This window comes from Mesoplodon densirostris, chromosome 14 (assembly GCF_025265405.1).
Source record: "Mesoplodon densirostris isolate mMesDen1 chromosome 14, mMesDen1 primary haplotype, whole genome shotgun sequence".
Taxonomy (NCBI): Eukaryota; Metazoa; Chordata; class Mammalia; order Artiodactyla; family Ziphiidae; genus Mesoplodon; species Mesoplodon densirostris.
This window is the reverse complement of record NC_082674.1, coordinates 30,632,860-30,777,038: the sequence shown is the minus strand read 5'-3', so window position 1 is coordinate 30,777,038 and position 144,179 is coordinate 30,632,860. Positions and strand designations below refer to the sequence as shown.

The 144,179-nt window shown below is 41.6% G+C and overlaps 2 protein-coding genes across 4 annotated transcripts; one reads left to right on the top strand and one right to left on the bottom strand.

Annotated features, from left to right (window-relative positions):
* Nucleotides 1-24,346: 24,346 nt before the first annotated feature.
* Nucleotides 24,347-32,827, top strand: LOC132502018 (cytochrome P450 1B1). Its single transcript, XM_060117803.1, has 3 exons — nt 24,347-24,748; nt 25,164-26,207; nt 29,054-32,827. Exons 2-3 carry the CDS (start codon nt 25,165-25,167, stop codon nt 29,640-29,642), a joined length of 1,632 nt encoding a protein of 543 aa, XP_059973786.1. The 5' UTR covers nt 24,347-24,748; nt 25,164; the 3' UTR covers nt 29,643-32,827.
* A 31,684-nt stretch (nt 32,828-64,511) lies between these two features.
* On the bottom strand, nt 64,512-125,589 carry RMDN2 (regulator of microtubule dynamics 2). 3 transcript variants are annotated; one of them, XM_060117320.1, is made up of 11 exons: nt 125,487-125,589; nt 118,885-119,352; nt 108,320-108,494; nt 107,209-107,311; nt 102,556-102,616; nt 96,499-96,574; nt 95,041-95,118; nt 83,091-83,189; nt 76,692-76,745; nt 76,523-76,603; nt 64,512-64,830 (listed from the first exon to the last, which is right to left on the bottom strand). In XM_060117320.1, the coding sequence occupies exons 2-11, from the start codon at nt 119,334-119,336 to the stop codon at nt 64,777-64,779; spliced, it is 1,233 nt and encodes a 410-aa protein (XP_059973303.1). In that variant the 5' UTR covers nt 119,337-119,352; nt 125,487-125,589; the 3' UTR covers nt 64,512-64,776. The 3 variants fall into 3 exon arrangements, with proteins under 3 accessions (XP_059973303.1, XP_059973301.1, XP_059973302.1); XM_060117318.1 differs by lacking the exon at nt 125,487-125,589 and adding an exon at nt 125,254-125,332; XM_060117319.1 differs by lacking the exon at nt 125,487-125,589 and adding an exon at nt 125,002-125,125.
* Nucleotides 125,590-144,179: the final 18,590 nt, after the last annotated feature.

The window sequence follows — 144,179 nt, the reverse complement described above, 5'->3', positions numbered from 1 at the left end:
TTCTTTGTAACTCCAGTCTCTGGAATTACTTAGCATCGAGTAAGTTATTCAATATGGCTGAACAAATATGGCCAGTGGGGAATGCTGCTGGATGCCTCACTATTGGGAAACCCATTTCCCCCAACTTTTCCAGACCGTTCTTAATTTCTGACCCATGGCCAACCAGTGAACACTGATTTTTAGTTCAAAAAATGTGCTTGCTCTAGAGATGGGAAGAGCTATAATCCATGAGATGAACCCACAGCATCTCAGGAGGTAACAATAGATGGGACATTGAAAAGAGCAGGAATCTCTTGCTCTGTGTGTGTGTGTATGTGTGTGTGTATCTGTGTGTGTGCATCCTCCAGGGTTCTCTCTTAGGACCCAGATATGTTTTTTTTGTTGTTGTTTGTTTGTTTTTTTAAGCTTTGTGCCATCTGACAGCATTCAGTCTCTCCTCCAAGCTAATGCTCAAAGAAACTAAGGTGACCCTGTGTCACTAAATCATCACCAGCTGTGTCTTGCTTGAAAAAAATCTGTTATTAATATCAGAGCTGAATGCTTATTAATCATTTACTGGTATGTGGTGATGCTTAGAGTTAAGCCCCCGAAGACAACTCCCTTGCAGCTCAGAATTTATGGGTTTTTACAAAGTGAATAACAACAGAATGGGAGCAGTGCCACCAGGACACAGAGGAAAAGGGTGCAGGAGAACATAAACATACAAGCCTTGGCCTAGTACACTGTTCTACTTAAGCCTTTTAAAATGCTTAGACAAAAGGGATGGCAGGAACCTTTGAGGAAAGGAAGCACTTAATGTCAGAAGAGATCCAGACCTCTGAAAGTGAGGATGAAACCTAATTCTGCAGGATCAGGGACTTAGTCCCTGTTGCCACCCTCAGCTGGAGGCCAACAGCCTGAGGGAGCTTGGCTGGCAGAGTGTTTCCTCTCTCCCATACGCCTGGAGCTCATCAGTGTTAGGGTCAAGTTCTCTGGAGGTGTCCCCTCTAAATGCTACAGAATGTGACGTCACCTGTGAACCCTTCTGCCAAAAGGCATTTGAGCAAAGCTGCAGGTCAACAAATCATCCTGCTGTCCCCTTCCCCCTTCTCTCCCCATCCCCAGAGAGTGACAGTGGAGACCAAAGGCAGGGTCCCTGGTGGCCTTATTTGAGGGAGAGGGACTGGGAGTGGCCACCTGCCGGAAACCTTCATGGAAGGTACTGGCTACCTTGGTAGCAGTACTAGGAGATTGTCTCTCCAGAAATGTGGTCTGAGGTTACACAGGACTCAAGAACTCACCAGAGACAAAAAGGATCCTGGTTGAAATAGAAGGAGGAGCCCAGAGCTTTGGAACACATGCATGCGTGCATATGTGTATTCATACCACGTATGCGTGTGAATGTACATTTGTGGACAAGTACTCACAATCACGGAACTGGAGCATCTCACCACACTCTCCTTGTGTTTTATTTCTCAAATTTCAGTTTTATTTCAGAAACAGTCGATCAGGGTAGGAAAAGAAAATCAGAAAACACAGAAAAGTTTAATGAAGAAAATAATCCCATCACCGAGAGAAACATTTAATATTTTGTATCTGGCACTCTGGTCTTGGCAGACTGGGATTTCTTTACGTTGTTCTGAAAAACTGGGATTGTACTCAATATACTGTTTGCTTTATGCTAACGATGTACTGTGAACCTATTTTAAGTTAACGATATACTGTGAACGGGCTGCCGTGTTCCCACGATTTTCAGCGCTGGTCTAGCGTTCCATGTGTGCGCGGACCCAGCCAGACGCTGTAGCTACAATAGGGATAAACTCATTTATTCATAACCTTGGCTCAAGGCGTAAGTGAAACTGATGAGATCTTGACTCGGGCCCTGCAACCTCCAAAGTCCCAGGATGTCAGTATTTTACTGAGCGCTGGGGGCACAGAGCAGGACTGCTTTTTTTTTTTTTTTAATTTTTATTGGAGTATAGTTGCTTTACAATGTTGTGTCTGTTTCTACTGTACAGCAAAGTGAATCAGCTATACGTATACAGGGCTGCCTATCTTTCTTGTGAGTGTTTCTGGGAGGAGAGACCATTTTCTACTCTCCTGTGACTGGATTTCTTTTCTCTCTCTCTGCTCACTTGTTTGCCAGGAACCCCCATGTGTGTTGTTTTAGCATTTCTGAGTGGTTCAGAGCAGTGACAGGGAAGTGGGGAGGAAGGGGAAGCTTCAGCACTCAGGGAAGCTACAAACCTCTCCTCCTTGAGTGTCAGCCTGCAGGCATTCCCTGGTCTGAAAAGCCACCCTCACTCTTCCAGAACTAGTGACCGTGGAAGAGCGGCTGTCGGGTGGGTGCTGAGCCGTGACTTGCCCCTCCTCCTATCTGCTACCATTTAAAACCATCTGGGGGCAGGGAGGCAATCTGCTCAACCCTTCAACTTCGTGACCACACACATTCTCTAAAGACATGTTTACTAGCTGCACAGGGGAAAAAAATCTTCTTAGAAAAGTTGAAAAGATATCCTCAGTTTTCTCTGCTTTCCCTTGTCTGATTCTCCATAAGAAGGTATTTGTGGCCTCTGTAAACCGTACCTCAGTTTCTCCCTTGGGCTTCAACATTTTCCTCACAACCTCCTCTTGCTACTGTGAAATGCAGTTGCCTGAGGTGGCTTTTCTTTTCTGCCCTGGTTCTAATTCCCCCCAAAATCCATGGGCCCATGTCTTAGTGAGGGAGGAAGGGAGGAAGACATGGCTCGAGTCCTGCACGGGGTCATTCTTCTGACCCACACAGTCCAGCCTACTCAACCCTGGCCCCGGGGGCAGTTGGTGGGGGGAGCCCACCTCTGGGTCGCGGAGACCCAAGCTGTTGACATGACCTCATGAGGATCGCACATACACTGGACAGAAAAACACGGGACCTTTTCTTTTTCAGAATTTTACACCGCCCCCCTTTTTTTTTCTCTTCTTATTTCTTTCTCTGGGTCAATAACCCTAAGGAGAAAGAGTAAATGTGATTGTGTAAGCCTAGGGAAGGTGAGGAAAAGCAGGATGGGAACCAATAACAGATAATAATGACCAAGAACACATCACAGTTGATAGTGCTTTACAGTTTACAAAGCAGTTTCATCTCCTTTACCTCAGCGCCTCACAACAGCCTGAAGAGGAAGACTGAACAGGTATTCTGGTGATCTGGATAACTACAGACTAGGAACTGCAGGCCTGCAATGGATGCTGTGGTCTGCCATGCCCTCAGGAGAGAGGAACTCATTCCCCTGGCTGTGGGGAGTGCTGGCTGCTGCTGGCCGCATCTGAGTCCCTCACTGGGAACTGTCCTCTACGCAAGGGATCTGCCTCACCCTTCCTGGGCCCTTGCTTTGACTCTGGACAATTTTAAAGGGCCATCCCAGCTCCAGAACACCCTGTAGGATCAGCTGCATCAGAATTCAACAAATGGGGTTTTACTTTTTGCGCTGCTCTGAGAACTGCATTTCTCTTCACTCAGTAACTCATTACGGTTATCTGTCTATGACTCTATCAATGAATACATGCTTATAGTCTTTAACAGCTACAAAATATCCCATTGTATGGATATATCATTATTTATTTATCCAACCCCTTATTGTTGAATACTTAGATATTTCCCAATAATTTGCTATCAATTATAAGTACTTTGTTGAACATCTTTGTATATACATCTTCTCAAAAGGTGTCCAACTATCTTTAGGATGAATTCCTAATGGCTGGGTCAAAGGACACTGCCGTCCAGAAAAGTGGTAACAATCTACATTCCCACTCCAAGTGTTGGGAAAATCCCCACATCCAGCTGTCTTAGTTCAAATTCATGCTGATAAAACTCAAATGGACATGCAGCACTACAATCCTTCTACACAACCCTACATAGTTTACTTTCCTACTTTTTAAGGTAATTCTTTTAAATCTTTTCATTTCTTCTTAACCCTTCCACATCCCTTCCCTCTCTCACATGCCCAGCTGTTGTCCTGGTTTCATACCTAATAAAATTGAAGCCATCTAGGGCAACACTCTTTTTTTTGGCCGCCCCATGCAGCTTGTGACATCTTAGTTCCACTACCAGGGATTGAACCCGGGCCTACGGCAGTGAAAGCGCAGAGTCCTAACCACTGGACCTCCAGGGAATTTCCAAGGGCAACACTCTTACCTGTCTACCGCCAATCAATACACACACACACACACGCACACACCCCTTCCTCCTTCACCGTGGCAAAGAGTCTAGCAGTGGTCAACACTTTCCTTGAACCACATTGGCCCAGCTACTCAAGGACTTCTCTTCTGCAATGTTCTCTTTCTCTCCCACATCCTCCTCATCATCTCTTTCTTTCTCTCTCCTGGATCTTTCTCAAGAGCATAAAAAAATCTGTCAACTCCCATCTTAAAATACAAACAAATCAAAAATAACAAAATGAAAGAAAACCCTCTCTTGAGCCCATGTTTCCTCCAGCCTTCACTCCTTCACTTCTCTCGGGCTCCCTTCCCAGCAAAACTTCTTGAACAAGGTTCCTACACTCCCTGCCTCCAATTCCTCATTGCCATCCACTCTCTACCCACGCCCAGTGAGTCCCCATCACTCACCCGCACTGTTCTTGTCTAGATCACTGGCTCCTTTCATGTTGCCAAATCTAATGGACACGTCTTGGTTCTCACTTAATTGACTCTCAGTAGCAGCAGCACTGTCTACTACTGGCCACTCTTTCCTGAAACCCTCCCCGCTCTTCCCTTTTAACTTACAGGCTCCTCCTACCCAGACTTTTTGCTGCCTCCTCCCACTTTACGTGAATGCTGAAGGTTGGGGCGCCCCAGGGCTCAGTCCTTGGCCCTCTAAGCCCATCCCCTCTTCTCCTTCTCAGTATCTGGCACATGAAATCAATACCAAAACTTGACAAAGACAACCCAGAAAGAAAAATAGATACAGATCAATGTCGTATCTTTCATCCACTCATTCAATACATATTTACTGAACAACTACTCTTTGCCAGGCAGTGCGAGAAGAGAATGGTGAATGAGATAGACAAGCTCTCTGATCTCAAGAGACTTAAAATCCCATGGCAGATATGTTGGGTTGGCCAAAAAGTTCGTTAAGATGTTACAGAAAAACCGACAGAACTTTTTGGCCGACGAATAGATATAACCAAGAGACAAGATAAGCAGATTGAGATGGATGCAAGCTAGAACACAGAGAGGATTATAGGCTTGAGAGCAATGGGGTGGGGATGGGGCACTGCTCTAGAGAGGAGGGTCAAGGAATGGTGCTCTAAGACAACATATCTGATGAAGCCAGCCGTGCCAAGATCAGGGAAGAATTTTCCAGGCAGAAAAGAACAGCAAGCCCAGAAAGTCCAAGGCAAGAAAGAACTCTGACATTTGAGGCACTGCAAGGGGACCACAGAGTGGCTGGAGAGCAGTGTGTGAAGAAAGGTAGGAAGGGTCCAGGTGGGGTAGGCCACAGTTAGGGGGTGGAGATGTATTGTAAATTCATTGGGAATGTGTTAAAGAGTTTCAAGCAGCATGCTTAGAACTTAATATTTAAAAATTCTCTTGAGCTAACCTGTGGAAATTGAGTTTTATGGGAATTCAAAGGACTAGTTGGAAAATTATCTCTTTTTTTTAACTGAGTCATATGAAACTCCAATAATACAATGATGTATTCATTTAAAAAAAAAAAAGAGCCATCTCAAAGGTACATACCGTAAAGTGCAAAAATCCCACACTCAAAACAGAGGTGAGTTCATTGTCAAGGTTCTTAAATGGGTTACTGCATGCAAAGCCCTCTTTTGTTTTTTTTAAACATTTAGCTTTATCAGAGGTTTTTTGTGTGTGTGTGTGCGCCTCTGAAAAAAAATTTGGCATGGATTCTAAACAAACACACAAAAGATTCTCTAATCTCCTTTGATTCATAAATGAGCTATTTCCTTACCTAAGCACAATTAGGAATGGCTTATTTTCTCAATTTTAAGTGAGTTTCTGAAATATATCACGTGACTCAGAGGATAAATGGAAATTAGAAGCTGTTGCTGCTCTTTCTAGGTTATGAATTATACCATCCTGCTTCTCCTCTACAATTTGCTGCAACCAATGTCTGAAATCTAAGACCACTGCCATGAATTAACTTATAATGCTTAGTGAAAAGGAGATTACCCAACTCGGTACTGTAGCTGATTATTTACGTCAGGCATGTGGTGATCAGCTGGGAAATCCTTTGTGTATTTAAGATATCCATGTAACACTGCCTTCAGGAGAAAAGTAAGATGGGGCCGGGGGTTGCTCTGGAGTTGTTTTCAGATATCTTAACACATATTTGTACCAAATATGTAGAAGGATATCATGTATACACACGCATAGATTATTGCACCCCCAAACAACCACAGGTGAGGAACGTTTTTCGTGTACACACACTTATTCTACTGGCTTTCTGGCTTCATCTCTCCCTCCCCTTCAGATTTTGTGGGGCTGTTTTGACTCATGAATTTTCTAGGCTAATTATTCAGGGGATTTAAGCCTTTTGGGCATTGAGGCTGTGGTTGGTGCTATTTTGACTCTAAGATAAACGTTCTCCCCCATTTCACGATGCTCAAGACCTTTAAGGAGAGGTTTTAAATCCAAAGAAGTGTCTCCAGGGCCCTGGGGACTCAGGGAAGGCTCTCCTTCTCCCTGTGTCACAGACACCCTGCAAGTCGTGGAATTCTGCAACCAAAGCCAACTTCGCCTAGTTTGATAAACAGACACTCATCTCGTGGCATCTTTAGAGCAGAGGTGAAGCGACACCTACACCTACGCACTCGGTGTCACAATCATTGCAGAAATTGTTGGGGGAGATTATAGGGTCAGATATTGCAATATCTCCCCTGCACTCCTGGCTCTTTCCTCTCCTTCCCCCATGCCCTTCCTGGGCTCGAAATGTCCCTTCTTAGATTCAGAAAGGAAAACGACCAGCTGCCTTTTCCCCAAAGTTGTTCTTCTTACACTTTCATTTTTCTGCTCTGGTCTATCGACCTAAACGCTGGAGACACTTTCTTCCCCCACCTACCAGCTTCCAACGCCACTACCTTCCTCACTCCCCTGCTTATCTTTGAGAGTCAACTTTGCCACGTTCGTGATCATTTCTGAGATGTCTTAGTAAAAAGTAAAAATGCCCCCCAACCCTTCCTTTTTCTCTAAGCCGGCATTCCAGCCAGGCTGGGAGGGGAAAGGCCAGCGTTTAGCTGCCTCTCCCCTCTGGGACTTGAGATTTTATTCATTTCCCCTCCTTTTCAGGAATGCTGCCCCCCCACTGCACTTGTAGCAGCAAACAGGTTTTATCCGCTTCATTTCTCCAGCATTTATTTAACTTGTCTCAGCCTTCTCTGTCTTCTCACTCTGTGAGACTGTTTTGTAAGTTTGCATTTGTCATGCTTATCCCAATTATTAAAGAAAAAGGACATTAACTACCATCCAGTGAATTCCCGACCTAGTGCCCTCCTGGTCACCAGAAATGACCTCTTCTCCTTTGGCTCTTAGCGAGCTGGGGGTTAATGACTACATGCAGCAACCATGCAGATTCTTCTTCTTGGTGAGATAATTCACATATTTTAAGAAAAAGGCACCTCCGAGGACACAGTTATCTTAGCCCTTGGTTCTTTCAATAGTTATAATATTTTTAGCAAGATGATCAGCTTGTCAATGAACTTGATCCTTTTCTGAAGAAATTGCTCAAAATGTGTAGCGTCCTCAATGCCATCTTCCACGGGAGGGCCACAACCAAAGGTGGACTTCACAATCTGTTTTCTCGTGGGTTTTTTTTTTTTTTGGCTGCTCTTCATGACAAATTTTTTGTGTTTGTTTTTGTCGTAAAAGCTTTGCTGAATCTAAAATCACCTTTGCGATAACATAGCTCTTCTTTATCTCTCTACCACTGGGTTTAAAAGCACTGCACCTAAACTTTTCTTAATTAGGTGAACTTTTCGAATCCTCATTCATTTTAAAATGAGAATCAGGTTTTCTGCAAAATCTCTACTTAGTAAAAACCAAGGAATTTGCTTTAAATTAGAATTCACGTTCAGTAAGAAAAGACAAACCCACACACAACTTGATGCCTCCAAACAGGACTTTACACCAAAGGCAACAAAGGCAAAGGCGCATTCAAGGGTCCACCGTGGAGAAAGAGGAGGGCAAATGGAGGTGTTCAAAAGAAAGTTACCACGTCCTGGAAGAAGGAGGAGTCTGGGCAAGTACAACTAGAGAGCAATTGTTTCTAAGGTTTCAGAAAAGCTCCCAAGTAATTTGAGTTGGGTGCTGTTTACAAAACACGGTGACAGGAGGGTCACCCGGTTGGTTCTAAGCCTGGCTAAGGAGAAGGGAGTATGCAGCCCCTCTTAGCAAGTGAGGCGAGACCAACTTTGCCCACCACCAAAAAGCCAGCTTTTCTCCTGGGACCCCCAAGCCTTGCCCGAGCCCTCAGCTTCCCTCTGATCATCAGCCTAACTGGGCTTCCTTGGGGGATGGAGATCTGTGCTGCTCAGTTCTGGCCGTGAACTTCTAACCCAAGGAGCATTCTTACCCCATTATGATGAAATCCACAGGGTTCCACAATTTAATTCCTCTATGACCACTGAATGTATACCAGGTGCCGGGGGAGGGGAGGAGGAGAGTGGGGAGACTGGGCTGTACACATGACCAAGTCCCCACTTTCCAGGTCCTGAGGGACTAGCTGAGCAGAGATACATTGGATATGAAACCAAAAATAACACCAGATAGAATAAAGTCAATGGAATAATAGTGCAAATTGCTCAAGGGATCCAGAGGGGAAAAGAATTCGTTCCACGCTGGGGAGAGGAGGAAAAGGGAATGAGAATTTTCACAGCAGAGAAAGGGAGAGGGCATGTTTGGCTGAGAGAACAGCCTTGAAATGGAGTCTGTATTTAGAGACCACTTTTTAAGAGTCTGGCATGGCTGTGGGGGGAATTTGATAATTCGATGGGGGGTGAGACAGACACAGAACCTCCCCATCAAATCCTCTGGGGGGTGGGGTGGAAGGCAGTGAGTATCCTCCATGGGACTTAGGCAAATAAAAGTATTTTTTTTAATTTAAAAGAAGGTTTGCCTGGCTAAGGAGATCTTTGGAATTAGAGAAGGGAATCTATAGATAATGATACTAATACTAGTAATAGTTATAATAATAATAATGGCGGTGATTTGGTCAAACTGGAAGCAATTTAGGACATACATAGTCTTTTAGAGCTGAAGGAACTTTGAAGTCCATCTCCTCTAGCCCACTTTTTTTTTTTTTTTTTTTTTTTTTTGCGGTATGCGGGCCTCTCACTGTTGTGGCCTCCCCCGTTGCGGAGCACAGGCTCCGGACGCGCAGGCTCCGGACGCGCAGGCTCAGCGGCCATGGCTCACGGGCCCAGCCGCTCCGCGGCATATGGGATCCTCCCAGACCGGGGCACGAACCCGTATCCCCTGCATCGGCAGGCGGACTCTCAACCACTTGCGCCACCAGGGAGGCCCTAGCCCACTTATTTTAAAAACAGATGAGGAAATTGATGCCCAGAGAAAAGTCCCTTGTCTCAAATCCACAGCTAGTTAGGGGCAAAGCAGGGTTGGAGCAAAGATCTCTTTCTTCCTAAACCAGATCACTTTCCACTAAAATGTGTCCATCTGCAGCCTCCCAGCTATTTTTCAGAGAAGAAAAAGCAGTGAGGCAGGGGGTGGAGTTTAAGAGGGCTGCCTGAAGTCCCACAGCCACTGGTGGCTCAGACGGAACTCCAACCAAGGACATCAGAGTCATCAAGCCAACACTCTCCTGTAAACATTCTTACCAAAATTAAACCCATTCACAAGGGATGAAGCACGAGACAGAAGAGTGAGTGTGGTGATTAAAGCCCAAGATTGCACGTTTCTCCAATCACGACCTGGGTGAGAAAGACAGGGGCCGCGGGAGTCTGCTTTGCCTCATCTGCCATCCGGCTCCACCACGCACAAGCCAAGCTACAGGGAGCTCTCTTTCTCCACCAAAGGCTTAGCTGCAATATGGTTTAAATTAGACATTTCTTGCCCGAGTAGAACAAATCACTTAGGTTATAGGCTGACAAAAAGGGAACAGTCTGCATGCTTGGAGAGCTTAGGGGGAATTAAATTACGTGCTGTCACTTCAGAGCTGTTCCTCTTTCCTCTCCTCCAGCACCTCTCAATTGCCTGCAGGAGTCCTGGAGCCTTGCGTGCAAGCTGAGCCATAACCCAGGGGCTTAACATAAACTCCGGGCTCTCAGGTCATTGGGAAATAACAGGTATATCCGGTTGGGTCTTTTGTGCTTGTCTGCACGCAAATTAAAAGCTCGTGCAAAGCTGAACTCCTTGGAGCCGCTGGTTAGGGAGAAGGTATGATGCCCTGGAAGAGAATTCTCACACAACCTCCGTGTTTACTTTTTCAGGGATGGGGGTGGAGGACTGAGCTTCTTCTTATGGGAAGTTCGCACCGCTGGGCAGCTGAGCTCAGAAGGGGTGGGATGTGGAGGTGGCCTTGTGCCAGATGATCTGCCGGGAGCAGGGCTCTGAGGGACTCCAGGTCGGAGCTTTGAAGGGGTGCAGTTCTCGCAGACCTTCAGGGAGGGGAGTAGAGGTGGGCACGCCAATGCCTGCACTTCCTGGCTGGTGGCAACAATGACAAGAAGGCTTGCGGGGGCAGAGCTGGATGGGGAGGGGCACGGGATGGGGCCTGACACTAAGGGGAGGGGCCGTGCACCAAGAGCTGTCACCTCCCTCACTCTTTTGAAGACCCCACTGCAATTCAGCTTTGAACCCTCCAGAAGGCTGCTTGGAGTGGGAAAGGGTGTCCTCTCTGTCCCCAGGCTTCCTCTAATGGGAAGCAGTAAGGTTCATGTCTCCTGCCCTTAGGATTTTGTTTACCTGGTCTGACTGGGAAGTAGCAGAGTGTTTCTGGAATCTGGTAGACCTGAATTCAAATTTTAGCTCAGCTACCACAGGAGCTGTGTGACCTTGGTTGATAATGCCAACTCCTCCTGTCTTGCTTTGTCTGTAGAAAGGGGCTTATGGTTACTAGTTACCTTAAAGGTTTGGTTGTGAGGGATTCATGAAATGATTCATGTCAAGTGCTTGGCACACTGCCTGGCTCCAAGTGTTCAACAAATGGTAGTTCTTTCATTATTAGTTGTATATTATTACTGTCACGCTTGTTATTATTGGCAGAGCTGCTAACAAAAGAGCCGCTGCAATTTCAGGATGTGGCTCAGATGCCCTCCTGGCCCTACGCCTGAGTAGGATCTCTCCAACCTCTTCCCCTGAGCCACGGTCTCCCAGCCACTGACTCAGATGTCGCCTAGGCTCCGGGAAGCAGAGACGTGGGTACCATTCTGCTTGCCTCTTCTTCCTGGCCCTGCTTGGGGGTTAAGGTGCATCATCCCCACCAGACCCACCATCTGGGGGTGGTACCTCTGTGATAGTCCAGCAGGGTTGCAGCACTGTTTGAATGTGCCCACATGTGTCTAAGGGGCTTTCCTGCTAAAATCAGTCGCTGGGGCATGACTGCCTCTGAAATCTACCCTCACTCCCACCAACTTCCTACATCAAGACCATAGCTCTTTAAATACTTCTGGATGGATTTTTCTCAAAAAATCATTCTCAATATGTGGTCCAGGGACTTCTTGGGAGGGTGGGTGGTCCCTGAGACCCTCTCAGGAAACCCACAAGGTTAAAACCATGGTCATAAGATATTCTTTGCCTTTCTCCCTGTTATTCTCTCACAAGTTTACCAGGGGTCTCACAGTAAGAGATTAACAAGAATAATTAATAATGAAAATAGAAGAATTATAACAATATACTGTAATGAAAGTTATGTGAATGTGACAAAAAAAAACCCAAGTTTACCAGGGGTCTTTCAGGGGCTACATGACATTTGATATCACTACAGATTGGATGCAGCATTGGATATGAGTATTCATCTGTCTTCTGTTAAATCAGAAATTAAAGAGATTTGTAAAAATGTAAAACAATGTCACTCCTACTAAATATTTTTTGTTCTGGAAAATTTAGATATTTTTCAATATGCTATTTCTGTTAACATGTATTAGGTTTATTATCTTTTAATGAATAAATATTTAAAACTTTGTTCCATTTTCATTTCTAAAACTGTAAACACTGTTAGATATAACTTAGACTAAGCAATAGCTCTTTGGGTTCTGTAATAATTTTTAAGAGTATAAAGAGGTCCTGAAAACAAAACATTTGAGAAGCACTGAGCTAAGATTTTGGCACTGGGCCTGTGAAGTCATCTCTTTGCTCACTTACTTCTAAATAAAACTATCATTTCTGGGAGTTTGGAATAGTGTGAATTTTATAGTAAGTTCAATATAATGCATTTGAATGTAGCAGATCTAGTCATGAAGCCCATGTGGAGGCTGTATTCCAGTTCTCTGCATGTTCCAGCCACTGTTTTAAAGGAAAATTTTCGAAACCCTCCCAAGACTGGATTGTAAATTACAGAGATTGAACTGTGCAGGACAGATACCAGAGGTACCCTCCACCGGGAGGGGAGAGGGCAGGTTTGAATCGCATCTCGCACTGAAACCAAGATGGTTTTGCCTGTTGGGGTCCTGGCCTCCTGGGGGAGTAGGGGAGAGGGGGAGAGGCTTGGGATCACCCAGGTCCTTAACAGGCATGCTAGTGGCAGAGAAGGGTACACTTAGTGTAGAGTTAGAAGGGAGGGGCTTCTGTATAATTCATGACCATAGGCAATCAGTTAAGGAGTGTTTACCGCTGTGGTCTGGATAGGCTTTGGAGCCTGCTGACTTGAGTTCAAATCTTGACCTCTTCACTTGCAACCCGTGAGACTTTTGGCATATAGTTCCTTGTCCCTGGACCTTAATCCTCTTATACATAAGGTAGGCTAACAATAGCGATACTTTTAGGATGATCAGAAGTAAACGAAGTAGTAGGTGTAAAGCACAGAATACAGTGCCTGGCACTTGGAGGGAGTATTAACTCCTTTCCTCTCTGTCCCAACTTGCTTTGTGGTGTTCGGTGCTTTAAGAGGGTAGAGGAGTATGGGCCACGGGCCCAGCCTTATGACTGTAACGTCCGAGGGGAGGATCGTCCTCCCGTTTTGCTGGGCATGGCGCTCTGCACGTGGCACTCAAAATCGTTGGAGTGGTTATTCCTTGTTAAATGAAATGATACGTGTAACCTGATTTTCACCTCTCTGATCTGCCTCAGGGAGCCTCGGGTATCGTACTCAGAGCCCAGCAGTAGGAGAGCACAGAAACGAGGATTGAACCGTGCAGGACAGATACCAGAGGTACTCTCCACCAGGAGGGGAGAGGGCAGGTTTGAATCGCATCTCGCACTGAAACCAAGATGGCTTTGCCTGTTGGGGTCCTGGACTTGTTATTCCTTGTTATTCCTCTGGACTAGCGGGACGCTAGTCCAGAGCCTCTCGTGTGTTCTTGCTGCGGAAGTAGATTTCCATTTTACCCCAGAGCCCCACATATTCCACTGGGTAACCCGGCAACCTGGGAGCTCAGGTGACTGCATCAGATGCTCCCTGAAACAGCGGACAGAGAGCAAGGGGCCTGGTAAGAGGTCCCAGCGCGTGCTTCCACAGCTCAGAACCTGATAAGCCCCTCCTTTCTTCTGCAATCAAACCCTTAAAATAAATAAGCCACCAGGGACTGAGCACAACGTGTAAAGGAAATAGGAACGTTAGTCACCTCCAAAAGTACACACGATTGAATTTGACTTTCCACAGTGGATAAGGGAGCGTTTCCTCCCTTGCAGTTAAGAAAGAAGAGGGGCCTCCCTGGTGGCGCAGTGGTTGAGAGTCCGCCTGCCGATGCAGGGGACACGGGTTCGTGCCCCGATCCCGGAAGATCCCACATGCCGCGGAGCGGCTGGGCCCGCGAGCCATGGCCGCGGGGCCTGTGTGTCCGGAGCCTGTGCTCCGCAACGGGAGAGGCCACAGCAGTGAGAGGCCCGCGTACAGAAAAAAAAAAAAAAAAAAAAGAAAGAAGAGCTGAGAGGCTCCTTGCCCTGCCTTTTGGTCCAGGCTCCCCAGACGGCATGAGCTTCTTCGGTTATTAGATGTTCTGGATGCCCTTGGTCTGACCCACAGTCCACTTTCACCCAGACTTGTACTGGGAGGAAAGAAGGCGGTATCTTCTGGGAAGCGAGGGAACATTTCTTCATTTGTAGGAATCTCCGGGAGGTCCCACGACAGCACTCCCTTGGGTCCTCTCCCATTTGCACTCTGTAGAGTGGTGTTTTCTCAACTCTCCTTGGCAGGGAGTTGCATGAGTGCTGTCCCGGAGCCTCATTCCTGCAGGAGGGACTGGCCCAGAGCCTGGCTTGGAGGAAGGAACCCAGCATGGCCTCACCCAGGATCTTTTGGGAACATGGCATCTTCCTGCCTAAAGAGCTGCCTCTGTACTGAGGGTCCTAAAGCGGAGCTTGTCCAGGTGAGGTGAAACGAGGTGAAGAAGAAGTAGTGTGTGCCTGCCCTCTGGGAGCTGGAGGAAACGCACACTGGCTGTTGGTGCTGAGGTCGACCTTGTAAAGGCAGTAGCAAGTGGCCTCCCCCAGAATAATGATCATAGCTGACACTGTCTGAGCCCCTCCCGGGTGCCAGGCACTGTTCTGAAATCTTTACAGGTATTAGCTCATTTAATCCTCAAATAGGTCCCGGTATGGTCTCCATTTTACCTAAGTGCAAACTGGACCCAGAGATTTGCAGCGCTGGAGTCACTCAGTTATGGGCGGTAGAGGCACATTCAGACCCTGACAGGCTCTGGAGTGGTGCTACTAACCACTCAAGTGCTCAAGGAGGTGGCTTATGTCACCTTAGGCTTCTGGGAGCTGGCAGGTGGGTGACGGTGTGTCAGCCCAGGAGCCTCACACGGAACCAAGCAAACTATGTTTATTCCTGTGAGGTCCAAGTCCTTGTGTGACTCTAATTTTATTGGACAGGAATAAGGGTGCAATAGTAGTACTGGCCCTAGTAGTACCAATAATAATAATGGCTAACATTTTTCTTTTAACTTTTCATTTTATATTGGAGTATAGCCGATTAACAATGTTGTGCTAGTTTCAGGTGCACAGCAAAGGGACTCAGCCATACATACACGTGTATCCAATATAATGGCTAATTTTTATTGAGAACTCAATCTTTGCCGTCAACTATGCTGATTGGTATCCTCACAATATCTCATTTAATTCTCACAACGACCCTCTGTAGCCTTATCCCTCTTGTACAAATGAGGAAACTTGGGCTCAGAAGAGTTAACTCACATGGCCAAGGTCGCTGCTGATAAGTCAGAGAGCTGGGCCTCACACCCAAGAGTGCCTGGCTCCAGAAGCCAAACTCCTAATTATGTGTTATGTTGGCTTTACTGCTTTTAATCTCCTCTGGAGGATTAGACAAGCCCAGAAGGCACTTGGGCCTGGGCCCAGGGGCCTGTAAAGGACTGTCATCCTCTCAGAGAGGATATCAAGGCAGGCTGAGGTCACTCTCCCACCCTGGCTTCTGTGATGTCTTCCACAAGGATGTGAAAATCCGGAATGTTCCCCCCTAATGTCTTACTGGCTTTAATCTGGGGATTTCCCTCATCTGTCAAGAGGAGGAGACGATCTGAATACAAGCATATATAATTCTTTAAAGTAAGGTACAGGTCTGAAAGACAAGTAATATTTTTGTTTTGTTTTCATTCTCCATTTGCAAAGCTAAATTACAGCAACAGTTCTTTGTAGAAGGAAAAGTATTTTCGCACGTGCTACTTGGTACAAAACCCCAGGCTCAAGATGCAAACTGGCCACCTTCTTGGAAGGCAATGAGGTGGTAGCAAGACACTTCAAAATGCACATCCCCTTGGTTCAAGCATCTCCACTGGGGAAACACTTGCAAATGTGTAGAGAATTGCACGGAAAAGTGAAGTCACTGCAAAGGAGTCTACAATAAGTTGGAAACAACACAAACGGCCATGGAAGAGAAATGGTTAAATAAATTCTGTTACCGTCATTACGCAGCAGTTTAAAAGCATGCAGTAGATGTATACCCTCTGTTGAGGTCACCAAGACAATTGTTAAGTTGAAAAAAAAATCACTGAACAGTAATTTTGGTATGATCTCACGTGTATTAAAAATACATACATATGTACAAACATATGCTGTACATAAATGGAAGACACATGGTTCCTGTGGCTACATCTGAGAAGGGGTGGGAGTATGGGCTTTCCTGTTTTTCTATATGTTCTTATATACTGATTGAATCTTTTGCAACAAGAGTCTGTTTATATACTATATGTGTGTGTTTTAAGAATTTACAAAAGAGAAAAATAATATATACAAGTTGTATAATATATAACATTATATATGAAATATTTAAATATATGTAATACTGTGGATGTATAATAATGTGGATATATAATGTAAACCACAGTCCAAAGATTTTTGGCCTAGAAGTAGTCCAGAGTGGGCCAGTGGTCACCTGGCCACTAGACTTGCTTTCCCCATATTGTTTTCCTACTCCTGTTCTGGTCTCTGGCCCTCAGAGCCCATGACAGTATCAACATGGCCTCCATGGGCTGGAAGCTTCCAGATATGTTTAATAGGAATAAATGTAAAATCTCATATTTAGTTTTTTAAAATCAATTGCATACGCGCAATTAAAGACTCAGAATGGTATTAAGTCTTAAAAGGTAAAGACTTCAGTTCATCACAAGTTTGGTACAACAGTGGATGCAGATACCTTAAAATAGTCCCCAAACTTAGTCTGCATTAAAAGAAACACTGTGGGAAGTAACCACAGCTCTCTGGGCTGGACAGGATGTCACCTCTGGGGTATTGTGTTTAGTTTCAGGTACACACTTAGGCATATTGAAGAACCGCTTTGTCCAGAAGGCACAGATAACCTGGGTTAAGTACCAGAAATCAAGTTATTCAAGGAATGATTGAAAGAACTGGGGCATTTCTTAGTTGATGGGGGATGGCTCAGTGGCAGCACAAGAGCCATCTTCAAACACATGAAGGGCTGTTGCGTGAAAGGGAAACTAGTCTTGGTTTATGTTACTTCAAACGGAAGCTTTAAGTTCAGCAGAAGGCAAGAACATTCACTCCAGATTCTTTCTTAATGTTGGAAAGAACCTCCTGACATCCAGAGCTTTCTAACCAGAGCAGTCCAACAACATGACAGGACAGTGTTGAGAAATCAACACTTCGATAGGAGGATGGAAAAATCCTGCTGGGGGTTGATGGTCAAAAAGCCAATGTATAATTATCCAGCCCTCATGTTCTCTTTTGGGAATGTGTAGGGTAGGAATAACTGCTTTCGCTATTTAACTACCAATTATTTTCTCAAGCCCTGGATGTGACTACAGTTTTTGTTTTTGTTTTTTTTTTTTTTTTTTGCGGTACGCGGGCCTCTCACTGTTGTGGCCTCTCCCGTTGCGGAGCACAGGCTCCGGACGCGCAGGCTCATCAGCCATGGCTCACGGGCCCAGCCGCTCCGCGGCATGTGGGATCTTCCCGGACCGGGGCACGAACCCGTGTCCCCTGCATCGGCAGGCGGACTCTCAACCACTGCGCCACCAGGGAAGCCCGTGACTACAGTTTTTGACCTGAATTTTTGTCCCTTTGTGGAAAGAGAAGAAAACCTGTAAGGGGATATAGATCTAACCCTAAAAAATAAGAGTTAACGGAGAGAAAGAAGACTGGAATCTGGATCCTCAACCAAGAATCCATCCCAAATCTGGAAGCTGTACCAGTCAACATGTCCTGGCTAGATACTGTGATTTAGCTGAACCCAAATGTACATTGTGTCTTTTTTTTTTTTTTTCCTGGTACTTATTGTTGCTTTATGCATTTTCTTGGTAGCCTGGTAAATACTTATTTTTGTGAAATAAAATGAAAAACAACATCCTTTATCTACGTAAAGATTTTCTGTGCTTGATCAAAGAATTAGGAAAGTAAAGTTTTTCTCTGTTGACCAAAGTAGAGGACAGCAGCCCCTCAGTTCCACTGTTACAAAGGTGACTTTCAGGAAGTGAATGGAGGTGGTAGTTGGAGCCTGTGGAACAGATTTGCAAAAGCAACCACAGACTTGGCATCCCCTCCCTTCCTATAGAAACAGTGCTGTCTATTATTATTATTTCTGAGTGTCACTGATGCCTTATTTACATGCATCACCATTTTTTTACAAACTAGATTGGGGTTTTAAAGGGAATACATAGGGCAATATCTACAAACACCAAGAATGTTAAGTACTGCATCTCTATTTCATTTGGAAAGGAAAAGATTCCCAAATCAAACCTGTTTTGATTCTTGAAAGGAAAGGTGGGAGAGTTCATTCATGGCAGCATATGGTTAGACAAAATCCTCTGTAAGAATGCAATATGATGGTGTTCGCTTTGAAAGAAGGGATGAAGTGCTTTAAAGCAAAGCATCAACTGAGTTAGTGAATGCTTCATCCACAAAAATGGAGCAGGAGGGACTCAGATGGTGGCTGAGAGACTAGACTAAATGATCACTGAGGTTGTCTTTCAGCCTTGGTGTTTGATATTTTGCCCCCTTTTCTTTCCTTAGTTGTTCTGGCTCCCTGAGCCCTGTTCTTCCTTTCTTCACTCCCACTTCTCTTGTCTCCTTTGCCCCTACTCTTTACTCTTCTGTGAGAGAGAGAAGGCCAGCAGGAGGATGGAGAGAGAAAGGGAGACAATGGGAAGCAGAGGAAAGAGTGGGGGTCTCCCAGCCCGTGCAGGTGAGGAAGAGGTAGAAGTGGACTCAAGGAAAGGGAGAACGAAAGAGAATGGGAGGCAAGAAAGAGGGAAGGAGGAAGAGCCAGGGGAAGACAAAAGGCAGGGAAGGAAGGAAACTAAAGGAAGCAGGAAGAAGCCATTAGAGAACAGGACCATTTGCTACACTGATGAAGCACCTCAAACTGGAAGTGGATTATCTCCTTAAAACAAAGACACAATGAAGCTAAAGGGCAGGTACTGTTTGCATCTTATATTCCTCCTCTTCTCAAAAGGAATTGAAGGAGGCTTACAATAAAAGACAGATACACTTGAACCATTCCAAGAGCAAAGGCAACAAAGAAGGTAAAGGTGCTACCAGGTAGTGCTGAGGAAAACTACTGTTAACTGACAGACTTTTTCTTAGCCTTGAACTCTAACAGCAACATATCATGGGGACATTGAACGACATAGCAATCCAGATTCTTTTCATGGTCCTTTCTTCTAAGAGACTCTCAGTAAAAGGATAATGAAAGATCATCATGTTATGAAGATATTTCTTTCTTACGCTCTTATTTTTTCATTTTTAGTAACTTTAATTTTGATATAGTTTCAAACTTACAGACAAGTTGCAAGAACATCACAAAGAACTTTCATTTACCCAAATTCTCCGATTACGAACATTTTACCACGTTTGCTTTGTTTTTTTCTCTCTCTCCCTACCCCCACTTTGTCTTTTTTCCTTGAACCATTTGAAAGTACCTTGCAGACACTGATGCCCCTTTACTTCTAATAAATACATGTGAAAGTATTTTGGTGGGAAACTACAATAATACAATATAGCTTTTGTGGCTTTCACTAATACCAGACTATATGGAAAGAGCTTCATGGGGCAATCAGGTTGGAAGGGGAGGACGGCTAAGAAACTTGCCTTAAGCTACACTGAATTAGCAAGAGACTATCTTCTTAGATTCATTGGGTTGGCCAAAAAGTTTGGGTTTTTTCCGTAAGATTATGGAAAAAGCAGAACGAACTTTTTGGCCAAGCCAATATTTAGGTTGATAAAATTAGCAAAATCTTCCAGAGGTACTTCTGCCCACACTTTACATAGGATTGAGAAAACATCAATTATCCATATCAAATAATATAAAAGGCAGGGGAGATGGCTTTGAAAGGTCACGCTCCTGGGACTACCCTATCTGAGAAACCTCAGGATCACCACTGCTTAATACAAAGGCAGAGAATCCAGAGGCTCATTGCTCGCATGCATTGTGCTTTGTTGACTCTAAAACACACTTTAAAAAAACCATTTTAACATGTCTGAAATAAAAATATGTCTTACAACAGTGGCAGTCCTGTAATGGTATAATTACAATTGGCAGTCCTGTAGCCTTTATATTAGTACAGAAAATAATGGTGCATCCTATAAATGATAGCTGCTTAGATTAGATGAAATAAGATGTATTTTTAGCTCTGTGGTTCTCAGCCTGTGTATTACCAGGAAGAAGGATGCAGAAGCAAGTCAGCTGGAGCACAGGGTTTTGGTATCAACTCCTCTATCCTCTCAATTCCCCTTCACATATTTAAGCTGTAGGATACTGTAGCTGTGCAGTATCCTACAGCTCTCCCCTCTGCCATGTTCTCAGTCACTGCAGCCACTTGGTGTGTCTCCTTATTCCTGTTTCTCTGCCTACTAGCACGTGTCTGATTACTGATTCTTGCCCATCCCACATGTCAGACTTGCCAGAGATTGCTGCTTCTACTCCACTGTAGAGCACATTGCTTAGCCATAAAATCGACACAGGGATTATGCTAGAGAGAAATCCCGTGAAGAAAACCCATAAGGCTGAGCTTTCTTGGCTACTGGTTCCAGGCACAAGGTACCTGCCTCATATGCTAATTTATTATTATTATTATTTTGGGTTATTCTTCAACCCAAAAGGGACTGATGGACAGAAGTGGGATGCATGAGGACTGAGGGTACTCTTTTTTTTTTTTTTTTTTTGGTACGCGGGCCTCTCACTGTTGTGGCCTCTCCCGTTGCAGAGCACAGCCTCTGGACGCGCAGGCTCAGAGGCCATGGCTCACGGGCCCAGCCGCTCCGCAGCATGTGGGATCCTCCCGGACCGGGACACGAACCCGTGTCCCCTGCATCGGCAGGCAGACTCTCAACCACTGCGCCACCAGGGAAGCCCTGAGGGTACTCTTATCTTTGGTTTCCTAGCATGTTCCCCCCACCCCCATCTCTCCTTTTCTGAAAACAGAACTAGCCCTTTGGCCACAAGGGTGGCCTGATGCCAACCTGGCACAACAGAGTTCTTCCAGGGGCCTGGGTCATGACCTTGGAAGAGACATATTCTCTTTCTCTTGGGGTGGTTAATTTGAGGCTGCCCATGGCCAGCTTTCCCGTTACATGAAGAGAGTATCTGGAACGAAGCCCAAGCAGAGACTAGCATACTAGACAGTGGGGCGAGCAGCCCCAGGTCCTTCCATCCTGTGAGGTACCACCATTATCCTTCCCTGCACATGAGCCAGGGCATTCCTGTCCTGCTTAAACAAGCTTCAGCTGGATTTCTGTTCTGTGGAATCAATACAATACAAGGTATTTTAAACCTCTGCTTTGAACTATCTCTCTAGCTTAGCTGTTCTTTTGAAAGTTATTTGTACCAAACAATTTAAATTTGAGTTTTGGGAAGGCAAAATCCCCGTATTGTGTGTTGTTGACTGAAAGGAGATCCCTAGGCCTTAGCCACTGGCTTTGGTTGAGGAACTGAGATAACTTAAAAGCCTGGTGTGGATTTTCACTAGAGTGAGGGCTCCACCATGAGCTGGATCAGGGGTACCCACAGGCCGCTTTGGATTTACCCTGCGTTTTCATCAGGTACCAGATGGACCCTCTAACAGAAGTCTACACCGCAAAGCCTGGGAGAACCTGAGGCCCGGCGTTACAGTAGCCAGTCATTTTGGCTTCAGCTTGTCATAATTGATGAGGTCTATCTTTCTGACAGCATTTGCCCAACTGGTTCCTCTGTCTTTTGAAGGCATGTCCTACAAGAGCTGAGCCCAAGGCATTATGGCTTGGAGGAGGGTTTGCTTGAACTATTTGCTGTGGCAGGAAGGTATGTATCTAGTTTACTAAAAACTATATGACATTATTCAGGAATTAAACAGGAGATCTTAGGAACAGCTTTGTTTGTACTTTTTAAGATAGAAATTTACTTGGTTTAAAAGCACCTCCATCCGTCTGATTCTGGTAGAGATACTGTGATAAAAGCTTTCAGGAATGTCCATAGCTCAAAATTGGCATTAGCCCATACACAGTTCTTGTCTACTGAAGTCTAGTAAGAGACTGATACATTGCAACAGTCTTGAATGACTAGACAAAGGTCATACTAAAGCTGGATATTGTAAGGTTGCTACAAAATTCATTTCAAAGGATATATATGCCAGCACAGCCCTGGGAAACCAATGCTTATTTACTCAGTTGCTCAAAAACTAACTTCCTTACAGAACTGAGTACCCCATCATGAAGTGTAAAATCATTTCCAGAGAACCTCTCAAAAGCTACTGAACAGAGAATTTTACAAAAAGTCATTTTCTTATCAGATAAGATATTTTAATGTTAGTTTCAACCTTTCAATAAGTCAGACTCTTAAGATGTCCCTTTATTTTTCTTTAAAATTTAACCAGTTATTCCAAAATCAGCTATGAAGCAGGTCTCCCTCATTCAAAACCAATTTACCTGCAGAAGGTTAGCATACTATTTCTTTAGGATCCTCAGAATCCTCAATTCTGTAAAACAAAACAAAACAAAACAAAAACCCCCCAAAACTATTAAAAAAATCTGCCCAGCTGATTTTTTTTTTAAGGCGGGTAGGAAAGAAGGCATTTGTGCCTTTTATCTGAGGATTTCCTTCCGCGTAAACTTGTATGATTGATCTGGAGTGCGACTTCGTGGGTTCAAATTCTGGCTCCACTTCTTACTAGCTAGCAGGAGGGAGGGTGGGAGGGTAGAAAACCGCCCCACTTTGCCCATGCAAGCATTTCAATCATTTACTTGGAAAGAGAAATCATTTAAGATTATATTGTTTGATTGTAAATGTATTACTATAGTGCGTGTGACCTTGGGTAAGTCATATAATCTCTCTGAACCCGTTTCCTCAACTGTAAACCGGTAAACAATAGAGATTCGCAGCGCCGGTAAAGCTCAAAAAGCACAGGGCTGTCACGTGGTAAACGCCCAGTTTCTTTACCTACACTTGATAACCCCGGAGGCTCGGAAGTACACTACCTACCTGGGTAACTACTATACATCCCACCCTTTCTCCGGGCTCGTCCTTTCCCCAACCTTAGAGAAAAGACCATTTCTCTCCAGGGTCTTTAAAATACTTTGTACTAGCCGACTGGAAAGGGCGCCGCGGCCAGGGAAGCTACCGCGGCCCAAGCGCCTTGGGCTTCCCCTTTGACAAGAGAGTCCCCACTCCGAGAGCAACGCGAGCCCAGATCCGGCCTTCGGGTGGCGGCCCGGGCGGGCGCGGCTGTGCGTGCGCCGCGGAGGGTGGTGGCGGTCCGCGCCCCGCCCTCGGCCGCCGCCCCCGCCGCTGCCTCGGCGTGTCAGGTGCCGTGAGAAGCGCCGAGGGACATGAGTGGAGCCGACTTTCCAGAAGCGGCGCACGCAAGGCACAGCTCCGCACGCAAGGGGGAGGCGACAGCAGAAGAGATTTTTCAACCCAATAAAGTTCGCAGGCGCGTGGAGATTGGCCTCCTCCTCTTCTACCCCCCGCCCCGCCTCCTCCCTCCAGGAATCTTCAGAGCGCCCTCCCTCCCCTCCTCTCTCCAGTGTTCGTCCCAGCTTGGCTCCCGGGCCGGGCACCAGGGCTTCCGACGCGGCCAGTGTTGCCCCGCGCTCTCCAGTGGGCGGCGCCACGTGGAGGAGTTTCTACGCGGGAAACCTCGGGGCCAGCTGCGGTGCGCCAGCGCTGGCTGGCCTTTGTGTGCCAAGGGCACTCTGGGCCCCGGGGCAGGGGAGCGGCGTCCTTCAGGAATTCTCGATCTCGCCGCGCAAGGTGGAAGGAGAACTTTGCTCGCCAAAGGGCCTGACATGACCGGCCGATCTGCTTGCGAGAACGTTAAAATAAAAATAAAACAATTCAGGATGCAGTAAGGCAAACCGCTACCACAACCGAGCTTTCTTTTCCAAACTGACAGGTTTCCTTTCCCGGTTCTGGCGCCCAAGGATCTCGAGCGGTTTTCTCTCGGGGAAGGACGCTCAAGCCACCGAGAGGGAAGTACGCTCGGGGCGTGGAGGCGCTCCCACCGAGATCGCAGGGAGGTGCTCAGGTTGTGTCCCGGGGAAACTGTGCGGCCTCGATCTGGGGTGACTGCGAGGAAGAGTAGTTTTTGGGCAAACGAAAAGTTCACACCGCTGCTTCCAGGAAAGCCGCCAGCTACTGCGCCAAGGCCGTCGGGGCGCTCCGGGGCCGCCTCGCGTGACCACCCGCGCGCGCGGCGACCCAAGTTGGAGTCCGAGAGGCTTGGACTGTCCCGGCGCGCCCCGCCCGCCGCAAGCCCCGCCCCCGTCAGGTCCCGCTGCCTCCTCCCCCACACAGACCTTAAAAAAGAGAGAAGCGGGATGGCGCGTTTTGACTCTCCCGAGTGACTGTTCAAACGGGCCACGCCTGTGCGACGCCAGCTGTCAGAGCCGTGCGGGGGGCGTGGGGGCTGGGAATTGACTCTATTCATCGACCCGCAGTCTCAATCCCCATGCAATGAGAAAACCCTGACTTTGCCGAGGCCCAGGTGCAGCGGGGCTCTGCAAAGAAGACACCTTTCTCCGCCCCATCCCAATCCAAGCGCCTCTGGCTCTGACGACGCCTAGAGACTCCAGAGTGGGCGCTAAAGTTCCCAGACCTGGCAACAGGTGTCCAGGGCGGGCCTCCGACTTCCTGGAGACACTTAGGTTGCGGTCTTGAATCCCACAAAGGCCCCAATCCGTCCTCGGAGCCGGCGCTGCTGGAAACCGCGCCGCCTTGCAGGTCAGTCTGTCGGCGGAGCCGCCTTCCTGCGGCCTCTTGTGATGGGTTCTCGCAGATCAGGGGTGACGGGGGGCGCAGGGGCCGGGGTGGTAGGCACTTAGAGGGAACTGAGCGCCACAGCCTTGATGCCCGTCGTGTTGCCCTTGAATTGCAGGAACCGTTACGCGGCTGGGGCGGGGTCGGGGGGAGTCTGGGTCACAGAGAGGTAGAAACACGACCCTTGCCTTCGCTTTTGGGGAATGGGTTTGGGATGGCAAGAGGCGGCTTCTCCAGTGAGCTAGCCCTGACCTGACCTACGCACGACCCCCTCCCTACCCAACAGTGCACGGTAGCCCGAGGCCGGGGGTAGGGGCGTAGGGCGCCCGCTCCTTTCTCTGCCTACCTGAGTGTCACGCCTTCGCCCTTCTCTCCTCAGCATGGCCACCAGCCTCAGCCCGGACGATCATCTGCCGCCTATCCCTCTGTCGGCCCAGCAGACCATGCTCCTGTTGCTGCTCTCCGTGCTGGCCGCGGTGCACGTGGGCCAGTGGCTGTTGAGGCAGCGGCGGCGGCAGCCGGGGTCCGCGCCCCCGGGTCCCTTCGCTTGGCCGCTGATCGGAAATGCGGCGTCAATGGGCCCGGCACCTCACGTCTCGTTCGCACGCCTGGCGCGGCGCTACGGCGACGTCTTCCAGATCCGCCTGGGCAGCTGCCGGGTGGTGGTGCTGAACGGCGAGCGCGCCATCCGCCAGGCCCTGGTGCAGCAGGGCGCCGCTTTCGCCGACCGGCCGCCCTTCGCCTCTTTCCGCGTGGTGTCTGGTGGCCGCAGCCTGGCTTTCGGCCAGTATTCGGAGAGCTGGAAGGCGCAGCGGCGCGCGACGCACAGCACGATGCGAGCCTTCTCCACGCGTCAGCCGCGCGGTCGCCGGGTGCTCGAGGACCACGTGCTGGGCGAGGCGCGGGAGTTGGTGGAGCTGCTGGTGCGCGGCAGCGCGGGCGGCGCCTTTCTCGACCCGCGGCCGCTGACCGTGGTGGCCGTGGCCAACGTCATGAGCGCCGTGTGCTTCGGCTGCCGCTACAGCCACGACGACGCCGAGTTCCGAGAGCTGCTCAGCCACAACGAGGAGTTCGGGCGCACGGTGGGCGCGGGCAGCCTGGTGGACGTGCTGCCCTGGCTGCAGCGCTTCCCCAACCCCGTGCGCACTGCCTTCCGTGAATTCGAGACGCTCAATCGCAACTTCAGCAGCTTCGTCCTAGACAAGTTCCTGAAGCACCGTGAAAGCTTTCGGCCCGGGGCCGCCCCCCGCGACATGATGGACGCCTTCATGCTCTCGGCGGGAAAGGAAGCTGCCGCGGGCTCTGGCGACGGCGGCGCGCGGCTGGACGAAGCGTACGTGCCGGCCACCGTCACAGACATCTTCGGCGCCAGCCAGGATACTCTCTCCACCGGGCTGCAGTGGCTGCTCGTCCTCTTCACCAGGTAAAGCCTCCAGGAGGCTTGGGATGGCCTTCCTCCCCTCCTCTGTAAAAGGCAGAGTGGAATTAGAGTATGCTGAGGTCGCGACTAGCGCGCAGGGAGGGTTTGGGGTTTCGCTCAAGGTCCCAACCTCCCAAATCTGAGACCGCGTCCAGAAAGCGCGACTCTGGAAGGCACGGTGCTGGCCGAGATGGGCGCGCACGCACGCCCCACCCAGCGGCGCCCGGAGAGCTCCGCATCTCTGATCTTGTCGCTACCCGCTCCGAGTGGGGACAAATTTGTGTGAAACCCCTTGGAAAAGCAAGATTTGCTTTTAAGTGGCCAATGATCATCCCCGATCTCCCGCACTGACACAGGAGACGCAAATTTGGAACGGTTCCGAAGGAAAGGGCAGCGCAGTTAAAAAAAAAAAAAAAAGTTAAATAAACACAGCAACCTAATCGGCTCGGCCAGTCTTCAGCGCGGATCGGAAGCCGCCCGGTCCTGGAGCCAAAAGCCAGCAGCTCGTCAGGGCTTTGTACCCCGGCTAAGGTAGCGATTGGCGGTCGGGCCTCACGGACGGCTAATCCGAAACTTTAGGAAAGCGGCCAGAAACCAGCGGATTGTGCTGGGTTTCTAAAGCCGCCGCGCTAGAAGTGTCAGTGTAAAGAATGGGAGAAGCAGTAACTTTACCGAACGCAGAGCGGCATCTAGAAAGGGAAACTGGGTATCCGGGAGACACCTGCAGCCCTCTAGGATCCTTGGGCTCGGCTCGGTTAGTTGGACCCCAGTCGCGGACCTCTGCTAAATTTGTACACGCACGAATTAAACGAGTCCCCGGTATCCCCAGACTGAGCAAATAAAAAATAAATTTTACATAGGACATAGTTATATTAAAAGATTAGCCGTTGTTTATCTGAAATTCACGTCTAACTGGGCAGCCTGTATTTTATCTGACAACCTTACCCCAGGGGCAAACGTCTCATTCAAGGCAACTCTTGATTGCCTTGAGAGACCAGAAATCCTGGTTGTGCAATTTCTTGGCGCACAGGTAAGCGCTAGGAGAAGCTGAATTTGCTGGCCCCCTAGAAACTGGAAGGTAAAAACAACTTCTTTTGTTGTTAGAATCCACTGCATTAGAATCCTATATTTCCTATGTACTGTACAAACTGCTTTTCACAAATCCTTCTTTTTCTTTCTTTCTTTATTTTTGGTATATTTAAAATCACTTTTCAGTATTAATATCATGGAAACACATATGGGGGAGGGGCAGAAATCGAATAAAGAGAAGTCAGTAATAACAGGTCAGGAAGAAGACAGTTCCAGAATGGATCAATAAGTCCTTTGCATCCCCAGATAAGCATGTTATCTTTTGAAACAGCCTTTCTTTTTTTCTTTTCTTTTTTTCACTAGAAACCGAATTGTAAATCGTTCTCCAGGTACTCCAATTGGGCAGCAAAAAGAAGTAAAACAATTTTGGGATCACTTTCAATTCGGTCTAGCTAATGAGTCCTTTTTTCTTCTTTTTAGTGAAAAAATACGACAGGGGTTGACAAATTACATTACCTGTTTTTGTATGTAAGTCTTATGGAAATACAGCTATGCCCATTCATTCATGTATGGTCTATGGCTGCTTTCACACTACAGCACAAGGCAGAGTTGGATAGTTCGGAGGCAGAGGGTTTGATCCACAAATCCTAAAATATATACTATCTGGCCCTTTATGAAAAAGTTTGCAGACCCCTCAAGTATGAAGCTAAAGAAGCAATTTTTTAAATCACCCATAATTTCACCACATGTGTGCTTAATTTTTTTTTCAGATTCGCAAGAATTATTTACAAATTTTTTGACTTCTGACATTTCCACTTACTGTAGTGGACATTTCCCTGTCTTTTAAACTTGATTTTAGTAATTTTTTATGGCTACATAACATTTTGCCATAGTAACGGATTGTTATATACAATCATTGATTGCATTTTTAAAATTTCAGCTATTGTGGTTATGTTTTTGTACCTGCTAAGTTATTTCCTGAAAATACATTTCTAGGTCACTGGGTTTTAAAAGGGTGGGGAGGAGTTACCCTTATAGATCTTGCTTTGTTTTCCAAAAGGATTGTACTAGTTTTATTGGCAACAGTGAATAAGTATTACAGTCTGTACCGTAATCTCGTGAACATTGGGGATTTGCTTTTAAATTTAGAAGATATGCAGCTTTATCTCTCGGGATACCAATTATCTTTGTATAAAATGAGAACAGTGTGTCTGCTGGAATTGTCTAGGGAGATGAGGAGAAAAGAACTCACTTTGAGGGTTACATTTTAATTTTTGTGGACCCCCGTGCTTTTGCCTTTGTAGACATCTTACTCAATAAAAAATTTTTAAATTAAATTTTATGACTACATTGGTATAAATATTAATATATTAAAATTATATATTGAAACATTCTCATTGACCTAAAAGTTTATTTTCTTCTGATTTTAAAAGAAATGAATTTTCATGAGTCCCTCAAAAGTGCTGTGGGTCCTAGGCACTGTCCCTGCTGTGCCCAATGGAGAAGTCAACCTTATCCATTGTTGTGCTTTTTCAGGCTGAGAAAACTTAGGCCTTTTTTTGACTTATGATGGGAAGGAGAGCGTGAGCCATGGGAGACTTATTACAGGAAATATAACAAACTCCATCTTGTAATGCAGTGATAAATTAGGAAACCATTTTAGCTTTTTTTTTTTTTGCTGGAAATCTTAATTCAGTTTCTGATTCAGATAGCCAGTTTAAAGAACAGTGGTATTAAAATAAATTGTAATGGGCTTTCTAGATGAAAGAAGAATTAGTGTTCCTGACTTATTTTCTCTCTCTGCATTAAAAACCAAACAGGTATCCGGAAGTGCAGGCTCGGGTACAGGCAGAACTGGATCAAGTGGTGGGTAGGGACCGGCTGCCCTGCCTGGACGACCAACCGCACCTGCCCTACGTCATGGCCTTTCTTTATGAAGCCATGCGCTTCTCCAGCTTTGTGCCCGTCACCATTCCTCACGCCACCATGGCCAACGCTTCTGTCTTGGGCTACCACATCCCCAAGGACACGGTGGTTTTTGTTAACCAGTGGTCCGTGAATCATGACCCAGTGAAATGGTCTAACCCAGAAGACTTTGATCCAGCCCGATTCTTGGACAAGGATGGCTTCATCAATAAGGACCTGGCCAGCAGTGTGATGATTTTTTCAATGGGCAAACGGCGGTGCATCGGGGAAGAGCTTTCCAAGATGCAGCTGTTTCTCTTCATCTCCATCCTGGCTCATGAGTGCAATTTCAGGGCTAATCCAGACGAGCCTTCGAAAATGGATTTTAATTACGGCCTGACCATTAAACCCAAGTCATTTAAAATCAATGTCACTCTCAGAGAGTCCATGGAGCTCCTTGATAGTGCTGTCCAAAAGTTACAAGCTGAGGAAGACTGCCAGTGAGAAGCCAGAGGCAAGCAGAAATTTTATAAGTACACAAGTCTTGGGGGATGGAGAGTAAAATTAAGGGTTTTTTTTTTCCCTAGCCCCTCTGTGCCACTTTCTCAATTAGCCTCTAAAGTGAGTGTAAACCAACTGACCCGCAGATGATGTGCTTTGTACACATGTCCTCAGAATGGCACCTCATGAGCAGTGGGGCTGTGTAGGAGCTCCAGGAGATATTTTGAGTCAAAGAATTAAAGGACCCAAAGAATTTTTATACATGTATTGAATGTTGGTAATAATAATTTCTTGAAGGAGCATTCTTTGGAGTTAAAACACACATGTGCATATATACAGAACTACCTAGTAAAGAGGCATTTTAGTAACCATGCCTCATCGGGTGGGATCCAAGATTGATGTTCTGTGTGCTGAAGTCTGCTCCATCGAAAACCATATTAAGCAAAGTTTCAGGAAATATTGTTGAATATGCAAAGGCAAATAATTTCAGTGTAAGACATGTGATTTGGGGTGATAAGGGAAAAAGTAAAGACCAGAAATTCCCTTCTCGCCTTTTCAATAAAATAGCTTAGTTAGGCTCTAATATCTATGGATGGATTTATCTTTTTGCCAACTGATGTGCTTCCTGTTACTTTTCTGGATGAGTCATAAAGTTATTTGCTTGGAAAGAAATTAATAGCAGTTGATTTAGTGGGTTTCAGTGATTTCATGAATTTTAAAGTGTAAATTTTTAAATTGTAAAAAATTCCAAGCTGAAGTCATACTGCTCTTGGTTGCCAAAGTACAGAATTTCAATCATGAGAAAAAAAAATTTACCAGCTTAGCTAAGCTTTAAGTTGTGTGATTGTAATGTACTGACTTCAGTAAATCTCATAGGTTAAAAAGTCACCAAGTAGTGTTCAATATGGGTACATATATTACATAATTATTCAGAAACAATATGTATTAGTTATTTTATTATTAAACAGTTAGTATTAATTATTTTGGTCAAGAAAGTGTTGAAAAGTGTCTTTTATAATGTCATAGCAAATAGAAAAGTACAACTAATTTAACCAATTTTCAAATACATGGTATGAACTTGATTAAATCAACTGTTTTTGACATCATGGAAACCAAGTTGAAGCGAAGTCTCTTCTCTCATCCAAAATTTGAATGAAAAATCTCAAAATTAGATCTGCAAGATGTGTTCCTTATCACTTTACAACATGCTTATTAAAATTATATTCACAATACAGAATCTTTTTTTCAAAGTGATCTAGTTAATATGTTTTAATTCCAAACTCTTGACGTGCTTAAATTTTAATTTTATTTTAAAGCCATTCTGATTATTGAGTTCTAGGAAGTTACTGGAAATCTGACCATTAGCCTGTGAAAGGCAGAGAGATCGAAGCTGTGTCTGCCTGGGGAATAATGAAAAAATGCAATGAATGATCTGGATGTTCTTTATTAAATAACAAGGGGGAAAATTCCCATTATAATGGACCTAGTTTCTCTTTTAAATGATTTTCAAAAAATAGCATTGGTGTTTGTGTTTTGGAAAGTCAGAATCAGTCTTGGGAGGTTGTTTGGAGGATTGCATTGCATTTCAGTGGAGCCAGTCAGATCAGCTGTGCTATTTAAGATGGCCAACCCAGCGAGCAGTCACTTTGTTAACTGTGAAACATAAAGCTTGAACAAAATAGATATGTTCAGTTTATGTAAATAACCTGAAAACCTTTTTTAAAAAGTGATGGAAGATTGACAATGTACAAAGTGAAGTTTGGAGTTTTAAGTTTTTTGCTCGCAAACGTCCAAAAGAAGTTGTGCAGTGTCCTAAAAGCTTACTGCTTGTTACATTTCATTAAGCTTTTAGGAAACTTTTTATCAAAATTATAAAGGGAGGAGTGTATGATGGTTGTAGGGTCTGGTAAGAGAAAGGAGTGGAAAAGAAAAAGAAAAGGAAGAAAGTTGGTTAGACATTCTCCTACTCCTTCAAAATTAATTAGTTTGAAGGATGAATATTTAGAAGAAAGATGTTCCACGTGCCAGTGTTGAATCCCAAATAGATTTTTAAAAATCTACAACATAGCAACTCTATTTTATAATTTGGAATTTTTATTAATAAAAATTTTATATAATTTTAATTAATAAAATCTCACAGCTGTACCTCTTGAATATGAAAACACTGTGCCAGTATTTTTAAAGGCACTAAAGTCAACTGTGGAAATCAGGCTTACCCAATACATTTCGATCTGGGGGGTACTGGCTATTCCAAAACATTGTTACCCACCCTTCCCTGCACCCCACCCCCTGCAGGGCTGAGACAGTAATTTGGGGCTGCCCTAGCCTGCTTACTCTGAGAGATGGTGTGGCAGCAAAAGTAATCATGTACCAATCTGGATGCCTGCTTAAGTCAACCGGGTCCAAATGTGCTGTAGCCGTTTTTTATGTCCGTAGGCTCGGTTCATCTGGCACTTTCGGCAGTGGGCTGAGGTAGAAGAAAGTAAGGTGGGAGATTTCCTGGTTTATTTAATATGTTTGTAACCCAGTTAAAGGAAGGAAAGCAAAACCAAAAACAAACAAATAAAAATAACCAAATTTGGGGGCTACCATAATCAGGTTACTAGCTTGATCAGAAAATCTAATATTATTTCTGCCAGAGAAAGAATGTATTTGCTGGTCACCATTTGACTCAGAACATCTAATCCAGGTTATTACAATAGTTAAAGTATATTGTTTATTAAATGCTTCATTTATATATTAAAGCTTTGACTTTGTAAGCAATCTGCTTTTTTTCCAAAACAAGAGGAAGATGTCTCAGGTTTGTTTTGTGGATTATCTAAAAGCTTTCATGTCTCAGAACTTAGCCTTTACCTGTGAAATGCTATTATGGCCTTAATATTTTCATATCACATCTATATTAGATCAAATAGTTGCACAGCATTATGTATTAATTTGTATGTTTTTTAGCTATGACACAACTGTGTAATACAAAGGTATACTTTAGTAGATGTTTATAATTCAAGGATAACTTCTTATTTAACCTTTTCTTGTTTTTGTATTTTATCATGCATGCTTTCCATCTGTACATAGCAACTGTAATACATAGTTGTAACCAAAATAGATTTGGGGGACACAGCATTAATATGTGGTTTTTACTGTTTGATATACCAAATTTAAAAAATTCAACACCTGTAATTACCTGTAATAGGACACCATTACCAAAATAATAAAAATACTTTCACAATCTTGTTAGGAAGTTTTACTTTATGTTATAGCAAATACAGTCTAATGTATTTATTTATTTCAACTACTATTTATAAGTGCTTGACTTAAAATGTTGCATTGTAAATATTTTCTTTGGCCATTCTACATTTTAGGCAGCTTGCTTTTTTCTTTTAAATAGGCTTTCAACATCCAGTCTCCTACCAAATTCTTGATTTCTCCTTATTTTTTTAAATTGAAATACAGTTGACTTACAATATTATATTAGTTTTAGGTCTACAGCGTAGTACATAGATTCAATATTTTTATAGATTATGCTCCATTTAAAGTTATTACAAAATAATAGCTATATTCCCTGTGTTGTACAATATATCCTTGTAGCTTATTTATTTTATACATAGTGGTTTGTACCTCTTAATCCCCTACCCCTGTTTTGCCTTTCCCCCCTTCCTTCTCCCCACTGGTAGCCACTAGTTTGTTCTCTATATCTGTGAGTCTGTTTCTGTTTTGTTATATACATTCACTTGTTTTATTTTTTAGATTCCACATATAAGTGGTAACATTTTTGAATTTAACTCAGAAGTTAAATTTCAATGGCAAACACCTGGCAAAGTGGCAATTAATTTCTAATTTTGAGAGATTGAATAGATTGAGATTTTAAGATTCTGACCTTATATTTCTGTTTCATCTAAAAAATGCAGGACATATTTTTCCCCCTCAGCAGCACACCAGTCCTTTTCCTTGAGCATTTCATTCATTCGTTTTTTTTCTTTTGACAGGAAAGCTTTTGTTTTTAATTTGGTTGGTAAACATTTATTCATTCATTTTGTAAGGGACGTGTGCCTTAATTAATAAGTGCCATTAATGTCCAATAAGATAGAATGGATTAGAGTATTCTTTAATATACTATGTGGAAATATTTTTCTGCTGACATTTTTAACCTGGTAAAAGACTTGACTTCCCAGAGCCCCTGCTGGCACTCCCAAGCTTTCACTGCCCCACCCTCACAGATGGCAGGGCCGTGCAGTAATTTGGGGCTGCCCCTTATTTCTTCCAGAGTTTAGCTCCCATTATTGTGAAATCAGGAAAAGTAATTGTAAAGCATAATTGCACACAGTGTCATTGATCCTTTGACTTGAGAGCATCATTTTGGAAGCCGAAAGATATAGTTAGGAATTGGTTTAAGAGAATACTCACTTGTTTTCCAGATGTACTAACTTAGGATCTTGGAAATGGTCATAAAGGTTCAGGATGAGTGAAATAAATATTTTCGTAGGAAAAATATTTTTTAACAAAATTGTAATTGGGGTCAGGTGTTTGCAAAAATGTCAAGCAGAGTTGAATTCCACCCAATCAATCTGGTAGAATATAAGACTAGAATGCAGGGTGGGGAATGAATGCAGCTTTGGACATAAAACAGGCTTAAGTGTTGCAAACTCACAGAGATTGTTTCTATAACCTCAAAATCAGTCAGTTTTCCTGCACAAGTGCTGCAGAAGTTTTGGCCGTTAACTTGCCCTTATTTTGGTTTAGTGACTCACATACTCTCTGCCCTCAAGTTTTGATCTATTAGTTATAATTCTCTGAGAAGGGAGGAGAAAGAAAAGAAATTAATCTATTCAAATATATTTGGAAGCAATTATTTTTAATGGGAAAGATTGGAGGGAAATAATCTAGTTTAAACAGGTAGGGGCAAGCTATGGGTAAACGACAGCTTTGTTTATAGCTCCTTTATTCACTCACACACAGGCTATGTGGTCTAAAGTAACACTTTTCAACAGGGGCCAAGTATGAGGGGAAGAAATGAAACTCAGATATGTTTTAAACTAATACTATGTTTCATCACCCTGCTAAGCACGTGAACGCATCATCACACAACAGTCCCGTGAGGGAGGCAGTAATGTCACAGGCCAAAATTCTACGTTGAAAAGTGTCAGTGTCTGGATGTTCCCTGGAGATGAACTGGCTCCAAAGCCTGCTGTCTTTGGACTAGAGAGCTTGTCACTTACCAACCTGCCCATGTTTGGGTATACAGGCTAGTCCGTCTGTTTTTCAATTCCTGTGATCCCTGGAGTTTCACCAGCAGTGCCCCTGCTTTGTCTCGGCCACATGCCACAATGACAGTGTGAAGTGCCAGGAAGACTCACAATACTCCTTCCTTCTGAGAGAAGCATCCTCAAGCAAGAACAAAAGAAGGGTGTGTGTGTCATGCTTTGTTTCATAATGTTAAAACTTCTCTCCCATAATCTGTGAGCCAGGAATTTTTGCCTGAAGGCCATCCATAGGTTGGACCAGATGCCTGATTTGAGAACCCTCTCTGATAGGAGTGGAGGAGTGCACCACACTGGATATTGGCTCCTGTGACTAATCAGAACCTTTCCTGCTCTCAGAGACCTTGAATAGGATTAAATAGGATGCCCTCTGGCCAGAGAGAGAGAGTGCGCAAAACCAAGGCATGAATGAGACAGGTGTGTTGACGGGAAGCCTAGCTTTGAAAACAGTGTGACTGGAGCTACTGGAACTGGTCTCGGACCACTTGAGATCCCTTTAGGTGATAGAAAGGCTACATAAGCTAACTAAATATATTATGTTAAATAAACAACACACTATGACACAAATTACGCAATATTCCAGCACACACCTAACAGCCCTGAGAGCCCTGCCGGTCAGGGGTTCGGAGTCGCTCCACCAGCCTGAAAAATCTTCCAGCTTCTTTAAAAGATTTTTAATTCTGCTTTTATTACTATTTGCCTACTTTTGTTTCTTTCCCTCTCCATCTCAATACCGCCTAATGTGTACTTTTTTTTGGATGCGTTCCAACGAAATGTGTATGATTGTTTTGTATACATGTTTTTTTTTAATTTTATTTATTTTTGGCTGCTTTGGGTCTTGGCTGCTGCGCGCGTGCTTTCCTTAGTTGTGGCGAGCGGGGGCTACTCTTTGTTGTGGTGCCCCCGCCCTCCGCTGCTAGCCTCCAGTAGGCACCTGGGGTCTTCCACGGTCCTTCCCAGCAATCACCCTTTCAGTTTAAGCCTCTGCAGTTCCCACAGCCCTCAAGCAGATCCAGTTGGCACTCTGCTTTCCTAGCACTTGGCATTGACATCGAGGGAGAAAGTGGGGAAACACAGGCTGGATAAGGAAGTGAGAGAATAAGGCTGAATTTTCACTGTCGTGTTTTCCAGTGTGGTTTCCAGAAACTTATTGCAGTAAAAAGCAGGGTGAGCCTGTCTGCCACTTAGTTTGAATTCCTAACTTCAAGCGATGGTTCTGGAAACTGCTATGGAAGCTTGGTTAATATAAACCAATAACAACAAAAAACTGTTCTCCTTCCTCATTGCCCCACCAGGCTCTTTTTGTGTGTGACAGCGTGCCAGGCAGTTCAGCTCATGATACAGACTTGCCGTTTGGCTCTGCAGAGTTTAGTACCTTTTTCACTTTCTTTGCCCAAACTTCCCATCACCTCCCTGTAGTCAGAGCTCAGGTTTCATCTTAATAAAGCCTGTCTGGAACTCTCTGCTTCATACTCAGCCTGGCCCCTTCCCCAGTCACTCGCAACTCCCTTACGTCGCTCTACGTCTTCTGTTTTTCCTTTTCATAGGACTTATCTCCTGTTAATATAACATAAAGTTAATCTTTTAATTTCATTCATGGTTCATGGTTCATTGTCTCTCTTCACGAGATCCCACTTCCCAGGGTGTCAATGCGGCAGGGGTGGGCATCTTTATGTTGCTTGGCAAGTGGAATATCCAATCATCCTGCTGCACTTCCTACCCAACATCCCCAACAAATGATTTGCACTGTATTTTAAATTCAGATGGTGTGATCACTGCCTAAATAATCCACTCACAAAAAGAAATTACTTATTGTCCTATAGACTGGAGCTACCCGATAAGGTAGCCATTAGTCACGTGTGGCAATTTAAATTTAAATTAAATAAGATTAAATAAAATTAAAAGTTCAGTTCCTCACTTACACCAGCCGTATTTCTGGAGCTCAGTAGCCACATGTGGCTAGTGGCTACTGTTGTGGACAGTGCAGATGAAAAACACTTTCATCAGAGCAGAAAGTTCTATTGGACAGCACTGCTATAGATGAATCAATTTGTCAACTTAATGGATTTTTACTTTTACTCAATATTTAGTATCTACACTGAGTAAGGCACCGTGATAGCTATGCAGGGAAGATTCAGAAACCTTGCTTCCTTCAGCAAATGGGTCTGAAGATAAATATAATATGAAGATACATATCAAGAGCCTTGAGAAGAGACGGATAAAGTGCTGCAGAAATTCAAAGGAGGGAGAGATTTGTATTTTCCAGTTCAAGGGAGAAAATCAAGGAAAGCTTCTTGGAGGAGGTGAGTCTGAAACAGAAAAGTGCCTATAACCTCAGTTCTGAAGCACAACACACTCAACACCTCAAGACAGCTAAAGGAGAGAACCTGTACCAAGTAATAGTCTGGTGGAAAAGTTAACTCCCAACAAGGAGATTAACGGCTATGGTTCCATGGCTTTGGAGTTCTCCTTTTACTTCTCACTCACCTTCACTTTGGGACAACTAGTCCCCACATCTGCAGAAATACAGACTTCTGGTCCTGACATCCTCTGCTTGTGCAGAGCTGAGAAAAGCTGGTGGGGCTACCCAAATTTCGATGGTTGCCTCTCTAATCCTTCCCTTCTGTCTGGAAATTCCAATCCAAAGAGGATCTTCTCCTAATGCTGTTTATCCTTGTAGGACAAAGCTTGACATCTTCACCTAAAGAGTTATATTAAGGGATGATGAATGATGGAATGTGAATTTCAGACACCTGAGATTCTCCACCTGGGCTCACGTATCCCTTCCCCTGAGCCCATAGGGGCTGACTCATATTAACCTGACCTTCACCCATAGTTGAAGAACCCAGTACTCTCAGTGGAAAATAAACTCAGGTCGAAGAAACAACGCACATGAGGAGCACAGTTATTTTCATAGAAAGACATTAAATTGCTGAGAGCTAGTGTGGCTTTCCAGTGCCACCAATACAAGTTCAGTATCTTTTGAGCGTTTGTTCTGATGCTGTTCAGATAGTCTCAGTGGGCTCTACTGGCCACTGGTCATCTTGGTAGACGACTCTTCCATGGTCCACAGCAGAGATCAGCAAACTATGGCCCATGGGCCAAATCTGGCCCACTGCCTGTTTTTGTGCAGCTATGTGAGCTATGAATGGTTTCTACATTTTTTTTAATGGTTGGCAAAAATCAGTAGACATATTTTGTGATACATGAACATTTTATGATATTCAAATTTCAGTATCGAGAAATAAAGTTATGTAGGAGCACAACCACATTTATTTATTTACTTAGTGTCTATGGGGCTTTCCTGTTACAATGGCAGAGCTGAGCAGTTGTGACAGAGACCACATGGCCTGCAAAATGGAAAATATTTACTATCTGGCCCTTCATAAGAAAAGTTTGCTAACCCTGGTCTGTACCCTCAGCTTCTCAAGGCACTGACTAATAATGACAATAATCTCCTCATGCTTCTCCAGCACTCGTGGTTGACAAAGCCCTTCCCCATGTCCCTTCCACCTCTGCCTTGAGTCCTCCTGGGCTGTGCCAGGGCCCTGGCAGGCTGACGCTGCCTCACAGAGGGACGCAAACCCACAAAACCAAAACCCTAAGTGAGGTCATTAGGAAGCAGAAACAGGTCAGAGGCATTTTTCACAAAGGCATTATTCCTGATTGTTTGAAAAATGGAGGCGTTTTCTCATAGACTAGAGGACACAGCAGTTAAATTCAGTCAAAATTCAGACCCACACAGTGTACTAACATCACTAAAACAAAATTGTAAAACAGATTGCGGCTTCAGAAGCTGAAGTCTTTGCTGAATTATTTTCTCCTTCCTGAATCATTGGGTCTCTGTAATTTTATATTGTTTGAGGGTGTGCCATAGTTTCCCAATTCTTGTACATAGCCTAAGAAAACGCAACAATCAAATAAACAAATTCATCCTCTTATATAGTCACAGGAGATACTCTGAAATGTGTTTTTGAAGAGTTCTTAAATGCAGAGCACAGTAAACCAAGTATAATTTCACGTACATTCATGTCAGCCAAATCATCACTTATTCAGCAACTGATTTATGTTTCTTAAACATTGTTAAGCACCGTCAGACTGTTAAAAAATAAAACTGTTATAAAAACAAACACATTTCCTGATTCAGAAGCATTCATTTTCTCTTTGAGGAGAAACACTCAACTCCCCTAACACAGCTTGACGGATGCTGTAACAGACATACGTGTCAAGCACCATGGGAATAAAGATTAGGACATACCTGATTCTTTTAGAGAACGTGGAGAGATGAGGATCACGAAAGGCTCCACAGAAGAGGTGCCATGTGAGCTGGGCCTAGGCGGGTGCTTAGGGGTTGACCAGAGAGACACAGAACTGGGGAGAAGGCATGAGAACATCCTGGACAAGGCACTGAGGTATGGAAGGGCGTGGCCATCTGCCTTGTTCCTGCTGGAACCCCGTGCACAGTCCAGCGCTGGCATCTCATAGCTGCTCAGTAGCTATCAGTTGCATGAATGAATATGATGTGCTTGGGGGTGGCAATAATCCAGGAAGAGCAGGGGAGTATGTGTATGGACACTCAATAACATGCTACTGGGGTACCATTTTAGGGACTAGACGAGATTGACTTTTAGTTTAATATTTCCAGTGTCTGTGGGTATATAAATGGCATTTTTTGGAGTCCTTGGAAATAGCTTGTACTCTTTCTTTAGCAGCATTGCTGAAGCTCTCTCCTGCTCTGATAGACATCGTGCACGTGTTTGACATTCCTGTGAAACCTCCAAAACTTCCCAGGACATTTAAGCTAACTGTACTGAAATACCCAACAGTTAATGATACGTCATAGTGGCCACTTGTCGTTGAATGTTTGGTCTTAGGTAAGACAGGCTGTGGCTCTTTGGCAATTGTATTTGGAAGGCATGATTTTTTTCTCTCACTGAAAAAAAGCATATCTCAATTCATGGGATAACCTTCAATCAATCACTCTCATTTATTTTTAAGGGACATTATTTGTAATTGTTGGCTCTTCGTTTTTGGTAACAAATGACTTTCAGTCTCACAATGAATTAAGATACAAGAACTGGGATTAAGAAGCACTGCTTTGAGCTACAACAGTGCCTTGACATTTGCAGATTTGGCAAGCATGGAGTTAGTGACTTGGGATCCATCCGATTTTACTGAGGCACATATTCGAATCCCGTGGATAACAAAGCCAGCGTATGGGCGTGAATCCAAAGTAGTGTTAATGTTTTCTACTTGACTTCAGAGACCCTGTAATTCTTAAGGACTGATTTTTTTTTTTAAGTCTGTAGAAAATGGACCCAGAAAAACCAGCAACTTTTGGCTATGGCAGTAAAAAGAGAAAGAAGTAGTTTGACAAAGACGGATCTTTAGGCAGGTTTGTAAATGCCTATGGAGAATCATTAAGAATATGAAGCTCACTGAAAATTTTCATATCCACTTGACTGCCTTGTAAGGAGGAAATTCAAAGTCCCACCACCATTCACAAACACCCCCAGACATATCCCTATTGTATATGAAGTGTTGACTATATCTTGAACACTCCCCCTGCAATTTTGATTTTGCATGAAAGGACTGGCAAATCAAAGATAAACATCAAACCAGACTCAGTCTAATGGCATAAATCCTGGGTTAGTGAAGCCTGAGCTAACGAGGTTTCATGCCCTCAAGTAAGTCTTAATCCTTGTCACCGGTGTTGGTGATGTCTTTCCTGAAGAGGCTGGTTCCTGGGGCCAAGCCAGCCTCACGAGGTCACGTTACAACGTTTTCTCCCCTCTCCACAACTCCGATTCTGGCATTTAGAAATCATGTGCCATTCACAACACTTTCCAGGTAATTTTTCCAGGTGGAAGGTTCTCAAAAGCAAAGGATTACCCAGGAGCCTTCTTTGTATGCTGCTTCGCTCTCTCATTTCCTTCTGATTCTCAGGCATCAACCACAGGGGGTGGCACAATTTGAGTTCCAAAGTTCAGTGAATGTCTCTTGTAGCCAGGAAGCTAGATGCAGGTCAAGAATTACTATTCAATTTTGATTTGTGATGTTTCTGTTAGAGCACATCAGGAGGTAACCATAAATAAAAACCATAGGAAAAAGTCACCCCACATTATATAAGAACTCATTTCAATTTCTTAAGCTCATGTCTTTTAAGTAATACCTTGCCTTCACAGAGTGCTCCCAACTTTTTAAGGTCTTTTTATTTTTATTGCCTGATTTTCGATTTATATAGATCTTACAGATAATAACATAAATCATCATAATTCAATAAAATTGAATGTTATTACGCCAATTCAGTCGATGAGGAGGTTAAAGTAATCACTCAGAGCCATATGCTGAAATGGTCCTTTGTTCTTTTGTTTGTTTGTTTGTTTTTGTGGGGGGGGGGTACACGGGCCTCTCACTGCTGTGGCCTCTCCTGTTGCGGAGAACAGGCTCCAGATGCACAGGCTCAGCGACCATGGCTCACGGGCCCAGCCGCTCCGCGGCATGTGGGATCTTCCCGGACTGGGGCACGAACCTGTGTCCGCTGCATCGGCAGGTGGACTCTCAACCACTGCGCCACCAGGGAAGCCCCCTTTGTTCTTACATTAAGAAATATATATGTGGAGTTCATGCAGAATCATGTTTTCTCTCAATTCCAAGTTCTTAGTGACATGACCAGGAGCTCTGTTAGAAATTGAACCATGATAGGATATCCAGGCCAGCTCTTCTGCCCAACTAAAGACTAGACTGCATCCCAGGCAGGCAGGGCATAAGTACAATGGACTTTTTAAGGCTCCACAAAAACATCTGAGGTCTGAAAATAATGTGCTGGGCTGGTTATGTTGCTGGCTTTCTCAGGAATATTCGAGGAGAATCAGAAAGGTTGAGGCTATATGAGGGGTTACATGTTAGGAGGTATATGGTAGAGGGAGGTATTTTTTCAAAGTAGGCGATACTTAGGCATGTGTGTTTGCTGGACATGATGGTCCAACAGGGAGCGAGGAAAGGGTGAGGCGGGGCAGAGGGGTCCCTCCCTGACAAGGCACTGGGGGGTGGGATGCACGGCCATGTATTAAAATTAATTGTTGTCTTCTGATTTTTGCCAACCATTGAGCGACCTCAGGCTGCCAACTCATAGCTTTGTACTTCCCCCAGAATCTTAAGTTGCAATGGATTTGGTGCTAATAAAGCCCCCTTTCCCCATCGCCTATGTGGGTTGGCCAGGGTGTAGTCCAGATGTTTCTACTTACTTGCTTCTTAGGCAGATCAGCCCCAGAGGTAGCAGCTTTCATGCACTAAGTACACGAAGTGCATGTAGTGTTAGGTTAAGAGGTTTCTCCAATCTTGGGTTCAAATCTTGTCTCTACCAGTTTGTAGAAATGTGTGGAATCAATGTAAATTAACCTCTGTAAGTGGCTGTTCCCTCATGTGTAAGATGGAGGGAATAGGCTCTCAAATTCAATGATTGGTGCGAATATTCAAGTAAATAACGCACGCAACAAGCTTAGCACCGTCTTTGGAATCAAGTAAGCATGCTGCAGACGTTAGCTTCAATAGGAATAATAGTTATTATTATTGCTAATATTAGGCACAGAGGCTGGGGAAGCAAGATGACAAAATATATTAATCATGGTGTCTGCCGGCAAGGAATGAAAAGTTGTGAGAATTGTGAGAGAGATACGTAAACGACGGTGGTACAGAGCAAAATTAAGTCATTGTTTCCACAGCCTTCACATTTTGCTCTCAGCAGGGATGCAGAGGCCAGTGAGGACCCTGGGGGGGGGTGTCATTCCTGAGGATGCTGGACTGAGCCCCTAGGTGCCCATTTGTTATTCGTCTTTCCTCCTTCACAGCAGGACTGGTCAGTCCACTGTCACGGCTTTGTGGCTCTTGCCAGGCCTCTAGCCCTATGGCCCTAACTTTCCCTCCCCACGCCTCTTCCTTCCCCCAACTCTCTCCTTCGTTGGCCCCCACCGAGGCAGAGGGAGAAGGCAGCTCTCCTAAGAAGCTGACTTTCCAGGTCTGATTTTTTTTTTTTTCACCATGCTGTGTGGCTTGCAGAATCTCAGTTCCCCAATCAGGGATTGAACCTGGGCCACGGCAGTGAAAGTCGGGGATCCTAACCACTAGGCAACCAGAGAACTCCCTCCAGGTCTGATTTGCTCAAGCCCAGGGGACTGAATAATAAGCAAAATTTCTCATGGTATGAAGGAGCTAGGCCCATTTGATAAGCAGCTTTCTGAGAAAGAAGATGAACCTGTGCTCTCCATGTTCTACAGACTAGGAAACAAACACACACGATACTTTATGTCAACAAGCAAGCTGCTCAAGATCATCAGCTAAATTTTATTTTCTTTACATTCCTATCACCTAACACCATGCCTGAGAGGAAGCAGCCCCTCACTACCTGTTTGTTGAATAATTGGAATGAGTTAATCTATTAAGGCCACATATTAAAATCTATTATTGAGCTGCAAATTGATCTCAGGCTGCCAACTCATAGCTTTGTACTTCTCCCTGAATCTTAAGTTGCAATGGGTTTGGTGCTAATAAAGCCCCCTTTCCCCATCACCTATGTGGGTTGGCCAGGGTATAGTCTAGATGTTTCTACTACTTGCTTCATATGCAGATCAGCCCCAGAGGTAGCAACTTTCACTTGGAAGGATTTATAGCTACCCAGCGATTCTATCATTTGGTATTTTTCCCATATGTGTAGACTCCAAACTCGAGTCATCCGTTTTGTTTTCACAGCTGGAGCTCAGTTTCAGGCTTTTATAAATCGGTTCTGAGCCTTCTCAGAACTTCATTCCTTCTTAGTGCTGAATAGTATTCCACTGTATGGATATACCACATTTTGTTTATTCATTCACCAGTGGATGGACATCTGGATTGTTTCCACTGTTAACCTCTTGTAGATACTGCTGCTATGAACATTTCCATAGAAGTTGATGTGTGGACACCTTTATAGAAACCTATTTTTAAACAGGTATTTGCTTTTCTAGAGCACTTTATTTATTCATGTGGACTTAAGTTACCATCTGATGTCATTTCCTTTCAGTCTGAAGGACTTCTTTTAATATTTCTTGCAAGAAAGATCAGATAGCAATAAATTCTCTCTGTCTTTGTTTAACTGGGAATGTATTTCACCTTCATTTTTGAAGAATAGTTTTCTGGATATAGAATTGGTTAACAGTTTTTCCATCTAGGACTTTGGCTATGTCATCCCACTTCCTTCTGGCCTATATTCTTTCATATGAGGAATCTGATATTCATCACTGTTCCTCTGTATGTAATGAGTCTTTTTCTTCATGCTGCTTTCAAGATTTTTCTCTTTGTTTTTGGTTTTTAATGGTTTGACCAGGATGTGCTTAGGTGTGGATTTCTTTGTGTTTACCTTGAGCTTTTTTAAAAAAATTTTAAAAATTAATCTATTTATCTATTTATTTATTTATTTATTTATTTTTGGCTGCATTGGGTCTTTGTTGCTGCACGCAGGCTTTCTCTAGTTGCAGCAAGCAGAGGCTACTTTTAGTTGCGGTGTGCAGGCTTCTCATTGCTGTGGCTTCTCTTGTTGCAGAGCATGGGCTCTAGGCATGCAGGCTTCAGTAGTTGTGGCTCGCAGGCTCTAGAGAGAAGGCTCAGTAGTTGTGGCACACAGGCTTATTGACCTGTAGCATGTGGGATCTTCCCGGACCTGGGCTCGAACCCATGTCTCCTGCATTGGCAGGAGGATTCTTAATTACTGAGCTACCAAGGAAGTCCAAAAACTTATGTCTACATAAAAACCTGCACACGAGTATTGATAGCAGCTTTACTCACAATTGCCAAAGTGAGAAAATGCATGTAAATGGATTACTGCAAAGCCAACTACAAAAGGCATATAAATAATGGATGCTATTATTATTCTATTGTTATTATTCTCTAGTATTATAATTTGTTCCATTTTCCACCTTAAGTCTTCTGCTCATTTGATATGAGATCTTGGACAAATTACTTAATAACTCTAAACCTCTATATTTTTTAACAAATAAAATGGGATTATTAACATTTTCTTGCATTTTTGTGAAAATTAAGTAATGTAGTAATGTAGTAAGAAATTAAGTAATGTACATAAATGATGCTCATTATGAAGCTTGGGACACAGTATGTAATCATAGTGGTCACACTAGCTGTGTGACTTCAACCAGTCTGTTCATTAGCACAGAATAATGATACCTCTCTCACAACAGTAAAGCATAAGATCATACAGGCCTAGTGAGTTTAATGACTGGTTCAAGGTCACATGGATGGTTATTAATGCGCCAGAACTCAAGCCTAGACCTAGATTATAGGTGTTCAAAAATGATGACTATTAATTATAGCTATTATTTCTCTCCCTCTCTCTTCCCACCCACTCCCACCTGAATCTCTCTCTCTCTCACACACACACACACACACGAACACACACACACAGTCATTCATATGCAGTGAAAAAACTAGATCCTGAATCTTACTACCAGCTTGCCTTCCCATCCCTGGGCTTTAGGCCTGGCATTCTCCGTCTTCCCAGCCCACATAGCCTTTCCCCCAAATTGAAACTGCTTCTTGGGAATTCCCTGGTGGTCCAGTGGTTAGGACTTGGCACTTTCACTGAGGTGGCCTGGGTTCAGTCCCTGGTTGGGGAACTAAAATCCTGCAAGCTGCACGGCGTGGCCAAAAAAAAAAAAAAAAAAAAAAAGAAAGAAAGAAAAAAAAAGAGAGAAACAGGAAAAAGAGAGGAAAAAAGCCTGCTTCTTTCTGTTTGTCCACTGGGTACCAGAGCCCAGGGGTCTTCCTCCTGCTTGGAACATTATTCTGCAGTGAAGAGAGGGGAGCCTGCCCGGGAGGATGGTAGGATTGTCCAGCAGAGAGACAGAGATGCTAAGGAGTGGGAGGAGGGGGCAAGCAGGGATTGCAGTGTGTGTGATCAGACACTGTGCTGGGCACCCTCGTGCCCCTTGTTCCATTTAATACTCACAGCAAGCCCTGACCTTTAGCATCCTGGGGCAGATGGTGACACTGGAGACGTTAAGGCCATGGGAAGGCAGGACCAGCCCAGCATCCCTTCTTGCTGATCCTCCTGAACCCTCAGGGAACCCATGGTTGAGATGCAGACAGAGGATGATTTTCTGGTAAGGAAGGAAGAGGAATCTTCCCTCATCTGGCCTCAAACCTAATTCCTCCCTAAGTGGAGGCCGGACCTTCTAGTTACCAATAGGAGTGAAAGGGAGGGTGAATGTTTCCATCAAAATGGAAATAATATATCAGAGGAGCAGGGTGTGTAGATAGGAGGGACTGTGCCTCTTAGTAAAGGAAGTCAGGGTTTCCAACAAAGAAGTAAGAAAATGCAGTGCCCCCAGGGGTGCTCAAGAAAAACTTGAAAGACTGCATGTCAGCCTCCATCCATGGCCAATCAATGGACTTTGAAACCAAACAGGCCTGAGTTAAAATCAAAGTTCTGTGATTCTCTAGCTGTGTGAGCTTAGGCCAGTTAATTAGCCTCTCTGGGCAATAGTTTTCTCATTTGTAAAATAAGAACAATCCCAATGACTAAAATCCTAAAAGTGAAGTGAAGTGAAGCTCTAAAGTGAAGATTGTCCTTTGCAAGATTAAAATGTTATATATGAAGTATTGAATAGCATCTGGCTTTTAACAGTTGCTTAAAAAGTATAATTAGGGCTTCCCTGGTGGCGCAATGGTTGAGAATCTGCCTGCTAATTCAGGGGACACGGGTTCGAGCCCTGGTCTGGGAGGATCCCACATGCCACGGAGCAACTAGGCCCGTGAGCCACAACTACTGAGCCTGCGCGTCTGGAGCCTGTGCTCCACAACAAGAGAGGCCGCGATAGTGAGAGGCCCGCGCACCGCGATGAAGAGTGGCCCCCGCTTGCCACAACTAGAGAAAGCCCTCGCACAGAAACGAAGACCCAACACAGCAAAAATAAATTTTTAAAAAAAAGTATAATTATTTTCATCATCACGAAACTCAAGCCAAAGCTGAGCACAAAGGAACTCCAGGCCCTGTTTGGCATCTAGGGGGCTTACCTTAATGGGAAACATGGGCCTGGCCCTCCTAGTGCTGAGGAGGGGCAGAACCTCTCAGGGCAGGGCTGGTATAAGAGATGCCAAGAAATGTCCTTAGGTGTGGACTCCACATCAGGGGACACCAAGGTGCCTCTTCTCCTACCTGTCCATGATGTACCTGTTGGTCCCAACCCTATGGGCTTCTGAGAAGCACCCAGTGTAATCAACTCACCTTCCATACTGATTCCAGAAGACTTTTACTGCGTGCCTGCTATGTGGCAGGTTTTATTCTATCAATAGATGCTGTGGATACAAAGATGTGTGGCTTCTACTTGGCTGTACCACAGCTCAGGCCACATACCCTGCCCCCAAACGCTGAGACTCTTACACTAAAGGCTCAGATGGCCCCGCGGCGCAGACAGTGGTAACCAGCCCTGCACCATGCAGGAGACGGTCCCGAATTTCCCAGAAAACAGTGTATACAACACGGGTTTCAGTTTTCTTCTTGGCTCTTTCCCCTATGTACCAAGACCACTAAACTGGTAACACGGAACTCAGCTTATTTGATTGTTGGGAGAAACAGAAAACACCCCAAGGGAGAGAAGGGAATAGAGCCTTATGCAAAGAAAGACTAGAATTAGCAGCCACCTTGCCTCACCCGATGCTCCTGGCGCTGCTGACGGGTGCCCGCCACTAACACGAGACCCTCCAGTTGGAAGTCCCCAAGGTCCTCCCCTGGGCTTGGGAGGGTCCAACTGGGGGAAGAAATGGAAGAAGGAGAAGAAGCGGTCGAGCGAGAGTAGAGATGGGAAGCGGGAAGGGAGGCAGGGAGAGTCCTGGACCACCAGGCTTGCAAGAAAGTCAACAACTGCCAGGTTCCAAAGGCTTCTGAAGCTTACAAACACCTGAAAGTATTGCATTTTTATATTTTCTTAAAATTCTCATTCTCTCACCATCTCCTGAAAGTTCTGGACATGACCCTCAGCTGGGGCGGTCACTAGCCCTGTCACACTGTGTGAGATATTTAACCTCAGGGCACTTGTGTCTCATCACCTGTAAAATGGGCATAATGACCCTGTGGGAGGATTAAAAGAGCCAAGGGGTGCAAAGAATTTTACACAGTATCTTCTGTGAGCAGTTTGTGGGATTTCATCCTTGAGTTTCTGCCAAGCTCTCCAGACCCAATGGGAAACAGAAAATACCACCAGATTAAAAATGTGAATTCAGGAAAGTCTCACCCGGGTTGGGAACTATGTCGTAAGACCCAGTGAAGCCAAGGAAACTGGCACGTGTTCACCATTCAGTGTGTGAGCAGCACAGCACTGGGGCAATAAAACATGTGTAGGAATGAAAGACAGCTCCTCTCCCAGGACTTACAAGAAGTTCCTTGGATGCTGCCATGCACTTCTGGGATTCTGGGCAGGGAGCTCATGGTGGGGCCTGCTCTGGAGACAGTCATTAAACAACCAGAATCGTCAGCCAGCACTTATCAAATTCTTATATGTGAGCAGTATCAGTGGCGCTGCAGGGATGTGGGGAGAGAAAACAATGTGGAAACGTCTAGGCAAGATATAAAGAGCCAGAAGATTCTCTGTCCCTCCAGGAGGGAAGCTGAGAAATATTCTCCATTTCTACATGCTCGTTATTTTAAGCACATTTATTCAATCTTCGTAACAAAATCCTGCAGAGTAGGAATTTTTATCACCATTTTACAACAAAGAAACTAGGGCTCAGAGAGCTTAAGTCACTTGCCCAAGTTCAGGCACATAGTAAGGTCTGGATTTGAATGAGTCTGAATCCAGGATTTTTTTCTCTCTCCTCCCACCTTTCCCAAAAGCCTACATTTCTGGGAAATAAATGAACTCTAGTGATAAAGCAGTGCCTTTTCCATGTGCTGTGTGCTTGACCCCTTCCTACTCTTTCTCTAGAAATAGATAATAAAGCCACCAGAATCCCCGAGGCAGCCCTGTCTGTCCTTGCAGTGCAGTCAGCACAGTGGATTTTTTGCCAAGTTGCTTTCCCTTCAGACTTTTGCAGAAAGAACAAAGCATATGTCAGCTCAGTACAGCGCATCTTTCTGGCTCTGTTTTCTCTCCACAGGAACCCGAGAGTCTCTCTCTGTGTGTGTGTTATCAGACCACTAAAGAGTTACATATGTCAGCACAGAACAGCGCTTTGATGTGCGCTTCGCATCCAGGAAAGCCCTCGCTCCTGCCCTGTTCTGGCTTGAGCTCCGTGTCTTTCATTCAGTTCCATGGGACGCCTTGCTGCCTGCCAAGATCAAGACAAATGAAGCAGGGGGCTCTCAGGGTAAACGCTCCTTCCCAGGACCTGCATTTGGACAGCAGCAAGGTGCTGATTACTCCATGGCTCTTAACCTTAACTTCCTTTGGGGGAGGGTATCTGGATTCTTGCTGGGTCTACACAGTCTGTGGCTCCTTTGGAAATAAGAGGTGACAACGGCGAGGTGAGCGTGTGTTACAAGACTCAACTCAAAGTGAACAATTACCTCTGATCAAAGTTGGCAACGTATACCCACATTTGGCATTTTATGTCCTTCTTATGTGAACCCTATGAGCTGGGCACAGCAGGGAGACTTGTCTTGATCAAGATCACACAGGAGCCACACTGGGCTCCTGGTGTGGATGTCTTGCAGGTGATGGATGGTCCAGGATGACACATCAGATCTCTCCGTGATGAGATCTCCATGGTTGTCTAGCATAGGCACCTCTTTATCTTCAAATTGGTTCCGTCGACAAGGGTCCCCTGGGTGTGTGCCCAGCTAGGCTCTTCTCTCCCTCCCTTTTCCTCTCTTTTTCTACCTATCCTTTTAAATTCTGAGCCTGGGTTTCCTTCCTGCTTGGTATACCTTTCCCTGCTGTGGTATTCAGAGTGTATGGACCTTTCATGAGGAGTTCCTGTGTGTAGCTCCAGACACAGCTGTGCACACTTGGACCGTAACCCTCCATGTGACAGGGTTGGTGCCCTGAAGTGGGTCTGAGCATCGTGGTGCTGTGTGAGGACAGATCTCAAGATGCTGCTGCTTCCTGCTGGTTAAACTAGATCTAAACCCGCCGTTCAATTTTACAGTCTAGCTTCCCAGCCTTCTTTTTCTTCCAGGGGCTCATTGTTTTTTTAAATTGAGGTAACATTGATTTATAACATAATATTTCTATTGATATCCCTACCATGTGCTCACCACCAAAAATTTATTTTCCATCCATCACCAGACAGTTGATCCTTTTCACCCATTTTGCCCTTCCCTGCCACTGTCCCTTCCCCTCTGGTAACCACTACTCTGTTCTCTGTATCTACATGTTTGTTTTTTGTTTGGTTTTATTTTGGGTTTGTTTGTTTATAAGTTTTGTTTGTTTGTTTGTCTGTTTTGCGGTACGCAGGCCTCTCACTGTTGTGGCCTCTCCCGTTGCGGAGCACAGGCTCCGGACGCACAGGCTCAGCGGCCATGGCTCACGGGCCCAGCCGCTCCGCGGTACGTGGGATCTTCCCAGACCGGGGCACGAACTCGTGTCCCCTGCATCGGCAGACAGACTCTCAACCACTGCGCCACCAGGGAAGACCTATAAGTTTTTTAATATTCAACATATGAGTGAAATAATATGGTATTTGTCTTTCTCTGTCTGACTTACTTCACTTAGCATAAAACCCTCAAGGTCCATCCATGCTGCCACAGATGGCAAGATTTCATCTTTTTTTTCTTTTTATGGCTGAGTAGTATTGCATTATATATATCTCATGTCTTCTTTATCCATTCATCTGTTGATGGCCAGGGGCTCATTTTTGAATGATCCATTTTACACACCACCTTTATCACATATTAAATTTGCATGTGTATTTGGATGTATTTATGATATTTATATTCTGTTTCACTGATCTGTACATCTATTTATTCACAATACCTCTTTAATTATTATAGATTTATGGTACATTTTTTCACATCTGGGTGGTACAGTTGCCCTTCCTTACTTGACTTTTTCAGAATTTCCACAAGGATGCTTGCTGTTTGTTTTTCCATTTGAATCTTAGAACACAATATAAAGAATCTTTTTAGTACTTTAATTGGAATTACACTAAACTTATAGATTAACTGAGGAACTTTTGCTAACTTTTAGTATGTTGTCTTCTTAGTCAAAATACACTATGTCTTTCTATTTGTTCAAACCCTTGGAATTCTTAGATTTCTGCTTATCTATCAGGCATGAAACTTAGGTTTACTGCTAGATTTTTGATTTTGTTTTGTGATTATGGTAAAGGAGGTAATACTTTTTATTACATCTTCTAACTGGCTGTTATTTGTATTTGTAATGGTTATTGATTTCTACACATTAATTTTTTACTGCACTATCTCAGTAAATTCTCTTATTGTTGAAGATAGTTTTGAAGTTAATTCTCTCAGGTTTTTTCATGCACGCAAGTTTATATACCTACATAAATGATATTTATTAGCCCTGTTAATATATTAGTTTCAAATGTTCTATTGTAATTGAAGTGTTTTTTCTAATTAGAGCTAGTACTTCCAAAATAATGTTAAGTTATAATAGTGAAGTCATCCTTATTTGGTCGTGACTTCAGTGCAAATCATTCTAAATTCTGTGTTAATAGCATAATGTGCTCAGATAAATATATTTTATCCTTTTAAGAAAGTATCCCTTTATTTATACTTTGCTAAGAATTTCTTTTTTAATCAAGAAAGGAGGTAATCTCACCCTTTAAAATGTTCTACATGTTGTGTGTTTTATCATGAACATTTTAGTAGAATATATATGTGCGTGTGTGTGTATACATATGTATAATTTATACATAAATAAATGTAAATATATTGGGAGACGCCAATTTTTAAAAGCTAATTCAAGCATGCAATCAAAGAGTTTGGAGACCAATGGGTTTAGAAGATTATAATAAAATAATTTACAGGGCTTCCCTGGTGGCGCAATGGTTGAGAATCTGCCTGCCAATGCAGGGGACACAGGTTTGAGCCCTGGTCGGGGAAGATCCCACCCCGCGGCCACCCCTAGTTGCCGCGGAGCAACTAGGCCTGTGAGCCACAACTACTGAGCCTGTGCGTCTGGAGCCTGTGCTCCGCAACAAGAGAGGCTGCGATAGTGAGAGGCCCGCGCACCGCAATGAAGAGTGGCCCCCGCTCGCCACAACTAGAGAAAGCCCTCGCACGGAAACGAAGACCCAACACAGCCAAAAATAAATAAATAAAAATTTAAAAATTATATTAAAATATTAACATTTACCATATATGATGAACTCTTTCCTTTTTAATGCAGAAGGCACTTCTGGATCTTGAAGGCTTTAAGGATCATCATTATGAATACTGATTATCTTATCAGTTGATAGAAGACTGGTTAACTGAGGCTCAGTCATTAGAAGGCTTTAGTTCTCCCCTGAAAAAGTTTGATCTTTGAATGTCCTCCACTGTGTAAGACAGTTGTAGTGAAGCAGCAATATGCTGGGTTCCCCAGGCCCCCAACTCCCCATCATGTAGGCACCACAGTATGACAGAGGCAGGAATGGAGCATGAGTCAGTGTGGCCTGCATCCAGCCTCTCTGGATCACACCTGGCACAGTAGAGTGTCCCGACTGAAAGACCCTCTTTCTGGCAGAGGCAGGGTGGGAGCTGACACACCTATGGGCAGACCAGTCAAAGGGCGGGAAGGAACCAGTCCTCATAAAGACCCACTGCTTCAGCACAGTGGGACTTCCTGTCATGGCCACTGCCAGAAGTCTTCCTGAGTAGATAACTCTGAAAAGTAAAGAAACACCAGTGTTCTCTGTAGTCATAAAAAGGGAAGAGATAGCTGGAGGGATAAACATCCCAACCAACAAATTCTTTTGATGGGATGTCTGGCTTTCTGCAAATTTTTACTGAACCAAGACATGTGTTCTTTTAAAATTAATACATGCAGGGTAAAAACTCAAAACAATATGCTGATTTATTTCGTAAAGATAATTCCCAGGCTAACTGTGGTTTGTTTAACATTGTCAACAAGAGTAGGGAGTGTGGGGGGGAGGAATCGTGTGAAGTCTTAGAGATGAAAAGTTTGGGTTCACATGAAATGACCACTCTGAAATCGACCAAGTTCAATCTCTGTCTCTGTCTCTCCCTCTCTTGCAAATTTAATTTACCTTTAAAAGAATTTATTGAGCACCATGGAAACACAGAAGCAAGATAAGAAGAGGTGTCTTTTAATGTATTTAGGGAATGAATACATGTGCCTATGGAGTAGTTAAAAATTCAAAGAAATATAGAAACTAACAATATAAGTAGCATAGACTGTGTTGTGAGAGGTCAGAGAACTCAGGACTGGTCATTGGGATTGTATCAGAGGGGCTCCTATAAGTGGAGAAGAGCAAGGGGGGAAGAGGGGAGGACACGTGGTTTACAGCTCCCTTTTCCCAGCAATGTTCCAATGCCATAGGCTCAAATCTACCTGCTCAACTTTCAATGTAGGGGATGTCTGAAGGTCTGTTTGGATGATCTCACCATGGGACGGGGGGAAATCAGAGCTTCTGTCAGATTTTTTTTTAATGTACTGCCCATGTGAAGGCAAGAAAGAAAAAGTAACAACTTGCCAGCAGCTGACAAGGATGCTTTTGGCTGTGGGATTATTGAATTTAGTGTCATGGAACTAGTCGGAGCAATTGAATCACGGAAGGAAGACACCCAATGAGCCCATGAAATGATGCTCAAATCGTTCGTCATAATTAAAACCACAGTGAGATGCTACTACACATCCATTAGAATGGCTAAAGTTAAAGACTGAGACGGACCATGACAAGTGTTGGTGAGGATGTGGAGAAGTGGATCTCTCAGACATTTCTGATGGGAATGCAAAATGGTGCAACTGTCCGAAAAACAGCACGGCACTTCCTTGTAAAGCTAACATACGCTTACCAAGTGACACAACAATTCCTCTTCTAGGTTTTTACCCCACCCTCCAAATAAAAACATGTCCTTAGAAGGACTTGTACCTGAATAGTCATATCAGGTTCATTCATAATAACCCCAAACTGCAAACAACCCCAAACAGGTGAATTGATAAACAATTTGTTGCATATTCCAGCTATGCAATATTACAGCAACAAAGTGGAATGAACCATTGATATACCCAATAAAAACAGATGAATCTCCAAAATGTGCTCAGTGAAAGAATGAGCTCACTTATTCATTAATTGTTAAAAACAAGTAACCTATAGTGACAGAAAGCAGATCTGTGGTTGCCTGACCCTGGGGTGCAGGTGGGAGATTGAGTGGGAAGGGACACGAGGGAACTTTCTGGAGTGATGCACATATTTTATACCTTGACTGTGGTAGGGGTGACACTGGCATAAACCTTGGTCTAAACTCATCGAACTGTACACTTGAAATGGTTGCATTTGGTTGTGTGTAATTTATACCTCAGTAGGGGACTGAGGCTGATGCATAGGCTGGCAGATGTGGTGCACAGTCTGCTTGTTTGGATGATTCTTTTGAGACCTGACTCAATTCACTGGCTCCTCTCTGGATCAAGAACTTCGGTTGGGGTCTAGCTAACTGTGTTCAGGAGAGCATTCCTCCTGGGGCCCATGGGTCCCAAGGAGGGTCCCTGCTCTGACAGCATGTCCAGCCCGAGATGGGGGAGAGAGGTCAGGAGGGGATGTGCAGCTCTCGCTTCCACAGCCCCAGCAAGCTATCTCCTTTGTAAAGAAGACCAGTGTTGACCACACCTAGCTGAGTCAGGGAAAATCCAAATAAACTTTCTCCTCACACTGCAATTTTTTGGCCAACTCGGTGAGCCAGTTAAAGCAGTCCACGTTTAGGGGGGATTTTCAACTGTGAGATAGATCATAATCTCCATTAAGTATGTTATGAAACAAATTACAGTTACGGAACAGTGGAAATTCACATATTTACAGCAAAATTAAAAGGGAAACAAAGTATGACTATGAGCAACATCTTTTGGAGAAATTACCACAACCAGATGTAAGTAAATTGTACCCTAAAGGCAACTTTCCAGGCCATTCCTATGAATTTGTCTTGTACAGATCCTAAACTCCCTATCCAAAGCCCATCTTATTTATTTATTTATTTATTTATTTATTTATTTATTTATTTATTGCGTCTTCGTTGCTGCGCACGGGCTTCCTCTAGTTGCGGCACACGGGCTTCTCATTGCGGTGGATTATCTGGTTGCAGAGCAGTCTCTAGGCGTGTGGGCTTCAGTAGTGTGGCACACAGGCTTCAGTAGTTGTGGCTCGCGGGCTGTAGAGCGCAGGCTCAGTAGTTGTGGCACACGGGCTTAGTTGCTCTGTGGCATGTGGGATCTTCCTGGACCAGGGCTCAAACCTGTGTCTCCTGCATTGGCAGGCAGATTCTTAACCACTGCGCCACCAGGGAAGCCCTCCAAAGCCCATCTTAAATACTGTTTTCCTGTCCAATGAACCACTTCCCCCACTGTGGGAGACACATGTATGATGTTGGCTAAGTTAACGATTATACAAATTTCAAGAAGTCTATCTTTGTTTGTAGAAGTCTAGTTGTTTAGCTGCCTTAAGCACTTTTAAGGTAAATGAAAACAAAAGAAAAGGAAACAAAGAGTTAGTTCCTGAAGGACATTAAATCTTACATGGTTTAAGATTGATTGTATGGCTCCAAATATGATTTCTTTCTTCATTGCACAGGTCCTGGGCTGGGAGTCAGGACACCGGGGTCTGGTCCCTGCTCTCTCATGAACTAGGTATGTGACCTCCAGCAAACCTAACCTTTGTTCCAGTCCCCTCGATGGTCAGAGAAGGATGGTAGCACTTTCTCAACCCATCTCAGCAAGTAAAAAGTATTCATTGAAATATTAGGCATGGCAACACTTAGAAAAATTAAAAGTTTAATACGCATATAAAGCAGGCTTTATTTGGCATTTAAAAGAAAAATTTAAAAATGTTAGAAACATAATATACGTGTTGTCACTATATGCATACGTTGTAGGACCAGGTCTCTCAAGCAATAAAAATCTTCGGTTATCTTTTTATTTTCCAAACTGTTAACAATGAGTGCAAGGGCTAAGTATCCCCCAAAAGCAATACTCACCCCTACCAGGTTGTCAGGGACGGTCCTTTAAATCATTTTAAGCTTCACACTAGAGTATTGCAGGAGTTACTTTATTGCTAAAACAACAGACTGAAAACTAAAGTCTAGAAATGGAATAAAATTAAAATTTCAGAATAAAAAAATGGAGTCATAGAAATGTCACAATGACTAACCCTAGTATGTGGTCTGTATTTCATTGAAGGAAGGCTTTGTCAACAAGATAATTAAAATGAAAAAAAGACGTCTGTATTGCTTTTAGGCGAGTAAGAGAGCATCTTGAATTTGCAGTGGAAGGGCTAGTCTTTGCATTGCCTCAGGCTTGCTGTCCCTTGTCTGGCCCCTGGCCCGCCGGGCTTCTCCATCTCCTGTTCTGCCTCTCCCTTCCCTTTGCTCACTTCTCTTCTCTCTCTTTCTCTGCTCTCTCCCTGTCACATCACATCTGAGGATAGAAATGACTCTCCGTTTTCTCTTTTGGGAAGCTTGGGAAGATGAGAAGTGTTTTTCTCTTTCTTGAGGTGTTTGATTTAGCTTAACACTTGTTATGCGAGTCCCTGCAGCTAGACAGGCAACGCGAAGGTGAGGGATGGATGGTCCTTGCCTCGCCTGGCTGCAGATCTGATGGTTGGGCTAAGAAAGAACCCCCAAAGTGCCCTGCTGTTTTGAGGAGGGAGAGAGTACATCTAGTCGTGTGGCTCAGGAAGGTTTGGTGGCAGAGCCTCCATCGCTGGAGCCAGGCCTGGAGCGGCGGGGAGAGATTCCCACAAGTGGGCATGGGGGAGGGAAGGTGGCCCTAGAGGATGAAAAATCCCAGGCCAGAGGGCAGAAGAGCACCAGGCAGGTCTGAGCAACAATCAGTCCAGTCTGGCTGGAACACAGTGCATGTATGCGGTGAGGGGTGAGGGAGGCCTGATGGAAAGACAGACTAGGTGGGAGCAGGGGGGCACAGGGCATTCTTTTTTTTTTTTTTTTTTTCTTTTTGCGGTATGCGGGCCTCTCACTGTTGTGGCCTCTCCCGTTGCGGAGCACAGGCTCCGGATGTGCAGGCCCAACGGCCATGGCTCACGGGCCCAGCCGCTCCGCGGCATATGGGATCCTCCCAGACCGGGGCACGAACCCGTATCCCCTGCATCGGCAGGCGGACTCTTAACCACTGCGCCACCAGGGAGGCCCTACAGGGCATTCTTGAAAGCCTTGCTGCAGACTCCAGCCTTTATGCTGCAGGCAGTTGGAAGAATATGGCGAGATACTGGTATTAGTCTGCTCTTATTCAGGGCACTCACTTGCCTGGCTTTACGCCCACCCACCCCCGCTCCTTGTCCTTCCCCGCCCCCTAAGAGCACCCCAGCCCCTGCACCAGGAAGGCTTGAAGAGCTCCTCAGCCTGTAGTGGATGTGGTGGGCAGGATGATCAGTGGGTAGCTTCCACCTCCACATCAGTGGCCCCAGGGACAGCTCGCTCCTGGGGTCTGCACTGAGCTTTAGACCCTGACTTGGACTCCAAAGAGAAGGACATGAACAAGGTGCTGCTTGGTCCCCTGCTCAGGGCCCACCACGATCCGGGCTTCCAGACTTTCCTCGTGGCTGGGGTGTGATGTGGCTTGGAACTGGAGGTGACAAGGCTGGGCAGAGCTGGACCAGCCGCTGCAGCAGGGCTGCCTAGCCTGGCTCACTGTGCTCTAGGGGCTGGGGTTCTCCCAAGGCTCACTCACCCTGGGGGAGCAGCACAGCCAAGGAAGTCACCGCACACCATTAGGAACAGCAAGTGAGGCTGAGAGGAGCTTTTCTAAACCATTCGAAATGAAAGCTAAATGTCAATCCATCATGCTAGGGGAAAGACCAATGTCTCCGATATCCTCTCTATAGAAAATGACGTTAAAAAATTAACGTCTTAAGATGAAGTGAACAAAGAGTATGTGAGAAAACATAGGAAAAAAGTATCCTAGAGGTGTGCCTCAGAATTAATAAGTAATAATATGTTATTTTTCTCGATTTTGTAATATTTGTGGCATTTGTCAGCTTTTAAAACGTTATAATTGGTTGTGATGTCTCTCATTCTAAATAAAGTTACTTTCATACCTAATTTTGTATTCTTTTTCTTAACCAGTACTCCAAATTGTATATGCTTGAGGCTCACAAACTTGGATCCGTCCTTGGATGATTCCATATTAGCTCAATATACATGCGATTATTTACGACTGCTGGGTACCCTGAGCTCCTAGGACTGAAGAACATTATGGAAATAAAATGCATTTCAGGCAAAGAGACAAAATAAATAACTGAATTGGTAGCTTGGCTGGAAAATCACTATCTTCATGACTGGAACCTTTTAAAAATTTAGGACAGACAGTGTTACGTGCCAGACGATTTCCACACTACACCACAGTCTGCCCGATTGGAAGGGGCTGTCCAATGAGGGCTCTGCCAGAGGCACGGTATGTAATGCCATTTCTACCTGTAAGTTTCAGCAGACTATTTTCCCAATCAGGTTTCCCAATTTAAATTAGTTAGGATATGGCAATACAAAGTATTTAAGAAGGAGGAAAGATATACTTTAATTCTCTATATGCAAACTTTATTGGCCAAAACTTAAGAATGCTATATAAAAGCAAACAAAAAAATTATCTCAGAGTTCTAACCAAAGTCCAATTAAGTAGTTAGTTTCATAGTGCAATTGCTCAACTTGCTTTATTTTATAGAATGGATATATTTGAATATTATAGAAACTTGTTTAAAAAACTAAACTCAATATGTTAGAGTTTGCTGCATGCAAAATCATGGTTTATGCGACTGGAAAGTGCCGCAGGTACAACTCTCCAAATTACAATTTCTGTCTTTCAAAATCCAAACCATGGGGCTTCCCTGGTGGCGCAGTGGTTGAGAGTCTGCCTGCCGATGCAGGGGACACGGGTTCGTGCCCCGGTCCGGGAAGATGCCACATGCCGCAGAGCGGCTGGGCCCGTGAGCCATGGCCGCTGGGCCTGCGTGTCCGGAGCCTGTGCTCCGCAACGAGAGAGGCCACAATGGTGAGAGGCCCGCGTACGGCAGAAAAAAAAAAAATCCAAACCATGGACAATGTATATGAATCAATTGTTTTCAAGATATTGGTCAGCAGGAAAGAAAGGACAGCGATCCCTGAGAGACAGGTAATGAACAAAGTTAAGCCCTACAACTGCCCCAGATCACAGTCTGGAGAGAGTTTCCAGGCAACGGTGCACAGCAGGGAAACCATAAAGGAGTCCCACCATCTCCTTGAGTTGAGGAGACAAATTAATCAACACAATGCCAATCAAAGTCTAGACTTTTTATGTTAGAAATTTATAAACTGATTCTAAAATGCAAATGCAAAGAACTTAGAATAGCCAAGAGGAGTTAGCAAAGGAACACGCCTGGAGGAATATCTGATTTCAAGACAGTAGGAAACTAAAGTAACCAACAGAGTGTGGTATTGGCATTATTACTAATAGATCAATGGAACAAAGTAGAAAGTACATAAATAGACCCACATATATATGGAAAATTGATTTTTGACAAAGGTGCAAAGGCATGTCAGTGGAGAAACGATACCTTTTTCAGCAGATGGTGCTGGGACAACTGTATATCCATATACACAACAAATGGACTTCAATCCATAACTCAGACCATATACAAAAATTAACCTAGAATGGGTCACAGATTTAAATGTAAAACCAAAAATTATAACACTTTTAGAAGAAAATATAGGAGAAAATCTTTATGGCCTTGGATTAGGCAAAATATTTAGATACAGCACCAAGAACAAGATACGTGAACGTACAAATTGTTTTATCAAAATGAAAAACATTTGTCTTGTGAAAGACACTGTTAGGGAAGACAAGCCACATGGAAAGAAAACATTGGCAAATTACATATCTGATAAAAGACTTCTATCCAGGGCTTCCCTGGTGGCGCAGTGGTTGAGAGTCTGCCTGCTGATGCAGGGGACGCGGGTTCGTGTCCCGGTCCGGGAAGATCCCACATGCTGCGGAGCGGCTAGGCCCGTGAGCCATGGCCGCTGAGCCTGCGCGTCCGGAGCCTGTGCTCCGCAATGGGAGAGGCCACAACAGTGAGAGGCCTGCGAACAGCTAAAAAAAAGACTTCTATCCAGAATATATAAAGAACTCTCAAAATTCAACAAAAAAGAAAACAAGTATCTCAATTAAAATAATGGGCAAAAAAATTGAATAGAGACTTCACCAAAGAAGATATATGAATAGTAAATAAGCACATGAAAAATGCTCAACGTAGTTTGTCATTAGGGAAATGCACATTAAAATCCCAAGTAGATATCACTACACACATAGACTAGCAGCTAAAATGAAAAAGACTGACTTTATTGTATAACAGAGAACTACATTCAATATCTTGTAATAACCTATAATGAAAAATATGTAACTGAATCACTTTGCTGTACATCTGAAACTAATACAATGTTGTAAATCAACTATACTTCAATTAAAAAAAAAAAAAAAAGACTGACCGTAACAAGTGTTGTTAAGAAGGTGGAGAAAGTGGAACTCTCATACACTGCCAGTGAGAATGTAAAATCATACTTTGGAAAACAGTTTTGACAGTTTTAAAAAATACTAGACATAAATCAACTATATAATTCAGCCATTCTACTCCTAAGTATCTATCCAAGAGAAATGAAAGCATATGTCAATTTGAATAATTTATATGAATACTCATATATTTATTTGTAATTATCAAATACTGGAAACTGCCCAAATGTTCATTAACAGGTGAATGGAGGGGGAAAAAACTGTGGTGTATGTAATAAAACACCCCTCAGCAATAAAAAGGAATGAACTATTAGTACACACTATGACATGAATGAATCTCAAAATAATTAGGTTGAGTGAAAGAAATCAGACAAAAAAGAGAGTACATAATGTACAATCCAATTATATAAAAGTCTAGAAAATGCAATTGCTAGTAACAGGAAACAGACCTATGGTTGGAGATGGGAGGTGCAGGGAGAGTCAGGAAAAAGGGGTTGCAAAGGGGCAAACTTTGCTGTTTATTTGTGGTGATGGTTTCATGGAAATATATACATATATCTCAAAACATATCAAATTGTACACTTTAACTGTACATTTTTTGTATGTCAATTATACCTCAATAAAGCTATTTTTAAAACGTATGATTTGACTTCAGGCATCTAGAGCAAAATGTAGGTTTGGGAGCTGCAAAAATCACAGAACATCAAGATATTAACTATATTTGGTTCTAAGATGTGACCTTGTCTTTACTTGTGCAGTGAAATCTTCTTGGTAATTGCCCAATCAGTAGGTCATATAGTCCATAATGAGGCTCTCCCTACACACACAGATCAAGTGGAACTAGTCATTTACAACAGGTTTCACCATTCTCCCTTTTTTCTCTTTCCTTATCTTGGGCAGAGAAGGTGGAACTATAAAAACAGATTTAATACAAGTCAAGATACACAACAGGTTGTTGGGAATTTATGATGTGAAACCAGAAAATGGGTATCAATATCCAAAAAGACAAGGAAAGATTTTTCTTTGCTCTCTACTTTTCTTTTCCTTCTTTCCTTACTATCCATCTCTAACCATCCCCGCCTCCCCCACATTTTTACACCATTTCTGCCTTTCCCTTCCTTCTTTTTTTTCCTGCTCTCCTTCCACCTTCTGTCTTTTACTCCCTACAACCCCCCCATTTGTTGGCAGGATTGCATGGTGGTTCACACCACAGCTCGGACTCTGGAGCCGACTGCCCAAGTTCAGATCTCATGCTGTGTTAGGCATGGTATTTAATATCCCGTGCTTCAGCTCCCCTATCTGTAAATGGGATAATAACAGAAGTTCCCTCCTCACAGGGTTGCTGTGAGGATTAAATGGGCTAACATAGGCAAAACTCTTAGAACAGGTAGAACCATGCAAGTGTTACCATTCTCAGACTTCTTTCCCTCCCTCCCATTCCCCTCCATCTATGCCAAACACATTGGACTCCACTCGGTTAAATGGAAAAGGCCCTGGGTTCAAAGACGGGTTCCGAAGGCATGAGATTCCAAGAGCTGGTACCTCGTCCTGGCTCAGCCACTCACCAGTTCTCTTAGATATCAGAGATTAAACTGTTTACCGGTAAAACGAGAAGGCTGGTCTAGATGATTGTCTCTATGGTCTCATCCACCTGTTTATATGGCTTTTTATAATTCAGAAGTATGCAAAAATTATCAAATGAAAAGCTTTTTGACAACTTTTAGGCACAACAGAGATTTTCATGTTACAATTAAGGATATTCAGTACTTAGAAAGATAACTAACATTGCAAATTACATGGACATGACAATTGTTAAAATTTTAGTGGAACACTGCGTTACTTCTTTTACTTGTTTTATGAGAAATACTGCGTTACTTGTTTTATGAGAAATTTTAACATGCACCTTATTATCTTCCGAAATCAAACACATTCAAGAAGTTCTGGATCGGAACTCCCCCTTCCCAAAGCCGTGCGCGAACTCTCTTGAAAGTTTAGGAGTCTGTGTCCTTTGTCTGTGGTGCAGGCTGTACCACTGGCTTGGCCTTGGTGACCCACCAGGAGAAATCGTTTCAGAAACACTCGGCAGCTATTCTGTCTTCTCCCAGGTCAGCAGAATGAGTGGCGAGTGAAGCAACCACAGAAGGAGTTCACAGTGGTTCACTTTGTGTGAAATTCACTGGAGTAAGTGAAATAATTTACATATAATGCTGCCATCTGAAAACACTACTCAGCTTTTAAAAGGCGGGGAGGTGGATTTAATGTGGAAACTGTCTTTAGCTGGCTTCATCACACATAGATGCTTTGATTTTATGACTTGATGAAGACTACCTATGACCAGGCGTGACCCTGGAATGGAGCACAGAACACGGCTTTGATGTTAATTTGAAGGGGATATGGTATTACCATGGTGAGGAGGAAGATTCCCTCCATTAACCTCCTACTGAAAAAGCTGTCCAATGTGTCAGAAATTAACAAGATTTTAAAGATTCAAGTAACTTTTAGAAATGTTACGCTCCTATTGGGTTAAGTTCTTATTCAGAATCTGATCACTCAATCAAGGGACATCAACTTGTCCACTGAAGACATTGACTACAGGGACCAAATGGGAATTGTTAAAACAAGATTGATTAGGTCTTTTTATGTTTCAATTATGATCCCAAGTCCCACCATCACCAAAGAGCCTTCCCACTGTTTCTCATAATTCTTAGCGGAAGTCTTTGTACCACTCTCTGCTGGAATGAGCTGCTCCTACAAAGCCTACAGCGTGGTTGATTCTACATTATTTTCTGCTGCTAGAATCACCTGTCTCGACTTGCACATTCACCTAGCTGTTTAGAGATAGCCAGAGGTAGCCATGGCCTTGTGGATACTGTGTATCCTTGAGGGTACCTGTAAAACTCTTGTCCCTTCCAGCTAGTAGTTTCAGTGTTAGACCAATTGTCAGTTTGGGCAAGAATCAGTTGGATTGATTTAGGCATCTCGATGGGCCATTATAAAAGACAAGAGGGAGAAACTAGCTCAGTTTGATTAACTGGTATCACTAAGTCAAGGCTTGAAATTGAGTGTGTGTGTATGTGTGTCCGTGCATTTGGGATAGCAAACAGTATATTTAAGCTTTGACCTGATTTCCAGGGTAAGGCTGGTTAAAGGGTAGTGGGGAATCTAGAAATCACTGCTAGGTAAGTTCAATTTAAAAATCCTTTTAGTTTAATTATTAAAAATTGGGAAATATTAGAAATCAAACACAACTCCACAGAAATATGAATAACTACCAGGTTAGTGTATTTCTAATAGATGATTTTCTACACACATTTTCATATAGTTGAGATCATGTGCGTATACTAATTTGTCTTCTACTTGAACTTAAGATTGTGCATTTCCCTGTCATTTTTGAAATTATTTTTAATGTCAAAATAATATTCTATTACAGTTTTATTCAAATATGGTTAACTGCTTTCTTACTGCTGGACACAGTGTTTTGCTGTAAAAAATAATGCTGCTATGAACATTTGTGCATAAGTGTACTTTCTCTCTTTAAGATTATTTCCATAAAATGAAATTACAAGATTAAAGAGTTTATATACTTTTAAGGTTCTAGATACACTTAACCAAATGTTTGTGTCAAAATGCCCTCCCAGCAGCAGTGTATGAGAATGGTCCATCTCATGGCATCATTGCCAGCATTGAACGTTTCTTTAAAGAAAAAAAGAAATCCTTGCCAATTTGATGGTAAAACAGTATCTTATTGTAATTTTCTTCACATTTTTAAAATTACTAGTTATATTTCCTTTTTTCTTTTTCCTCTCCTATCAACAACTTGTTCATGTCCTTTGCCTTTTTTCCATTTTTCATTCACATTAATGAAATTATTTTGTTTTGTAAAGTCACCATTGAAGCAGCAATAAAACACTCACTTGAGTTCATTTTATTGAATTGACTTCAATATTTTATTTACAGAAATATTCTGAAGACTATAGTTTAATAGGAAAAATATAAAGCATACATGTTTAAAGATCATTTTGTAGTGACATTATAGGAAATAGATTCCTCCAAATGACATGATTAGCTTTGTAGTGCTACTAGTGGAATGCATTCTGCAGAAACGTGGTTTTGCCTTGATATCTGAGCACATTACCCTTACATCAAAAAAGAAAAAAGGATGATAAAAAACACAACTTTGATTAGTTTAAATTTTAGTAGAACACATCTGATTTGTTGAAGAGCAAGTTCTTTTATTCACCTCTTCAAGGAAGTGTTTATTTTTTTCACCTCTTTCTGTGCATCTTTATCCTATAAAGGAAATACAAATACACAAAAAGATTTCACACATTCAACCTCATACTCTAGGTACTTTGAAGTAGACTTTTGTTGAATGAGGGAATACTCTTTTAAAGACCATTACAAAGAAACTGTGCATTTCTTAGGACCAGGCATGAATCAGATCTTTGAAAATGTAAGTGATGTGGAGAGTGATTTCCAGGCTCTTCCTCCAGCTGGTGTGGAGTGGTGGATACAGGAAGGTGAGCCCCTTCTATAGAAGCTGACACACTGGATCCACCAGCATTTTAATGATAACACTGTTTTCTTCTTCAACTATAACACGTGGAAGAGGTCCTGGTCCTAGCAGCAGAATTTGAAGAAATCTGAGATTCCTCTGTAAGATCCAGACAAGATTCCACTACAAGATCCAAACTACCTATTTTATCAGGTAGTTTATATTTAAGATTAAAAATCATGTAATATGTTTTATAGGACTCCACATGTGTTATTTCCTTAAAACAAGTGTGGAAGTTAGGAAGAGTGGAAACAAATTCAGATGGTAAGGTACTCCTATGCACTTTTGTGTTTAACAGACACTGAGCACATATCAGAAAGGATTTAAGGAATGTTAACACATTTAAAATAAACAGATGAGGAAAACTGGACAAAGTAGATTTTGGAAGTAGTTGTTAGCCAGATTTTTTTAAAAACTGGAAGTTCTTCAATAGTTTTAATCATAAACATTAACACACTGATTCTACTGTAGTGTCTGATCAACTAGGAGTATACCTTCTATCAAATCAATATTTTTGAAGGTTGTAAGAAAATATGGTTAATGAATCTGTGATAGTGATGCATTATTTAAAAGAACTTATAAAAAGCCATAATTCAAGTTTATCTTTGTAATCCTAGGGCCAGCTCAGTGCCTGGCACCTAGAAGACCCTAAATAAATGCCTGTTAAACAAGTGGTTAGACACTGGAGCTCAGCAACAATTTCCCAAATCTAGGAACCAATTTCTTATAGACGATGTAGATGAGAGATTTATTTCAACTAGATGCCTAAAGAAATGAATATGCTCAAACTACAATAAAAGATTTAAAATGAAGATCATGGCTTAGCAATATTTGCCCTCAGGCACCACAAAGAATTCCTACAACTCCCACCCCATCCAACTGCACACACACACACACACACACACACACACACACACACACACACCCCTCCCATTTTACCTCCTTCCCAGGGCTTCCACCTAAGTCTTTAATTAATTTACTTTTTTTTTTTTTTTTTTTTTTTTTTGTGGTACGCGGGCCTCTCACTGTTTTGCCCTCTCCCGTTGCAAAGCACAGGCTCCGGACGCGCAGGCTCAGCGGCCATGGCTCACGGGCCCAGCCACTCCGCGGCATGTGGGATCTTCCCGGACCGGGGCACGAACCCACGTCCGCTGCATCGGCAGGCGGACTCTCAACCACTGTGCCACCAGGGAAGCCCTAATTTACTTTTTTAATGGATAGAGGACACTGGCAGTGCCTTTTAGCTTAAAAAAAACCCCCACCAACTAAAACCAGCACCTCCAGTCAAGCTTTCCTCTGTCACTGCCCAAAATGTACCCCCTTCAGACCATGAATCCTCTTCGGTCACCCCAAAACCGCTCTTCTCTAGTCTCTCTTCCCTGACTCAACCTCACACTCCTCCCCTTTTTCCCAGACAGAGCTCCCTGGAACCCCTGTTAGAAGGCTTGTTTTGAAGTCATTTCTGCATAACCAGCAATGTATTTGCTAAAAGAATATTTCTGAGGGGCTCGGGAAGAGGATGAGGGAGTGGTTAGAGCCAATGGTAGAGGATAATTGCTCTCGACCATTTCTTATAGCTGTTAACAAACTCCTGGTCACTCTCCTTTTACTTTTATTTTTTATGACTTTGGTGCCTTGGTCTCCACACCGAGTTCTGCCACCACTTTTGGAGACTTCACTGTTCCTATGGCCCGTGTATCCCAGCCTTTTAGAAGGGTGTCTCCTCATTTTCCCCACCACCCCCGCGAGTGCACCCTGGGCTGTGTCAGGCCTGAAACTGCTCCACCTCTGAAACAGGCATCCTGTTCTCTGAACACCGCCTATCTTTTGGGGTCATTTATCCAATTACGCTCAATACATCAAATTTTCAACCTTCAATAGGCTCATGGAGTGATTTTTTCCTTCTTGTTCTCTATCAGCTTTTTCCTGCTTTGACTTATTTTCTACCCACCTTAGGTTCCACACCCGCCTACTCTCATTCAAAGACTAAAACGCTTTCTCCCCTGGGGCACTTACCCTGGTTCACTACAAATCTACAAACCCACAAACCCATCAATTCCTCTATCTAGCCTGTGACAAAAGGACAGGACCTTAATGTGCTTTGGATCCCACCGGCTCCGGCTTCCTGGTGACCTAATTCTATCAGTTATCTCCCCCCTCTCTAGTCTTTCTTGAACCCTTCCTTCTTTGCTGGCTCTTTCTCATTACTATTATAAATATGCTCCTAGGGCTTCCCTGGTGGCGCAGTGGTTGAGAGTCCGCCTGCCGATGCAGGGGACACGGGCTCGTGCCCCGGTCCGGGAAGATCCCACATGCCACGGAGCGGCTGGGCCCGTGAGCCACGGCCGCTGAGCCTGCGTGTCCAGAGCCTGTGCTCCGCAACGGGAGAGGCCACAACAGTGAGAGGCCCACATACCGCAAAAAAAAAAAAAAATGCTCCTAGATTTTCCATCCCAAACAAAACTATTTCTCAATTCAATCACTGCTTTAAGTTCTACCTTACATCTCTCCTCTCTTTCCCATCAAATTATTGGAGCAGTGTCTGCACGTACTGACTGGATTTTCTCACCTCTAGTGCTCTGTGCTCTGTTGCCTCCTATACTGTTCCACTGAAGCAGTCTGGGTTAAGATCACCAATGACATAGGCATCATTAATTTTAACTGCTCATTACAGTCTTGACTTCCCTAGAGTGTCTGACAGAGTTGACCACTTCCACTGTCCCTTGGATTCTGGAGTCCTGTCATCTTTGGCCACTTCTTTCAATCTCATTTGTAGGTTTCTTTTCCTCCCATTACACTGGAGTTTCTCAGGGTTGATCCTTTGCCCTCTGCTTTTCACACACTACATAACCTCTCTGGATGATCTCTGCCATACTTGTGGTTTCAGACATATATATGCCAAATATTCAATCACTTAATGGATCTGAAAATCTCACAAACACAAACTCCAAATGTCCAAAACTGAACTCTCCTTGTCTACCAAATCTGGTTCTCCAATATTCCCTGTGTCTGTAAAGGGTACTGCCACCTGCCCTGGTCAGGTTCCCATGCCAGAAACAGAGATGTCATTCTTGAGTCCTCCATCTTTGATATCCAAGTCCTGTAGACAATACTACCTACAAATCTGTTGGATCAGTCCTCATCTCTTCACTCCTCGCTGCCATCATCTTGGTCCAGGTCATCACCTCATGTTTGTGTCACTGCAGAAGTTATCTAAATGGTATTCCAACTTCCAATTTTGATCCCCTCCCATCCAAGTCAATCTCCACATGGTAGCTATTGTGTCCTTCTAAAAATCTCATTGTGTTACTTGCTGCTTAAGACCCTCTAATGCTTTTCTCTTGCTTTTAAGAAAAAGGTATACAAGGCTCTCATCTCTTCTCTCAAGAACTCAACGTTTCAGCAATATTGTACACTTGATACAGTGCTTTTTCACATATTTCTCAACTCCAAGCCTTTCTATTTATCTTTCTATTTCTATTTAATAAAATATGGTATGTATACCACCCGCATCAGTATCACCTGGGATATTTGAATCACTTATAAACTGTGCTTATTGGTCCATGTTTCCATTCACCCTTGCCATGTGGGTACATATTTAAACACAAATAGAATAATTAGAACACATGTTTTGTATTCTACGTTTTTTCTGTTACATTAAAATGTATTTTCTGATTAAACAGTGTCCTTGTAAATACGTTTAGAGCTGCATACAAAATTGAAACCGATCAGCTGATCAACAGCGAAGCAGTAAAGGAAAATGCCTCAATTATTCACCACAATGTTTCATGATTTTTTTAAAGACAAATACCCATGTATTAGATTTTTCATCAACAACTCTTATTAATATACTGAAGAGGGGTTATCACATTGTTTATTACATCTCACCAAAATCTGCCTTCAACTTTTCTAAGAATGCATCACAGTTCTACATCTTTACATGGTATTATTTTCAGTAATATGTCATTTGGCAGAAGTCTAATTATATGTTGAATTATGTACTAAAGGGTTCTTCTTGATAGAGTACTTTTTTCCACGAGTATGAATTTTCTTATATAAAATCCAGATGAAGGCATTTCTACATTGACTTGAGGCTTTAAGGAACTCCCAAGTGTGAGAACTTTAAGGCTGACTAAGGCGAGATCATTTCATTCATGACACTGAGAGTGTCTGATACAGTAAAAGTCCTCACATGCCCTGGAGTGCTGCTCTATGAGTAATGGGTTTCCCATGTTTATTTCATTGAATTGTTTCTCCAGCACGAATTGTCTGCTATTTCCCAAATGGCTTCCTCCTCCTGGTAAAGACTTGCTGCGTCCCTTCCTATTTGAGTTTTCTGTGCAGACCAAGGCTTGAGAGATGGCTGAAGGCTGCAGCGTTTCTCCCCTGTGTGAACTCTCTGGTGTCTATAAAGGTTAGAGCTGGGACTGAAGGTTCCTCCAAATTCATTACGTCTCTAGGGTTCCTCTCCGGTGTATGCTGTTTCACGGCTAAGGTTAGAGCATCAGCTAAAGGCTTTACCACATAGATGATATTCTTATGGCTTCTCTGCAGTGTAATTCACTTGTGTCATTTGAAGGATGAATTATTACTGGAGGCATTTCCATAATGATCGCAAAGGGTTTGTCTCTGGTGTGAACAAAAGGTAGCTCTCTGGCTAAAGTGTTTCCCACATTCGTTACATTTACGGGGCTTCTCTCCAGTGTGAGTTAACACTTGTTGAGTCAATGTGGCGCTGTGAGTGAATATTTCCCCATTCTCATTACATTCAGAGAACCCCTTTCCAGTGTGAAATCTCTGCTACTGAGGAGATGAGAGGCTGTTAAAGGTTTGTCCACATCCATTCATCTATTCATTCTGCTACATATGAATTTTATGCTCATTCACTCATTGATAACATCTAGTTAAAGTCTTTGCCACACTGGTTACTTTCACAGGGTGTGTGACTCTCCTGCAGGTACAGGAGTTTTCTCCTTTGCAGCATGTCCACTGTATAGTTATCTGAGTAATTTTGAGGCCTTCATTATGTTTCAAGCACTTGATGTTTGACCATATTTATGCAAATGTCCTCTTATAAGAACCCAGACTCTGGTTGTGAGCTCAGGTTACTCCTTTCTTCCCCAAATTCAAACTATCCAAACCTTTCTGCAGAGACAGCACACTTTCACCTCAAATTGAAGTCATGAGACTGTTCTGCGTTCCTCAGTTACCCCACTCGCCGATCAGTTCTAACGTAGAGAAACAGACCTCACCCTCACGAACTTATCATGACATTAGATCGCTCCTTCCTGCAGATATTCTGCAGGGAAGTTATGTCCTAGTTTTTAAGACTTTCCAGCCTAGACTCTGGTCTTGGGGAAATCTTCTCCCTCCCCCACCTCAGCTCTTCCCCTTGAACCAACTGGGAAGTCACATCTGATTTTCAGAGCTCATACCCAAGGGAGACCCAATGACTGATGCTTTCTAGCATCATGTCTCTGTACGGCTTCCCCTGAGATGGGTCCAGCAGGCCCATTCTTTCTGAGTAAAGTCCAAAGCCATGTCCTCAAAGGTCATCATTTCCTGTGGCTGCAATGCCAAGAACCCAGCTACCACCTGCCTTCCTCTGTTTTCTTACTCAGGGACAGTCTGAGCACTAAGCCAGCAGAGCAGAAACCTGAGTGAGTCACATTGATAGTGAGTTTGCTGTTAATCACGCTCTGCAGCGCAGAGCTTCTTTCTCTCTAGAAAAGGGACAGGAATCCATATTTTTAACAAGCCCCCCATACCCAAGGAAGTCTTAAAGATTTAAACCATTGGATTTAAATTCTAATTTCCTTAGAATCTCAGGTTACCTATCAAAACCTCATGAAGGCCTTTCTTAGCCCCCGGTCCAGGTTGCAGTCCCAGTTTTTTTTTTTTTTTTTTTTTTTTTTTGCTGTACGTGGGCCTCTCACTACTGTGGCCTCTCCCGTTGCGGAGCACAGGCTCCGGACACACAGGCTCCGCGGCCATGGCTCGCGGGCCCAGCCGCTCCGCGGCATGTGGGATCCTCCGGGATCGGGGCACGAACCCGTGTCCCCTGCATCGGCAGGCGGACTCTCAACCACTGCGCCACCAGGGAGGCCCATGCAGTCCCAGTTTTATTTTCTCATAAATCTCTGTACTTTTATTTCTATTACACTCATCACACTTTATTGCTATTACTTGTTCAGTGCCTGCCTTCTCCACTAGACTACAGAATTCATGGTGGCAAGGACAGGATCTGTTTTTTTTTTCTCACTGTATCCCGAGCCTCTGGCAGAGCATCACCATATTTGCAAGATAAATGAATAAAGGTAATTTTTTTCACTCATTCAAACACACATTCAAAAACATAGATTTATTTGATCTGAAAGAGTCAGAAAATATTGTTTTGATTAAATACATCAATGCTCTCTGCTACAGAGATAAATAAGAGAGAGACTCATTTATATTAAATCATTATGCTCTAAGCATTTGGGTAATGATTTATCAAACATCAACTTTACTAGACTGCATACTGGTTAAAAATAACTGATCCCAAACTGATGCTACATCATCAGTTATCTTAAGAAAATTAATTACAAGGAAGGCTAAGAAATTTCTTTAAGGTATTTTTAAGATCAGCTTAAAGAATACAGCTAAGGCCATTACATACTGAGAAAGCTTAGAAATAATATATTTCGAATGCAGATAAATAGAAGGTAGGAGACAAAAGAGTAGAAATAGGAGGGTGTAAACAGAGTAACATTGCCTGCCTATAATTCACGAAATGTCTGTTCAGACTTTATTTTTTTTTATGTATAGGAAGAATTAATTCTCCAGGCATGGATAGCACAGATGAGTTAATGCATAAGATATACATTTAAACCAGAAAGAAATAGGCAAATATGAATTTCTAACAAATGAGACCCTGGACAACACTGCTGGATTTTGGTAAGTGATCCAGCCACCCCTCTGAGTTGTAGCATCCCTAGAACAGGAAGACAGGTGAAGAGTTGTGGACTAACTATACTTTCTAAACTTACCTGAAAAACCGATGTCTTAATTAGGATAATCAAATATGAGGTCTTAATTAAGATAGAACATTTAAAGTAGAATTAGGATTTTAGGGAATTCCCTGGTGGTCTAGTGGTCAGGACTTGGCATTCTCACTGCTGGGGCCCTGGGTTCGATCCCTGGTTGGGGAACTAAGAACCTACAAGCTGCGTGGTGCAGCCAAAAAAAAAAAAAAAAAATTAGGATTTTATTATTAAGAGTGGTTACTAAGGAGAGTGATGATTCTCAATCTATAGAACAGGTTGGAAATGCAGCCCAGGACTTAAACTACAGGTAATTTCAAAGACAACTACACCACTTGCTAAATATAAAGAAGTTCTTTACTTTCTGCCCTCCCAGAGGCATTTTCTCCCTGTGGTTGTTTCTGGTACATTGTATTTACTGTCCAATAAGAGTTTGTTTGCCTTAGAAGAGCGATTAATGTCACTTCAAAATATTATAACAATTTTAAAAGTTTTTTTGTTTACTGGATTAGCACATCCCTCATTGTAGCACAACATATCACACAATGCTTTTTATATTTGCACTTTCTCAGTGTGCTCTGAGTCAACCACTTGGACTCTTCCTTCAGGCAAACAATTTTCAGGCTGCCAGGTTGTCATTATTTCATTCAGTGATCATTCTCACACTGCCTTAGACACAGGAATCCCTTTTATTTTAAAAGAAGGAATGTTTCTCAGGAGCTGACATTACCTATCTAGGGTCAAGAAAAGTCCACATGAATAATAAAATACTGTGATTTCAGCTTCTGGAACTGTAAAGTGGCTTATGTGCATGAATCTGGGCTCTAGAGGCCCAAGGGCTGACATTCCCGATATTAAGTGCAGTATGATGAGCTCCAAGCTCCTTGATAAGGACAGAAGTCACGTTCACAAATGACTGCGATGCCAGGAAGAGGGTACGAGTGCCACAGAAAGAAGCACAAATGTTATGCAAGTTCACAGGAGGGAGAGAAAACCGATGGCTGGGCTGCCTTCTCTGTAATGAGGGCCAATGCTAGATATTTTGGAAATAAATAAGTGGGTCAGCAGAATCACTAATGGGATATACTTCAACCTGGAAAACCTTTACAGAGAGAGTGGGTACTATAGATAACTTGCCTCATTCTATTTTCTAACTGAAAAAGAAATTGAGATATTCCTGACAGTACATTAACCACTTGAAAAAAAAACCGCTAGGAATACAAATCACTGGAAAAAATAAGTAATGCGGGAAATATTTGCTAAGGCTGTTTTGCTTATTACATAAATAGTTCCACACTGCTCAGCTTTCTTAGTTACATTTATTAGCGGTTCTACTTATTATTACTATTAGCACTATTACTGAGTCTTCGTACCAGGACTTACTGAGTCCTTGTTATATGCCAGGCAGTACATTTGGCACTGGGAACAGAGTGGTGAATGAGACAAACCTGGCTGCTGCTTTCCTGAACCAACCGCACAAATAACTATATAATCACAACTGTGCTAAATGACATGAAGGAAAAGTATGAGGTACTTTCTTGCCTGGGAGTGTCAAGGAAATCTTTCCTGAAGAAATGACATTTCTGGTGAGGCTTGAAGGATGAATAGGAATAAAGCTGGTGAAGGGAATGGAGGGTCTGTAGGGGAATGTTTCCAAAAGAGGGAACACTGTGCCCCAAGGGCGCAAGGCGGGAAAGAACACAGTGTAGAGGAGGGGAGAGAGGGGAACATATGAAGCTTAAGAGATTGGTAGGCGCTAGATCAGAGCCCTGAAGGGCATGCTAAAAATTTTGAACTTCATCCTAAAAGCAAAAGGTTTTCAGGCAGGGAAGTGACATGCGAAGTTTATGTTTAATCTGTGGCTTTGGCTGATATTGGGAGTCAAGAATGACTGCGCAGGGGGCAAGAAGCTGTGAGACCAGTTGGGAGGCTCTCATGATCGTAGCTCAGGTGAAAGAGGGTGGTGCCCTGCTTGGAGTGGTGGGTGGAGAGAGAGCGAGAGAGACGGGGGGGGGGGGGGAGAGAGAGAGCGAGCAGTTGGATGTCTCAAGGCATTTATTAGAAGAACTACGAGAGGGGCTTCCCTGGTGGTGCAGTGGTTAAGAATCTGCCTGCCAATGCAGGGGACACAGGTTCGAGCCCTGGTCCGGGAAGATCCCTCATGCCACGGAGCAACTAAACCCGTGCACCACAACTACTGAGCCTGTGCTCTAGAGCCCACGAGCCACAATTACTGAGCCCGCGTGCTGCAACTACTGAAGCCCGCACGCCTAGAGCCGGTGTTCTGCAAAAAGAGAAGCCACCGCGATGAGAAGCTCGTGCACCGCAACGAAGAGTAGCCCTCCGCTCGCTGCAACTAGACAAAACCTGCATGCAGCAATGAAGACCCAACACAGCCAAAAATGAGTAAATTTAAATAAATAAATTAAAAAAATAAAAAGAAGAACTACGAGAACTTGGTGACTGGGTAGACATCTGGGTTTGGGGGCTGAGGGATAAGGATGCGTCAAGGATCATTCCCAGCTTTTCTAATTGGGTGGGTGGAGGTGCTATTTACTAAGAGGGGCAGATGAAGGAAGAGCAGCTGCAAAGGCCTGAGGACTAGTTGTGTGTGAGATGTCTGTGAGTCATCCAAGCGGAGATGTCAAGCAGGACGTTGGATAATCAGGTCCAGACTCAGAGGAGAGGTCTAGAGACGCAAATTTGAGGACCCCTGGCAGGTACGTAGTATTTGAAGCCATGGAGGATAGGTTTGGCAGGTAGGGAGGAGGAAAGGGGAGAGAAGACTTAGGGACCAAGGATCAAACCCTGAAGCTGGTCAATATTAGCCCTCCTGTGAGAGCACTGAATGTCATGCATAAACATCTGCATATCAAACCAGGTACCTCACTATCACATTGTATTTTAATCTCATATTCTAATAAGAATGCACAGACACTCAGTTTAAAAGGACTGCATGTAACCCAAACTGGCATCGTTCAGGAGAGATGTAAAAGACAGTAGGGTCCCAACCACTAACACGGAGCAAGCAACGAGAGGGACAAAATCTGTTTCCTGCTGAAAAAGTTCCACAAACTGTCTTTTAGATAAAGAGTGCTGTTTTATATTTCCTATTCACCAATGGAGCCAACTAGGGATTAGAGTTAGAAGGATAATGAACCCCGTAGGAAATCCCAAACATAGAAGCAGGCCAAGCCCTTGCGCAGGTGGCTGCTGATGAGCCGTGTATAGAGACACAGGCATCCCTGAACCTGGAAGGTCCTGGGCAGGTCTTGTTTCACTTCCCTTTTCCAGACTTATTTCCCATAACTGCCCTGAATACTCCTTCCACTCCAGGCAAACAAATCTTTGCTTTTCCACCTCTGTGCTTTTGTTCACGGCCCGTGACGTGCTTCGCCCACACCTCCACGTTATATATGTCTTTCCAGGTCCACCTCTGATGCTATCTGATCTCTTCCAGGTGAAAATAATTTCCCCCTTTTCAATATGTCCATAACCAATTATTTGTCCCTCTCTGAGCACTTCATGCTTTCTACTCTGAGCTCCCTTTATTTGGATATATACCTTATGTTCCCTTCTAGGCTACAAGCTCCTAGAGGGCAGTGGGCATGTCTTACGTGTTTATGTTCCAGATCACAACAAACGCTGAAGCCTGTATTGCTCCAACAGAGCAGAGGAGGAGTACGTATTTCTGAGGCATTTCTATTCAGTTGCGATTCACAGGCTGATAATGTTTATGTGCTGTGAGAAGGGAGCAGGAAAATATTTATTCATCTCCTTTTGTTCCCGAAATTCCAGTACACAGGAACACAGACTGAATTGTTAATGCTGTGAAACTCCTAAAACTTACAGCACATCCAGAATTCTGAATTAGCTGGAAAAAGGCAAGAAGCAATGCAACACCTTCTTTTTCATTAATGGTGTTCAAAGACCAAGAAAATGTTAGTACATATTTTTTAGTCCTCTTCATGGCCTTGGACAACCACAGCCTGCTGTGCGCTGGGGACTGACAGTGGCAACTGCACAGAGCCTCCTCCTGCTGTAAGGTGGCAGCCTGTCTAGCTTGTTTGCTGCCCACCCCAGTTTAATCACCAGCTCCCCAGAATTATGCTGTCCTCCACCCTTCCTCGTGGGGCCCTTCCCACTCCCTGCTGTGTAACACCTAACATGCATCACAATGTTTTACCTGCTAGCCCATGATTTGTGTGCTCCTTAAAGATACAAGGGGTCCCCTGGGGAAGGGTTACCTATAGCAATTTTTAAAACGTCATAGTACACGTTAAATCCAAGTCAAAATGTTTTAGGATAGCAAAAAACTCCAGATGTATCTAAGCCAGTTGTTCATATTTGAGGCTGGAATCGTACTAATAAAATAATAGTGCTTCTTGTCACCGTGTGGACTTACCTCTTTGGTAACACAAGGAAGCAACACTGCCATATTACAGAACTTCACAGCAGTATCTGTTTGTTCAAGATCAATATAACACTAGAAATGAAAAAATAATCAACATGAAGCGTAATCACATTTTTGTATAATGAAGTCAAAGTGATCTTAAAACTGTGGTCTTCATTACCTTGGCCAAGAACATGTAATTGGACTTAGAAAACCCAGGGTGTAGTTCTTCGACCTGATTTTCAGAGAAAACAGAAAAGAGAATAACAGAGAAATACGAAAACAATAAGTAAAGAAGATATATTTCAATAAATCAGACATTAACCAAATTGCCCTAAGAATGTAGGATGGTTGTGTCACATGTGAATCATTTTATTAGCTCAAGTATCCTTTGGGTAGAAATATAGCTTTTGAGCTTATCCATTAAAATAGAATTATTACTGTGGTCATAAAGCTTACAAAGCAATGAGATACTTTAAGATTTTGGGATTCCTTTGTATAACCATCTTCCTCACTTCCCCTTCTCTATCTTTTGTGTTTTTTCTTTCAGGGACAAAACAACTGGTGATACACTCTCCCCAGGACATGTCCTTACAATCTCTTTGGGAAGCACAAGTAGAGCGTGACTGGTATCACATGGCAAGCATCTTCCACTACATTAATATTTGATTTCTTATGATCTCAACACACTCCATATGAGCTGAATAATAACTGAGGTCCATCACATCAAGTTCTTTTAAAGAAAACGCAGATGCTTAAAATAACTAGTCCAAGTAGCAGACCTCCTTGCAGATTTTAATAAGTGGGTATTATAAAGGTACTTTACCCCTCATCTACTAATGTCTTACATACCAGTTCCTTTTCTCTATCTCTGGTAAATAAGAATTCTGCCAGGTATATGGTGTTGCTCCTAGAGAGCTCTTCTTAGAACCTAAGTCAATCTTTGCATCGGAGCCAGGTTTTGCTGTTGTAAAGGTCTATGCAAGGAAGCTCCCAACCCGACCCGGCCCCCAACACAGAGGGCCACAGAACCCAAAAGAAGGACACTTTAAAAAATTTATAAAAATATGCTTGTTTTACAACACACTAACAATCCAGACATTTCCAAAATTAACAAGTGAAAGTTTCTCGGTTAGAATCTTATTCTCAATTACGATCTCAGCCCCCAGGGGTAACCACTACCAACAGTTTGACAAATGCATCCTACAGACATTTTACCAAGTAGAGGAACCCTCCCCCTCCAAAGAGAACTGATTTTTTTTTTTTTTAATTAATTAATTTATTTTTTTTGTGGTATGCGGGCCTCTCACTGTTGTGGCCTCCCCCGTTGCGGAGCACAGGCTCCGGATGCGCAGGCTCCGGATGCGCAGGCCCAGCGGCCATGGCTCACGGGCCCAGCCGCTCCGCGGCATATGGGATCCTCCCAGACCGGGGCACGAACCCGTATCCCCTGCATCGGCAGGCGGACTCTCAACCACTGCGCCACCAGGGAGGCCCGAGAACTGATTTTTGAAAAAAAACTTTTTAGTGGGACCATTTCCTACCTATTGGTCCAAAACTTTTTCCCCACAACATACCACAGATACATTTTTGTGTTCACATACAAGATCTCCCTCATTGTTTCTGAGAGCTGCATTTTATACTACACATATACCATAATTAAATTAAGCATTCTCCCTTAGACATTTAGACTTATTTTTCACTATTACTAATAATGATCAGCGAACATACTTGTTCCTATATTCTTGTGTACATGTGATTACATGTGTAGGAGAGATTCCCGGAAGTTGAATTGCTGAGTCAAAGGATACATCCATTTTAAAGATGGATACTAATGGGGGGGAAAGCAAGACCTAGGGTGCTGAGGAGCGTTCCAACACCTTACAGGAGCACATCCCTTGTAAAGGCCATTTACTCTCTACAGAACCCCAAAGAGAAGGGTCCTGGGAGGAAGAGGAGGACAAAGTCTCTTGGGTTGGGAAGCCAGACTGGGTGCACCTCTTTCAGAGGTGAACAGCATGTGGATCTGGCCTAGAACCTACTAGTGAAACAGCAAGGCTGCGGACAGACTGAAGGAAGTCCAGTCCTGGCCAGAGTCTTGAAAGTCCTGTAGAGCCATCCATGGTGCTGATGGGTTCTGGTCCTCCCACTTCCTCTCTACTTGTCTGGTTATTTCCATTGTAACTCTTTGAGTTTACTAAGTGCATTTCTTGAGCCACACTAACACAATTTTTGTATATTTACAAAATAAATAAGTCACAGGTATGAAATGTATGGTGTGGGGAATATAGTTAATAATTATGTAATATCTTTGTATGGTGACAAATGGTAACTAGACCTAACGTGGTGATATTTTGAAATGTATAGAAATATCGAATCACTATGTTGTGCACCAGGAACTAACATAGTGTAGCAAGCCAATTATGCTTCAAAAACAAACAAACAAACATATAGAAAAAGAGATCAGATTTGTGGTTACCAGAGGTGGGGGTGAGGGTGTTGGGAGGGGAGAGGAATTGGATGAAGGCAGCCAAAAGTTATAACTTCCAGTTATGAGATAGATAGTACTAGGGATGTAATGTACAACAGAATCAATATAATTAACACTGCTTATGTTATATATGAAAGCTAAGACAGTAAATCTTAAGTTCTCATCACAAGGAAAATATTTTTTTCTATTTCTTTAATTTTGTGTCTACATGAGATGATTGACATTCACTAAACTTACTGTGATAATCATTTCGTGATGTATGTAAGTCACATCATTACGCTGTACACCTTAAACTTATATAGTGCTGCATGCCAATTAGACTTCAATATAAGTGGAAGAAAAAAAAGGACCTAGAGTAAACTTTATTCGATTGTATCTTCTATGTCCAGTAGTTGCCCCAGTTCTGAACAAATCCCATCTAGATAACTTGCCCCAACATATGTACACAGCAGCTTCTTATTTCTTTAATGTTGGCATTTTAATTCTGCATATACACCTTAACACTTTTGTCTAATTAACTAGAATGATCATAAATCCGAACATCTCTTTTTGTACTCATGGTTAAAAAAAAAAAAGTCCAAAGGAACATAGGCAGGCTACTAACAACACCTAAGTCCTAAAACGGAGCAGATCCTGACCTTTGCCAAAGGCCTTAGCTGAATAACAAGGAAGGTATTGTTACTCAACAGAATATTCTGATTAAGGGGCAGTTTCTAGCTATGCTCTTAAAACACTGTCATAACACCTGGCAGAGAATACTGTACCTGTTTACTTCGTGTTGGTTGTCCAAGTTCCATGGAGGCAGGAGCTGTGTTGGTCATTTCTGTGTTCCCTTCATTTGGACTAGGTATGTGCTTAATAAACATTGCTGAATAAATTAGCTTTGTTTTTAAAACATCTCATAACCTCGTGCAGCAGCCCTCTGTCATATCAAGGCACAGAAGACAGCTCTGCAGCTGGTGGAGCCACCAAGGAAGACTCAGGGATCAGGTGACTGCAAACAGCGAGTGACATCAGGGTAGCCAGCATTGCCACACCTGTCATTTACTACACACACTGATCCAGTGGTTCTTAACCATGCCATGGGCTGCACATGAAGGACCTTGAGAACTTTAAAAACGCTGATCAAGCTTCAAAAACACTTACCATATGACCCCACAATTCCACTCCTAGGTATTTATCCAAGAAAATTTAAAACATGTCTACACAAAAGCTTGCAAATGAATGTTCATAGAAGCTTTATTCATAACAGCCCCAAGCTGGGAACAACTAAAACATCCACCAGTAGGTAAATGCATAAGCAAATTGTGGTATATCCATATGATAGAATATTACTAGGCAAACAAAAAGAACTACAGATACCCTCAATAAAATGACTGCATCTCAAAACATTATGCTGAGCAAAAGAAGCCAGACACACACAAAGCACAAACTCTAAGATTCCATTAATATGAAATTTTAGAATAGGCCAAACTAAGCTATAGTGACAGAAAGCAGATCAGTGGTTGCCTGGGGCACGAGGCAGGGGTAACTGACAGCAAAGGGGCAAAGATAGCCCTTTAGGGTGATGGAAATGTTCTTTATCTTGAAATGGAGATGGTTATGTGAGTATACAAATTTGTCAAATTTCACTGAACTACACATAAAATGGGTATATTTGATTGTATATAAACTATACCTTAATATATTCAGAGATTCTGAAATAATTAGTCTGGGTTGTGGCCTGGGCTGGCATTTTTTAAAGCTCTCCAGATGATTCTAAGGTACAGACAAGGTTAAAAACCACTGACCGAGGGAATCATGCCATAATTTCGGATGAGGTGGGAAGAATGCTATAGCTTGAAAAAATTCCAGCAGGGAATTCACAGATGACTCCTGGTCTAAAACCACCTCCCTAGATGCTTTGAGACTGTGGAGGACCAGATTTCACCTGTTATATGAGCAAAATAATAGCAACATTTATTTTCAGTTAGTGTATTTAATGTGCTAGACCCTGGGCCAAGAAAATTACATGCATTATTTTATGTAACTTTCACAAAAACCAGATAAAGTAGGTATTATTATGCCTACTTTACAGATGAAAAATTTATGATTGGGAGAAATAAACATGCCCATGTCATACATATAGGAAAAGGTTCGGGCCTCAAACTGCCTGATTCCAAAGCCAGTGCCCTTGATCTCTATAGGACTGAACTGGATGGTTCGGGGGACTCATTCCTGTGAACACTCTTTGGAGGCATGGAGTGGGTGCAGAAGTTCTACAGTCTGGGTTCCAATGACGTGACTCCCTGTTGGGACCAGGGGGTTGCCCACTCTCCTGGGGTGTGGGATCCAAGGTATGCGCTGCTTCCTTTTCCACTCCTCCCCATCCCAGATTTCTTAGTTCCTCCATGGCTTAGCCTCCTCAGTACCCTCAGGTGTTGCAGTCAATACAGGGAGAAGCATTCCTGATGCCTTCTCGCCCTCCTGACAAACACCATGGAATGCATTTCAGACAATCTAAGTCATAACTAAATGGTGAGGTCGCAAAAATGGTCTGCCAAGGTGTTTACATTTTAATGAAGTTAAAACTCTGTGAGCTTTTATTGAGCACTTACGAGTTGCTGGGCATTCTCTAAGCAATTTGCTTGTATTAACTCATTTAATCTTCACAACAACACTATGAAGTGTTGTTCACAACAACTTCACAACAACAACTATAACCTCCATGTTACTGATTAAATTGAGAGAGAGAAAGAGAGATTAAGTACTTGCTCAGTGTTAATCCACCAGTAAGAAGTAACACTGGGATGTAACCAGGTGCTCTGGTTCTAGAGTTTGCAATCCTTACCTTACATTACTGTGCCTCTTACTACTTTTATCTGTGTAATACTTCAGGTGCATAAGCACCTTAAGAACTTTTGTGCAGTGTCCTGAAAACCTGACCCTCCAGTTATAACTTTGATACTATGAAAAAATGGGTTTCAAATTCAAATAAATTTTTTGCTAATGAACATAGCACCTTTTTAAAATCATTTATCTTAAATGCACCATGATCTCTATTCTTGTAAAATTTAACATGGGAGAACTAATTCTCAATGGTAGAAAAAAGGTGAAGTGATGATAATGCACTCCTATCTTTGATCTGCCATTGTGTGGCACTGGAAAAAATTACATTCCTGAGATCCTGTTTTAAAACAAAAAAGATCACACTAAATAAAAAATAAGAAACATACAGCCCTTGTACTTGTATTCCCATACTTTTTTCCATTGGGCTCATGCTTGATTTTAGAATACTTATTTTTTCACTGTTCAGAGAAGTGCAATGCAACATATTTGCCATCTTAGATTATATGATCTCTAAGCTCTCTCTCAGTTCTACAAAATCAATCCCTAAAATATAACAAAAAATATTAGCCTGTATAATATGTTGGATAATTACCAAAATCAGAGCCTGATTTTGTCTATATTGTTACAAACCTGAAGTAGGCAGGTGGTGAAAGAAAAAAAATCTTAGTATCTATAAGATTCCATAATTGGTTCCAGAGAAAGATGAAGAGATTAGTCCAACAGGAAGTTGGTTAAATGGGTGGATGTATTACACATTTTCATGTGTGCATACACACACACTACTATTTAGAGTTTTATCAGCATAGCAATTGTACATTTTAAGACAGGAATGAAAATACTGGTTGGGTCTGATGCCCCACAAATGTTCCATAGAACTGTCTGCAATTCATAGAGTGACTTTTTAAATACCTCCTCTTCTTGGCAACTTCTAGTTCTTTAAGATGAAACTGGTTCTATATGAGGATAATGAGGAGTATTTAGGACCAAGTCTAATAATCAGGGCATGAATGCTTTTGCACATATTCACACGACCTGGAAAGCTACACTGGATTTGGCAGTGAGGGCTGCCACACCCAGGACCTAGGGCATAACTATGATCTAAGAAGTAGTTTGGACATGCCAAAATGAGGACTCAGTCTGGGCTTTCAGTTAGAAATCAACAAATGGAGAAGAGAAAGATTTCCTTGACAGCAAGGGTAGGAGAGCCTGGTGCAGATAGAAGCCAGTTTGACACTGAAATAATGGATAGACAAAATATACCTTAAGGAAATTTTGCAAAGCTTCTTGTACAGTTGAGGATGGTATTTTTCCAAACAGAGTAGCAGCCATTTTTTTCTCAATCCAGCTCAGTTTTGAGACCTGCAAATATAGAGCAAATCACTCTTAGAAAGTTGTTCACCTTTTGAATGAATAATCTCTCTCCAGTTAGATGAGTGTGAGATATCACTCTTATGGCATTAATATTTTGCCTTCCTTTTTTCATAATTCTAACAAACTGTGAGCTTTAAAAGCATTGGTTACCAAACCAATTTGAAATACTCATAAGGTTTGTGTCCAAGGAGGGAAAAAGGGGGTGGGGTTGGGATTAATGCTGATCCTCTTTGTTCATGTGCTTCTTGATCTTGAGCTGATGCATAGTATTTCTTTGCACAAGGCATAGTAGCTACAAGACCCTACCTTTGCTCTCTTGCCACCTTTTCCATGCTGCCAACCTGACCCAGAATGCAGCATCTCAGAAATGTAAACAAAACGAGGATCCTTAACCCACGAGGAGTGTACAGTGAGGGCCTGGTATAAATATTTATAATTCAGGAGAATTTTTTTTAAACTTGATCAACACCAAAATTAAACCTCATATTACCATTTGTTTTTTGCTTTCTTTTTAAATTTTTTCACTTTTCCCAAATATGAATAATAGATATATAACATAAAAGATTAAAAGGATTCAGGGGACTTCCCTGGTGGTGCAGTAGTTAAGACTCCACACTTCCAATGCAGGGGGGCCGGCTTCGATTCCTGGTCAGGGAACTAGATCCCACATGCATGCCGCAACTAAGAGTTCTCATGCCACAACTAAGGACCCGGCGAACCACAACTGAGGAGCCCACCTGCCACAATTAAGGAGTCCAGGTGCTGCAACTAAGGAGCCAGCGAGCCGCAATTAAGGAGCACACGTGCTGCAACTAAGAAGCTGGTGAGCCACAACTGAGGAGCCTGAGAGCTGCAACTAAGGAGCCCGCTGGCCACAACTAAGACCCAGCACAACCAAATAAATAAATAAATAAATAAATAAATAAATAAATAAATATTTTAAAAAAAGATTCAGAAATGAATTCTTAAAAGGGTACTATGCTCTCCCAATGCCATCAAGTGTCTTCCTTCCTAATGCCATCTTCTAGGGTTCTAGGTAGCCATTAACCTTTATTTAAAAAAATATTCCATCAATATTTTATAATAACTATACATGGAGTGTAACCTTTAAAAACTGTGAATTACTATCTTGTACACCTGAAACTGACATAATATTGTACATCAACTTTAGCTCAATAAAAAAAGAAAAGAGGTACAAACTGCTATATATAACATAAATAAGCTACACGGATACACTGTACATCACAGGGAATATAGTCAATATTTTATAACTTGTAATGGAGTATAATCTATAAAAACTATGTTCACTACGTTCTACACCTGAAACTAAGGTAATATTGTAAGTCAACTATATTTCAAAGAAAATACGATCCCCCCAAAATTATTCCCTCACTTTTCTTTTTTTTTTTTTTTTTTTTTTTTTTTTTTGCGGTATGTGGGCCTCTCACTGTTGTGGCCTCTCCCGTTGCGGAGCACAGGCTCCGGATGCGCAGGCCCAGCGGCCATGGCTCACGGGCCCAGCCGCTCCGCGGCATATGGGATCCTCCCAGACCGGGGCACGAACCCGTATCCCCTGCATCGGCAGGCGGACTCTTAACCACTGCGCCACCAGGGAGGCCCCCCTCACTTTTCTATATGTTAATTTATTGCTATTCTTATTTTTGCTTTTTTTGAACTTGAAAAAAAAAGATATGCTGTTTATTTCCTTCTTTGACTTATTGTTTTCACTTAGCATTATAGTTTTAAGATTTCATCCAGATTGATGAGAGTAACTGAAGTTCAGTCACTTAAACAACTCTGAGATATTCCATCATTTAAACACACATCAATGATTTTTCATCCACTTTTTAAAATTGTTTACAATAACAGATAATTTATTATTCAACAAAAACTGAGGCATAAGGACTCAAGTAAAGAAAGTAACACAAAATATTTTACAAGGGACCTTGAAGACAGAGCACAACTAAAACAAAACTAATGCTTTACCATATACTACAATAAGGATTGAAAAAACAAATTTTTCCATTCCACATTCATAAATACATTGGAATTTTTTTTTATACAGCAGGCTCTTATTAGTCATCAATTTTATACACATCAGGGTATACATGTCAATCCCAATCGCCCAATTCATCACACACACCCCCCACCCCCCAGCCGCTTTCCCCCCTTGGTGTCCATACGTTTGTTCTCTACACCTGTGTCTCAATTTCTGCCCTGCAAAAAGGTTCATCTGTACCATTTTTCTAGGTTCCACATATATGCGTTAATATATGATATTTGTTTTTCTCTTTCTGACTTACTTCACTCTGTATGACAGTCTCTAGATCCATCCACGTCTCAACAAATGACCCAATTTCGTTCCTTTTTATGGCTGAGTAATATTCCATTGTATATATGTACCACATCTTCTTTACCCATTCATCTGTCGATGGGCATTTAGGTTGCTTCCATGACCTGGCTATTGTAAATAGTGCTGCAATGAACATTGGGATGCATGTGTCTTTTTGAATTATGGTTTTCTGTGGGTATATGCCCAGTAGTGGGATTGCTGGATCATATGGGAATTCTGTATTTAGGTTTTTAAGGAACCTCCATACTGTTCTCCATAGTGGCTGTATCAACTTACATTCCCACCAACAGTGCAAGAGGGTACCCTTTTCTCCACACCCTCTCCAGAATTTGTTGTTTGTAGATTTTCTGATGATGCCCATTCTAACTGGTGTGAGGTGATACCTCACTGTAGTTTTGATTTGCATTTCTCTAATAACTAGTGATGTTGAGCAGCTTTTCATGTACTTCTTGGCCATCTGTATGTCTTCTTTGGAGAAATATCTAGTTAAGTCTTCTGCCCATTTTTTGGATTGGGTTGTTTGTTTTTTTAATATTGAGCTGCATGAGCTGTTTATATATTTTGGAGATTAATCCTTTGTCCATTGATTCGTTTGCAAATATTTTCTCCCATTGAGGGTTGTATTTTCATCTTGTTTATGGTTTCCTTTGCTGTGCAAAAGATTTGAAGTTTCATTAGGTCCCATTTGTTTATTTTTGTTTTTATTTCCATTACTCTAGGAGGTGGATCAAAAAAGATCTTGCTGTGATTTATGTCAAAGAGTGTTCTTCCTATGTTTTCCTCTAAGAGTTTTATAGTATCTGGTCTTACATTTAGGTCTTTAATCCATTTTGAGTTTATTTTTGTGTACGGTGTTAGGGAGTGTTCTACTTTCATTCTTTTACATGTAGCTGTCCAGTTTTCCCAGCACCACTTATTGAAGAGGCTGTCTTTTCTCCATTGTATATCCTTGCCTCCTTTGTCATAGATTAGTTGACAGTAGGTGCGTGGGTTTATCTCTGGGCTTTCTATCTTGTTCCATTGATCTATGTTTCTGTTTTTGTGCCAGTACCATATTGTCTTGATTACTGTAGCTTTGTAGTATAATCTGAAGTCAGGGAGTCTGATTCCTCCAGCTCCGTTTTTTTCCCTCAAGACTGCTTTGGCTATTCAGGGTCTTTTGTGTCTCCATACAAATTTTAAGACTTTTTGTTCTCGTTCCATAAAAAATGCCATTGGTAATTTGATAGGGATTGCATTGAATCTGTAGATTGCTTTGGGTTGTATAGTCATTTTCACAATATTGATTCTTCCAATCCAAGAACATGGTATATCTCTACATCTGTTGGTATCATCTTTAATTTCTTTCATCAGTGTCTTAGTTTCCTGCATACAGGTCTTTTGTCTCCCTAGGTAGGTTTATTCCTAGGTATTTTATTCTTTTTGTTGCAGTGGTAAATGGGAGTTTCCTTAATTTCTCTTTCAGATTTTTCATCATTAGTGTATAGGAAGACAAGATATTTCTGTGCATTAATTTTGTATCCTGCAACTTTACCAAATTCATTGATTACCTCTAGTAGTTTTCTGGTGGCATCTTTAGGATTCTCTATGTATAGTATCATGTCATCTGCAAAAGTGACAGTTTTACTTCTTTTCCAATTTGTATTCCTTTTATTTCTTTTCCTTCTCTGATTGCCATGGCTAGGACTTCCAAAACTACGTTGAAAAATAGTGGTGATGGGCTTCCCTGGTGGCGCAGTGGTTGAGAGTCCGCCTGCCGATGCAGGGGACATGGGTTTGTGCCCTGGTCTGGGAAGATCCCACGTGCCGTGGAGTGGTTGGGCCCGTGAGCCATGGCCACTGAGCCTGCGTGTACAGAGCCTGTGCTCCGCAACGGGAGAGGCCACAACAGTGAGAGGCCCACATACTTCAAAATAAAAAAAAAATAATAGTGGTGAGAGTGGACATCCTTGTCTTGTTCCTGATCTTAGAGGAAATGCTTTCAGTTTTTCACCATTGAGAATGATGTTTGCTGTGGGTTTGTCGTATATGGCCTTTATTATGTTGAGGTAGGCTCCCTCTATGCCCACTTTCTGGAGAGTTTTTATCATAAATGGGTGTTGAATTTTGACAAAAGCTTTTTCTGCATGTATTGAGATGATCATATGTTTTTTATTCTTCAATTTGCTAATGTGGTGTATCACATTGATTGATTTGCGTATATTGAAGAATCCTTGCATCCCTGGGATAAATCCCACTTGATCATGGTGTATGATCCATTTAATGTGTTCTTGGATTCTGTTTGCTAGTATTTCGTTGAGGATTTTTGCATCTATATTCATCAGTTATATTGGTCTGTAATTTTCTTTTTTTGTAGTATCTTTGTCTGATTTTGGTATCTGGGTGATAGTGGCCTCATAGAGTGAGTTTGGGAGTGTTCCTTACTCCGCAAGTTTTTGGAAGAGTTTGAAAAGGATAGGTGTTAGCTGTTCTCTAAATGTTTGACAGAATTCACCTGTGAGGCCATCTGGTCCTGGACTTTTGTTTGTTGGAAGATTTTTAATCACAGTTTCAATTTCATTACTTGTGATTGGTCTGTTCATATTTTCTATTTCTTCCTTGTTCAGTCTTGGAAGGTTATACCTTTCTGAGAAGTTGTCCATTTCTTCCAGGTTGTCCATTTTATTGGCATAGAGTTGCTTGTAGTAGTCTCTTAGGATGCTTTGTATTTCTGCGGTGTCTGTTGTAACTTCTCCTTTTTCATTTCCAATTTTATTGATTTGAGTCCTCTCCCTCTTTTTCTTGATGAGTCTGGTTAATGGTTTATCAATTTTGTTTATCTTCTCAAAGAACCAGCTTTTAGTTTTATTGATCTTTGCTATTGTTTTCTTTGTTTCTACTTCATTTATTTCTGCTCTGATCTTTATGATTTCTTTCCTTCTGCGAACTTTGGGTTTTGTTTGTTCTTCTTTCTCTAGTTTCTTTAGGTGTAAGGTTAGATTGTTTATTTGAGATTTTTGTTTCTTGAGGTAGGCTTGTATAGCTCTAAACTTCCCTTGTAGAACTGCTTTTGCTGCATCCCATAGGTTTTGGATCGTCATGTTTTCAGTCATTTGTCTCTAGGTATTTTTTGATTTCCTCTTTGATTTCTTCAGTGATTGCTTGGTTATTTAGTAATGTATTGTTTAGCCTGCATGTGTTTGTGTTTTTTACGTGTTTTTCCCTGTAATTGATTTCTAATCTCATAGCGTTGTGGTCAGAAAAGATGCTTGATATGATTTCAATTTTCTTAAATTTACTGAGGCTTGATTTGTGACCCAAGATGTGATCTATCCTGGAGAATGTTCCGTGTACACTTGAGAAGAAAGTGTAATTTGCTATTTTTGTATGGAATGTCCTATAAATATCAATTAAACCTATCTGGTTTATTGTGTCATTTAAAGCTTCTGTTTCCTTATTTATTTTCATTTTGGATGATCTGTCCATTGGTGTAAGTGAGGTGTTAAAGTCTCCCACTATTATTGTGTTACTGTCGATTTTTTCTTTATAGCTGTTAGCAGTTGCCTTATGTATTGCGGTGCTCCTATGTTGGGTGCATATATATTTATAATTATTATATCTTCTTCTTGGATTGATCCCTTGATCATTATGTAGTGTCCTTCCTTGTCTCTTGTAACATTCTGTATTTTAAAGTCTATTTTATCTGATATGAGTATTGCTACTCCAGCTTTCTTTTGTTTTCCATTTGCATGGAATATCTTTTTCCATCCCCTCACTTTCAGTCTGTATGTATCCCTAGGTCTGAAGTGGGTCTCTTGTAGACAGCATATAGATTGGTCTTGTTTTTGTATCCACTCAGCAAGCCTGTGTCTTTTGGTTGGAGCATTTAATCCATTCACGTTTAAGGTAATTATTGATATGAATGTTCCTATGACCATTTTCTTAATTGTTTTGGGTTTGTTTTTGTAGGTCCTTTTCTTCTCTTGTGTTTCCCACTTAGAGAAGTTCTTTTAGCATTTGTTGTAGAGCTGGTTTGGTGGTGCTGAACTCTCTTAGCTTTTGCTTGTCTGTAAAGCTTTTGATTTCTCCCTTGAATCTGAATGAGGTCCTTGCCGGGTAGAGTAATCTTGATTGTAGGTTCTTCCCTTTCATCACTTTAAGTATATCATGCCACTCCCTTCTGGCTTGTAGAGTTTCTGCTGAGAAATCAACTGTTAACCTTATGGGAGTTCCCTTGTATATTATTTGTCATTTTTCCCTTGCTGCTTTCAATAATTTTTGTCTTTAATTTTTGCCAATTTGATTACTATGTGTCTCAGAGTATTTCTCCTTGGGTTTATCCTGTATGGGACTCTCTGCACTTCCTGGACTTGGTTGGCTATTTCCTTTCCCATGTTAGGGAAGTTTTCGACAATTATCTCTTCAAATATTTTCTTGGGTCCTTTCTCTCTCTCTTCTCCTTCTGCGACCCCTATAATGCGAATGTTGTTGCGTTTAATGTTGTTCCAGAGATTTCTTAGGCTGCCTTCATTTCTTTTCATTCTTTTTTCTTTATTCTGTTCCGCAGCAGTGAATTCCACAATTTTGTCTTCCAGGTCACTTATCCATTCTTGTGCCTCAGTTATTCTGCTATCGATTCCTTCTACTGTATTTTTCATTTCAGTTATTGTATTGTTCATCTCTGTTTGTTTGTTCTTTAATTCTTCTAGGTCTTTGTTAAATATTTCTTGCATCTTCTCAATCTTCGCCTCCATTCTTTTTCCGAGGTCCTGGATCACCTTCACTATCATTATTCTGAATTCTTTTTCTGGAAGGTTGCCTCTCTCCACTTCATTTAGTTGTTTTTCTGGGGTTTTATCTTGTTCCTTCATCTGGTACATAGCCCTCTGCCTTTTCATCTTGTCTATCTTTCTGTGAGTAGAGTTTTTGTCTCACAGGCTGCAGGATTGTATCTTCTTGCTTCTGCTGTCTGCCCTCTGGTGGATGAGGCTATCTAAGAGGCTTGTGCAAGCTTCCTGATGGGAGGGACTGGTGGTGGGTAGAGCTGACTGTTTCTCTGGTGGGCAGAGCTCAGTAAAATTTTAATCCGCTTGACTGCTGCTGGGTGGGGCTGGTTTCCCTCCCTCTTGGTTGTCTGGCCTGAGGCAACCCAACACTGGAGGCTACCTGGGCTCTTTGGTGGGGCTAATGGCAGACTCTGGGAGGGCTCATGCCAAGGAGTACTTCCCAGAACTTCTGCTGCCAGTGCCCTTATCCCCATGGTGAACCACAGCCACCACCACCCGCCACCCCCCGCCTCTGCAGGAGACCCTCCAACACTAGCAGGTAGGTCTGGTTCAGTCTCCCCTGGGGTCCCTGCTCCTTCCCCTGCGTCCCGATGCGCACACTCCTTTGTGTGTGTCCTCCAAGAGTGGAGTCTCTGTTTCCCCCAGTCCTGTTGAAGTCCTGCAATCAAATCCCACTAGCCTTCAAAGTCTGATTCTCTAGGAATTCCTCCTCCCTTTGCTGGACCCCCAGGTTGGGAAGCCTGATGTGGGGCTCAGAACCTTCACTTCAGTGGGTGGATTTCTGTGGTATAAGTGTTCTCCAGTCTCTGAGTCATCCACCCAACAGTTATGGGATTTGATTTTACTGTGATCGCGCCCCTCCTACAGTCTCATTGTGGCTTCTCCTTTGTCTTTGGATGTGGGATATCTTTTTTGGTGAGTTCCAGTGTCTTCCTGTCAATGATTGTCCAGCAGTTAGTTGCAATTCTGGTATTCTCACAAGAGGGAGTGAGAGCACGTTCTTCTACTCTGCCATCTTGGTTCAGCCATCCACTCTTTTTTCAGTGGACATTTGGGACTTTTCCATTTTTTGCTCTTAGAAACAAGACTGCTACAGGCATTCTTATACATGCATTCTAAAGCACATTTGCAAGAGTTTCTCTAGGGTAGGCACCATTGTCATATGGTAGACAATCAAATTTCAGAGGTAATACCCAATTGTTTCCAAGATGGTTGTGCCGATTTGTGCTCCCACAACAATGTAAGAATTCCTGTTGCTCCATATTTTTACATCTCATGCTGATAATTTAAAATTTTATCAAATGAGTAGGTATAAAATGGCATCTTATTTTATTGTCATGTCCTATTATTTCTAATTCAAAATTTATGGTTTTTAAGCTGTTTTGTTTCTGAATTTCTATTACAATTGCATTATGATCAGAAAACCTATAGGATATCAATTCTTTGAAATTTATTAAGACTTGCTTCATCAATCTTGAGAACGAAAAATGGAGCTGGAGGAATCAGGCTCCCTGACTTCAGACTATACTACAAAGCTACAGTAATCAAGACAGTATGGTACTGGCACAAAAACAGAAAGATAGATCAATGGAACAGGATAGAAAGCTCAGAGATAAACCCACGCACATATGGTCACCTTATCTTTGATAAAGGAGGCAGGAATGTACGGTGGAGAAAGGACAGTCTCTTCAATAAGTGGTGCTGGGAAAACTGGACAGGGACATGTAAAAGTATGAGATTAGATCACTCCCTAACACCATACACAAAAATAAGCTCAAAATGGATTAAAGACCTAAATGTAAGGCCAGACACTATCAAACTCTTAGAGGAAAACATAGGCAGAACACTCCATGACATAAATCACAGCAAGATCCTTTTTGACCCACCTCCTAGAGAAATGGAAATAAAGACAAAAATAAACACATGGGACCTAATGAAACTTAAAAGCTTTTGCACAGCAAAGGAAACCATGAACAAGACCAAAAGACAACCCTCAGAATGGGAGAAAATATTTGCAAATGAAGCAACTGACAAAGGATTAATCTCCAAAATTTATAAGCAGCTCATGCAGCTCAATAACAAAAAAACAAACAACCCAATCCAAAAATGGGCAGAAGACCTAAATAGACATTTCTCCACAGAAGATATACAGACTGCCAACAAACACATGAAAGGATGCTCAACATCTTTAATCATTAGAGAAATGCAAATCAAAACTACAATGAGATATCATCTCACACCAGTCAGAATGGCCATCATCAAAAAATCTAGAAACAATAAATGCTGGAGAGGGTGTGGAGAAAAGGGAACACTCTTACACTGCTGGTGGGAATGTGAATTGGTACAGCCACTATGGAGAACGGTATGGAGGTTCCTTAAAAAACTACAAATAGAACTACCATATGACCCAGCAATCCCACTACTGGGCATATACCCTGAGAAAACCATAATTCAAAAAGAGTCATGTACCAAAATGTTCATAGCAGCCCTATTTACAATAGCCCAGAGATGGAAACAACCTAAGTGTCCATCATCGGATGAATGGGTAAAGAAGATGTGGCACATATATACAATGGAATATTACTCAGCCATAAAAAGAAATGAAATTGAGCTATTTGTAATGAGGTGGATGGACCTAGAGTCTGTCATACAGAGTGAAGTAAGTCAGAAAGAGAAAGACAAATACTGTATGCTGACACACATATATGGAATTAAAAAAAAAAAAATGTCATGAAGACCATAGGCGTAAGACAGGAATAAAGACACAGACCTACTAGAGAATGGACTTGAAGATATGGGGAGGGAGAAGGGTAAGCTGTGACAAAGCGAAAGACTACCAAACATAAGGTAGATAGCTAGTGGGAAGCAGCCGCATAGCACAGGGAGATCAGCTCGGTGCTTTGTGACTGCCTGGAGGGGTGGGATAGGGAGGGTGGGAGGGAGACGCAAAAGGGAGGGGATATGGGAAAATATGTATATGTATAACTGATTAAATTTGTTATAAAGCAGAAAAAAAAATCTCAAAAAAAAAAAAGACTTGCTTCATGACCTCATATATGGTCAGTTTTGTAAACATTCAACATATGCTCAAAAATGTGTATCCTCTAATAGCTAGACACATATTTTCATCTATGTTTATTAGATCAAGGTTATTAAATGTAAGGCTCCAATCAATGTTTTACATACTTTTTAAATGTCTTTTGTTCTATTAATTACCAAAAGAAGGAGATAAAAATTCACCACTACGTGGTATCCTTACTTCCCTTTCATGTCTTTTTATCTCTCCTTCATATTTTCTATCTCTTTGTTCCTCTGTGCTGCTTCCAGGCAACATTTTCAGATTTGTCTTAAAGTTTGTTAATTCTCTCTTTAGTGGGGCCTATCTACTACCAAATCTTTCCATTGAGTTTTCTTTTAATGACAAATAATATACTTTTTATATCAAAAATTGTTCCATTTTTTGAAATCTATCTGGTCATTTTTGTAGTCTCATGCTCCTCATCCATTTTTCCCCGAATTCATTTTAGTTTTAAAAACACATTATGTGTAGGTAGCTGTTTAATATTCTGTATTCCATGTTTCCAAAATCTGAAGTCCTTTCAGATATACTTCTGTTCTCTTTTTTTGTTTCTTTTGACTGTCATTTATGATGGCTTGTTTCTTTGTATATATTCTATTATTTTTCACTGTGAGCTCAACTCTGCAAGAATGTTCTAAGGCTTGTGTGTGAAGATACAATCCTCCAGGAAGGATTAGCATTACCTTCTGCTATTTGTCTATGGCATGAAGATCAGGTTCCATTTGGAATTAAAATTTCCTTCTTGGGCTTTTTAAGCCTAACTGTATAGTGTACATTCAAGTTCCAGACTCATGAGGTTGGGTCAATGGTTTTTAACTCTTAGGGAAGTCCCCTATCTTCATGAAGACTCCGATTCTTAATATTTAAAACTGGCATAATAAAAACTGCTTACAGTATTGTTAAAAGGATGAAATGTGATAAGAAATATAAAATATAAAATGCACATCTGACATATATAGCAGGTATTCAGTAAAAGCAAACCTCCTGCTTCATCCCTAATCCTCTACAAGCCACAATTAAAAAGCTTCCTCTTTTGCCTATCCCAATTTTCTCATTCAGAAAGAGCAGTTCTCTTCAGGGTAATTTTTTTATGTAGCTGTTAAGATATATTTTCACATTCTGTTAACTTTCCATAAACAGGTGTCATTTAACACATTGGGTCTTAGAATCACCAGCTGCCTTTATTTATTTCTATATGTCTTATGTCCCCTTCTAAATAAAGTTTCTTGAAGAAAAGGACAGCGAGCACATAATTTATGCTTAATAAACTCTGATAAAGGAAAAAAGTTCTCCCACAAAATAGAGCAGTGCACCAATACAGGGTGCATGGGTACTGGTGGCTGATCACCATCTGAGAAAAAGCACATTTAAAGGGAGACAGTGTGACTGCCGCAAGGGGAAATGGAAAGGCAGTAAAGAAAAGAATACATGCATTTATAAAATCATATATTGTGTACACACAATATATGATTGTGTGTACACACAAAATATATAAATTTATAAACTCAAAATATGTACTGATTTCATCATTTTCTCTATAGCAGGCACTAGGTAAAACAATAAAAGAATAAGTCACTGAAAGTATATCATATAATCAGAGTACATTCAAATAAGCTTTACAGATAAAAGCTTTCAACTTACAGTGTAACAGTATCTTCCCTTGAGGTAATACAAAAAGGGTTCTTCAGGTAAAAATTCGATTGCTTTATCTAGATGCTCCTGAAAGAAAATCCAAAAGAAATATCTCCCAAGTTTCAGGTAGTGTTGAGTAGAACTCTGCCTAGTAAATTCAAAGGGACTTTATAATGTTGTTTTGTCTCCCTCCTCAATCTTTATCATTAATACAATTAAGCTTCTCAATAACTCAATCATCAAAATGCTCACAACTAGAACCAGAACTGTGATTATGATTTAATAAGGCTACAGAAAACGTCACCTTAAAAATAGAAAACATCCAAGTCACATTTTTGTCTGCCCATGACTTGCCTACCTAATACTTATTGATTGAGAGGCAAACTTACAAATGTCATATGATGTGGGTATAATAGAGAAAAAAATAGCAGAACTAGGTGATAGAAGAATCTACTCCCCTGACATTGTCAAATGGTTATAGGGAGCTGGAAAACAAAGAACTCTCTGCCCATTCCTAAAATTATTGACCCTGAGGGGTTATTTACTGAAAGATTACAACTACAGGCACATGATACATAATGAGTATGCGCATTACTTATTTTATTCATCTATCATGGCAAATTTAAGCCCTAGATTGAATTCTACTCCTCCCAGCAAATCAATATGTATTAAATATTAACTAATTAGTACCAGTCATGTTTATGATGTTGGTGTGCTCATGACTAAAAGGCTAAGCCTCTACCTTTAAAAAAATAATACTCGGGGCCTCCCTGGTGGCGCAGTGGTTGAGAGTCCGCCTGCCGATGCAGGGGATACGGGTTCGTGCCCCGGTCTGGGAGGATCCCATATGCCGCGGAGCGGCTGGGCCCGTGAGCCATGGCCGCTGAGCCTGCGCGTCCGGAGCCTGTGCTCCGCAACGGGAGAGGCCACAACAGTGAGAGGCCCGCGTACCGAAAAAAAAAAAAAAAAAAAAAAATAAATAAATAAATAAAAAAATAAAAAAATAAAAAAATAATACTCGGGCTTCCTTGGTGGCACAGTGGTTGAGAGTCCGCCTGCCGATGCAGGGGACGCGGGTTTGTGCCCCGGCCCGGGAGGATCCCACATGCCACAGAGCGGCTGGGCCCATGCACCATGGCCGCTGAGCTTGCGCGTCCGGACCCTGTGCTCCGCAACGGGAGAGGCCGCGACAGTGAGAGGCCCGCGTACCACACACACACACACACACAAAAATAATAATAATAATACTCATCTACTATGTGACTTCCTTCAGGATCTATAATAATAATAATAATCCTTAATCACCCAAAGAGTTTGTTTCTTTTTTGGCACAGTACTATTTAAAGACTGTCATTTCATTTAAGTAAAAAAGATAAATTCCTAGAGATAAATCTGTTGAATAATTTGATTTATACCTGTGAATGGAACATACAGCTACAGTAAAACATTTTTAATATCAAGAAATACCTTGAAGCGATATCCATAGTTAATTTTGTTTTGTAAGCCCTCAAACTCAGATACATAGCCACACAAAACCGCATACCTGAAAAGGATAAAAACAGTGGACATTGTGTAAACTTTTAATCAAATACCATGAAATTTAACATTTAAAAAAAATCTCCAAACCATTCATTAATATTTAACAAAAGTATTCATATTGATGAATAAATAACCAATGTTTGACATTAACATGAGGCCAGTTTCTTCAGTTGTACCTGGGGATACTAACACCATCTATCTCATATGTGTGCTATGAGGGTAAAATATCTAAAACGTAATCGCTTACAATAGTGTCTGGCCTGGAGTGAGTTCCAAGAAAGATTAGCTGCTGCCATCACCTTCATCAACATCAGAGTCACAAAGAGACCCTCAGAAAAGTCTATTCACATAAGTATTAACCTGAAAAATACACTGTGTCAACAGATTCCTGCTTCTCTTTCGTAAAAATAAAAAGTTCAAGGCTCCCTTAACGTCATTTGAAAATTAAAATAAATATCATGACTAAAAACAAATACTAAAATCAAAGGTAATTTTAGAATATGTTTTTTCAAAAATTCCCCATGTCCTTCAATCCTTCCTTGGAAACACTACATTCATTACTAGAAGAGTGCATCCCATGGATTCTTTACTTTTTTTCCCTTGGGAATATAAAATTTACATAAATAAATATTTGACTATAAATTATGTACACTATTTGTTCAGCAACTTGCTTCCTCTAAAAATTGGGCACAATATTTGTTCAGCAACTTGCTTCCTCTAAAAATTGGGCACATATTACTTTTTACGTTCAGACTGTTTCTGTCTGTGCAAAAGTATTCAGAGTGTTTCTGTCTGAGGCAAAATATTCATTTACCTAAATAATTCAAAAGTAGGTCTTAATTTTCACTTGCATTGTCATAACTGAAATGGAAAATGTAATTTTGGGTGTTATTTATCTTGATTGTTCCTGTAGATACACATAACTTTCAAATAAAAAATAGAAGTGAACAATTTTCTTAATTTGGAACAGTTAGACCATTCCTGAACACAAAAGATCACATAATTCACACAACTTATGCACAACCAATAAAATGGCCACTTTTCAGTTATAAGTTTTTTGACTTAATTTTCATTAGAAAATCAATAATCTCCTAACAGTAGAAGCAAGAGTTATGACAAAAGCAACCTATTATGATCTGAGAACTTACCTAGATTAGGAGATACTACTTAAATTACTACCTTAAATACTATCTTAAATTACTATAATACATTTATCACAACTGTACTAATATTGATATACAATATTGAAAATTTTCAAAATGAACCAATATTAATATATTATTGTTAACTAAACTCCATGCTTCATTCTAATTTCCATCTGTTTTTCCCTCACGTCCTTAAATTTTGACATTTTCCTCTCCATCCCTCCTTCCATATTTATCCCTCTTAATTCACCTTGTTCAGTATCTCTTTCAACATGTGAAAATCTTTTAATTTCTATTGTCATCCATCAAACACCCTGTTCCTCCTAATTTTGCGTCACTTGCAACATTTATAATCATACCTTCCACATCTTCACCCACTGAAAAAAATTACTGAACACACTAGTGTCTAAGAACTAGACCTGGAACTCTAGAATCATGATATTGTCAACAGTTATCCTTTTGAATGATTGAGGCTCAAACCCTTCTGCCAGCATGGGTGACAAAGAACCTTGCCCATATTTTAACATCTTGTCCCCAAGAATATTATGAGTGAACTTGCCTTAAAGCCTTCCTTAAATCCAGATATAGTAGCTCAATTTCCCTACTCTATCTACTAGCAAAGAAAAAACAGATCATCTCACATTTTTAGAAAAATCTGTTGAGTCTTCTTGAACTTCATCACTCACAGAAAACCCAACTAACTATTTGTGCTGTAATCAAAGGGAAAGATTCTGTGTTCACTGATCTATAGTGGTGGAATCAATCTTCTATTTTTTGAAAATCAGAACAACTTATGCACATCTCTAGCTTTTACAGAGCTCTCTCAGCATGTTCTTTCCAAGTTACTCTGAGTGAAGAAAAAGAAAAAAGAAAAAAACGTGACTTAAGAAAACCATTATATGAAATATGTACATTTTCCCTTATAAATAATCTGTCACCAGAGTCTTATGTTTTTCATAATCATTTTGAAGTCTGCTTCTTTCAAGTCTAAAGTATTATTTATCTTCCTACATGTCATAAATTCAAAGTTTACCTGAACCACTTTTCCTCAAAGGATCATCATTTCTTTTCTGGCAATCAATCCCACCTATATCTGCATGTATGTGTTGTTGTTTTTCACACTGTTTATCTTGGAAAATGTAATTTAAAATTTTATTTTGTAGGGCCTCCCTGGTGGCGCAGTGGTTGAGAGTCCGCCTGCCGATGCAGGGGATACGGGTTCGTGCCCCGGTCCGGGAGGATCCCATATGCCGCGGAGCGGCTGGGCCCGTGAGCCATGGCTGCTGAGCCTGCGCATCCGGAGCCTGTGCTCTGCAACGGGAGAGGCCACAACAGTGAGAGGCCCGCATACCGCAAAAAAAAAAAAAAAAAAAAAAAAAAAAAAAAAAAAAAAAAATTTATTTTGTAAACTCTCAGGTTGATGGGAACTATGAAGAAAATTAACACACAATATGGTCTATTACCTCCATCTAGAGGTTGTTCTGACTATGCGTTGACAAAAATTCTGTATTTTCTTTGCATCTATAGTGAATATTTTAATAACTGACAAACATCCCTGTCTGAACAACTAGTAAACGACTACTAAAACAACTCCATTAGTTTCCCAGTAGCATTTTTGATTTAGCACCAATGCTCTTTATACTGTGAAAAAGCAGAGGAAGAGTAAATAATAGATGAAATACTGAGTACATACAAATATAAGATCTGGTTTTTGTTTTTCCACTTATTGTATGACCCTTGGTTACTAATCACAACACCACACCAGACACACATATACTGCACCACACACACAGACGGCCTTGCTTTCTATAAAATGGAAACAGGTTGTTCTGTGCATCACGTGCTAGAAGGCATGGGGATATAATTTGTGAACAGTAGAGCACAACAAATATGTAAGACATTATTTATAATTAAGGTCAGGCCTATTTGGCTAACAAACTGCAAATCCACTGGTGATTCTGTTCTCTTGATTCTAGAAGTATTTTAGGCTGGTACAACAAAAACGACAGAATTATATAGAAAGCTTATGTAGCCTGAAAGTTACAGAGCAATTTCATTTTGGAAAAGATGATGATGAAAAACAAGTCTTTAAAATAATATTTGTTTTTCAATTATTCCCTCCATATCACCCTTTATGATAATTATTTCTAACGATTGCATCTTTTATTTCAAACTGAAGGCTTATAAACCATCACAGAACCCTGTAAACTATGGGTCAGCAAACTTTCGCTGCAGGGCCAGGTAGGAAACATTTAAGGTTGTGGGATCAGAGAGTCTCTGTTACAACTGCTCAACTTCATTGCTATGTACAAATGCACAGGTGTGGCTGTGCTCCAATAAAACTTTATTTACAAAAGCAGGCAGCTGCATTTGGCCTAGAGGCCATGTTTTGTCATTTATGCTGAATGAATGAGAAAAAGTCGTAACATACTGAAAAAAATTCCAGCAGGATAAGACATTTTCATGACATTTTATTACAATTAATTATAGAATCAGTTAACCTAAGTTTCACATATTGCTTCTCAAGTCAAAGTCTTAATTTCTCTTTTTTCATCACCCTAAACCTCTACCACTGTATTTAATTGAGTGAGAATTCTTATATTCAGTAGGTACATCATAATATATTTTATGAATTAAGATAAAATCACATTGCTGTACAACAGAAATTAATACAATGTTGTAAATCAACTATACTTCAATGAAATAAATTTTAAAAATTGACATTTGAATTTATTAAATTTTAGCAACTGATCAGATTTTAATTGTTTTTTAATTAAAACTGATACTGAATAAAAAATCATGTGAAACACAATTGGATCAGTACTCTGTGTGTGTCTGTGAATAAGATTCACCCTCGGGGTTAAATCCCACAGTTATAAACAGGGCAATTAGTACACAACAAAAAGTGAAAAAAGATGAACAAAAGAGAAGTAGCCAGATTAGTGGAAGACAGCCTGGGAAACCCACTGAGTAAGAGTTAAGCATAATCTGTCCTCACAAGGTAAGTTTAAGGTGCTTATGAAGTCTTCAGAGAAGATTCAACATTGTTCCTTTATGGAAATTTGGAAGTTCACACTGATAAGTGTCCTCAAATTGAGGGTTAACATCAAATGTACATTTTTAATGTGATTCTCCATGGATGCAGATGCTTGTATGGGAGAAGGAAGAGGACAGCAGAGGAAGAGGAGGGGGAGGTTCAGAGTTAAGAGTAGGGCTTCGATGTTCTTTCTGCGTCCAAATCTGGCTAACCAACACCCAAACATCTCCATTATCGAAAGAGATGAAGCAAGTGTAGCTTGATCAGTATAAATTCATTACAGGTATACTAAAAATGGAAGAACAGAAGTACTTTAACACATTAATTTATTAATATCAGTATTATGCAAATTAGGTGAGGAAGGTAAAGCTGGCTATAGAAATAATAGCCAAGACCCTTACATTACTGGAGAAATGACCCGAAAGATATCTACCAGGATGTTAATTGCAAAATTACCTTTCTCCTAGAGTTGTGGCAGAGGCACTAGGGCACAGAACAATACTTTATCTATTAGGTATACTCTGGCTCCTAAAGCAAGACACTCTACTACCCATGCATGACACATTAGTGAAATGATTCACAGGTTCTGCCAGGCTTAGCCCTTCACCCATCTCCAGGCTATATAAGAGAAGGCAAAGAGTTCGCTGAAGCAGAGACCTGGAGGGGATATTTCTGCGAATAGAACTACTAGGGTACTTGGGTTCCACCTCCCACCTTCTCATGCGAGATGGAAGGGGGTAGCCTTGTTTCTCATTTTAAGTGATGGCAGCTTCAAAAGACCTATTCTTATTTTGGCATGTTCTTCAGAGTTTGGGGGACATAAAGAATGTTATCTGATTCCTGCCCAGGGAAGTTTTAGGATGAGACTGTGTGAGTGGTGCTCCCCCTGCTGGTGGCAGTGTAAAGAAACAGGTCTGCTTTGGAAAAATCGTTTGTACTTTTGAGTTGGTGGGGCAAAAATGAATTTCCTGGAGGATAAATGTGGACCTGCAGAAAAGAAGTCATTTTGAGAGAGATTTGCCTAAGACTATCCCAGAAGAATAAAATAATCCCAAAGAGGGGTGGATTTCTGACAATCTAGGTCTGAGAGAAGGGTCAAAAATAAATTTATGACTATGTCTTCCTAGCACCTAAAGTACCAATATTACTGGGGAGAAAAAATAACTAAGAAACTAAGAAATGCTATAGAAATACAACTATGAGTAAAATGAAGTGTTAATTAAAAACAGTATTTTTCTTCTTATTTGTGTTTTATAATTGTAAATATACAAAGGATACAAAACAAAACATACTCAAGAATAAATTTTTTTGTCCCAAGGATATCCACCTGTACCCATCCAACTAATCAGATTTCCCTTGTTTGAGCTTTCTTATATTAGAAATGGCTTTCCTTTGACTTGTGGAATTTGTATACCTTGACTCATCAAGGTATAATGGCTGATGTGCTTTTATTCTTCTCTCTGCGTTTCATTTAGAAATGTGGCATCACTTTAGTATTTGTCTTCAAACAAAATGTTATATGAAATTAGATTTAATTAAATTTGTCATGTGCACAGTTATTGGACTTGGTAGATTCAGTTATGAATTCTTCAATGAAAGTTTATCTTAAATATATTTAAAATATATATACTGAAAAATACATGAGAATAAAAAGAACAAGAACAGTTACTGTGCTATATACTAAACATTCTTTTTAGTGAATGTGACATGTTAAGTGGGTCAATAATATTTTAAAAATCCATTACAATTTATAAAGAGGTATATCAGAATTTTTTAAAGACTGCATAAATTCTATGTACTTACCATAGATGACAATGTCCATTCATGGGTGCTCTAGTAATAGCTTTTTCACCTAATGTCTTTCCTGAAAGATAAATGCACTTACACTTATTACCTTCATCTGAGTTGGTGGGAGGTAAATTATTGAATTAAGCCAGTAGTTCCCAAAGTATGGTCCCAAGACCAGAAGCCATCACCTGGAATCTTGTTAGAAAAGCAAATTTTGGACCACATGAGGGACTTGATCATAAACTATGAGAGTCAGCAGTCTGCGTTAACTAGCCTCTAGTGATTCTGATGTATGCTCAAGTTTGAGACTCACTGGGTTAAGTGATTTAACCAAGTGCAAGAGAAGTCATTCAATCATTATCTAGAAGTGTTAATAGAAATTGTTTTGTAATTAACTCAACCAACATTTACTGAGTGCTTTCTAAGTATCATATTATGTGAGCCTCTGGGAATAAAAAGTCAAATAAGACACAGTTCTTGACTTCCAAGTAGGCAGCAGGTATATAAACAAACAAATTATGTGCAAAAAATAAATACAAGGTAAAAAGAGAGTATAACAGAGAATGGAGAGAGAAACTCTATCTAAAGGGCTAAGGGAAGATGTCCCAAGAAGCTCTTGTCTAATCTTTCACAATAATGAGCAGGCTCAGTATATAAATAATTCCCCTAAATAACTTTACTTAGTTTTAGAATAACTTTTTTTTTTTTTTTTTTTTTTGCGGTACGCGGGCCTCTCACTGTTGTGGCCTCTCCCATTGTGGAGCACAGGCTCTGGACGTGCAGACTCAGCGGCCATGGCTCACGGGCCCAGCCGCTCCGCGGCATGTGGGATCTTCCCGGACCGGGGCACGAACCCGTGTCCCCTGCATCGGCAGGTGGACTCCCAACCACTGCGCCACCAGGGAAGCCCTAGAATAACTTTTAATAACCTATTAATTTTTGGATAGAGGTTTGTCTAACCCAGGGGTCCCCAACCCCCAGGCAGTGGACCGGTACTGGTCCGCAGCCTGTTAGGAACCAGACCACACAGCAGGAGGTGAGCCGCGGGCGAGTGGGCAAAGCTTCATCTGCTGCTCCCCGTCGCTCCCCACCCCCACCCCCCGCCCCGGGGGAAAAACTGTCTTCCACGAAACCGGTCCCTGGTGCCAAAAAGGGTGGGGACCACTGGTCTAAATCAAATTCTGAAAATCTTTCTCAAAAAGTGGCTGTTTTATTTTATACCATCTCCTTTTCCCTGCTCTAATTTTTTTTTTTTTTTTGCTTGAAGAGACTATCCAATGATCTACAAAATGCTCTTCTAAATAAGTAGTTTAGATAATTTTTATAAATAAAGATATTTTATTCTAAAATCATTCTATTTGTTATTTGCTAAGGTGGTACTTTATAGCTCTGTTCATTAAGAGAACTACCCTGTATAGAAATCTACATAAACTCGAAAAAAACTAAAAGGAAGTATTTTAAAATAATAACTGATAGTACATTGTGGACATATATTAAAAGAGTTAGTAATTTGGTAATGAATGATCGAAAAACATAAATACTTTTAAATGTACAGACTTTAAAAACTAAATCAACATTTTCCCTACATTGCCAAATGAACAAAAATAGCTTTTAGGGCACTGCCACAAGCTTAAAATAGATGTGATTCCATCGTTCTGAGAATATAAAATGGAGCTGGGTACTATACAGATTGGTTTTACAGCCTCATTTATGCAGCTTCAGCCTGAAAGGAAAGCTATTTCCCTTACAAAATTGTATTTTGTGATCTATTTGTGGCATTTGTATCAGTCATTTAATTCTGAAAATTACAATAATGTTCTTTTAGATATAAGATTCATGTTTTATTTGGAAGACAAGTATGATCAATCATAGTATGTCCACAGATGTACTGCATAATGGTACACCCCAGTTGGAGGTTTAGGAAAGAATTCTGTACTCTTCAGTGATCCAATCTTCCCTCGGCATACAAGTTCAAATATACTGTTTTGAGCAATAATAGTACTCTTCCTCCCTTGTACTGGGTGCCAATGCCCTTCAACTCCAGTCTCCAATGTCTCAGCTCCAGTGTTCTTTGCCATCACCTTTGCCAGGCACTTACTACCTGTGCATTGAATTACAATTGCCTGTCTCCATATTGATCTTGTCAGTAAGTTCCTGAGTGTAACACTGTCTTGATCATATTCATGTCCCTCCTTTTCTCCTTCCCCCACCCCTCATTTTTTTTTTTTTTTTTCTGGTACGCGGGCCTCTCACTGTTGTGGCCTCTCCCGCCGCGGAGCACAGGCTCCGGACGCGCAGGCCCAGCGGCCATGGCCCACGGGCCCAGCCGCTCCATGGCACACGGGACCCTCCCGGACCAGGGCACGAACCCGCGTTCCCTGCATTGGCAGGCGGACTCTCAACCACTGCGCCACCAGGGAAGCCCCCTCACCCCTCATTTTAACTTTGTTCCTAGACACAGTGATTTCGAATAAATATTTTGAATAAATAAATAAAAATTTCTCATAAATATGTCTTGGATAAAAAATAGGAATTCTGTTAAATTTATTTCTATAACTGCATGAACACATCTGAGGGGTCACTGTTTTTTCTTTGACACTATAAACTTTTCTCTTTTTTGAATATATCCTGTCTCAATCCATGCTTCTTTCTTGTACTTGGGTACGAGAGTTTGGATTTCCTCCAGCCTACTTCTTTCTCCATTTTCACCATCTCATACATTAACTCAGTTAAACTCTCACTCCATTTAAAAATACCAATCCCAAGTAATTTTACTATGTGAGACTTACTTCCAGAAGAAAGAGTTCCCTGCATCAACGTTCACCCCCGCCATCATATCCTCCTTTCTGTTATACCCTCTCTTAATATGCCACATTCTTCTTTACTAACGACTTACTTCAGTGTGTTTCTTTATATGTAGAATTATTTTAGTAATACTATCTTCCCCACAAAGTCATAAGCTCCTTGCAGTCTGAGAACATGTCTAGTTTGCTATCATATTTCTACCTTCTAACATAGGAGAAGCCTTAATGCCCAGGGCAGGGAGGTGCTCAAGAAAAAAAATACATTTAATATATATTTTTAAATTATTTAATATATATTTAATATTGACAGATGTTGGAACAGTTTACATAGATATACTCTGACTCTCTCAGTAGATATAAAAATAAGTCAGTTTGTTCTCTTTGGCTAAATTTTTATTTACCTTCATGTTAATAAATCTCTTCCCTAGAATTCCATTTTGTTTATGGTCTGCAAGAAGGATTGCTACAGAAAAACTGCCCCACAAAGCTGATGATGAATATGTAAAGAATAAGAAGGGGAATTCCTTCCATCCTCCTCCCACTAAGAATTAAAGTACTTAGCAAAGAAACCTACAAGCGGAAGAAATGTAATTTCAAGGAACTTGGAAATATTTCCTTCTTAGAAATAAAAATGACAGGGAACTAGAGTAGAAGGAGATTGGCAGTATCATTATCTTCTTGCTGTTTCTTCCTCATGCTATCTCAGAGAAGGAAAGCCTGGAAAAGAGAAGACTTTGGAATAAAAACAAAAAACAAACAAACAAAAAAACTAAAGAAGTTTTGATGTCAAATTACTATCCTGAAACTTAGGGGGCTTTTTGCAAGAAAGAGTTTGATACTCAGTGAGAGCCAAGGTTTACATATATATCAAATTTGACATTCTAGCTGTTTTTCATTTTTTGTTTTTTTTTGCGGTACGCGGGCCTCTCACCATTGTGGCCTCTCCCGTTGCGGAGCACAGGCTCCGCATGCACAGGCTCAGCGGCCATGGCTCATGGGCCTAGCCGCTCCGCGGCATGTGGGATCCTCCCGGACCAGAGCATGAACCCGTGTCCCCCGCATCGGCAGTCGGACTCTCAACCACTGCGCCACTAGGGAAGCCCAAGCTGTTTTTCTTTTGTTGTTGTTACTTTGGAAAATAGAGGACAGTATAATGAACAACTATGGACTCATTGCTCAGCTTAACCAATTAGCTAAAACAAGGCTAATCTTGTTTTATCAAGATAAATTTTGAAAAAAACATTAAAGTATGAGTAGTTATTTATTTGTGGTACCTGGAGTTCTACGTTACAGGGAGTAAGGAGGGTTATTTTAATTGTGGTGGAAGACTACTGCTATTATCGCTTCTCATATTATTACCACTTACTGTCTCATCTTTCTGTGATTTTATAAACTTTAAAAGCTGGAATTTGAGTTTTTCAGTTACCTGTTCTAGTATGCTCAAATATTTTTTAATAACATGTACTTTTATTCTAAAAAAACCTTTCTGGGGGCTTCCCGCAGTGGTTGAGAGTCCGCCTGCCGATGCAAGGGAACACGGGTTCATGCCCCGGTCCGGGAGGATCCCACATGCCGCGGAGTGGCTGGGCCCGTGAGCCATGGCCACTGAGCCTACATGTCCGGAGCCTGTGCTCCGCAACGGGAGAGGCCGCAACAGTGAGAGGCCTGCGTACTGCAAAATAAAACAAAAAAACAAAAAAAAAAACCTTTCTGTCCTTAGACTATATAAGTACTAGGATATGTTGAAATAGATTAAACATACTTGTTTTAGCTAAGATAATTAAGCTTTAATTAAAATTCATTAGTGGTTTACTATAGATAATGATTACTACTTGAGGATAATTAATATTTACAAAATACTTACCAATATTAGCATAATGCTTCTTTTCTTGTGCATTTGTAGATAGCTCGTACATGTCTCCATAAGCACGAGCAAACCGCCAAATAAACTCTATTTCATCTCTAAACTGAATAGACAGAACTGCACATTAGATAAACTTAGAAACGTGACCAAACTGTGCTTTCCACTGCAACTTTTTTAAAAATTAGGTAAACTGGTACTTAGAAATGACTGCATCTATTCATGTGCATATCACACTTTAAGTTCAAATATTCATGGCTACAAAATGTGATGTAATGTAGTGTTACATTTGGATCTTAAAACCAATGAATATTATGCCGACACCAGCTCCACACATACAAAGACGAGAAACTTGATAGGTGTCAGAATTTATAAGTTCTCTCTGGGTTGTAGTATCCTCTCCTTGTTTTCCTTTCTAAGTTATCTATTATTAATATGATGCTTCAATGGGCATTTCAGATAATATCTTGAAGTTATTAGAGATTACACACATTCAAAAAAGGAGTCACATTTTTTACCTAAATTACCTAAATACAATCCTGGAGATTTAAAAACTTTTAGGTAATGTGTTTAGAGTTGCTAAATCCTCAAAGGTTAGACTTAAATCTCTCATGGGAAAGAAAAAGATTTATTGACCTTTGTGATATTGCAAAACCCACCGTTTTTTTTTCCTTTGGTGGTGGTGGGAAGGATGAGCTTTCCCAATTCAGCCCAGCATTAAACACTGGAAAACGATTACTGGTAGGACACAGTGAAATACTAATGGCTGTTATATTACTAACTGTAAGGTAGCGAGCTTAAAATGTAGCTTTTCCTCCCTCCAGAGAAGCAGTATGTCTTATTCTTTATCTGTTACAAAATATTTATGAAATATAACAGATTGATAAAATCAGTGTCAGTCTGTATAATATCTCTGGTTTTCATTTTTATGACCGTAGAGCCTAATAAACTCTTATACTTTTAAAAAATTGTAGTGATATTATAAAAAAATTTACATCAATCATTTAGCTTGTGTAAACTGTGACACAATTGTTATGGTCACAACATGAATGGGACAGTAGATTAAATAAAAAATTAAAACTATACAAGTATGTTATTATCACATATTTCTTACCTTTTCTTTGTGGTCACAAAGTAGTTCAAAACTCTCCATTTTGCTGGACTCATTCATACGTAAATTATCAGCCATCTGAATAAGGGCATCTAAATTTAATTCCTCTACATGAGTGTTAAATGCCTTAGGGAGTGGAAAACTCTGTTCTTCGGTATCAGTATTAGCTGTAATATACCTAAAATTGCAGAAATAATCATCAACTCTCTGTAAAGTTATACTATAATGGATAGAGTGATCCTTTTAAAATGTAAGTCAAATCATTTCACTCTTAGGCTTGAAACACTGTAATGGTGCCCCTTTTCACCCAGAAAAAGCTCAAGTCCTAATAACAGTCTATGAGGCTAGATGAGATTTGCCTCTCCCAGCTCAGTCACCTCTCTGACCTTGTTTCCCACCACGTTTCTCACTCAGTCAATTGTGTGCTGGCTGCCCAGCTGTTCCTTAAACAAGCCAGGGACACTCCTACCTCAAGACCTTTTCTTGCTGTTCCTGCTGATGGAATGGCTCTTCCTTCAGAAGGGGACATAACTCACACCCTCACCTCCTTTAAGTCTCTGTCAATGTCATCTTCTCAATGTGATCCATCCAGACCACTCAATTTAATGCTGCGACCACAACACTCCAAACTCCCTGTATATTTCCTTCACCTCCAGTCTCCCATATCATGCTTGACGTTTTTTTCTATAGTACATACTTCTAATATACTTTACTAACCTACTACACGTGCTATTTTTGTCAGTATCTCCCCCACCAGAATGCATGCTCCCTGACAACAGGATTCTTTATTTTATTAATTGATGTCATCAAGTGCCTAGAACAGCACCTGACACATAGTGGACACACACTAAATATTGCTGAATGAATGATACAGAGTTGTAGGAACTCAGCAGGCACTCAGGTATATATATTAAATATATATATACTATACATCTATACACACATATGTATGTATTTTTATATATACGTATGCACACACACACATATGTTAATTTGTAGTTCAAGACGATGTTCTCTTAGATTAGTCTTTAAAAATTCATGCTACCTCCCACATTTCCTTTTTGGTAGCATACAATGCAAACAATTTGTTTTCATTTATTTACACACTGTTCTGTTCTAAAAAGATTTTAAGGAGGTATATAAGGATATATAACATATAAGAGAACAAATCAGAAGTGGTAGGAAAAGATAAAAACAAGGCCAAATGTGAATGAGGTCAATAAAAAAGTACATATACTTTAGATATCTATACCCTTGCTACAAGGCACACAAATGTGGTTCTACATCTTCCAGCAGCTAAAGCAGTCAAAGTTCCCAACAGATTCTAACAAAGATAGAAATGAAGCAAGTTCTTGAGAGAAATGCACTTTTTTCCAATAATAAGACTCAAGTTTCCTTCAAAGTCCTTACAAAGAAGACACTATGTGAAATGATGCTCAACTTCTTCAACAACATTATCAGTGGCAACTTCATTCTTCTAATTGCTCAAACCAAAAAACTTAGGATCATCCTTGACTTCTTTGTCTCTCCTAAGCAACATTCAGAAATTCCTGTTAGTTCTATCTTCAAAATATATCCAGAACCCAGCCACCTCTCACCACCTTTGCCCACTACTCCCCTGGTCTAGACCACCATCACGTTGTCTGGATTATTGCAATGGCCTCCTATCATGTCTCCCTGCTTTAGTCCTTGACCATTGTAGTTTATTCTCAACATAGGAGCCAGAATGGTCCTTTAAAAAGCTGAATCAGATCATGTCACCCTTTGCTCAAAACCTTCCAGTGGATGACCAAATCAGAGTAAAAACCTAAGTCCTTAGAGTTGTCTACAAGACCCTACATAATCTAGTCCAATACCTCTGACCTCATCTCCTTCCACTCTCTTGCTTGCTCAGCACTCCAGGAACTCTGGCTTCCTTGATATTCCTTGAACACATCAGCCATGTTCCTGCTTTAACATCTGTATTTGCTGTCTTTCTGCCTGCTATGTTCTCCACTGGATATCCACATAATTTACTTCCTCACCTGTTTCACACCCTTGTTCAAACATAACCTTCATATTATTGCATATGATATGATTATTTACATAGAACACATTAAAAAAACCCTACAAATTATGAGACTAATAGAGTTTAGCAGGTTGGCTGCATATAAGATTAAGATATGAAAGTGAGTTTCATTTTTAATATATTAGCAGCAAAAAGCCTAAAAAACAAAATTATATAAAATACTTTACTTACAATGATCTCAGAGAATATCAGACACCCAGGAACAAATCTAATAAAACATATGTAAAAATTCTATGGAGCATATCATAAAAGATATATTAAAAGCTGTTTATAAAAGAACCTAAATTCATGGAAAAATATATCATGTTCATGGCTAGAAACAACTGATACTATAAATAAGTAAATTCTCTCCAGATTAATTCAATGTAATTCCAATTTTATAAACCTCACCAGAAATTTCATAGAATTTAATAAGATGATCCTAAAAGTTACATGAAAAGGCAAAGAGCCGAGAATAGTCAAAGCACTGTTAAGAAGGAGAGCAGGGAGAGAAGACTTACCTCACCAGATATTAGGACCTATCGTGCAGCTGTAATAATTAAAGACAGTGTGCTATTGGTACAAGGATAGGTGAGTGACTGACAGAACAGAACAGAGCCAAGAAACAGCCGCATACACAAATGAAAGTGTGGTATATGACAATGTGACATGTCAGATTAGTGAGAAGTTAACAGACTGAGGTGGAAAAGAATGGTTATCTCTACGGAAAAAGTTGAAATTGAATCTCTGTCTTATAATATTAAAAATAACTCTAAGGTATAAGGATGGTATAAGGAATTAAGTGTTAAAAATAATTTTTTAAACTCTAAATGGAAAATATAGGTGAATAACTTTTAGTCTATGGGGAAAGAAATTTTCTTAACCAAAATACAAAAGCATTAGCTATAAATGATTATTAATGATTATTAATTATGAATGATTAACCAATTTGACTATATTAAAATGAAAAACTGTTGCTAATCAAAAGATATGTTCAAAAATGCAAAAACACAAATTAAAAACCAGGAATAGATATTTTGTAACATGTACAACTGGAGAACATTAATATCAAGAATACATAAATATTTTCTAAAATTCAATGAAAAAAACACAATAAATGCAACAGAAATAAGCTCAAAAGAGGTTTTCCCAAATGAAAAAATACATATAGCCAATATACATAAGAAAAGATGTTCAACATTCACTAGCGATCAGAGAAATACAAATCATGACCACAGAGAGATATTATTGACACCTGTTGCATTTACAAAATTTAAAAATCTGACAATACTAAATGTTGGTCCAGAAGGGAAACATTACCTCATTCCTCAAGGCTTCTCACCACAAATCAGAGAAATGGCCTGGATAAAGAGTGGCTACACATACCTTACCCCCTTCACAAAAATTAACTCAAATTGGGTCACAGACCTAAATATAAAATGTAAAACTATGAAGCTCCTAGAAAATAACATAGGAGAAAAACCTAGATAAATTTGGGTATGGCAATGACTTTTTAAATACAATACCAAAGGCATGATCCATGAAAGAAATAATTGATAAGCTTCTGCTCTGTGAAAGATAATGTCAAGAAAATGAGAAGCTACAGACTGAAAGTATTTGCAAAATACACATCTGAAAAAGGACGGTTATCCAAAATATACAAAGAACTCTTAAAACTCAACCATAAGAAAATGAACAATCTCATTTAAAAATGGGCCAAAGACCTTAACAGATACCTCACCAAAGAAGATATGCAGATGGAAAATAAGCATATGAAAAGATCCTTCACATCATATGTCATTAGAGAAATGTAAACTAAAACAACGAGATACCACTACACACCTATTAGAATGGTCAAAATCCAGAATACTGACAACACCAAACACTGGGGAGGATGTGGAGTAACAGGAACTCTCATTCATTGCTTGTGGGAATGCAAAATGGTACAGCCACTTTGGAAGACAGTTTGGAGGCTTTTTACATAACTAAACATACTCTTAACCATACAATCCAGCAATCAAGTGCTCCGGTATTTCCCTAAATGAGAAGAAAACTTATGTCCACTCAAAAACCTGTACATGGATGGTTGCAGCAGCTGCCTTCATCATTGCCATAACTTGGAAGCAACCAAGATGTCCTTCAGTAGGTGAATGGATAAATAAATTGTGGTATATCCAGACAATGGAATATTATTCAGCACTAAAATGAAATGCGCTATTAAGCCATGAAGAGATATGGAGGAAACTTAAATGCACATTACTAAGTAAAAGAAGCCAATACAGGCTACATACTATATGATTCCAACTATATGACATTCTAGAAAAGGCAAAACAGTGGAGACAGTATAAAGATCAGAGGTTGCCAGGGGTTTGGGGGGAGAGAGGGATGAATAGGCAGAGCACAGAGGATTTTTAGGGCAGTGAAAACACTCTGTATTATACTGTAATAGTGGATACATGTCATTATACATTTGTCCAAACCCACAGAATGTACAACACCGAGAGTGAACCATAATGTAAACAATGGACTTTGGGTGATTATGATGTATGTATCAATGTATGTTCATCAGCTGTAACACATGTACCACTCTGGCTGGAGCTGTTGATAATGGGGGAGGCTATACATGTGTGAGGGTAGGGATTGTACAGGAAATCTCTGTACCAACCCCTCAATTTTGCTGTGAACTTAAAACTGCTCTAAAAAAGTAAAGTCTCGGTTTTTTTTTTTAAATTAGGGGAAAAAAAGGGTGGTCAGGGTCTTACATTCTTGATTCTTGGCATACCTAGCAAGATGTGTAAGTGAATAGGAAGCCCAAGGAGGACTGTCTCTCATTATAGCAATCTATTATTTGCTTCCCTTTCTTGTGAGATTATTGTCTATTGTTCCTAAGTCACATTAAATCTGTGAGTACCTTTTCCAAAAGGATATCTTTTGCAACTGAAACAATGGATTATATAATGCTTATAAAGTTTCTATTAAAAACTTCTCTTGGGCCTCCCTGGTGGCGCAGTGGTTAAGAGTCCGCCTGCCGATGCAGGGGACACGGGTTCGTGCCCCGGTCTGGGAGGATCCCATATGCCGCGGAGCGGCTGGGCCCGTGAGCCATGGCCGCTGGGCCTGCGCATCCGGAGCCTGTGCTCCGCAACGGGAGAGGCCACAACAGTGAGAGGCCCACATACCGCAAAAAGAAAAAAAAAAAAAAAAAAAAAAACTTCTCTTTCCAAAAGTAGACCAGTTTGTTGTTTAACATTCCCACTAAAGGCCTCTAAAAGAAGCACTTGCCCACTGAGCTACCCCAAAGGAAATGATGAAGTTATGACAAGATCTCAATGCTGACAAATACTTCTGCCCAAAGGAGGTAATGAACGAGGTCAGATCACTCCCCTCCTCACCCCACTGAATAAATCTACAATTATCAATTTAAAAAAAGGGTTTAGGTGTGCATGTCTGGGGGGTGGGGAAGAAGGTCCAGATCTGCACAGACGTTTGAAAGGAGAAGACACTGCGTACTAGCATGAGTAATATCTAAAGGTTGTGTAATATTTTTCTGGAGAGAGTACTTATCTGTATCTCTAATCCTAAAATCACCCCCTCATGGCTTATTTTTAAGGAACCTTAATTAGACACAGCCCAGAAGAAGTGAGTAAACTGTCATAACAGTAAGCATTTAAAACACGCTTCTCCTTCAATCCCTTCCCAATCCTCTTTATTCTATCAATTCCATGTTCCCAGGTGCCTTCTGCATTCATCATGTCCTATGGTTACCTAAACCTCTTCCTTTTTTACCTCAGCTGCTCTATTCCCATCAAGACTAATACCTCATCATTATATTCCTCACTATGCCTCAGGGACATCTTATTTATCTATAACTATAATTGCTAGTAATTAGAATTATAATCCTGTCATGATATCTCAGCTGAAAGTTAGAAAATCTTCTAGAACAAAGCTTCTCAAACTTTAGGGTACATCAGAGTCACCAGGAGAGCATTTAAAAATACAGATTCCTGGGCACAATGCAGAATCCCAGAGATTTGGATTCACTAGGTCTGGGGCTGGTCTTGAGAATGTAAATTTCCATCAAGCTCCCAGACTAGGTGGGATATGGATGCTGCTGGCCCACAGACCACACTTTTTTTTTTTTTTTTTTTGGGTACATGGGCCTCTCCCTGTTGTGGCCTCTCCCATTGCGGAGCACAGGCTCCGGACGTACAGGCTCAGCGGCCATGGCTCATGGGCCCAGCCGCTCCGCGGCATGTGGGATCTTCCCTGACTGGGGCACGAACCCGTGTCCCCTGCATCAGCAAGCAGACTCTCAAGCACTGTGCCACCAGGGAAGCCCGAGACCACACTTTGAGTAGCTCTGATCTAGATCATCTTGGTAATAAACAAACCCTAAAGTGACGGTTAAAAGGAACCTCACAGCAGCTTCCTACCTGAGCTGGAGTCCAATAAGGACAAGGACAGTGAATGGTATCAGGACTGAATGTCCCTCCTTTCTTGGTGCCTAGATGCTAAGTCCCTTTAGGGACCTAGCTTACACTTGAGGAGAAGTAAGAGGGAGGAAGAAGGGGAACCCTGAATGTGACTTAACCTTTAACACAAAATAACTAGCTCTAAACTAGAATTGACAGAGTTAACTTGAATTGGCACATTCAGATTTTCCCACATCAGCCAGATTTTCCCACATCAGCAATAGTGAGCTACTCTGAATTCAGTTATAAAGTACAGTTACATGTTTAGCTGATCTGAGTGTAGTGGATATAAATTATTCAATCTATTACAAGATATTAACGATAGTTATTTGTATATTTACCAAATATACCTAATTATGCAAAAGAACAATAATGTTCATCACTAAATTACCACCAGGTTAATTATTTTCTTTCATTACAATATTAAACTCTAACCACATAGGTTCACTGTTTGTAGTTACTCAGACAGCATGATTATCTATGTGATTTGAAAGGTAGAAAAAAATATGGCTTGAAGATCACCAAATAATTTCATAGGTTATTTCTATAATTTCCTTATCCACTATTAGTTTCTTTAGAAAGAAAGGTTAATAAAATTAACTCACTAGACAGTACTTACTAAATACAGTCTAGTAAAGAAACAGTACATAGTCAAGGGTTTGAACTGATCTAATAACAAACAGGAAGTAGTTTTTAAAACAATAGAAGCAAAAAAAAAAATACACATTTTAGGTCAAGAAGTAAACACAGGTGTGTTCCAGCAACATTAGAAGACTTATTTCCTTATCTATACTCTTGACATCCTTAGCCTTTTGCCTCTCTATCACACTCACCCTGCAAATCTCCTAATTTGAATCAATTAAGCCCTCTGACTCCTCCACTTCTATATATGAAATGCCAAGAACTAGTGAAAAGACGCATGCTACAGTGCAAACTGGTACACAGTCTTGAACCTCAGTTGGAGCAACAGTCTGCAGGGTAATCTGTACCCACGGATTAGTTAATGTCCTCTTCCACCCCCCACAATGTCTCTTCAGTACTTTCTTCGGTCATGTGTTCATTCATTTATTAATATAAATATGTAACGATCATCTATAATGTGTCAGGCACTGTGCTAAGCACTGCAGACATCACAGTGAACACATCAGTGCAGGCTCTTAAGAAAGCCAAAGCCCTAAGACTTGGAAATTGACAGAGGATGGGAGAGGATGGTGGTATGGGGAAGAGGGGAGTCAAGAATCTCAATCTCCTTCCTCACATGCCTCAGTGTACTTTCCCCTCCATTCTAGAAGACGACCTACAGTCCTTCCCTGAGAAAACTAGGGTGATGAGGCAGGAACTCTTTCAGCTTCTGGCCCTTACACCCACAAAGGTATCTACCCCGTATTTCACAGAATCAAAACCACCATCAACTGCAAGAAAGGAAAAAATACTGCCAATTAAACTATGACACAGTGATATGATCTATTAATTGGTGGTAAGATACATCTTGACTTAGGAGATGTTAAAATGTGCAAGAAGGTTCATCTTATAATCAGTGACATACAGTATGTCTGACCCCACACACTCCTCCTTAGGTTAGGTTAGGCCTTCAAGGGCACTCAGATGGAACTGAGGTGACTGTTATGGTACTTCGGTAGCCAGGCACCTTGGGAGGTAAAGTCTGAGTTCCTCAGGTACTTCACACACATATTGGCCTTCTCCTCCCTCCCTTTATCTCCTAGGATAATGTTTTTAGAGCACTCTGACACCTTGCACTTTCTTAACTGGAGATGAGGAAGAAAAGAGGCAGTGTAGCACGGTGTATAGACTCTGCCCTTTACCAAGGAATTACCTAATCTTTCCCAGACTTATCTCTAGAATGAGGATAATAGTATCATCTTCCTTAGAGAGTTATTGTATGGATTAAAGGAGATAACAAGGGCTTCCCTGGTGGCGCAGTGGTTGAGAGTCCACCTGCCGATGCAGGGGACACGGGTTCGTGCCCCGGTCCGGGAAGATCCCACAGGCCGCGGAGCGGCTGGGCCCGTGAGCCAAGGCCGCTGAGCCTGCGCGTCCGGAGCCTGTGCTCCGTACCGGGAGAGGCCACAGCAGTGAGAGGCCCGCGTACCGCAAAAAAAAAAAAAAAGGAGATAACGAATATAAAACATTTAGAACAGGATCTGGAACAAATTTTTGATGGAGTTGACTTTCATTTTCTTCTGTAGTATCTGTGCACAGAACTGGGATCTTTTTCTTTCCCTTATATGACACATAGAATTACTGTAATATTTAATGTGTTGTATCTATTGGTCCTGGGCATTGGAGAGGACACTTAAAGATCTAAGTTTCATCGTTGGTCCCATGAATCAGGGGCACCCAGATTCACCTGTGGACTCACTAGTAGGAGAAATGAACACAGTGCACTTCAAGTTGTGAACAAAGCACAAGAAGCAAGATCACTAGATGAGGCTTCTATAGACAAATGTCTCCAAATTGGAGGCAAAAGCCAAGAGAATGTAAGTTTGACAGGTGCAGGGACTTGTTTGTTGCCACTGCATCACCTACAAGAGTGGCGCAGTGGTTAAGAATCTGCCTGCCAATGCAGGGGACATGGGTTCGAGCCCTGGTCCAGGAAGATTCCACATGCCAAGGAGCAACTAAGCCCATGCGCCACGACTACTGAGCCTATGCTCTAGAGCCTGTGAGCCACAACTGTTGAGCCCACGTGCCACAACTACTGAAGCCCATGCACCTAGAGCCCATACTCCACAACAAGAGAAGCCACCGCAATAAGAAGCCCACGCACCGCAACGAAGAGCAGCCCCTGCTCACCACAACTAGAGAAAGCCTGCGTCCAGCAATGAAGACCAAATGCAGCCAAAAATAAATAAATAAAAATTAAAACAAACAAACAAAAACCATTTCATTGCCTATTTTAAAACCAGTCTACAACTTTTCCTGTTGTTCAGGAACACAAATTTTTAAGACCTTCTTGTTATCTAGATCTAGCATTTGTGGCTCTTCTCTCTCTGATTTTTCATAAGTTATTTCTCCAGTTCTATATAAAGATGCTAAGTAATTCCAGTCCTAGCATTGATCTCAAAGACCTCATCAACCATTTATACTTCTTTATCTATGAAATCACCCTTAAATCCCTACACTTTGTTTCCTCTTTCCAGATCCCCTCTCCTTCTTCCAATTCTATAGTTATTTAGCAGATCACTCATTAATTCAAGAAATAGTTACTGGCATCTACTCAGTGGCAGGCACAATAATAGGTGTTAGGAATACGATGACGAAAACATAGGGTCCCTGCCTTAAAGAATTTCAGGCTATGCTACATCCACTGGTGCATCTTTATTTACTTGCCTATTTCACTCCTTAGAAACACTAGTCAGGCACAATTCCTTTTTTCATAAATCACTTGTTTTTCCCCTAAAAGAACATTATTTATGTTCTTGATTGTAGAATTCAATGAATTACCCATGCAAGGATGAAACTGAGTCACTTGTACATTCTCAAATCTATTTAGGTCTGCACTGCCGAATTCAGTAGCCATTAGTCCCATGTGGCTAATTTTAAATTAATTACAATGAAATGAGATTAAAAATTCAGTTCCTCAGTTTCACTAGCTACATTTCAAGTGCTTAATAGCCACATGTGGCTACTGGCTACCATATTGGGCAGCACAGATTTAGACCACTTCCATCATCACAGAAAGTTTTATTAGACAGTACTTTTTGGACAGTCCTTATGTAAGGGGTCACACAGTGGCCACATATAAAAACTGGTTACACATTTTGGCAAACAATCACTGTCTTCCTCAATACTCACGTGATGCCACCTAGCACGAGAGTAAGTTACATTCTTTTTGTCATTGAGGTCTAAACTAAAATACTGACCTCTATGGAATAGGGTTTTAATTGTAACATAAGACAAAATAATCACTCCTTTTTATGCCTTCTTAGTAACAGAATATATGACTGGGAATGTATAATGAAAGTACCTAAGTAATAGCAATAATGCAATAATCAATTCAACGTGGGAAACATCTTAAAGAATCTTACCCTCCTTCACTTTCCGCTTCCTCTGAACTATTACTTGTTGCTGAACTTTGAACTGTGACAAGCCTTCTTTTTCTAGCTCTGTGCTGAGGACTTATCTTGTGAACAGTTATCTTCCCTCCAAGTTCGCCTTGGATATATTCCTCCAGCTTTGGAATGGCTTCTTTAAGAACTCTGATTTCCTCTTTGAGTTCTTCCATATTTGTCAGTAATTCATTTAACTTCTCCAATATCTGAAGTTGCCTTCCTTGAAAGATCGCTGTTGTTCCTTGGCCATTAGGCATTTCATCTTGCAAAGGCATCAAATCAAGTGAATTACCCAGAGAAAGAAATTTAGGTAAATCCACTGCTGTCCTTGGTTTACGAACCTTGTGGTACCACAGAAGCAGCAAGCTGATTCCAGTAGTTCCCACCATTATGCCAAGTATCATTTCTTTGTTTGTGGAACGAGGCATTTCCTAGTTTTTGTTTCTAAAATTAAAAGTATAAATGTAAATGAACATTGTTTCTGTCTTTCCCAAGACAAAAATATTAGGGCTTTTTCAATCAACAAAAACCAAGTCTACCTCATCACAAAAAAATTTAATAACAGTTGATAAATCACAAACTAAAATAAACTATGAGTAATTGCCTCTATAATGTATGTGGCTGAGTAGAAATACTACCTTTATAGATATTACTGACAACCAGTATAAAGTATCAACTTTAATTCAGAATTTGTATTCTACTTCTGATCTGAAATTTACTCTTTACCATATATTTTTAAAGGGTATGATAGAGTTTTACCTAGCATCATTATAAATTTCTGAAAAAAACTATTTAAGAATTCAAATTATGCTTAACTGTGTCTGAACCTTTTATTTGTATAAAATTAACTAGTGTGCTAATGTCTGGGTTTTATCTAATCTTTAAGGAAAGCCCAAGAAAAAGCTCTTCCTTGGCATCTAGTTAACATTTTGTACTCCAATTTAGAGTGATAAACATTTTAAAATGAGCTTTGAGATATAAAATACACAAAGAGTTGTGGCAAATTTGTAACCACCTCATCTCTTTTATTCAACATGGAAAGCAGAGATGCTAATGTATGTGCAGACTTTACCTCCTTTCTTCTGACCTGGAATGCTGCTTCTTACATTTCTATTTCTGTCTGAGGTCTTAATGTTTTTATTTTCTTTCAAATGTTCACTTATTTTTAAAGTAACAAAAAAGTAATTTCTTTGACTCCTTTCTCCTTCTGAACTTTCACCATTTTGCATCAAAGACCCAAGCTTTGGGCTACATGAGTCTAAGCTTCCATATAAACTTATAAACTTCCATATAAACATAAACTTGTTGCATATAAACTTAGCTACTTTGACAAAATGCACCATAATCTTTCTTTACTTCATCCACTCTTCACTAGTTTTATTGCTTATCACTGTTCTTAAAGAAGGCCACTAAAGGAAAACAATAATATAAATCCCCCTTTCCTTCTGAGACTTTAAAATGGCAATGAGCATATAAATACAATGATAAACTTTTGTAACGAGAGTAAAATACAATAAGGCTTTTATACAGACTTTGAAGTTTCCAAAATTGTTTTCCCATCAATTTCCCCTATTTTATAAACAGGTAAACACCTGTATTAAATTTTGTTTGCAACTTGGGAGAAATGATACAAATAATGGTAAACTGTCTGTTACAGGAAATTAAATTTGCAAATATTTCAGTTTGTTTTTCCTGACACTTTCTCAAGGAGCAAATTATTATAGCACTGCCACTCTTAATCCCTGATAAAAGGTAAACAAAGAGGAAAGTACTATGATCTCCCCAGGTTTCCAGTTGGAGGCAATTTCTGGACTATGGCACAGGGAAGGGAAAACCAAACAGAGCCTGGTAATCTCACTGAGTTGAACAGAGATCAGAGTTCAGAGAAACTGAAGCACCCAGAATTTGTGCCCACTTAGTACTGAAGATGAGGGAGTTATGCAGAGAAAGAGTTCCAGAAATACACATAGGGCTATTCTTGAGTCTATTTTTTTTTTAATTTTTAAAATTATTTATTTATTTATTTCGGCTGTGCCAGGTCTTAGTTGCAGCACGTGGGATCTTGGTTGTGGCATGCAGGATTTTTAGTTGTGGCATGTAGGATCATTAGTTGTGGCATCCTTTTAGTTGTGGCGTATGGAATCTTTAGTTGCAACATGCAAACTCTTAGTTGTGGCATGCATGTGGGATCTAGTTCCCTGACCAGGGATTGAATCTGGGCCCCCTGCATTGGGAATGCGGAGTTTTAGCCACTGGACCACCAGGGAAGTCCGCCTCCTTGCATCTTTAATTGAATACCAATCTGCACATGCATAGAGTGAAACCCCACTGAGCCAGGCAAAAAAAAATTTCAAGGGAAAGAACAATTACCAGGGAGCTGTAAGCTGAACTATTCCTAAAGATTACACAGAACTCGTAAGTGTTTACCATCCAGAGTGTAGAGTGTGTATGAGTTACTTGAGACTTGCAGTAGAGGTTTCAGAAGGGTAATGGCTTGCTAATGCAGCTAAATTAACACTAGAGTTAAGGCTATTTAGACCTGCTCTAAAATAGATTAAAAATGAGCCTTCAAAGGATCAAACTGATTCACAAGTAATTTAACTGCCTGCAGTAGAAAGTCCAACACTCTTTACAGGAATAGAAAAAATCCAGAACTCAACAACATAAAATCACAATGTTGACCATCTAATCAAAAATTACTAGACATGTAAAAAAGCAGGAAAATGACAAGGGTGATATAATTAGCAGATAAGGGTTTTAAAACAACTATTACAGATATTACGTTCATTATTTAATATAAATATTAAAAATATGCTAAAGGAAAACATAAACATGATGAGGAAAGTTATAGAAGGCATTAAGCAGAACCATATAGAACCTCTAAAGATAAAAAATAAAATAACTGAAATAAAATTTTACTGAATAAGATTAACAGCAGAGAAACACTACAGGAAAAAAAAAATATCAGCAAACCCAAAGACACAGCAATAGAAACCATCTGCTATAGACTAAATATTTGTGTCCCCCCAAATTCATATGTTGAAATCCTAATCCCCAAGGTGATAGTATTGGATGGAGTCCCTTTAGGAGGCAGAGCCCTCATAAATAGGATTAGGGCCCTTATAAAGAGACCCCAGAGAGATCCCTTGTTCCTTCCACGACACAAAGTTACAGCAAGAAGGTGCCAGCTATGAACCAGGAAGCAGGCCCCCACAAAACAGTGAATCTGCCAGTGCCTTGATCTTGGATTTCTTAGCCTCCAGAAGGATGAGACATAAACTTCTGTTGTATATAAGCCACCCAGTCTACAAGATTTTGTTATAGAAGTCCAAATGGACTAAGACATCATCCAAAATGAAGCACACAGATTTTAAAAAAAGACTAAAAAACAAACAAACAAGAAACCAAGTAGAGCCTATAGGGTAATATCAAGCAGTCTAAAACATATATAGTTAAAGGGAAGAAAAGAAGGGGTAACAAAAAAAATTTGAAGGAAAAATGGCCAAAATAATTCCAAGTTGGACAAAATCTATAAACCCAGAGATCCAAGAAGGTCAACATAATCCAAGAAGAATAAATTAAGAAAACCAAACTATGGCAAAACATTATTAAAATGCTGAAAACCAGTGATAAAGAGATGTGAAAAGCAGCCAGTGATGGGGAAAAAAAGACATATTATGTTCAGAGAAAAAAAGATAAGATTACAGCAGACACTGTCTCCAAGGCATCACCTCAGAAACTATTCAAGCAAGAGAACAACAGTGACCTCTTTAAAGTGCTGAAAGAAACTGTCAACTTGCATTTCTACACCCAGTAAAATATTTTTCAAAGATGAGGGTAAAATAACGAATTTTTTAAACAAAGAAAAGTTGAGAGAATCCATTACCAGCAGCTATTCACTACAAGAAATGCTAACAGAGGTTCTTCAGGCAGAAGGAAAATAATAACACATAGAAACTTGGATCAATACAAAGGATGAAGAGCACCAGTAGTGGCAAACATGTGGCAAAATATAAGTCATTTTTCTCATTTTAAGATTTATTCATAAACTATTTGCTTATTACAGCAAAAATGACAATAACATATCATGAGGTTTTTATCATATGTAGAAGTAAGAAAGTAGGACAACAATAGCCCAAAGGCTGGGAAGGGAAAAAGAGAATATACTGTTGTAAGGGTCCTAAGTTTATAAAGCAGTGTTATAATAAAGATCCACAGTTGTCACAGCAAAGGAAACCATAAAAAAGACGAAAAGACAACCTCCAGAATGGGAGAAAATATTTGCAAACGAAGCCACTGACAAAGGATTAAGCTCCAAAATATACAAACAGCTCATACAGCTCAATATTAAAAAAACAAACAACCCAATCCAAAAATGGGCAGAAGACCTAAGCAGACATTTCTCCAAAGAAGACATACAGATGGCCAACAGGCACATGAAAAGATCCTCAACATCAGGGATCATTAGAGAAATGCAAATCAGAACAACAATGAGGTATCACCTCACACCCGTCAGAATGGTCATCATCAAAAAATCTACAAACAATAAATGCTGGAGAGGGTGTGGAGAAAAGGGAACCCTCTTACACTGTTGGTGGGAATGTAAATTGATACAGCCCCTATGGAGAACAGTATGGAGGTTCCTTAAATAGCTAAAAATAGAACTACCATATTGAAATATGACTTCAGAACTGAGAAAATCAACTGGGAAAAAAACTAAAATCAGTGGAGCAGGTATTTGTTTTAAATAATCACAATTAGAGAATAATAGCTCAAGCTATGTTTGAGTTTTATATCAGTATAAAATGAATGTGCTTCTAAGCCAATAATTTGCAAAATGCCACTCATTAAAAATCAGAACCACTGCTTGCCTGCAGTATAATTTCAAAGGTTATATTACATCATTTACATAACTTTAATACATTTAATTATCACATTAGTAGTAGACACTTGCACTTTAGTATAAAAACACAGTAATTTTAAAATATATTGACTAGGGAATTCCCTAGTGGTCCAGTAGTTAGGACTCAGCGCTTTCACTGCTGGGGCCCTGGTCAATCCCCGGTCAGGGAAGTAAGATCCCATGGCCTAAAGAAAGAAAGAAAGAAGGAGAGAGAGAGGGAGGGAGAGAGAGAAAGAAGGAAGGAAGGAAAAAAGATTGATTCTTGGTTTAAAAAAAATATATATATATATATATATATAGACTAGATAATCAGATACTAAGTATTATTCCTGTCACATTTCAATTTGTAAGGTGCTAATAATAATGTAAAATAATAGACATTATTTTATTATAAATTATTGGCATCTAAAATTAATGGGTAATACATAATTAAAGGTTGTTTGCAGAGATGAGAATTAAGAATTCTGCTGAAATAGTAAATCATCAAAATGTTGACTCTACTGAAATTTCTGCATTAAAATTCCTTTGTAGAACTTGTCATAAACATTAACTTCAGAAAACAATTTTCATGTTCTAGCTTTAATTAAAATTAATTTTTAGAAATGGAAATTATGCTTTACCAAGTTACTTATAATGCTTTCAGCAATATTTAGCATATATATTCACTTAATTCATCAGCAGATTCGTAGGGGGAAATATATAAAATATAGAACTCTGATAAACTCGGAAGATGAAAATTTTTGCAAGGGTAAAGGCACAATATGGGCTATAAACGACCCTGAGTTTTAAGTTTCCCAAGGGAATTGCTCTGAGACCTTGAATTAGCGATTAGATTCTCCACAGCGACCTGGATAACTTGATACTTTCTAAGTGAATTCCAATACTCATATTTCTTTCGGTTTTCATTTTTTCCCCTATTTTATAATTTCTTTTTCATTTAGGGCTCCCTTATGTTTGGCTTATTTGCAAATGTTTGTCCCACTGAAAATCTAGCCTTCATTTTGTGTAAAATAGGTGGAGAATCTGATCAAAACAAAGCAAAGCAAAACAAAAACGTTTGCTGAAGTTTCAAAGGTAAGAAAGACCCAGGGAGCCCAGGTGAGAAGCGAGCAAATGTCTCCGGCAGAAACTCATCGGCGTTTGCAGGGACCCGACAGGCCGAGGCAGTACGCTGCCCGCTCCCCACGCACCGCACGCCGGGCGCCCGCGCGGAAATACTAGCGACCTCCGGGGTTGAAACTTCCCAGGCACCGGCTGAGCGAGGGTTGCGCCAGGGTAAACTGCTGCAAGCCCGCTCTACCGCCCGGAGGAGGATGCCCCCCAGGCTTGCGGACGCCTAGAGGACGCCCGCACGACCCGGAAGTGCGGTGGCCACCGCCGGAAGTGCTGCCTCGATCCTCGGTCGCGTCCCACCCCGGACAGCCGAGATACCCACTGCCCACCTTCGCAGCGCCAGTTCTCGCCGCGCCGGCCTCTCTGCTGCCGGACACCGGGGACCTGCCGACGGGGTGGCTGGGATTGAAGCGGCGAGCGGACAGTAGTCCCGGAGCCAGCGGGTCCAGAGGTCCGGCGCCGCGGCCGCCTCGTCCTGACCCAGATAGCCGAGGCGCCGGGGGAGGAGCCCGCGCCGCTCGCCCCGCGGTTCCCGCCTCTTCCCGCCGGGCGGTCAACTCACCGGGGTGGGCGCCCTGAGCACCTTTTACAAACGGAGACAAGTGCGCTCCGCCGGGCGCCTCGGCCCGCACCGGACTTTGCCGCCCGGTTGCCGACTCCCTCAGAGCTCGTCTCCCCGCCTCGACCACCGCGCCCTGGCTCAGGGCCAGCGCGCCCGGCCCGGCGGGAGGGTCGGCGCGCGCTTCCTGCCTCCAGCGCGCTTTCTCCCATCACTGCCGCTTCCGAAACCCACCCTCCCTTCGGTTCTTTCCCGCCCCAAACCCACCCCCCTGCCCTAGTTTCACCCTTCTTCTGTGCCCCTTTCTATACACAGCCTTGAACCCTCCGTACGACAGAGTCAAACGTGGACGTCTTGCATCAATTACTAATCAAGTTATCCTAAGTTCACTTTAACTCACTTTCTCTCTTAGTGAGCTAAATCCCCAGCCTCTCCGTCTTCCCCTCAACCCCACCACCATTCAGAGTTGCCTTTAGGCGAAAACCACTATCTTCTCGAGATGCTTAACATTCGAGATTTTACCCAGCTTCGCTTTCTGTGGTTTGTATAATGAAAATAAAATTCTGCCAAATGGACTCTTAAAAACTGCGCATTCACTCCCTTCTGTATTGTCCTCACTTTGAGCTTTAAATTTAGGCTTGCAGGAAACAGTCTTGAGTACTAAATTCCCTACCAATGTGCTGAATGGAATTAAAAACGGATGCATTCCTATTTATCAAAAAACAAAACAAGCAAAAGAACTCCTCTAAAGAATCAGAAGGCTAATTAAACAATCCATACAAAACTATTTACTAATGGAGATTCCACAGGATCTTTAAGACTATAAAACGTTTTTTGAGCTTTAAGCAAGCTGCAATGAAGAATAAGTAAGCCTAGCCACGTCATTTTATTAAAACTAAGTTATATTTTGGAAGGCAGCAGGCTAATACTTAGCCTCTAAGATTTGAAACTACAAAGCACTCCTAAGAACCACTTTCATTCACACTTTGTTATGATTTACAAAGATATTACAATACAATGCTAATGTTTGCTTTATTTAAACAATACAACATAATATAAACCTGTCTGGCACGGTGATCTCTTTTAATGAGATTTCTTTCCAAAAGAAACTTTACTGTCTCCTCAATAACACTTAAAAGAAGCTTGAAGCACCTTGAGATTTAAGCTTGTCCAGAAGGAGTCCATTGAGTTGTTCACGGCTGCATCCTCAGCACACAGCACAGAAGAGGTCTGCAATAAAAATGTGGAGTGTGGGCTGAGAACAGGGCCTTACCAACCCTCTGCTCCAAAAGAAAGATGTCAGCTGGTACTGACTTGTTCTTCAAGTTCAGGGAGTGGGGTAAAATAGCTGGACTCTTTCTGTATGCCTATGTAACTAACACCTGTTCCCCTTGATTTTGTTTCTTGATCAGTAAAAATTATCTGTGAGGTAGAAACTCACAGAGCGGTGGCCATTGATCTTTGGTAAAGTTAAAACTAAAAAGTAAAGAGACGAGCTAGATTCGCCAGGCGCTGTTGTAGGGATGTCATAAAAAAGAAGGAATTATTCTACCTATCTCTACTAGGAATGTGGTCTCAAAGGAATGTCTGAAGGGGAAAAAAAATCACTAGGAATCTCACAGATGCTGTTTGTCATGGACTGAATGTTTGTGTTCCTCCAAAATTCATTATATTTAAGCCCTAATCCCCAATGTAATGGTATTTGGAGGTGAGACCTTTGGGAAATAATTAGGTTATGAGGCTGGAGCCCTCTAGAATGGGATGAATGCCCTTATAGAAGAGACCAGAGCTCTTTCTTCTTCTACCATGTGAGGATACAATGAGAAGCCATCTGTCTGCAACCCAGAAGAGGACCCTCACCAGAATCCAACCCTTCTGGCACTATGATCTCTGATTTCCTGCCTCCAGAACCATGAGAAATAAATGTTTGCTATTTAAGCCAGCCATTCTATGGTAATTTTTTACAGCAGCCCTAACGAAGACACTTGTATTCATCACAACTAGCACAGCATTACAGTCAGCTGACACCTTTGGTGTACAGGCACTTCACAATTTGTCCCCACCTACTTTTCCAGCTTTTCTCTACCATTTTCACCAGACATCAATCCTTCACTTCACCTATAGGCAAACTACCTTATTTTCTTTCCAAAAATCACACGTTTCCCCAGTCTCTGTGTTTAGACTGCTCTCTGTGTCTGGAATACCCTACTGTTTGCCACCTGTCAAAAAACAGTTCATCCAGTTTAATCTGCATCCCTTGAGCAGCTACTCTACACATTCTCCTCCTCCCCCAAAGAAGAATTCCTCCAGGCCCCGCCAAAACTCTGCAGAAGGATAAGGAGTTTCCACGAGTAGAAACCCCTCCCTGCTGGTTTTCTGCACCCCGCTCTCATGTACACCATTATTACCGCTTGGTCAGTGACTGTTGTGCCCTTGAGCTGAACATCTTCAAGGCAAGGATGTATTTATCTTTGTATCCCCAGTGCCTGGCACAGTGCACATACTCTATATATTAGATAAATAGTTGAAAAAAATTCTTTGAAAGTATATGTACACTCAAGAGGAAAGCATTTAAGAAATCTGCCGTCCTTTATATGGTAGGAACATGAGAAGTGTATGTCAAGTGTATGTTGGAGAGGGGGGTTTGTTTTATTTTTATTTCTTGGCTTTTATCTAACTGGTTTATATCCAGGAAGAAATTGAATGACAAAGCTGGTGGATGAAGGAGCCATCCAAGCATAACTGAAGCTCCAAATTGCCCAAATTAGGTCTGTAAATTGGAGGGAGAACCAACAGCCACAGCAAAAAGATTGATTAACTCTTATACTCAGTTCCTGCTTCATTCTTTATATGAATTATCTTATTCCATCTTCCCAACAGTCTACTGAGGTAAATTACATTACAGGTGAGAGTTTGCTGCCTGTGATGGAACATTGGAAGGGGGCTCTTCATAGCACCTTTTGTAAGTACATCATAGCACTTCTCAAGAGATAGTGTTCTGTCTGTATCTCCTACTTCAGTTACTTGAGGTTCAGCCTTCTCTGCTCCCTCTATGGGAACTGAACCTCCAGACAGAGCACTTATCCCATGGAGGGCTTCCTTGTAGGGGTCTGCCATTACCTCTAAACCACAGGGTATAAAATTATGGTGGGTCTATCGTGTTCATTGCAGGCTAGGAATGGAGTTTGGGGAAAAATAATCCTGTGTCTAATATTAACAGTTTTGGGCTTATTTTAATTTTAGGGGATCCTTAGAACACAAGAAGATTATTCCCAAAATTTCTGAAAAGATACCTATGACTAAATTGGATCTTCCAAGGGAAAAATGACTTCTTTGAGAAAGGTATGAGGATAAGTTTATTACTATTTCCACAAGACTAAGCAATTAGTGTAATAAATTATTAATCACATAAATACAATAAAATAATTGACCAAATATTCCTGTACTGAATGAATCTTAAATGGTATTTTAAAAAGACATGTATAAAAGAGGTTAGAAACAATATTTATGTAATATAATTTAGCAATTCAATGTTGAATCAATTTGTTAAAAATATAACTACCTCATTAAAGTATAGAATTCTTCTAAGAAACTTTTTGTTTTGTTAGAAAAATTAAGTTTTTATTCAATGTCATGTTCAGAAAGGCATATGCATTGCCTGATTGATACTAACCTTGGTCAATGATTATCAGCAGTTTTTCTATGACACATAAAGATAGGAATGAAGATTCTTCAGATATTCCAGGAGATTTTGTAAGTCACATTCTTACACTGAGTTTCTGAAGTCAACCTGTTAACAGCTTTGGATATTCTCTAAAATGAAACTCAACAAAGTCATAGCAAAAAGTCACTTTACCCCTCCCTTCTGCATTCTTTCTTCATCTTGAGAGAAAATGTTCAGGGATATCTTTGACAGTATGTATGTCAGCTTTATAAGTTAAGGTCAGTTTCATTGTTTGTGGCAGATTGAAAAAAAGTGAAATGTTGGTCAGTTAGACAAAATATTGTTACAATATATGCATGTATAAATTAGTTAAAATAACTGAATAGTTATAATTATATATAAAAATTAGAAAAAAAGATTTCATTTAGGACTTGGATGGCAAGTCAATTTTGTGTAAGGTTCTCCTGGGAAAAAAATTGGGTTTAGCAGTTTTCCAGACCCACTGTCCTCAGATTATCCAAAGAAAAGTTATTTTCCCCTAGGAACAATATCTTTCTAGAAATTGTTCAGTAGATAGAGGCAGCCTCTTTGTATGCAAATCAGTCTATAAAGATGGTCACTCTTCTGATGCAATAAAGACACATTAATTAATCAACCGTTGTTAAAACTTTTTCCATTTCATAAAAGTTGTATTCCTATCTTTATAATTAAGACATATATTTGGGGCCTCCCTGGTGGCGCAGTGGTTAAGAGTCCGCCTGCCGATGCAGGGGATACGGGTTCGTGCCCCGGTCTGGGAGGATCCCATGTGCCGCGGAGCGGCTGGGCCCGTGAGCCATGGCCGCTGGGCCTGCGCGTCCGGAGCCTGTGCTCCGCGACGGGAGAGGCCACAACAGTGAGAGGCCCGCATACAGCAAAAAGAAAAAAGAAAAAAAAAAAAAAGACATATATTTGGACTCTCATTGAGAGAAGTGAATCTAGAAAGAGATGAAATTCACCACTATAATGACTTTAGAAGAAAGTTTGTCTCACAAAGCAAGTGACCAAGCCATTTGTATTGTAATAGAAAATAATTGTGGTTTGTTCAGAACTGAGAACATATCTTATCATAAAGTCATGCTATATAGGGCTTCCCTGGTGGCGCAGTGGTTGAGAGTCCGCCTGCCAATGCAGGGGACATGGGTTCGTGCCCCAGTCCGGGAAGATCCCACATGCTGTGGAGCAGCTGGGCCCGTGAGCCATGGCCACTGAGCCTGCGCGTCCAGAGCCTGTGCTCCGCAATGGGAGAGGCCACAACAGTGAGAGGCCCACATACCGCAAAAAAAAAAAAAAAAAAAAAAAAAGGTCATGCTATATAAATCGTGGTTTGTTTCCTAAGTAACCCCATAAAATCCTTCGTAATCCATAGGATAATATGCTCTATGGTTTTCACTTGGATTCTAACTCAGAACTGCTGATGTCAGGAAATCATCTATCTGTGCTATGGCCTTGGCTGCTTCCACTTAAAAAAAAAAAAAGTAACCTTGACCTTGCCAGCTGCAGCAGATAACTGATAACTGTCCAATGAGAAGAGAGACCCATCCTCCAGCTGCAAGGTCTGCTTACCAGCTAATGCAAAAAACTCCTACCACCAGCCACAGCCTCTGCCAGGTTTCTAGCAAAGAGCCATGGGGCTCTTTGACTTCTTCACATGAAGCAAAACAACCCTTCCAATCCTCCTTAAAACAAAAAAAGACAATTCTGACAGTAATGACATTTACTTTCTCCCTTGGTAACAGAAACCTCCCATTTCTCAAACAGAAGGGTACTGAAAGGAACTTCTCTTCCGGACATAATGACATGGTACAGGAAACACAATTCAGGAGGTGTCTGTATTTCATAAATGAAAGACTGTTAACAAACTAATATGAATAATTTAGTTATTTACATATGGACATTTTACAGAGTGAAAATAGCTTCAGAAATTTTCATAAAGCATTTAATTGTGAGAATCCAACTTCAGACATAAAGGCACTTCCAGTGTTTTCCTCTGCTAAATATTTGCTATTATGGAGACATGACCATAATTAGGTATCATGATTTTTCTCCTCTTTTTAAGAAGTAGAATCTGTAAAGATCTTTCATCAAAATAATTTATTGTTACTGTGGCTTAAGTTATGGCTTAAAAGGCATCAAACACCTAAGTAAAAAATGAAAATTTCAGTTGATTCAAGTACTTTAAAACATTTTGGTACTACCCATTGTCTTTCCTAAAACCCTGCCTCTCCAACTCGTGTTACTACCATATCTCACATCCATCACTATCAAAAACTATAAGAGAAAAATTTCCACTCACAGCCTTCACTTCCTGGCTCCTTACCCACTTACCGGCTCGCTGCAGAAACCACTAAAACTGCACTGACACTGCTCTCACCAAGAAGGACAAGGTCTCCTGATTCCCCCAGATAGTGGCTTTTCATCTTTTTAGAGAGTTTCTCAACTTCAGTACTATTGATTTTTTTGGACTGGAGAATTATTTGATGTAGGGAGAATTCTCTGTTGTGGGATGTTTTAGCAGCATCCTTGGCCTCGACCCACAAGTAAGTTAGTATAGTAAGCACATTTTCCTAGAGAATTAAACAAAGCTTGCTAAGCAATGCCCCAGCATTGAAAGAAGGTGCTATAAATTCTTAATTTATAAGTTTTGGATAACTTTTCTTAAAAGCATGGGCCATGTCTTATTCATTTTTCTACCCTCAGTACTTGATGTTCAGTAATATAGATCTTGAATGAATAAATAGATTGATGGATAAATGAAAACATCTAGGTCTCTGAATTTTTCACTTTTCAACCAGAAGCTTTGGCAAGTTTGCACATATGTGACCAGCCTATGTGATTGCTTAAAAAAATTATTTTAATTGTCTAATTCCAAGTAAGGTAGCTTAAAGAGAGAAAGTCCCATTGGCCATGGAACATGGAATTGTAGAGAAGCTGAAAAAGGAGAAATGAAATTTCTGAAATTAAAAAGAAACTGTTGACTTCACCTCAGATACCTAAATCTTGCCTAAAGCCAGCTCTGTGTATCAAATGGCTTTTCTCATCAGAATTGTACTATCCAGGTTTTGGAATTCTTTCAAAATATATGTACACTTTAAAATGTTTTAGTGTCACTAGTTTCTGCTTTGCAAGGCCCACTAAATCTTCTAGATAGCATTTATAATTAAAAAGACATTAGTAGGTATTAATTCTATATTCATTTTAGCAAGGAATAAACAGAGGCTCTTATAGTTAAAATCACATATCTAGAAATGGTAGATTAAAAATTTGATTCCATGTTCTGTGATTCCAGACTATACACTTAATTAAAGCTATGGTGCTTTAATAAAAACCAAGCTGGGTATTGAAAAAAAAAAAGACAAACTGAAAGACTGGGATATTTATGTGCATAAAAAGCAACTGGGTTGCTTGCTGATTAATGTAGATTCTCTGACCACCAAACCTTCAGATTCTTAGTTCTGAGATGGGGTCCAGGATTTGCATTTCAAAATATCATCCTGAGTTGATGTTGCATGAACCACCCTTTGAGAAACATCACATGTAGCCAAATTTCTAAAGTAAAAATGACATCAAACAGCCTTATCCTAAAGGCACAACTGCTGAATCTGGTTTTTATTCACTTTTGGTCTTTTACGCAAAAAGGGGTTCAAAGACCATGTGGAAAGGAACCAAAAGAAATTCTGGTTTTGGAAACTGAGTACTTCATTGGGAGTTTTCCTTGCTATTACTCCTGCCAGAGAGAGAGAGAGAGAGAGAGAGAGAGAGAGAGAGAGAGACGAAAATAGTTCCCTTTCTTTCAACACGAGAGGAAACGGGCCCACTTTTCCAGCGTCTTCTGACAGGTGCACCCCTGGCCCTGGGGCCCCGGCCCGTTTGGCAGCTCTCAGCTCACGTGTCCTAGCAAGCCTTCAGGAGATGAGATGAGGCAATAATCACACGAGCAGCACCTGCTCTTTCGTGCTTGGCCAACGGGTTTAGTGCCGTCATCCAGGTCAATCATTTGTGTCACAGTCGTTCTCTGCTTGCCAATTTCCTTTGCCCCCTCCAGCTAACTCTCAGGATGTGGATAACCAGTGAACACAATCCAAGATTTCATGCAAGAGGTATGAGAATGCTTTCTGCCTCCTTTTATCAGACACATAACACTTTGCAATCATGGGGCACTTGGGAGCATTCAAAGTGCTTCCACGTGTGCGTGTTATTGTCACCCCCAACCTCTGAGATGGACAGAGCATGGATTTTCATTTTTACCTCGCAGATGAGGAAATAGGCTCTCAGCGATTAAGTCACACAGTAAATAGAAACTCTGCACTCTGGACTTTCCTGGCGGCGCAGTGGTTAGGAATCCGCCTGCCAATGCAGGGGACACGGGTTCGAGCCCTGGTCTGGGAGGATCCCACATGCCACGGAGCACCTAAGCCCGTGCGCCACAACTACTGAGCCTGCGCTCTAGAGCCTGTGAGCCACAACTACTGAGCCCACGTGCCACAACTACTGCAGGCCATGCACCTAGAGCCCGTGCTCCACAACAAGAGAAGCCACTGCAATGAGAAGCCCGTGCACCACAAGGAAGAGTAGCCCCCACTCGCCACAACTAGAGAAAGCCTGCGCGCAGCAACAAGCACCCAACACAGCCAGTAAATTAATTAATTAATTAATTAAATTAAAAAAAAAAAAGAAGCTCAGTGCTCCTCACTTATGATGAAGGGTTCTTTCTTGCCTCTCCTGCTGAAGCCTAGTTGCTAGTGTGCATTTCTGCTGTGTGTTGGCTGGGCAGTGAGAGCTAGTGTAGGCTCAGACAATGAGTGTGCAGAAGGGTAAGGCAGTGTTAGTTTATGTTTAATACACAAAATAATAATAAGTTCACTGAAGTTTCCCCCTTGTTCATTACTTATTTTACTTATAGGGAAAGAAAACTTTAAAATACTAAAGAATAAAAATTCTACCCCTTAAGCTGGGATGAAGTGAGAGAGTGGCATGGACATATATACACTACCAAACGTAAAATAGATAGCTAGTGGGAAGCAGCCACATGGCACAGGGAGGTCAGCTCGGTGCTTTGTGACCACCTAGAGGGGTGGGATAGGGAGGGTGGGAGGGAGACGCAAGAGGGAGGGGATATGGGGATATATGTATATGTATAGCTGATTCACTTTGTTATACAGCAGAAACTAACACACCATTGTAAAGTAATTATACTCCAATAAAGATGTTAAAAAAGAAATGCTACCCTTTATTACTGACTAGCAAAATACTGGATGCTGTTTCATAGTTTTTTTTTATGAAATGTCTTCCAAGTCTTGACCTTAAAGATGATAAAGCATGTTCATTATCTTCATCTAGCACTGATTTCCAGTTTCCTTAAGATTATTTCCAGTCCAGTGCTTTTGTGGCAATCACAACTTGTTAGATCTTTGTTATAAGGTTCTGTAGTGTGTTTGTAAATTCATAGACTTAAAATTAGAAGGGATTTAGGGAGGTCACTTAGGTGACATCTAAAGGAGTATTTCTAGGGTTCTACATATAAAGCCAGAGGCCTTGTTGGGGGTGGGTATGCTTGTGACCTTTATTAGCACAGCTTGGGGAAAAATCTGTTGCACTTTACCCAGATAGAGCAAGCACTTACACTTTCAAATGAAAGCTTGGGATAACTGACAAGGATGATGTAAGTTTGCAGGTTCAAAACACTGGAGCAATTGGAAATTTACTTTTCAAAACATTGCCTCAATTTCTAACAACAGTTCTCACAAAAAGGAGGGCCTTTTGAAGTATATCTCAGGAATGAAAGAGTGATAAAATTCGACAGCTTTTGAACTTTTGGGATAACCAGAAAAGATAAGGCAGGCTCACATTCACCACATGAATCGCTGAGAAACCATTCTCATGATTCCAACTCAAAGGGAATGTGCCTCTCAGCACTTTTTGATTATCCTGAACACTATGGTTTTATTAGACTTATTAGACTGGGTTTCTGCAATCATCAATTAGATCACTGAAGAAAATCACACAGGGGATAAATTCATTAAAAGTTGTTGTAGGAAAAGCAAAATGTAAAGAATGAAAATCTAGGTGGAGATGGGATCACAAAACAATAGTACAGAGGCCACATACTCTGTCCACACGTATTATAGGTTTACAATATCTAAATATCCATGATAGTAAGTCTTTTATTTGATCTGTCATGGTACTATACAAAAGCCACGTAAAAGCACTGCAAACAGAGAAACCCATATCAGGAGCGGAACTAGAATGGGAAGCAAGGCAGTAAGAGGATGGGACTGAGAGGATAGAGCCTTCTCCTGTTGGACATAAACATCTCACGGAACATCTAGCTCAGAATAAGACACTGCAACACAAAATGCCAAACACACGTCTCTCTTGCTAAATGAGTAACTGCTAATTCTTTACTAGTTACAGTTTTATCTTACCTCTATTTTGCCCTCCTTGTATGTGAGATTTATTAAGATACCCTTCCTAGAATTGCTCCCTCTTTCTGACAATGCACACTCTAGAGCATTCCTTATACTCTCCCGAAAATTACCCAACCCAAACCCAAATCCTATATGTTCATTCTAATAACCTCTTTCGAGACACCTCACCATCAACTCCAGGTGTGCTCCTGGTGGTCTTTGGCTGGAGAGCATTGACAGTTAAATTATTAAATTCTTTAAATATCAATAGGTAGGTAAAATTTTTTCATACTGGAATTCTTGGGTCAAAGGGATAAATGTTTAAAATTGTGATCAATGTTGCCTAATTGTCCTCCAAATAATATTCAGTTTTAAGTGCTAACCAGCAGTTTTTCTATCAGTTGTTAGCCTTTTCTTATGGTTGTGCATGATTTTCTTTGTTACAGTAACACTGGTTACAATAAACCAGACACTCTTCTAAGTGTTTTCCATGTTATAAACAAACTCTTGTTAAGCCTCATACCAAACCTGTGATGTAAGTTCTATTATCCCCATTTTACAGATGAGAAAACTGCCGTGATTAGAGGTTATGCAGTTTGTACAAGGTCACATGGCTGGGAAGTGCTCAAGCTGATATTTGAACCAAGCAGTGTGAGTCCAGAGCCCCTGCTTATAGCCACGATGTCATGGTACTTTATTGCAGTAATGGTAAATGAGCAGCATCCACATGAAGAAAAAGTTAAAGCCCTAGTGAGAGACATAAAAATAGGCTGGAACAAATGAAAAGCCATTCTATATTCCTGGATATAAAGATTTACTATTTTACGGTTGTTATGTTTCCTCACTTTAATCCACAAAATTTCAACTCAAAACAGGCCATTCTGGAGTATTTTACAAAATTATTTTAATGTTCAACTGGAAGAACAAAATGTATGAACAATGAAAAGAAAAAAACAACTCTGAACAATAATAATGAAATTAGACCATCTCTACCAATTATGAACGTTTACTATAAAATGGATACAACAGCACAGAACCAGTGCAGGAATAACGTAATTAGCCCTGACCATGGGCTTTTCACCTCAATAAGCCCTAGTGATTCTCAACCCAGTGACAATTTTGACCCCCAGGCGAAATTTGGCCATTTCTGGAGACACTTTGGTTGTTATGACTGGGGAGAAGCTATTAACATCTAGGAGGCACCGGACAGGGAAGCTGCCAAACTTCTTTCAATGTTCAAGATGGCTCTCCATAACAAAGAATTATCATTTTCGAGTGTCACAGTGCTGAGGTTGGGGAATTCTGCCCTAGGTGAATTTTAGGGGTAGGAGGCTGTGTCATAACCCCTGAAATCACATCATTTAGGCACCTATTTAAATTTGTCTTTACATCTAGAGTCACTTACTACTGGATCCTGTTCATGGAAACCATTTCCTGATTTCTTTCTGAAGACTTTATACAAACATATTCCACAGATGCCTTTGGGGGTCTTGAAAGGAAAAAGGCATGTTCATGTGACTTAAAAGATTTTGCTACAAGTCTATGAACTGAGGCTGTCTGTTTATAACCTATGCTACATCCAAGGGTCCACTGTGCACCTACTATGTACCTGGCAAGGTTCTGGAGTCTGGCAAGACACACGGGGTGACTCAGGGCAATGACATTCTCATGGGGAGACACGACAGACAAACCAGCAACTCTAAAATATGCTGGCAGAGCTAATGGCTATGGTAAGCTGAAATAGGGGAACGTGACAGAGGGGCAAGTTTAGACTGGATGGTCAGAGAAAACCTTATGAGGAGGAAGGTTCCAAGCTGAGATCCAAGTGAAGGACGATACAAAGAGAGGAACAGCTGGGCAAAGGCGTTTAGCTGGGATGAGCTTGGCATGTTAGATGAACAAGTAGAAGGCTGGTGTAGCTGCACCACAGTGATGGAGAGACAGTGGTACAGGATGGGACTGGAGGTGTAGGCAGGGACCACATGCTAGAGACCATATAAGAAGTTTGGCCTTCATTCTAAGTATAATGGGAAGCAGGAGAGTGCAAGGATCTGGTTTTCATTTTTAAAGAACTGGCCTGGATACTCTGAGCATGGAGTAGAGGACAAATGTAGAAGCAGAGAGTCCAGCTGGGAGGGGTTTCAGTTCATCCAGTGGAGAGGCGATGGTGGTGTGGACAGGGGAAGTAACAGGTGACATGGAGAGAAAGTGTGCTGGGATTTGGGCATGGCTGGGAAGACTCATACCAGGTCTGGCAGAGTCCTAAAATTCAGATAATGATGTGTTTTCCCAACCTGTGGGACTTACTGCTTCTAAGTTCAGTGGTTAGAGTACTTTTTCTTCCACCATTGTTTTTTTTTTTTCTTCCACCTTTGAATTCTGCATATGTAGGAAATTTCACTGGTGAAAGTCACATGCTCACCATTAGCAGCTGTAAATCTCTAGATAAAGGATGGTGATACTAGAAGGGAGGGGGTGAATAAGGGTGGTAGCAAAGAATGTATTTGATATTTTGTGGGTTTGTTTGGCCACATGCTCTAAATGTAATAAGCTCTGAGAATTTTTGCCTGAAGGAGAAAAGTGGAAAATACATATCACTCAGGAATGCTTTTAACCACAGGTAACAACAATAAAATAATCCAACTAACAGTAGCTTTAAAAAAAAAAAAAAAAAGCAAGTGGTTGCTGGCATTGATTCACCAGTCAATGATACCATCAAAGGCCAGACTCTATCTTTCTGTGCCGTCATCCACAACATTGGCTCTTGGTCCTAATGCTTGACTTGCTCAAGGTGGGAAGAAGGGAGAGAGAGACATGGTGCCCGTTATCAGGGAAGAAAAGCTGTCTCGGATATCCTCATGAAATTTATGCTTGTAACTCATTGGCTGGAAATGAAACACATAGACATTTCTAGTTGAAAGAAAAGCCAGGAAAGGGGATTTTCTGACCTCCAGAGTGGAAGAATGGAAGAGTGAAGGAGATTGTGAATGGTTTGGGGTTAATCAGCCAACGGGGTCTGCCACTCTGACCAAGTGGGAGGTGGAGTGTGTAACCCAGATCCAGAAGCAGAACTATGCAATATACAGCAGGGGATCTAAATTCCTACTGTATGTACTGGCTGTTTTCTCAGTCTCTCCCTTGTCTTGGTACAATACTATCTTAATGTTTCATGTCATACGATAACATATTAATGCACTTATTGAGAGATCTCTTGCACTGAAGAGTTTTTAAGCAATATCATTGTCTCTTCAATCGCGTATCCTAATTTTTAGGTGCAATTTAAATGCTCAATTTTCATACACTATGGATTCTAAGAATATCTTCATATGAACTGACGATTGCTGGCAAACTCAGGCAAGATTTCCTTCTGAAATAAGAATTCTTATGTATTCTGTGGTTTATGTAAAAGCCTATGGTTTGAGATGCCTTCAGCAGGATGGAAGAAGTGGACAAGAAGAAAAAGAACAGGAAAACATAGTAACCAGGTGGTGAGCACTTTTAAAGATGAGAGCTCTCAGGAATATTGTCTTGAGGGTGTTATAGAAGGTAGATGCAATTAAGCTGTAAGGAAAGAAATTGGGCCTGGGGAGTACGGTTTTTGCAAAAGAGGGGAAATATAGTCTTTAAAACTAGAAAGTTAAAACATTAGGAATCATTAAATGTAAACTAAAATTTATTTTTTATCTTTAAATGTTTAAAATAATTGTAATGAATAGCTAATCATAGTGTCTGGATTCTCATCTGCCTGATTTTCCCTGTCCAATTTTTCTAGATCCAAAGAATCACAGCAGGAAAATTAGAATACAAACTAAAACATTTTTATTCCATCTTCAGAGCTTATAGGACTTAGTTCTGCCATGACTTTTATTTTTTTATTTTTTATTTTTTATTTTTTTTGCGGTACGCGGGCCTCTCACCGCCGCGACCTCTCCCGTCGCGGAGCACAGGCTCCAGACGCGCAGGCCCAGCGGCCATGGCTCACGGGCCTAGCTGCTCTGCAGCATGCGGAACCCTCCCGGACCGGGGCACGAACCCGTGTCTCCTGCATCGGCAGGCAGACTCCCAACCACTGCGCCACCAGGGAAGCCCTGCCATGACTTTTAATCTCTTGTAGAATCTCTGGCTGCAAGTAACTGGAACACCAACATGAAGTGCCTTAAACACTCAAGATTTTTATTATCTCACATCTTAAAAAGTCTGGATGTTAGACTGATTCAGCATCCTAACACTATCATTAGGAGCCCAGACACTTTCCGTATTTCCATGCTGCTACCCACAGCATATTGACTTTCATCCTAGGCTTGTATCCTCATGGCTGCAAGATGGCTGCCACATCTCTAGGAATCATGCCCTCTCACAACTGCCTCCAAAGGCAGGAGAGAAGATGGAGGCTCTCCTCATGCATCACTTTACTTCTGTGAGTGAAAAAGATTTCCCTAGATGTTCCTTATATCTCAATGGCCTTAACTTATCACCTGTGCCATAGCTGAAAGGGAGCTATTTTAGAAAAATTAGTAACTGTTATTTGCACCTCTGTTGTGGGAGGCAGGCTCTTTCAAATGGCAAGAACAGGGAGGGGAATGGCTATTGTTCAGGGAGTCTTGTGGGTAAGAAAACAAAATTACCTCATTAACAGATTTGGTATCTTCCCTCAGATGTGTCAATAAAAGTGAGTCCGATTTCTAAACCTGCCTTCAAATCAGAATAATTCAGTCTCAGGTATTTCCTATTTTCTGAGAGTAATTCTAGCTTATTAACTGCCTTCGGAAAATAGAATGCTGATCATGAGCCTGAGCTAGCTCTCCTGCTAATACTTTTTCACTTCAAGGAGTAATGAATGCCTGTATTAAAAAGGAGGATGTGTTCCAGCAACATATTACATTGCCAGAAACATCATTAACAGAGACCTATATAATATAGAGGGTCAAGAATCCTTAATCCCTTAATCCTGGCTAGCAATGCAATGGGAGAAATCAAAATTACCTACTCAAGGTAACTCAGTTACTCCCAGATTTTAAGTCTGGGATTCTTCCCATCCCCGTTCACTTTCTCTCTCTGGGTTCATGCTCTGGCTTCAGCTGCTGGTGTCTCTGGTTATTCCCATGGCCTTTAGTTTCGAGGTCCAGCATTTTGTTTCTTTTGTGGCCCGATCATAGATGATGAGATTTTTCTGGTCTCTGGCCCTCTCAGCTCCCCCCTCCTACTCCATCCCTAGGGGTTTCAGGAACTCTTGCCTGCTTTCCTACCTGGGTGGGGTAGCAGAACTTTCTGAGACAAACTTGTCTATTCATAAAAAATAATGGTGACACAATTAAGCATCACTATCTAAAAAGAGACTTCCTGACCATGAGATTCTACAAAATCTCTAATTTCCTTTTGCAAATTTGCATGAAAGTTGCGTTTATGATAGAGGAAAATAAGAAATAAACATTGCTTCACACATACAAGAGCTGCTCTGGGAAAGCAGGAAGAATTCAGTCCTCTTTTCTTAGATAAGGGAACAAAGTCAGAGATAAGATGTTGCCTTGGGAAAAAAATGTTTGCTTTCAGTGTTTTTCCTCCTGGGAGCCTGACTAGTCTTCGGGGATTCAATACTCAGAGCTGAACCTGTGTGGGTTTCTGTGCCAATAAGCTTCACGTATAAAGCATTCAGCTTCTGAAATGAAGAGCTGTGAGATGCTAAGTACCACCACGCTGAATCAGTGCTGCGGGCCCTGAGGGGCATGGGGGCTGTGGAATGAAACCGAATTTCTCGTTTAAAAAAAAATGGAAAGAAAAAGATGATTGATGTAGTTTCGCCACAATTTTTAATGTTTCATGCGGATTAAAGGAAGAGTTTTGAATGATGACAATCTACATGTTTCGATACACACCGTTTTGCAAGTTAAAATTTAAGTTAGAAAGAAGTTTCTAATGGATACCAATCTATCAAGAATTTTTCTATGGGTGGTGGTGGCTGGGATGTTTTTAGCCTTGGGCTGCCTTGATGGAATAAACCTGGGAGGGAGACTTGGGCTGCTCTTTTGGCCTCTGAAATTGATTTACTTTGTGACCTCAAGTAAGTCACCTTACAGGATTTTTGTCATAGTGAGTCAAGGACCTATCCTTGACGTTCACTGAGCAATAAAGCAGACAGACATGTTCGCTGAATGACTGGAACTTCTCAGAAGGGCGCTGCTGTAGAAAGACCTCACATGACTTTCCTGTACACTCGTGAACCTGGTGTTGACCCATCAGAGCTGGAAGAGGCCTCTTAGACCATCCAGCCCAGCCCTCTCATCGGTAGATGAGGAGCCCAGAAGGGGGAAAATAATTCTTAGCCAGGTCACATAGCCAATGAGTGCAGAGTTGGGCTCATAACTCAGGTTTTATGGTTACTGTGAGGTTTTCATTTTCTCCAATGTCCAAGTGTGAATAAAGAGTTTGTTTTATGGTTAAATGCAAGGTGAGTGTGCTCACAGTACTATCAGTAATTCTCCAGGCTCTATGTCCCAGAGAACAGAGGGATGACTTAAGGGAACGTCCCCAATGAGTCAGGCAAAGGTTGCTTTGTCCACCTGTGGTCCCTAGGAATGAACCATTGTGACAGCCCTGGGGCTGATGCCTTCAAGCAGGAGGTAACCCAAGGAGTGGTCCGTGCTCCCCACCACCGAGACTTGACTAGGGAGGGCAGCACTGAGTAAGCAAGTCAGGGCTGAGGGTAGGAGCAGAGGCCTGGAAGGGGGCGGGGTGCAGAACACATGCATAGAGGGCTTCACAGCAGAATGATATCAAGCCCGTCACATGTTTCTTGTTTTTTGTTTGTTTGTTTTGTTTTGCTTTCCTGGGGCACTCTGAAGAGTTTCTTTCAGGGATTCAACCATTACATATGAAGCTTGTGACTATGTGACACCTTATTAGAAAACAGTGGTCTCTGAACCAGGAAGCCTCAACTCCCAGACTTTGAGTGACAGTAGATGGATGTGGATAAGACAGTATCTCATGAAAGTGTGAGAGGAAGGGCAGGGAGGAGGGGGAGAAGGGGAGTAGACTAAGCAGGGGTCTTGGCTGACTTGACTGACAGGTGTGAGCCCTGCTTGAAGATTCCAGCTGCTGGGCCAGAGTCATGATGGAATTTGGAGACGGTCAGAATGGAGTCAAGCTGGAGCATTCTCTAGAGAGTTCCTGGGGAGCCGGCTGCTTAGAAAAGAGCATTTGTGCAACAGTTGCTGCCCAGGGGTCTGAGTAACTCCACCCCAAAGATACAGCCCCTTGAGCCCTAAAAGGTCTAGACTTCATAATAAATAATAGCAAATACTAGTTATTAAGCACTTCTGTTGAATGTGATACAGAAGTGATTTTTTTTTTTTTTTGCAGTACGCGGGCCTCACTGTTGTGGCCTCTCCCGTTGCGGAGCACAGGCTCCGGACGCACAGGCTCAGCGGCCATGGCTCACGGGCCATGGCTCACGGGCCCAGCCGCTCCGCGGCATGTGGGATCTTCCCGGACCGGGGCACGAACCCGTGTCCCCTGCATCGGCAGGCGGACTCTCAACCACTGCGCCATCAGGGAAGCCCCAGAAGTGATTTTTGTTTTCATGCTCTGTCTCATTTCACAATCACAACAAACCTTGAGTTACATATTGTTAACCCCATTTTACAGATGAGGAAATTAAGGTTTAGAGACATTAAAAGAATGTCCCAAGATCACCCAGCATATAAGCAAGCAGAGATTCCAAATCCAATTCGTATTCTAAATGCACATTTTTAATCATCATACTTCACTCCCTTCTGCTGGGCAGGTTATGGCCTCCTGAAGAGGAAGCAGGGACTTAGTCACTCAAGAGAGGTCAGTGGCCGTGCTCAATAACAGGGTCTAACTTCAGGATTCTTACAGGGTCTGAGCTGGAGATAGAGGTGGGGCAAAATAAGTGGGAATTCCACACACTTAAAATATGCCCCTGGGGTCTGGTCCAGGATCCTCCTTTGAGTACACCAATTCCATGATTTTTTTCTGTGCCAACCTGCCCATTACAAGCTCAATGTGAAGAACAGAAACTCTGACTCTTTGCGGAAGGAAGACAGAAAAAGGAGGAGGAAGGAAGTTGGAGGTGGGAGAAGCTGCAGGCACTGAACATGTTCAGTGAAGCCTCAGAGGCTTCATCTGCCTCAGGGCTGCTGTTCTCTGTGGCTTTGGGTCTTAGCTTCTTTACAGCCCTGGTCTTGTGGAAGTCACGGGCAGGAGAGGATCCTGCAGGAAAGCACAGGACCAGGGGTCTAGTTATACCACAGATGCTTGTTCAGGCAGAAAAGGAGACCAGGTAACATAGGGCAGGGGTGTGAGAATGGTGGGTCCAGATAGGGAGGCAGGATCCAGAATTAGAGCATCTCAGTGGGCAGGAGGGTCTGGAGCAGATAGGAGGGGGTCTGTGGGTCTCTGAGATCATCTCTGTCAGAAGGAGCACAGATAAGTTTCAGGAAAGTAAGCCGGAAGAGAGCACTTAGGACTTCAACAGAAATACCAGACAAGCTAGTGGGTTCTAGGTGCCATGTTTTGGCATCTAGCCCAACCATGCAAAGTCCTCAGAGCCACCACCAACTTGGGACA

Coding starts and splice junctions, on each gene's coding strand:
- LOC132502018 (XM_060117803.1), top strand. CDS start 25,165: ATGGCCACCAGCCTCAGCCCGGACGATCATCTGCCGCCTATCCCTCTG. Junction 26,208..29,053: donor CTGCTCGTCCTCTTCACCAG/GTAAAGCCTCCA, acceptor AAAACCAAACAG/GTATCCGGAAGTGCAGGCTC.
- RMDN2 (XM_060117320.1), bottom strand. CDS start 119,336: ATGCCTCGTTCCACAAACAAAGAAATGATACTTGGCATAATGGTGGGA. Junction 107,312..108,319: donor TTTGTGACCACAAAGAAAAG/GTAAGAAATATG, acceptor CTGTCTATTCAG/TTTAGAGATGAAATAGAGTT. Junction 64,831..76,522: donor TTCCTTGTGTTACCAAAGAG/GTAAGTCCACAC, acceptor TTTCCTTTATAG/GATAAAGATGCACAGAAAGA.